Genomic DNA, 144179 nt, shown 5'->3' with positions numbered 1-144179 from the left:
TAAATCCAATAGAACATCTTTGGAGGGAGCTGAAACTCCGTGTTGCTCAGCGACAGCCCTGAAACCTGACAGATCTAGAGGAGATCTGTGTGGAGGAGTGGGCCAAAATCCCTGTTGCAGTGCAAACCTGGTCAAGGACTACAGGAAACGTTTGACCTCTGTAATTGCAAACAAAGGCTTCTGTACCAAATATTAACACTGATTTTCTCAGGTGTTCAAATACTTATGTTCAGCAGTGCAAGACAAATAAATTCTTTAAAAATCATAAAATGTGATTTCCTGATTTTTTTTTTAATTCTGTCTCTCAGAGTGGGAAAGCACCTACAATGTGAATTTCAGACCCCTCCATGATTTCTAAGTGGGAGAACTTGCAAAATTGCAGGGTGTTCAAATACTTCTGTTCCTCACTGTATATACCAATCAGCCATACCATAACATTATGACCACTGACAGGTAAAGTGAATAACATTGAATATTGATTATTACAATGGCATATGAAAGTCGGTGACATATATTAGGTAGTGAGTGAACATGTTGTTGCTGAAGTTGATGTGTTGAAAGCAGAAAAAATAGGCAAGTGTAAGGGAATGAGCAACACTGACAAGGGCCAAATTATAATGGCTAAACCAGCCTTTCTCAACCTTTTCAACACAGAGGAACCCTTGAAATAACTGTCCAGGTTCGGGGAACCCCTTCTTATTTATTTATTATTTCAGGTACTTATATAGCGCCGTCAATTTATAGCACCGTCAATTTACACAGCGCTTTACATATATGTTGTACATTCACATCAGTCCCTAACCCTCAAGGGGTGTACAATCTAAGGTCCCTAACTCTCATTCATACATACACATACTAGGGACAATTTAGACAGGAGCCAATTCACCTACCAGCATGTCTTTGGAGTGTGGGAAGAAACCGGAGTACCCGGAGGAAACCCATACAGGCACAGGGAGAACATACAAACTCCAGGCAAGTGATGCTGTGCTTGGCATATGAATCAACAACCCCAGTACTGCCAGGTGGAAGTGCTAACCATTTAGCCACTGTTCTTAAAATTACTCTATCTATAACTCCTGATACATTAGTGTGATGGTCAGAGGTAAGAATGCTCCTTACACTTGTGGTCACTGGGGAGAATCTCACCCTAACAGAGAGCTAAAAAGATCAATGGTGTCAGTGGGAACTTACTTGAGAGGCAGAAACTGCTCATTGCTCAAGGGACCCCCAACAACCTCTGAAGGAACCCTGGTTGAGAAACTCTGGGCTAGATGACTAGGAAATTGAGTTTAGAAAACTGCAGCTCTTGTGAGATGTTCCTGGTCTGCAGTGGTCAGGACCAACCAAAAGTGGTCCAGGGAAGGAACACCAGGGTATCGTATGTACTCTCCAGAGCACAGGAAATGCACAGCCAAAAGGGAAGTCAAGGAACCAGGACAGTGACAACCAAAGGAAATGCTTCAGGGGTGCAGCCCTCCTCAGACGGGGAGATCAGCCACTAGATAGAGAATAAACAGGTGGCGCACACACCTAGTGCATTATCCAAGATTTATTGAAAGGTATGAAAGGTAAATACATACTCACAGACGAAGCATGTACCTAAAAAGCATTTGCATAATGATGATGTCCACAACGGCAAGCAAGGTGTTCCAACTGTCAGTGCGGTCAAATGGCTGACGCGTTTCGGGGACGAGTCCCTTTCCTCAGAGCTACTGACCAGCCTCTGGTGCAGATGGATGGATAATGGGAGCCTTGCTGGTGCTTGGATAATGCACTAGGTGTGTGCGCCACCTGTTTATTCTCTAAGGAACACCAGGGAACCGGAGACAGATTCATGTGTGGCCAAGGCTCACTGAATCACGTGGGGGGGTGGGGAGGCTGACCCCTGTAGCTAAATCCAATAGAAGAGCTACTGTAGCTCAAATTGCTCAAAAAGATATTACTGGTTCCAACAGAAAGGTGTCAGAATACACAGTGCATTGCAGTTTGTTGTATATTGGGCTGTGTAGCCACAGACCAGTCAGGGTGCCCATGCTGACCCATGTCCACAGCTAAAAGAGCCTACAATGGACACGTAAGCATCAGAACTGCACCAAGGAGCAATGGAAGTTGGTTGAGGTTTTGACTTGGCCTCCAAATTCTCCAGATCTCAATCCAGTCAAACATCTGTGGGATGTGCTGGAAAAAAAAGTCTGATCCATGGAGGCCCCGCTTCTCAACTTACAAGACTTAAAGGATCTGCTACAGATGACTTTGTGCCCGATACCACAGCATACCTTCAGATGTCTAGTGGAGTCCATACCTCCATGGGTTAGGGCTGTTTTAGTGGCAAAAAATGACCTACTCAATAATAAGTGGGTGGTCATAATGTTATGACTGATTGGTGTATACTGTGTGTATATGTATAAATATATATATATATATGTAGAGTATATACATAATTATTATATATGTGTATTTATCTGGAGCTCAGCTTTAATCTCCCTGGCGGTATGATTATTTCAGATTTTTGGTGCTGAAAGCGGTACATTTTTTTGCATGGAAATATGTATTTTTTTATTGTAGGTTGTAATTTTTAGGAATAACTCACTGAAATCTGTCCGAACAAGAGTCTAGTAAACATCCCGGGGATGTTAAAATTTGAAACACAAAATCATAAATTATAATTTAATAAATAATCATAAAAATAATAATATAATAATAATAAATTTAATTCAATAATATAATCAAACCAAAAACACTGAAATTTGAAATAGAGCGCCAAGTTCGCACATCGCTGAGCAAAGTCGCAGAATTGTTTTCAGTGTCTGATGATGAATTTCCCCCACGAATCATTATCACTCAATTCTGCAAGTGGTTCTGATTTACTATCGCTGTTCTCTAGCCGGTCTAAAACCGCTTTTGACCTAAAGCGACGCTGTTTGGACGCCATGGACGTTTCTCAGTTTCCAGGCAGAAAGAACAGTAAAATGCAGACATGGCGCCGGACTGGAATACTATGTGACTTTAGTGTATTTAGTGAATGTCACTTTTTGTCATTTTTTAATTTCCCGGCGTTCCGTCCCCCGTACGTCCCGACACTCACAGGGACCGGAACCCAGAAGACAGATGCCGGCATCGGCCAGATTACATTGCCGGGGACACTGCAGGGAGGACATGGCGGGAGCGCAGGACAAGGTAAGTGAAGAAGAGATCCCGGAGCAACACCGCATAGTATTCCCGAGTGTAGCTCGGGGTTACCGCTTGTGGTACTGAAACTTTTCCCTGAGCTACACTCGGGAATACCGCCAGGGGGGTTAAAGGTCAACTTTTTCTGTAAATGTCATCAGTGGGGTTTCTGATTTTAGTATTTTCCTGGTAATCACTAGCAGGTGACTGTATGACTTTGCTGCTCCAATAAGAGAAGACGGGAATTGGCTGATCCCGTTGTCACCCGTATTCTGGATGCCCCGTCCAGTGCGATGTTATTGTATAGGAGAACACAGATCTCAGAAGAGCGCCGCATACAACAATAATCTTTGGAGAACGCCGCCTGTAGCTCTCGGTGTGAAGACAAAGGGCTTATTATGTAGCCGGCGAGCGAACATGTACACACTCATCTCAAGTCTGGGGCGTCGGGCTCAGGAAAGTCCGTGATTATTGGAACAGACAATCCTCCCTAATTATATGTATCCTTTTATGACTTTTGTTTTCAGATTTTGTTTTTAATTAATCCAATAATGAATGTAATGAACCTGGGTTCATGTTTTACAGGGGAAGGGGTGTAACGCCGGCAGAGGAGGGCAGGTAGCCGCCTACCTAAGGAAAACCTTAGAAGAAAAGTGCATTGTGTTTTTAGGGACTTGTTATTGCACTGTTTATTTTAACCCCTTGCTGATGGCCATACGCATATGTGGCGGTGGGCTCTACCATACATGCGTACAGCTGTCACTGTTCTGTGCTGGTGGTGCGCTCATTTGGTGCTCCCAGCACACAATAGGATCCTTCATGATGAAAAGTGGGGAAAGGGTCTGGTAAATTTGTCACACATGCCAGCCCCTTCCTTTCCTGAATGAACACTATGAGTGATTGGTACTGATCACTCACTGTGTTCATTCATAACCAAAGCATAGTAAACATAGTAGCATGGGGGGGGGCTTTCAGGTTGGCTGTATGGGGCCCCATGGTTTATAACAGCAGCCCTGCTTGCGCTCATTCGGTGCCCCCAGCACTGTGACTGTGCTGTCACTAACAGCTCCTGGTCACTGTTTATGATTGGGAGCTGTTGGGATGGGTTCCCGCTCATGCGATCCAACCATTCACAGAGATGACATGACTGGGAAGACAATGTAATGCCTCCAAGGTTATGAAATTTGAAGTCCAACTGTCACTGGCTGGAAAGGGTTAAACACATTTTTGAGGCCGGAAACGTTATTAAATCATGAGGTTTGTAGATTAGCCAGTAGAGGGAGCAAGGTGTTTCTTTGCAGTCATGCAGCTTTCCTTTAGCAACTGTTGAGATAGGATATCAGCCACATATGGAGGGCATTCTTTTGGGTTTACCAAGAGGAAAGCGGAGGCTTATTTAAAAGTGATCCTGTGTATTTTATCATGTTAGACAAGCAGTTATAGTTAGTCTGGCTGAAAAAAGACAAAAGTCCATCCAGTTCAACCATTAAAAAAAAAAAAGTTATAATCCTATACCCACAGTTGATCCAGAGGAAGGCAAAAATTCCCAGCAAAGCATGATCTAATTTGCTCCTGCTGGGAAAAAAAAATCCTTCCTGATCCCCCAAGAGGCAATTGGATATTCCCTGGATCAACTTTACCTATAAATGTTATATCCAGTTACATTCTCATATCCAAGAAAGAATCCAGGACTTTTTTAAAGCAATCCACTGAGCTGGTCAGAACCAACTCTTGAGGGAGTCTATTCCACATTTTCACAGCTCTCACTGTGAAGAAACCTTTCCGTGTTTGGAGATTACATTTCTTTTCCTCCAGACGTAAAGAGTGCCCCCTTGTCCTCTGTGATGATCTCAGGGTGAATAACTCTACACTGAGTTCACTATATGAACCACTGATGTATTTATACATGGAGATCATATCCCCCCCCTTATGTATTATACATGGAGACCATATCCCCCCTTATGTATTATACATGGTGATCATATCCCCCCTTATGTATTATACATGGAGATCATATCCCCCCTTATGTATTATACATGGAGATCATATCCCCCTTATGTATTATACATGGAGATCATATCCCCCCCCCTTATGTATTATACATGGAGATCATATCCCCTCCCCCTTATGTATTATACATGGAGATCATATCCCCCCTTATGTATTATACATGGAGATCATATCCCCCCTTATGTATTATACATGGTGATCATATCCCCCCTTATGTATTATACATGGAGATCATATCCCCCTTATGTATTATACATGGAGATCATATCCCCCCTTATGTATTATACATGGTGATCATATCCCCCTTATGTATTATACATGGAGATCATATCCCCCTTATGTATTATACATGGTGATCATATCCCCCTTATGTATTATACATGGTGATCATATCCCCCTTATGTATTATACATGGAGATCATATCCCCCCCTTATGTATTATACATGGAGATCATATCCCCCTTATGTATTATACATGGTGATCATATCCCCCCTTATGTATTATACATGGAGATCATATCCCCCGCTTATGTATTATACATGGTGATCATATCCCCCTTATGTATTATACATGGTGATCATATCCCCCCTTATGTATTATACATGGAGATCAAATCCCCCCTTATGTATTATACATGGAGAACATACCCCCCTTATGTATTATACATGGTGATCATATCCCCCTTATGTATTATACATGGAGATCATATCCCCCCATATGTATCATACATGGTGATCATGTCCCCCCTTATGTATTGTACATGGAGATCATATCCCCCCTTATGTATTATACATGGAGATCATATTCCCCCTTATGTATTATACATGGAGATCATATCCCCCCTTATGTATTATACATGGAGATCATATCCCTCCTTATGTATTATACATGGAGATCATATCCCCCTTATGTATTATACATGGAGATCATATCCCTCCTTATGTATTATACATGGAGATCATATCCCCCTTATGTATTATACATGGAGATCATATTCCCCTTATGTATTATACATGGTGATCATATCCCCCCTTATGTATTATTCATGGAGATCATATCCCCCCCTTATGTATTATACATGGTGATCATATCCCCCTTATGTATTATACATGGTGATCATATCCCCCCTTATGTATTATACATGGAGATCAAATCCCCCCTTATGTATTATACATGGAGATCATATCCCCCCTTATGTATTATACATGGAGATCATATCCCCCCTTATGTATTATACATGGAGATCATATCCCCCCTTATGTATTATACATGGAGATCATATCCCCCCTTATGTATTATACATGGAGATCATATCCCCCCTTATGTATTATACATGGTGATCATATCCCCCTTATGTATTATACATGGTGATCATATCCCCCCTTATGTATTATACATGGAGATCAAATCCCCCCTTATGTATTATACATGGAGAACATACCCCCCCTTATGTATTATACATGGTGATCATATCCCCCCTTATGCATTATACATGGTGATCATATCCCCCTTATGTATTATACATGGAGATCATATCCCCCCATATGTATTATACATGGTGATCATGTCCCCCCTTATGTATTGTACATGGAGATCATATCCCCCCTTATGTATTATACATGGAGATCATATTCCCCCTTATGTATTATACATGGAGATCATATCCCCCCTTATGTATTATACATGGAGATCATATCCCTCCTTATGTATTATACATGGAGATCATATCCCCCCCTTATGTATTATACATGGTGATCATATCCCCCTTATGTATTATACATGGTGATCATATCCCCCCTTATGTATTATACATGGAGATCAAATCCCCCCTTATGTATTATACATGGAGATCATATCCCCCCTTATGTATTATACATGGAGATCATATCCCCCCTTATGTATTATACATGGAGATCATATCCCCCCTTATGTATTATACATGGAGATCATATCCCCCCCTTATGTATTATACATGGAGATCATATCCCCCCTTATGTATTATACATGGAGATCATATCCCCCCTTATGTATTAAACATGGAGATCATATCCCCCCTTATGTATTAAACATGGAGATCATATCCCCCCTTATGTATTAAACATGGAGATCATATCCCCCCCATTATCTCCTCTTCAATAGGTCCACCCAAATGCTTATAAACACTCCCCCTTTTGCACTTCTCTGCCACCTTGGCCCACCAAAAAGAAAAAGCCATTTGTAAGATGACCTTGTCAGAGCTTTCAAATTTCATTCAGTAAAGCCTAAAATGTGGACCTCAAATGGCCAGTTTAAAGTGGAACTCCATCCAAAAGGGGAAGTTCTGCTTTAAGTGCTCCTCCCCCTTCCTCTGCCATATTTGGCATGTCATTTTTTTTTTCGGGGGGGGGGGGGGGGGTGGATGGATAACTAGTTTATACAGGTACCCGCTCCCACTTCTGCTAGGTGCCTAGGCAATCCAAACGGAAGTTCTCCTTCCGCTCTCCCTCCCGCAGCCTTGTGGGACACATCACAGATCCCAGAAAACTGCGGGACCATTCGCAAAGCATGGCTTGTGTATGCACTGTGGGTAACTGGCTGGGAAGGCAAAAGCAGCATAGCCGGCTGCCCACAGTTAGGATGACGACGTCGGGAACCCAAACACTAGTGAAGAACTGAGCACAGGGCGGGATCCCTGGATAGCTAAGTGTCCTTTTATTAAAAGCCAGCAGCTACAGGATTTGGAGCATACGGGAAGGTCCCGAATATAAAAAACAAAACTGCACCCAATAAACTGAAGAGAATAGAACCTTTGTCCCAATCGCTTTGTATGTTCTCTTCTCACAAAGGATGTATCAGTGCAAAAAGTCCCTCTGCCTAACATGTAATTTTGTGACACATAGCCAGAGACAATTTACAATTAAAGGGAAAACATATGACATCAAGTCATTTTACAACTGTTCATCGGGGTTTGTCATCCTTTGCCTCACATGTCTGTGTGGTATGTTTTATGTTGGTAGAACCACACGGACCCTGAGGAAATGTTTTGGCAAACACCATCGATTCGTGGAGGAGGGAGTTGAGAAACAAAGTGTCCCAAGGCACTTTAAAGAGCATCCTGGTAAAAGGACCAAGGGTCTGAAAGTGTGGGTTTTTGAGGGGATCCCTAATTCTTATCCCCCACATGGAAGAAAAATATATTTGAAATATATTTTAAAAATATTCTTCCCAAATATATTGACATATATTTGAAATACTACAATTTTGGCCATATTTAATATATTTCAATATATATATATATATATATATATATATATATATATATATATATATATATATTTATTGCATGTTGAAATGCGTTTTTATTACAAAATAGATGAAAAATATTTTTACAAATACATTTCAACTATACTGTACTGTATGTCTTTAAAAATACAAATCTACCTTTTTGGAATGCATTTACAAATATATGTAAAAATATATGTTAAAATGACTTTTTTATATGTTAAAAAAATCTGAAGGATCATATTCCTTCTGTACTGAAATGTATTATAATTGTACTGTCTCCTTTATATTGTAAAGCGCTGCGCAAACTGTTGGCGCCATATAAATCCTGTATAATAATAATAATATTTAAAAAAATATGCATGTTTTTAAAAATATATTCTTCAGATTTTTTTTAACATATAAAAAAGTAAGTTTAACATATATTTTTATATATATTTGTAAATGCATTCCAAAAATGTAGATTTGTATTTTTAAAGACATACAGTATATTTGAAATGTATTTTTAAAACTATTTTTCATATATTTTGTACTAAAAATTTATTTCAACATGCAGTATATATATATACAGTCATGGCCGAAATTGTTGGCACCCTTGATATTTTTCCTGAAAATCAAGTATTTCACACAAAAAAGGTATTGCATTAACACATGTTTTGCTATACACATGTTTATTCCCTTTGTATGTATTGGAACAAATATAAAACAGAGGCAGAAAAGCAAATATGACATAATGTCACACAAAACCCCAAAAATGGGCTGGACAAAAGTATTGGCACCCTTAACTTAATATTTGGTTGCACACCCTTTGGAAAACATAACTGAAATCAGTCGCTTCCTATAACCATCAATAAGCTTCTGACACCTCTCACCCGGAATTTTGGACCACTCTTCCTTTGCAAACAGCTCCAGGTCTCTCTTATTGGAAGGACACCTTTTCCCAACAGCAATTTTAAGATCTCTCCACAGGTGTTCAATGGGATTTAGATCTGGGCTCATTGCTGGCCACTTCAGAACTCTCCAGCGCTTCTTTGCCATCCATTTCTGAGTGCTTTTTGACGTATGTTTGGGGTCATTGTCCTGCTGGAAGACCCAGGATCTTGGACGCAAACCCAGCTTTCTGACACTGGGCCCTACAGTGCGACCCAAAATCCTTTGGTAATCCTCAGATTTCATGATGCCTTGCACACAGTCAAGGCACCCAGTGCCAGAGGCAGCAAAACAACCCCAAAACATCATTGAACCTCCACCATATTTTACCGTAGGTACTGTGTTTTGTTCTTTGTAGGCCTCATTCCGTTTTCGGTAAACAGTAGAATGATGTGCTTTACCGAAAAGCTCTATCTTGGTCTCATCTGTCCACAAGACGTTTTCCCAGAAGGCTTTTGGCTTACTCAAGTACATTTTGGCAAACTGTAGTCTTGCTTTTTTATGTCTCTGTGTCAGCAGTGGGGTCCTCCTGGGTCTCCTGCCATAGCGTTTCATTTCATTTAAATGTCGACGGATAGTTCGCGCTGACACTGATGCTCCCTGAGCCTGCAGGACAGCTTGAATGTCTTTGGAACATGTTTGGGGCTGCTTATCCACCATCCGGACTATTCTGCGTTGCAATCTTTCATCAATTTTCCTCATCCGTCCACGACCAGGGAGATTAGCTACAGTGCCATGGGTTGCAAACTTCTTGATAATGTTGCGCACTGTGGACAAAGGCAAATCTAGTTCTCTGGAGATGGACTTGTAACCTTGAGATTGTTGATATTTTGCCACAATTTTGGTTCTCAGGTCCTCAGACAGTTCTCGTCTCCTCTTTCTGTTGTCCATGCTTAGTGTGGCACAGACAGACACACAATGCAAAGGTTAAGTGAACGTCTCTCCTTTTTATCTGCTTTCAGGTGTGATTTCTATATTGCCCACACCTGTTACTTGCCCCAGGTGAGTTTACAGGAGCATCACATGCTTGTAACATTCTTATTTATCCGCAGTTGTGAAAGGGTGCCAATACTTTTGTCCAGCCCATTTTTGGAGGTTTGTGTGACATTATGTCGAATTTGCTTTCTTTCCTCCCTTTTTTTGTTTTGTCCCAATACACACAAAGGGAATAAACATGTGTATAGCAAAACATGTGTTAATGCAATACGTTTCGTGAGAAATACATGATTTCCTGGAGAAATATCAAGGGTGCCAACAATTTCGGCCATGACTGTATATATATATATATATATATATATATAAATACTGCATATATATACTGCACGTTGAAATACATTTTTAGTACAAAATATATGAAAAATAGTTTTAAAAATTATATTTATTTATTTAAATATATTTTTAAATATATTGAATATGGACAAAATTGTAGTATTTCAAATATATGTCAACATATTTAGAAAGAATATTTTTAAAATATATTTCAAATATATTATTTTTCCATATGGGCCCCCCATATGGAAGAAACATATTGGATTTATATTATTTTTCCATATGGGCCCCCCATCCAACATATTGGATTTATATTCTTGATACATTGGCCCCTAGGGGCCTTAACGAGGAGATAGACATCAGTATTATAATATAAATAAGAACACCTTCCATGGAAATTAGTGCCATCGTGTATATGAAGCCATCTTCCATGGATAACGGATATCAGGAATATATATTATATTTTATATATATTGTTATATACACCTTCCCCTTTTTTCCTTTCCTTATTTGCTATTAATAGCATTCTTTAGTTACTATGGACAACAGACACCCTTCTTGTGCTGTTTTCTATATATATTTTTTATATTTTTATAATTCTTATCATTATTAAGGTTTCATGTGATTAATATGTAAAGCAAATATTGTGTATTTATGTTTTATTATATTAATGTATGGGCTGTTGCTCGGGTACGTATGTTTATCATGCATATTGCTTCGATATGTGCTGGGTCTGGGAAAGGTATCCTACCAGGATTGTGAATGTCAATCGGGAACGTCCCATGGCCACACCCATGCTAGTCCCCATACCGATAAATTAGAACACAGCCCCCTCTGCCAATCAGGTTTGAGAAAGGAGCTGATTGCTGCTCCGAAACGTGTCACCTTGGCAACTTATGTCTTGGATACTCCTCCTTCTGACGCCACGTCCGGTCATGTGTTCCACAGTGGTTCCACTGTGGTTTCGGCATCACTTCTGGTCCCGCGTTTGTCAGGACTTCCTACAGCAGTGGTCTACTACCACCTGGACCCGGTTTCTATCTCTCACACTGCCGCCGATGGACTCGCGGAACCAGGGGCGGACTGACAACTCATGGGGCCCCTGGGCAATAGGGGATCATGGGGCCCCTGTGTCCTTGCCCAAACTCAAAAAAGCCTATGAAAAAGGTACCAGGGGCATCTCATGGGGCCCCCTACTGACCCCGGGCCCTCGGGCAGTGCCTGAGTTTCCAAATGGTCAGTCCGCCCCTGCGCGGATCCTATATTGAGACCTGCTTCATTTTACAAGTGCACTAGTCATCTACATATGTGAGTGCAATACTTATGTTCTTAATAAAGTGCTTCAAATGCTGCACTTAGAGGCGCCCCCTTGGACTTTCTCTTGTTAATAGGAACAGGCAGGCGAACTCAGAATGATCAGCATGCTGGTGTTTTGTCACCACCATCCAGATCGCCCATGGGACATCAGCCTCAATGTCAGAACCGAATACACAGAAATCAGGATCCTTTGGCAGGTAACGAGCTCCTACAACAGTGGATATAAAAAATCTACACACCCCTGTTAAAATGTCAGGTTTCTATGATGTAAAAAAAATGAGACAAAGATAAATAATTTCAGAACTTTTTCCACCTTGAGGCTGGGTAATGTAATGTAACCTATATAACAGATGAACAAAAAATTTAAATTTTTTAGGTGGAGGGAAGTAAAAACAAAAAACTAAAATAATATGGTTGTATAAGTGTGCACACCCTAAAACTAATCCTATGTTGAAGCACCAGGGGCGAACTGACCATTTGGGCACTCGGGCACTGCCCGAGGGCCCAGGGTCAGTAGGGGGCCCCATGAGATGCCCCTAGTACCTTTCATAGACTTTTTTGGGTGTGGTTTGAGTGTGGGTGAGGACACAGGGGCCCCATGATCCCCTATTGCCCGGGGGCCCCATGAGTTGTCCGCCCCTGTCCAGCACTCAGTCTTTTTTGGGTATGAGTCTATCAGCATAACACATCTTGGCCTGGCAATATTTGCCCGCTCTTCCTTGCAAAAACACTCCAAATCTGTCAGATTGTGAGGGCATCTCCTGTGCACAGCCCTCTTCAGATCACCCCACAGATTTTCCATCAGATTCAGGTCTGGGCTCTGGCTGGGCCATTCCAGAACATTAATCTTCTTCTGGTGAAGCCATTCCTTTGTTGATTTGGATGTATGCTTTGGGTCATTGTCATGCTGTAAGATGAAGTTCCTCTTCATGTTCAGCTTTCTAGCAGAAGCCGGAAGGTTCTGTGCCAATATTGACTGGTATTTGGAACTGTTCATAATTCCCTCTACCTTGACTAAGGCCCCAGTTCCAGCAGAAGAAAAACAGCCCCAAAGCATGATGCTGCCACCATTATGCTTCACAGTGGGTATGGTGTTCTTTGGTAATGAGCAGTGTTGTTTTTGCACTAAACATATCTTTTGGAATTATAGCCAAATAGTTCAACCTTGGTTTCATCGGACCAGAACACATTTTCCCACATGCTTTTGGGAGACTTCAGATGTGTTTTTGTAAAATTTAGCCGGGCTTGGATGTTTTTCTTCTTAAAGAAAGGCTTCCGTCTTGCCACTCTACCCCATAGCCCAGACATATGAAGAATACGGGAGATTGTTGTCACATGTACCACACAGCCAGTACTCGCCAGATATTCCTGCAGCTCCTTTAATGTTCCTGTAGGCCTCTTGGTAGCCTCCCAGACCAGTTTTCTTCTCGTCTTTTCATCAATTCTGGAGGGACGTCCAGTTCTCGGTGATGTCACTGTTGCACCATATTTTCTCCACTTGATGATGACTGTCTTCACTGTATTCCATGGTATATCTAATGCTTTGGGAATTCTTTTGTACCCTTCTCCTGAATGATACCTTTTAACAATGAGATCCCTCTGATGCTTTGGGAGCTCTCTGTAGACCATGGCTTTTGCTGTAAGATGCAACTAAAAAAATGTCAGTAAAGACCTACTAGAACAGCTGAAATTTATTTGGGATTAATCAGAGGCACATTCAATGATGGCAGGTGTGTACTGACTCCTATTTAACATGATTTTGAATGTGATTACTTAATTATGAACACAGCTATATCTCCAGTTATTTGAGGGTGTGCACACTTATGCAACCACATTATTTTAGTTTTTATGTTTACTCCGCCCCCTAAAAGATTTCGGTTTGTTTTACAATTGAGTTGTACAGTTTATAGGTCACATTAAAGGTGGAAAAAGTCCTGAAATGATTTATCTTTGTCTCATTTTTTTACATCACAAAAACCTGACATTTTAACAAGGGTTCGTAGGCTTTTTATATCCACTGTACACTATAATGCCAAAACTATTGGTCGGCCTGCCTTTACACGCACATGAACTTTAATGGCCTCCCAGTCTTAGTCTGTAGGGTTCAATATTGAGTTGGCCCCGCCCTTTGCAGCTATAACAGCTTCAACTCTTCTGGGAAGGCCGTCCACAAGGTTTAGGAGGGTGTCTATGGGAAGGTTGGACCATTCTTCCAGAAGCACATTTGTGAGGTCTGGCACTGATGTCGGGGGAGGAGGCCTGGCTCACAGTCTCCGTTCTAATTCATTCCAAAGGTGTTCTATGGGGTTGAGGTCAGGACTCTGTGCTGGCTAGTCAAGTTCCTCCACCCCAAATTGGCAATAAAATAACTAATACGAGTTCTAATCCCTCTCCACTCTGCCCAAAACTTTACAAAATTTTTTTTTTTTGTTAAGATATTGATATATCCTTTTCATTTAGGTTATGTTTGGGTTATATATATATGACTTATAAGAATACATATTTCAGTGTTTACTATTAATATGTTTTAATTATAGCCATTATTGGTGAGGGCCTACGGCTCTATGGCCTGGTTAGTGGAGCTATACACTATATTGCCAAAAGTATTGGGATGGCTGCTCTTAGTCTGTAGGGTTCAATATTGAGTTGGCCCCACCCTTTGCAGCTATAACAGCTTCTACACTTCTGGGAAGGCCGTCCACAAGGTTTAGGATGGTGTCTATCCCTTTGAGGACCATAAGATTACTGAACGCCAAAAGAATCAATTTTTTGTTTTTAAAGTTCGTACACTTCAGTTGCTGTAACTAAGCCATTTCATGAAATAATTGGCAAAAAGCTAGATCCATTTGTTGATAAGATCTAATAGTTTGACTCAAATCAAAAAAAAAAAAGTATTTTAAGTTCTTAATCAGATGATACAGGAAATTAATAACATGGGACAAATACGTCCCTTGGTCCGCAAAGGGCTATGGGAAGGTTTGACCATTCTTCCAGAAGCACATTTGTGAGGTCAGGCACTGATGTCGGGGGAGGAGGCCTGGCTCACAATCTCCGCTCTAATTCATCCCAAAGGTGTTCTATGGGGTTGAGGTCAGGACTCTGTGCAGGCCAGTCAAGTTCCTCCACCCCAAACTGGCTCCTCCATGTCTTTTTGGACCTTGCTTTGTGCACTGGTGCTCAGTCATGTTGGAACAAGAAGGGGCCATCCCCGAACTCTTCCCACAAAGTTGGGAGCATGAAATTGTCCAAAATGTCTTGGTATGCTGATACCTTACGAGTTTCATTCACTGGAACTAAGGGGCCAAGCCCAACCCCTGAAAAACAACCCCACACCATAATCCCCCCTCCACCAAACTTTACACTTTGCACAATGCAGTGACGCAAGTACCGTGGTGGCGTGGTTTACACCACTGCATCCGATGCTTTGCATTGCACTTGGTGATGTAAGGCTTGGATGCAGCTGCTCGGCCATGGAAACCCATTCCATGAAGCTCTCTATGCACTGTTGTTGTGCTCATCTGAAGGCCACACCAAGTTTGGAGGTCTTTAACTATTGACTCTGCAGACAGTTGGCGACTTCTGCGCACTGTGCGCTTCAGCATGCGCTGACCCCGCTCTGTCATGTGACGTGGCCGACCACTTGGTGGCTGAGTTTCTGTTGTTCCCAGTTGCCTCCACTTTGTTATAAACCCACTAACAGTTGAGCGTGGAATATTTAGTAGCCAGGAAATGTCACGGATGGACTTATTGCACAGGTGACCACCTATCACGGGACCACACTTGGAGTCACTGAGCTCCTGAGAGCGACCCATTCTTTCACCAATGTTTGTAGAAGCAGTCTGCATGCCTAGGTGATGATTTTATACACCTGTGGCCATGGAGGTGATTGGAACACCTGAATCACATGATTTGGAGGGCGGGGCCAATACCTCTGGCAATATAGTGTGTGTGTTACATCTGTTAGTCTGGAATTCAGCTCTAATTTAGTTCAATCTACTAAAAATGTTAGCGCTACACATAGAAAACAGTCTGCAATTGCAACAACAATCAACAACGGCCAATGACCTTCGCAGAACTAAGAACTGACAACATCTCACAAAATACAGATAGGAGGTGTGAGATCTATCCAAAAAACAAATTTCTGGAAAAATAGAAATCATCCCAACACAGGCGGCTCGTTCAATAAATAATATTAGAATTTTTAGAAAAGTCTTCCTGTTCCTTGAATGGCTGATCCAGAAAGGTAGTGCAATGCTCCTGGACAGCTAGGCTGTGCTGATGTACTAAAGAGAGCAGATGCCATTTGTTAGATGTGATTCTGCCACAGACTCAGCTGCTCCTTGTTCATTCACATAGTGGGGGAGGGTGGTATCTGATTTTGAAGGGGGGGGGTTAGATTCCAATAAGTCCCCCACCCATAGAACTCCCACAACCACCAGGCCAGGGTTGTGGGCTAGAGGCCCTTATCCTCATCGTTATGGGAACAATGTGCTTTGCCAAGTGGGTACCCCCTGGGTGGGGAAAGGTGGTATCTTACTTTAAAGGAGGGCTCAGATTCCAATAAGCCCCCCACCCACAGAACCCCCACAACCACCAGGCCAGGGTTGTGGGCTAGAGGCCCTTATCCTCATCATCATGGGGACAATGTGTTTCGCCAAGGGTGGGGGAGGGTGGTATCTTACTTTAAAGGAGGGCTCAGATTCCAATAAGCCCCCCCCACCCACAGAACCCCCACAACCACCAGGCCAGGGTTGTAGGCTAGAGGCTCTTATCCTCATCATCATGGGAACAATGTGCTTTGCCAAGTGGGTAACCCCTGGGTGGGGGAGGGTGGTATCTTATTTTGAAGGGGGGGGTTCAGATTCCAATAAGCCCCCCCCACCCACAGAACCCCCACAACACATGCCAGGGTTGTAGGCTAGAGGCCCTTATCCTCACCATGGGAATAATGTGCTTTTCCAAGTGGGTACCCCCTGGGTGGGGGAGGGTGGTATCTTATTTTGAAGGGCAGGGGTTCCGATTCCGATAAGCCCCCCACCCACAGAACCCCCACAACCACCAGGCCAGGGTTGTGGGCTAGAGGCCCTTATCCTCCTCATCATGAAGGCAATGTGCTTTGCTATGCGGGTCTCCCCTGTCAAGTTGCATCCCCATATCAAGGGCATGTGACCTGGTATGGTTTAAGAGGGGGGTGCATGCTCAGATAAGGGTCTGGTATGGATTTGGGGGGGGGATACACATTTGTTTTTCTTTTTTTCAATGGTGTCCCCCTTGGAATTTGCTTTCTTTAAGTCTTCATTCACACTTGTGTAACTCCAAAGTCGTCGGCTTTACATTGCAACTTTTTTTATTTTTTTTTATTTTAAACATATAAAAAAATTACACTCCTAGATTGTAAGCTCCAAGGATCAGGGCCCTCCTATCCCTCTTGTATTGAACTGTATTGTTGCTGTATTGTCTCCCGTTATATTGTAAAGCGCTGAGCAAACTGTTGGCGCTATATAAATCCTGTATAATAATCAGGGGCGGACTGACCATTTGGAAACTCGGGCACTGCCCGAGGGCCCGGGGTCAGTAGGGGGCCCCATGAGATGCCCCTGGTACCTTTTTCATAGGCTTTTTTGAGTTTGGGCAAGGACACAGGGGCCCCATGATCCCCTATTGCCCGGGGGCCCCATGAGTTGTCAGTCCGCCCCTGATAATAATAATAACATTGCAACTTTGATGCGACTTTGGCTTTTGACTTTGGCTGTTGCACAACTGTCGCATTGATAACATAAAGGTTCAATTTTCTTGTGACTTTTGGGAGTTTATATTGCAGTCTATGGCACTCAAGTCACATGAAAGTTGCATCAAAGTAGTGCGGGAACCTTTTTAAAGTCACTCCCACTTTAAGACGCATAGATTTGAACAAAATACATGGGCTGCAACTTGTCATGCCACCTTTTGTGTCCAAAGACGCATGACAAATTGCATGCAAGTATAAAAGGAGCCTAAATGTCAGTTTTTCTGTAGTAGATGGTCGAAGTCATACAGATGTGAAACTTCACAGGCAGGTTAACAGCAGCCCCCCCCCCCCCCCCCCCCAGGCATGTTATTTAAAGGAATTTTACATTTTGAATGTTGTCCTCTATACAATGTTGTCCTCTATACACAATCAAATTAGCTTCTCCCTTCCAAATGGAATTAAGAAAACTCTTGCTTTGGAACATGTTCCCTGGGGCAGTGCCCATCCCCCCCATCCCATTTGTTTGGCCATCCCTTGTTTTTTAGCCTAGAAAATGTTCATTACTGTTTTTTTTGTTTTTTTTTTCAATTCATTGACTCCAATGGGGTTTGGATTTGGCAATCTGCAATCCAACCTGAGTGTTCAACACATCGCTAGTTAACACCATATTCCAGTTTACTATATGATGGTGCCACGTCCCTACTTAAAGCTGAACACCAAAATAGATAAATGTTGTCTAAATACAAGAGGTTTGTGTATTCTTCCTTGAATCCTGGTGCTCATTGTCAGGGGCATCCCTAGGGTTGGTGTCACCCGGTGCCGGAACACTTGGTGACACCCCCGCAGGATGGATCGGATCTGTGGATTGAGCATAATGGATCGGCGTCTGATCCATTATCCTCCCCAATCAGCAGATCTGATCCATCCTGCGGGGATCATCGGCTTGCAACCTATACGGGCAGAGGCGTCCCTAGGGTTGGTGTCACCCGGTGCGGTAACACTTGGTGACACCCCCTCCGACGATCCCCACAGAATGGATCGGCTCTGCGGATTGAGTATAATGGATCGGACTCCGATCCATTATGCTGCCCAATCCGCAGATCCGATCCATCCTGCGGGGATCATCGGCTTTCTTTACAACTTACCTTTTCGTGAAGCGGGTCCGGTGTCACTCCGTATAGGTTGCATGCCGATGATCCACGCAGGATGGTTTGGATCTGCGGATTGAGCATAATGGATCAGAGTCCGATCCATTATCCTCCCCCTGCGGGGATAGTCGGCATGCAACCTATACGGGGTGACACCGGACCCGCTCCACAAAAAGGTAAGCTGTAAAGAAAGCTGACGATCCCCGCAGGATGGATCGGATCCATCCTGCAGGGATCGTCGGCTTGCTTTACAACTTACCTTTTTGTGAAGCGGGTCCGGTGTCACCACGTGGGGTAGGTATCACCCGGTGTGGCGCTCACCCCCCGCACCTGACTCGGGAACACCACTGCATAAGGGGTTAACTGATCTCTCCACGAGCTCCATGAAAAGGTAAGTTTTAAAGCAAGCCGATGATCCCTGCAGGATGGATCGGATCTGCGGATTGTGAGGATAATAGATCAGACTCCGATCCATTATGCTTAATCCGCAGATCCCATCCATCCTGCGGGGATCGTCAGTTTGCTTTAAAACTTACCTTTTCGTGGAGCGGGTCTGGTGTTGCCCTGTGCAATAGGTGTCACCTGGTGAGGAGCGCCCCCGTCCCCCGCACCTACCTAGGGACGCCCCTGCTCATTGTGTATTTCTTCCAGATCTGCGCAGTAATCCGGTGTGAGACTTCCCCTCTGTGTAGGAGCTTCCTGTAATAAAGACCGCTCACTGCTGCTCTCTCTCTTTGTGCAGGGAGACTGGTCTCGTCTCTGCCCCCTCCTGTAGTTATCTTCAGACAGCTTGTATTGGGTGGGGCCTTCCAGGTCTCTCCCACAGCTCTGTTCTCTGCACAAGCTATGTACATCACAGTGATGATGTCCGTGCCACTTTTACAAGGTAATATCTGGGCTGGGTAAGGCATTTGGAGCGCATAAAGTGGATTTACATTCTTTGCGGCTAACAAGGAATTTATTTAAATGAAATATGTTTGACTGTAGTTCAGCTTTAACTATGTAGAGGAAAGGGAAAAAATATACTAAGACCAGCAAAGGATTACTGTCATTCCTCAACTCCTTGAGAAGCATATCAAATCAAATTTAATTAAAGTGGATGTAAACCTTTACATAGTGAAGTGACTGGCCCCGGGTGATTCATAGAAATGAAACTAATCCTCTTACCTAAGTTGCACCTGTTTATCTGCAGACCTTTCTGCTCCACAACCGTCTAAAGCACACAGATTAAAGGCTATTTCTAAGCTGCACAAGGCAAGGGGCAGGGATCTGATGTTACAAACTGTACAGCATGGAGCAGGGAGCTGAGTGTAATCTGAGACCTGAGTGAAGGGAATGGACACCCCCCACACACACACACACACAGTCTCACAAGGAAACTTGCAAAGCTGAGGCTGTGAATCTTTGTGGTTAGGGTGGGGGTGGGGCTGTCTCCCAGGATTGTCTAATGTCAGTGTAGACCATGGATCTCCAAACTTTCCAGACAAAAGGGGCCAGTTTACTGTCCTTTAGACTTTGAGGGGGCCAGTGAGGGTAGAAAATGTTCCAGGCCCAGCATCAGGGAGAATAAACATGGCCTCAGGGTTGGTGGTCAGTAGCACATGAAGTAGTGCCCCATCACTGGTATTAGTAGGAGGAATAGAACCCAATCATTGGTATCAGTGGAAGAAATAGCTCCCCATCATTGGTGTCAGTGGGGAGAATAGTGTCTCATATCATTGGGAGGAATAGTGCCCAATCATTGGTATCAGTGGAAGAAATAGCTCCCCATCATTGGTGTCAGTGGGGAGAATAGTGTCTCATATCATTGGGAGGAATAGTACCCAATCATTGGTATCAGTGGAAGAAATAGCTCCCCATCGTTGGTTTCAGTGGGGAGAATAGTGTCTCACATCATTGGGAGGGATAGTACCCAATCATTGGTATCAGTGGAAGAAATAGCTCCCCATCGTTGGTGTCAGTGGGGAGAATAGTGTCTCATATCATTGGGAGGAATAGTACCCAATCATTGGTATCAGTGGAAGAAATAGCTCCCCATCGCTGGTGTCAGTGGGGAAAATAGTATCTCATATCATTGGGAGGAATAGTACCCAATCATTGGTATCAGTGGAAGAAATAGCTCCCCATCGTTGGTGTCAGTGGGGAAAATAGTATCTCATATCATTGGGAGGAATAGTACCCAATCATTGGTATCAGTGGAAGAAATAGCTCCCCATCGTTGGTGTCAGTGGGGAGAATAGTGTCTCATATCATTGGGAGGAATAGTACCCAATCATTGGTATCAGTGGAAGAAATAGCTCCCCATCACTGGTGTCAGTGGGGAAAATAGTATCTTATATCATTGGGAGGAATAGTACCCAATCATTGGTATCAGTGGAAGAAATAGCTCCCCATCGTTGGTGTCAGTGGGGAAAATAGTATCTCATATCATTGGGAGGAATAGTACCCAATCATTGGTATCAGTGGAAGAAATAGTTCCCCGTCGTTGGTGTCAGTGGGGAGAATGGTGTCTCATATCATTGGGAGGAATAGTACCCAATCATTGGTATCAGTGGAAGAAATAGCTCCCCGTCATTGGTGTCAGTGGGGAGAATAGTGTCTCATATCATTGGAAGGAATAGTACCCAATCATTGGTATCAGTGGAAGAAATAGCTCCCCGTTGTTGGTGTCAGTGGGGAGAATGGTGTCTCATATCATTGGGAGGGATAGTACCCAATCATTGGTATCAGTGGAAGAAATAGCTCCCCATCGTTGGTGTCAGTGGGGAGAATAGTGTCTCATATCATTGGGAGGAATAGTACCCAATCATTGGTATCAGTGGAAGAAATAGCTCCCCATCGTTGGTGTCAGTGGGAAGCAGGGGCGGACTGACAACTCATGGGGCCCCCGGGCAATAGGGGATCATGGGGCCCCTGTGTCCTTGCCCACACTCAAAAAAGCCTATAAAAAAGGTAACAGGGGCATTTCATGGGGCCCCTACTGACCCTGGGCCCTCAGTCAGTGCCCGAGTGCTCGAATGGTCAGTCCACCCCTGGTGGGGAGAATAGTGTCTCGTATCATTGGGAGGAGTAGTACCCAATCATTGGTATCAGTGGAAGAAATAGCTCCCCATCGTTGGTGTCAGTGGGGAGAATAGTCCTGCTAACAAGATCCCAGGGAATGGAATAGTGGAATCGGGACTGGAAGATCATTGGAAGGAATAGTACCCTAAGGGCCGGATAAATGCTAGCCCTTGGGCTATAGTTTGGAGACCCCTGGCATAGACTGTCAGAAGTGACTCATGCAGAGAAATACGGTGCTTTGGATTGAGGCAAGTACACACAATGTAAGGATATACTTTGTTTATTTTTCATTTGAGAGTTTTGTCAAATGTGGGGGGTCATCTCATTTTTTTACTGTTTTACAGCAGCCATGTAGTGAGGTTGTGTTCCAGGTGAACTGAGGGTGAGAGCTAGGCAGGTATTGTGTGCTATCACATGTTTGCACCCATACGTTTCATGCCGATATGTTATTGCAGGCACGGTACAGTGATCTGGGGGCTACGCGTTCATGTCACATAGTTTCCTTATTTTCATAATGGAGTCACTTGAACGTAGGAAAAGCCGCAAACGTGAAATCGCCTTGTCCAAACAGATCCAAATGTAAATCATCTACTTAGCAACACGATGGAGGAATGATAATAATCTTCTGTTCTCATCTCTCTGCCTGTTGGATATGTGCCCACGGGGAGAGTAAGTCAAATCAAACATGATCTTGGTTTTATAGTAAAGGAGCCTGCAGGCTGTGTAGCGGCTTGTACCGAGGTTGTCCCGACTTTCTGTGACATCTCCTTCCCTGTTTGGGAGAGGTCCAAGAGCTGAAGGCATTAAATGTAATGTGAATTCCTTTGAAAACTGACTCGGTGACGAAAACACTTGTCATGGCTGTCTGTTACATCTGCCTTGGGAAATGGATTTTTCCGTAAAGTGCGCTCCGGGCGATTCATTAGGAGGGCACCACTACAGCTGGGGGGGGGGGGGTAGGGTGGCTTGGGCTACGAGGGCCAGTGAGCCTCATGGCAGGGAATGGACGTTCTACAAATAGGTTAGAACATGGACTGGCAGCTATGGCGTACTATGCTAACATTTACCTAAAAATGAATATTGGCCGGACTTTCACATTCCTTGCTGTTCCATATTTTCAGATCAATATGTAAATGTTCCCTCTAGTGTTCATCTCTATACCAGAAATTCCATTAGAATTTCTGCCTGAAGAGTAAGGCTGGCCATACACTATACAATTTTCTTACAGTTTTCTGTCCAATTTCTGCCCAATTTCCTTTAGATTTACCTTCAACTATGTAGTACAAGGGCCCACCTAATTGGATACAATTGAAAGTGTCATTTAGGTTTGACCTCGTATTATATGGTTTTTGATAAATCTAAAACATAAACCCGGAAGAAAATTGAATAATGTATGGCCAGCCTAAGGCTAGCCATACACTATACAGTTTTCTTGAGATTGTTGGTTTAGATTTACCAAAAACCATATAATAGAAGGTCAAACCTAAACACTTTCAATTGTATCCAATTAGGTGGGCCCTTGTACTACATAGTTGAAGGTAAATCTAAAGGAAATTGGGCAGAAATTGGACAGAAAACTGTAAGAAAATTGTATAGTGTATGGCCAGCCTAACTCTATCCTATCTATCAAAAATTACATTTTAAAGTGTTACCAAACCCAAAACAGTAAAATCAGCCTGTATATGTAGTAAAGCATGCTGGTTATACTCGCTGTGGAACCTAAGGGGTTAATCTTCTGCACTGTGTAAAAAGGGTGTTTGATCCTGTCTTCTCTGATTCTCCCCTTCTTCCAGTGTCCCCCTCTTATCTCCTGGTAAGACATATCGTGTGGAGACACTCTGCACATGCTCAGTTTGGTGTGTATTGTTAGAGAGGTTTTTTTTTTTTCTTGGGAGAGTGCATGTGATCAGCACAGGGTCAGTCCAGACAGGGGTCAGGGGTTCTGCATCCTCCTAGAGCTGGGGTGTCAAACTCAATTTCATCACTGGCCACATCAGCATTAGGTTGCCTTCAAAGGGCCGGTTGTATTTGTATGCAGAGTGCAGGAGTGTGCTGTGTACAGAGTGCAGAGTGCAGTAGCGTGCTGTGTACAGAGTGCAGAGTGCAGAAGTGTGCTGTGTACAGAGTGCAGAGTGCAGGAGCGTGCTGTGTATAGAGTGCAGAAGTGTGCTGTGTATAGAGTGCAGAAGTGTGCTGTGTATAGAGTGCAGAGTGCAGGACTGTGCTATGTACAGAATGCAGAAGTGTGCTGTTTACAGAATGCAGGAGTGTGCTGTGTGCAGAGTGCAGAGTGCAAGAGTGTGCTGTGTATAGAGTGTAGAGTGCAAGATTGTGCTGTGTACAGAATGCAGAGTGCAGGATTGTGCTGTGTACAGAATGCAGAGTGCAGGATTGTGCTGTGTACAGATTGCAGGATTGTGCTGTGTACAGATTGCAGGATTGTGCTGTGTACAGAGTGCAGGAGTGTGCTGTGTACAGAGTGCAGAAGTGTGCTGTGTACAGAGTGCAGGAGTGTGCTGAGTATAGAGTGCAGGAGTGTGCTGTGTACAGAGTGCAGGAGTGTGCTGAGTATAGAGTGCAGGAGTGTGCTGTGTACAGAGTGCAGGAGTGTGCTGTGTACAGAGTGCAGGAGTGTGCTGTGTACAGATTGCAGGAGTGTGCTGTGTACAGAGTGCAGAAGTGTGCTGTGTACAGAGTGCAGGAGTGTGCTGTGTACAGAGTGCAGGAGTGTGCTGAGTATAGAGTGCAGGAGTGTGCCGTGTACAGAGTGCAGGGTTCAGCTCTCTTTCAAGGGCTGTCCACATCTCTTTTCCATTTCTCCTTCACAGCTTTGACCTCTGTACCACTCTGCCACTTTCCGGCTAAAAAAGCCCTGGGTGCATTCGATCCCCGGGCCTTGTGCTGGACACATGTGTCCTAGAACAAAATGAAAACTCCTCCTACAAGCTTTAACCAGTGCTCTGCTGGACACTGATAGAAGTAACAAGACTGCTATATACTGCTCATGAGAAAAGGTATTTAGCAGCCCCATGGCACATATACTATATTGCCCTCCAAAACAATGCATTCAGGTGTTCCAATCCGCTCCATGGCCACAGGTGTATACAATCATCCCCTAGGCATGCAGACTGCTTCTACAAACATTGGTGAAAGAATGGGTCGCTCTCAGGAGCTCAGTGACTCCAAGCGTGGTCCCGTGATAGGTGGCCACCTGTGCAATAAGTCCATCCGTGACATTTCCTGGCTACTAAATATTCCACGCTCAACTGTTAGTGGGATTATAACAAAGTGGAAGCAACTGGGAACAACAGCAACTCAGCCACCAAGTGGTAGGCCACGTCACATGACAGAGCGTGACCCCCCTGCATGCTGAAGCGCACAGTGCGCAGAAGTCACCAACTGTCTGCAGAGTCAATAGCTAAAGACCTCCAAACTTGGTGTGGCCTTCAGATTAGTACAACAACAGTACGTAGAGAGCTTCATGGAATGGGTTTCCATGGCCGAGCAGCTGCATCCAAGCCTTACATCACCAAGTGCAATGCAAAGTGTCAGATGCCGTGGTGTAAAGCACGCTGCTACGATACTTGCCTGACTGCATTGTGCCAAGTTTAAAGTTTGGTGGAGGGGGGATTATGGTATGGGGTTGTTTTTCAGGGGTTGGACTTGGCCCCCTAGTTCCAGTGAATGGAACTCTTAAGGCGTCAGCATACCAAGACATTTTGGACAATTTCATGCTCCCCACTTTGTGGGAAGAGTTTGGGGATGGCCCCTTCCTGTTCCAACATGACTGCGCACCAGTGCACAAAGCAAGGTCCATAAAGACATGGAGGAGCCAGTTTGGGGTGGAGGAACTTGACTGTCCTGCACAGAGTCCTGACCTCAACCCCATAGAACACTTTTGGGATGAATTAGAGCAGAGACTGCGAGCCAGGCCTCCTCCCCCGACATCAGTGCCTGACCTCACAAATGTGCTTCTGGAAGAATGGTCCAACCTTCCCATAGACACCCTCCTAAACCTTGTGGACGGCCTTCCCAGAAGAGTTGAAGCTGTTATAGCTGCAAAGGGCGGGGCCAACTCAATATTGAACCCTACGGACACGATACAATTTTCTGCCCAATTTTCTTTAGATTTACCTTCAACTGTGTAGTGCAAGGGCCTGCCTGATTGGATACAAGTGAACGTGCTGTTTGGGTTTGACCTCATATTATATGGTTTTTGGTACATCTAAAGCAAAAATCTCAAGAAAATTGTATAATGTATGGCGAGCCCAAGACTGGGAGGCCATTACAGTTCATGTGCGTGGAAAGGCAGGCCGATCAATACTTTTGGCAATATAGTGTATATGTGACAGCTGTGCAATGAGGCCCACCCACCACACTATCGTCATATGCATCACACCGGTGGGAACTGGTTACAGGGAATCAATAACAGTTTTTCAATTTTATTTTCTTATGTTTAGAAGTTTACAAGGTGATGCTAAAACATATTTATTATTTGTATAAAATTGTATTTTTCAACTGCAAAGCTTTCTCTGTGCACCCCTCTGATCTTGGTTTCACCTTATTTATTTCAGGTACTTATATAGCACTGTCAATGTACTCCGCGCTTTACATATATATTGTACATTCCCATCAGTCCCTAACCCTCAAGGGGCGTACAATCTAAGGTCCCTAACTCACATTCATATATTAGGGACAATTTAGACAGGATTCAATTAACCTACCAGCATGTCTTTGGAGTGTGGGAGGAAACCGGAGTACCTTGAGAAAACCCATACAGTCACAGGGAGAACATGCAAACTCCAGGCAGGAGGTGCTGTGGCAGGGGATTTGAACCAACAACCTGAGTACTGCCAGGTGGAAGTGCTAACCATTTAGCCACTGTGCTGCCCACCTTATCATTTTAAATCCAAACCCTGCCTTGGAGATGTGCTGCATACTACGACCCACAATCCCCCTGGTAACGAGAGCACTAAAGAGGCAAATAAGAGTTGTCTCATGGGTTGGGGGGGTGGTAATAGGCGGGGGAAGTCAAGAATCAAGACACAAAACAGGGAAATAAAAATAATAATAGGCGTTTTGTGGTTAGACCTTTCATTGGTTCACACCGGTGTGATTTGACAGGTTCAAATTGCATGACAAGTCGCACCCTATTGTCGGCAATGGAGCTGTTCAAAACAGCGCAACTCTGACTTTGCGGTGCCGCAACAATTTGAAAAGTCGCAGAGATGTCACCCAAGTCACACCTGAAGTCGCCCTGACATGAGGCTTTGAAATCGAGTAACTTCGAGTGAAGTCGCAAGATTTCAAAGTCGGTTTCACTGTGAACCGACAGTAAGGGCATCTTTGCGTTGCAGCAAACATTACATGCGTTGCAGTGCACTGTATTGTGAATGCGCCACAGTGCATCATAGTTTGTTGGGTTACAAATTTTGATTTTCAAGATGTCTGTGTTCTGGCATCTCGTTGTTTTCGATGCAACGCACAACAAAATAATACTTAGACCCAGGGGCGGACTGACCATTCCAGCACTCGGGCACTGCCCGACGGCCCGGGGTCAGTAGGGGGCCCCGTGAGATGGCCCTGGTACCTTTCATTGGCTTTTTCGGGTGTGGGCGAGGACACGGGGCCCCATGATCCGCTATTGCCCGGGGGCCCCATGAGTTGTCAGCCCATAACTAAAACTTTACAACAGGTGACAGGTTTACTCTCCATGGACATACATATGGGAACTGTATTATCTGCTGAAGAACTTGTCGTTCTGTGCAGAGTCCTGGGATCAAGGTACCACTGCCGGAGAGCACAGCCAGATTTGTGACCTCCACAGCAGCACAGCTTGCTCAAGAACACAAGTCTGCTAACTGGACAATAAAGAAGCAGAAATACACTGATGAGTCTGATCCTGTTCCCTTCTCTTGTCAGCACCTGTGCAGTGCGGCACAACCCGATTGGCTCCTGCTGGTGCCCCTCTGTACGATTTGTTTAGTTATGAATCGCAATTTGTACAAAATTTTAGTTATTCAGAGATTCGGGTGTATCTGTTTTCCTGAATCACAGTAGTAATGAATTTCAACTAATCTGAAATAAATTATAAGAAAACAAATGATCTGAATTTGAAAAGATTAACTAGAATTCGAAAATGAATTGGAAATGGAAACATATTCCAGTGGCACAATGGCTAAATGGTTAGCACTTCCACCTGGCAGTACTCGGGTCGCTGGTTCAAATCCCAGCCACAGCACCTCCTGCTTGGAGTTTGCATGTTCTCCCTGTGCCTGCATGGGTTTTCTCTGGGTACTCTGGTTTCCTCCCACACTCCAAAGACATGCTGGTAGGTTAATTGGCTCCTGTGTAAATTGTCCCTAGTATGTGTATGAATGTAAATTAGGGAGCTTAGATTGTACACCCCTTGAGGGTTAGGGACTGATGTGAATGTACAATATATATGTAAATTGATGGCGCTATATAAGTACCATAAATAAATAAATACAGTAAGGTATAAAATTGAAATAAGATGAGGATTCCTATGTAGGCTGCTGAATAGAATAGCATAAAAGAACAGAATAGTATAAAACAGAAAGGAATAGACTAGAATAAAGCAGAATCAGTGGTGGATTGACACTTATGGGGCCCCTGGGCAATAGGGGATCATGGGGCTCCTGTGTCCTTGCCCACACCAAAAAAAGCCTATGAAAACAGTACCAGGGGCATCTCATGGGGCCCCCTACTGACCTTGGGCAATGCCTGAGTGTGCAAATTGTCAGTCTGCCCCTGAACAGAATATAATATGAATAGAAAAACTTTAATAGTAAAAGATAGAATAGATAAGATTAACTAGAATTTGAAATGGAAACATATTTCAATAAATACAGTAAGATATAAAATTGAAATAAGATGGGGATTTCTATGTTGGATGGGGGGAATCCTCCCCGCTGGGCTTTTGTATACTGACAAGGGAAAGTCCTCCCCGCTGTCAGAATACACAGATCGGTGATGTCGGCCAATAGACCCCGAGTCCCTGCAATGTGTCTACAACTCTTTGGGTGATATGCCGACTGTTTCCCACGTATGTCTCTTGGCGAGCTCTTTGTCGCGGAGGTTTTGTGTGCTCGAGCAGGGAGAGGACCTTCGATGGGCCAGGCAAAACCCAGAGAAGAAAAGCTCCTCTGCAATAAGATCCTTTTGAGAAAGTAAAATGGAAATTGGATCTGGTCCACCTCCTCCTCCTCCTCACAATTGGCATATTTAGAAAAAAATGGCGATAATAGGGCAGGCAGCTCGGAGAGTTCAGGCCCAGTCTCTGAAAACAAAGACATTGCAAACATTCCAGGTTTTAAGTGCCGGTCAGGAATTCAGGGAAAATGTCCTCCGCTCACTGTAGGAAGCCTCAGATTTCACTATTTACAGTTACCTGCAACAGCCAACATCGGCAAAAACGTTCGGGTCCCTAAGGCTCCGTTTACACTTGTACAACTCCGAAGTTGCGTGAGCAGGGGCGGACTGACCATTTGGAAACTCAGGCACTGCCCAAGGGCCCGGGGTCAGTAGGGGGCTCGATGAGATCCCCCTGGTACCTTTTTCATAGGCTTTTTTGAGTTTGGGCAAGGACGCAGGGGCCCCATGATCCCCTATTGCCTGGGGGCCCCATGAGTTGTCAGTCCATCCCTGTGCGTGACATTGAAGTGCAACTCTGAATGGGTGTGACTTGGATTTTACTTGTCCCTCTGCAAAGTCGGACCTACTGTTGCACCACTGTAAAACATTCAGGTACGACATTCATGCAACGTTTGAGGGTTAACATTGAAGTCCATGGCCCCCAAGTTTCATGAAATGCGGAGCAAATTAGTGCATGAACTACTTTGAAGTTGCTGCAACTTTAAGTTGCACATACAGTATATGAATGGTTATCATTGGAAAACATGGGGTTCAACTTGTCATGCGACTTTGATGTCCAATGGTGCAAACGATTGAAAAGGACATCGGACAACCTACAGGAGCTGGTCTGAGTCTCTCCAGGGGTGTCAAACTGGCGGCCCTCCAGCTGTTGAGAAACTACAAGTCCCATCATGCCTCTGCCTTTGGGAGTCACGCTTGTAACTGTCAATCTTTCAATGCCTCATGGGACTTGTAGTTTGGCAACAGCTGGAGGGCCGCCATTTGGAGGGGCGCCAGTTTGACACCCATGCCGTAGACAGACAACAGGGTGGTTGGACACTGGAGACATGCTGCAAGAGGCAGAGACTGGAGATATGTTCCCTGAGACTGCTAGAGATCATCCTGGGTGGCACAGTGGCTTAATGGTTAGCATGCCAGTTTTACAGTAAATGGGTCATGGGTTTGATTCCTGACCATGGCACCTCCTGCATGGAGTTTGCATGTTCTCCCTGTGCTTGCATGGGTTTCCTCCAGGTACTCCAGTTTCCTCCCACACTCCAAAGACATGCTGGTAGGTGAATTGATTCCTGTCCAAATTGTCCCTAGTATGTGTATGTATGAATGTGAGTTAGGGACCTTAGATTGTACGCCCCTTGAGGGTTAGGGACTGATGTGAATGTACAATATATATGTAAAGTGCTGCGTAAATTGATGGCGCTATATAAGTACCTGAAATAAATAAAATAATCCCTATTGCCTGATTGGGTGTGAGGGCTGTACAAGTAGGAAAGGGCCATCAGCAACCCTTGGGCCACAGGTTGTGTACTAGTAGTCTATGGGCCCCGTGAATGTTTTTTTTTGTTTAGCTTGAGGATTTTTGCATGTTACCGGTGTGTAGATGGAATGGACACACACCAAGCATGGCTCATGGATGCTCAGACCACAATACCTCGATGTTTTCCCTGAAATGTTTGCACTTCCCATGTTCAGACTTGTGGACAGAGCAGTTTACACCGAAGACACTGAATGCTCGGCTCGCACATTAATGAGATTTGTAGCACACAAAAGGCACAACTGCACTTGGTTAAACACCAAAGGACTTTTCATGTCTGAGATTGTTCTCCATCCTACACAAAATCAGACTGCTCTGGAATCCTGCAAGGGAGTCTGGATCTGTTGGGGATTGTTGGGAATGCAGGTTTGTCACATTGGGACTCTGATGTGATGAGAGGACTCTTATGTATAGGAGACTTCTGATGTAATGGGGGGACCTCTGATGTGATGGGTGTTTTCATGTATAAGGGAACCTCTGATGTGATGAGGGTAACCTCTGATGTGATGGTGGGGACCTCTGATGTGATTGGTGCTGTCATGTATAAAGGATCCTCTGATGTGATGAGGGGGACCTCTGATGTGTCGAGGGGGACCTCTGATGTGATGAGGGGGACCTCTGATGTGTTGAGGGGGACGTCTGATGTGAAGGGCAGCTCTGATGTGATGGATGCTTTCATGTATAAGGGAACCTCTGATGTGATGAGGGGGACCTCTGATGTGATGAGGAGGACCCCTGATGTGATGGTGGGGACCTCTGATGTGATGGGTGCTTTCATGTATAAGGGAACCTCTGATGTGATGAGGGGGACCTCTGATGTGATGGTGGGGACCTCTGATGTGATGGTGGGGACCTCTGATGTGATGGTGGGGACCTCTGTTGTGATGGTGGGGACCTCTGATGTGATGGTGTGGACCTCTGATGTGATGAGGGGGACCTCTGATGTGATGGTGGGGACCTCTGGTGTGATGGTGGGGACCTCTGGTGTGATGGTGTGGACCTCTGGTGTGATGGGTGCTTTCATGTATAAGGGAACCTCTGATGTGATGAGGGGGACCTGTGATGTGATGGGGGACCTCTGATGTGATGGGGGGGACCTCTGATGAGAAGGGCAGCTTTGATGTTATTGGTGCTTTCATGTATAAGGGAACCTCTGAGTGATATAAGGACCTCTGGCGAGAAGGGTAGTCTCTGATGTGAAGGGGGCTCTGATGTGATGGGGGCACCCTGGATGTAATGGAGGCTCTTAAGTATAGTGGACCTCTGATGTGATGGGGGGACCTCTTAGGTTAGGGGGAGACAGTGATGTGAAGGGGGGCTCTGATTTGATGGGGGAACCTCTGAGGTTAGGGGGAGACTCTGATGTGATGGGAAGCTCTGATGTGATGGGGGGACCTCTGAGGTTAGGGAGAGACTCTGATGTGAAGGGGGGATCTGATCAGATGGAGGCTTTCATGTGTAAGGGGACCTCTGACGAGAAGGGTAGACTCTGATGTGATGGTGGCACACCTGATGTAATGGAGGAGTCTCTGATGTGAAAGGGGTCTCTGATGTAATAAGGAGGCCTCTGATGGGATGGGGGTTTTCAAGTATAAGGGGACCTCTGACGAGAAGGGTAGACTCTATGGGATGAGGGCTCTTATGTTTAGGGGACCTCTTATGCAATAGGAGACCTCTGAGGTTAATGGGGGGCCCTAATGTGGTGGAGAGACCTCTGATTGGGGTTTTCATGTATAAGTGGACTTGTGATGAAAAGGATAGACTCTGATGTGATGGGGGAACCTCTGATAAGATGGAGGGTCCTCTCATGTGATGGGGGTTTCTTACGTGACGGTAATTTCATCAAGGTGGTTGTGTGTATTGCCTCAGGCTCAGGTTTCCCATTCATAAGTAACATTTACCTTTTTTTATATTATAGATTGGGGAGCCTTGAGAGTTTCCATACAGAGGGTGATGTGACTGAAAAAAGGAGAAATGCTGCCCAATCTATTCCCAACACTGCTGCCACCGATGGAGATTGCACTCTAATGGCAAGGGGACCTTATAGGGATTTAACCGGAGCCCTCCTTCTCTTTTTACTCCCCTTTCTTTGTTGAGCTCTGTTGTGTTTTCAAGTTCCCCTTTGATTGGTTCTACACTGCTGGGATCTACTATTTGTAGAGTTGGAGTGAGGTGCATGCAGGGCCAGGACAAGGGGTGGGCAGGAGGGGAGGGTGCCCTGGGCACGGTGGTGGGCAGTGGCTCCAGAACAGTGGTTGGCAACCAGTAGGCCACAGCTTCATGTCTACTCTGACAGCTCCTGCTGTCACACCACACTGCAACATGCCCAATCTCCACTCTATTCAGCCACAACTGATATGAAAAACACAACGCTCATGCACAACTACCTTCTAAGCACTGAATGAGCATGCATGTGAAGTGCACGCTCCATGCCAGCCATGGGCAGCTGAATGAAGAGGCAAAGAGTGGGTGCAGGACCAGGGGCGGACTGACCATTTGAGCACTCGGGCACTGCCCAAGGGCCCTGGGTCAGTAGGGGGCCCTATGAAATGCCCCTGGTACCTTTTTTATATGCTTTTTTGGGTGTGCTTTGAGTGTTGGCAAGGACACAGGGGCCCCATGATCCCCTATTGCCCGGGGTCCCCATGAGTTGTCAATCCGCCCCTGTGCAGAACTGTACACCCATTCTGTGTCATACATTAGTAGTGGCTCTGGGCTCTGGACGCACCTATCCCTATACTGGGAGCATGTCTCAGACCGCCCCATTCACTCTGTCAGAAGTGCACATCGAGGAGAAGATAAGGCTCAAAACCCTTCCTCCTGGTTTCTACCTGCTCATGGTCCGGAGGGGTAGGTTAGTTATCCCTATAATTCTGGATGAACAAGGGGTATATTTATATCCTAGATTGTAAGCTCCCAGGATCAGGGCCCTCCTATCCCTCTTGTATTGAACTGTATTGTTGCTGTATTGTCTCCCGTTATATTGTAAAGCGCTGAGCAAACTGTTGGCGCTATATAAATCCTGTATAATAATAATAATATATAAATCCTGTATAATAATAATAATATATAAATCCTGTATAATAATAATATATAAATCCTGTATAATAATAATAATAATAATATATAAATCCTGTATAATAATAATATATAAATCCTGTATAATAATAATAATAATATATAAATCCTGTATAATAATAATATATAAATCCTGTATAATAATAATAATATATAAATCCTGTATAATAATAATAATAATATATAAATCCTGTATAATAATAATATATAAATCCTGTATAATAATAATAATAATATATAAATCCTGTATAATAATAATATATAAATCCTGTATAATAATAATAATAATAATAATAATAATAATATATAAATCCTGTATAGTAATAATATATAAATCATGTATAATAATAATAATAATATATTAATCCTGTAAAATAATAATATATAAATCCTGTATAATAATAATAATAATAATATTATTTGTTTTTGAAACTATGGATTGGTACTTAAAAGGAATACAAGGTTTACAAATAGTGGTATTTATTTAATATATAACATTTGAGTATATGCTACATGGGTCTATGGGAAGTGGTCACTTCTTGTTTTATGGGGTGTACGCCATGACTTGTTTTTTGTTTATGATGGACCACACAGACCATATTTGATTGAGGTGAGATTTAAAATAATCCCTATGCTTTAATTTTTAACTTTTACATGGAGTGTTTTTTGCAGCCACTGACATCGATGCTGGGGGTTATTATTGGGTCTACTGACACTAAGGCTGGGAGTTATTATTGGGTCCATTGACACCAATGCTGGGGGTTATTATTGAATCCACTGACTCCAATGCTGGGGGCTATTACTGCAGTCACTTACATCAATGCTGGGGGTATTATTGTGGTCACTGACACCAATGCTGAGGGTTATCATTGGGTCTACTGACACCAAGACTGGGAATTATTATTGGTTTCGTTGACTCCAATGCAGGGGGTTATTAGTGGGTGCACTAACACCAGTGCTGGGAATTATTTTTGTAGTGATGGACACTAGTGCTGGGGGTTATTATTGAATCCACTGACTCCAATGCTGGGGGCTATTACTGCAGTCACTTACATCAACGCTGGGGGTATTATTGTGGTCACTGACACCAATGCTGGGGGTTATTATTGGGTCTACTGACACCAAGGCTGGGAGTTATTTTTGGGTCCATTGACACCAATGCTGGGGGTTATTAGTGGCTGCACTAACACCAGTGCTGGGAATTATTTTTGTAGTGATGGACACTAGTGCTGGGCGTTATTGAATCCACTGACTCCATTGCTGGGGGCTATTACTGCAGTCACTTACATCAATGCTGGGGGTATTTTTGTGGTCACTGGTACCAGTGCTTGGGATTATTATTGGGTCCACTGGCACCAACGTTGAGTGTTATTATTGCGGTGATAGACACCAGTGCTGAGGGTCAATATTGAATCCACTGACCCCACTGCTGGGGGGCTATTAATTCAGTCACTTACACCAATGCTTGGGTTATTATTGTGGTCACTGGCACCAGTGCTTGGGGTTATTACTAGGTCCACTGACACCAATGTTGGGGGTTATTATTGCAGTGACTGCAATAATTTATTTTTTTTTTATTGGGTATGCTTTATAGCAGAAAGTAAAAAAATATTTTTTTCCAAAATGTTTGGTCTTTTTTTTGTTTATATAATAAAAAAATTAAAAACCTAGTGGTGATCAAATACCATATTTGTGTGAAAAAAAAGATATAAACTTTGGTTGGGTACAGCGTTACACGACCGAGCAATTACCAGTTAAAGTAGCGCAGTGCTTAACCAGTTGCCGCACGGCTTATAGCCAGATGGCGAACAGCTCGTCCCTCCGGGTGGACGCCACATGGCGTCCTTTCCGGGACGTGCACTGCGCATGCCCGCAGGGCCGCGCTGTTGCGAGATCTGTCACTGGCCGTGTACCTCGGACACGGTCAATGACAGATCTGTGCACCGGCCCCCGTTGCCAGTACCATGTGTCCTGCTGTGACCGGTCACATGACAGTTGTATACAATGGATGGCTTCTTTTCATGCCATTTATTGTATACAAGTGTGTCAAGCTGTGAATGGTCACAGCGATCACATGCACAAGCTGGGCCAATCACAGCCCAGCTGTGTCATGCGATTGGCCGTGGCCAAATCACAGCTAATCACAAAAAAAACCCTGAAATAATCAATTTCATTCAGGTAAATGCTTGATTATAGCAAAGAAATTCTTTGCTATAAGGAAATTGTGTACAAAAAAAAAAAATACTGATCATTTCCCCAAGGTAGTACAATGTTACTATGGAACATTATACTTCTTTGGTCATAGTGCAATATGAAAAAAAATCTTAACAAAAGAGAATTTTTTTTTTATAAAAATAAAAAAAATTAAAAAAATTAAAAAGAATTATCAATTTTTTTTTTGCTTTACTGTCACCAGTCAGTGTACCTGATCACCGCCATGCCAGTTATATGATGGCGCTGTACTGCACTGGTGACAGTATGTAAAAAAAAAAGTAGTGAAAATAATTTTATTAATTTCATTTTCCAAAAAATTATGACAAAAAAATTACAACTTAAAAAAACTTGCCATGCCTCTTATGAAATACGTTGGACTGTCTACTTTGCAAAAAGGGGTCATTTGGGGGATATCGGTACTGTTCTGACATTTGGGGGATATCTGTACTGTTCTGACATTTGGGGGATATCTGTACTGTCCTGACATTTGGGGGATATCTGTACTGTCCTGACATTTGGGGGATATCTGTACTGTTCTGACATTTGGGGGATATCTGTACTGTCCTGACATTTGGGGGATATCTGTACTGTTCTGACATTTGGGGGATATCTGTACTGTCCTGACATTTGGGAGATATCTGTACTGTCCTGACATTTGGGGTGATATCTGTACTGTTCTGACATTTGGGGGATATCTGTACTGTCCTGACATTTGGGGGATATCTGTACTGTTCTGACATTTGGGGGATATCTGTACTGTCCTGACATTTGGGGGATATCTGTACTGTTCTGACATTCTCGGACCTCAAGAAATTAGATTGGCTGTCAGTACTTCAGGATTGATCAATATTCAGATATATCCCATAGTTTGTGAACTCTATAACTTTCCTACAAACTAAATCATACTTACTAATTTGGGTTATTTTCACCAAAGACATGTAGCAGAATACATCTCGGCCTAAATTTATGAAGAACAATTATTTATTTGCAAACTTTTATAACAGAAACAAAGAAAAAGTGGGGTTTTTTTCAAAATTTTCGATCTTTTCTTGTTAATTTAGCAAAAAATAAAAACCCCAGTGGTAATTAAATACCACCAAAAGAAAGCTCTAGTTGTGTGATGAAAATGATAAAATTTTAGTTTGGGTACAGTGTTGTATGACCGCGCAATTGTCATTCAAAGTGTGAGAGCGCTGAAACCTGAAATTGGCCTGGGCAGGAAGGGGGTAGAAGTGCCCGGTATGGAAGTGGTTAATAGCAAATAATGGCCTGGTCATGAAGGGGGCAAAACTTCCGGAGATGAAGTAGTTAAACAAACAACATCGCTATTTTAGATGGATTAAAAGGAAGTATGTAACATTCATGTTTTTTCTCTATATATGCACATTTATTAGTAGAGATGCATATACTGTATATACTGAATGTAGAACTTAAACCCTACATGGAAATGGAAGCATTCAGTATGGTGAGTGTGGGCTGTCTCCCTATAAAAGGAAGGGTGTTACTGGCAGGATCACCATTTGAAAATAAAGGAAAGAAATCCTGGAAAAAAAAAAAGAAAACTAATGCAGCCACCACATCTAAGGACCGGTAAGCCCGCAATATATTACATTTTTGTTCTTGGTTTACATACATTTTAAGCAGAGTGCTTTAGAAATGACTTTTGTAATGAGGTGCGGTATATCGTGAGAGTTTTTTTTTGCAGTTTCAAGTGGTAATTGTTAAAGTGAGTGTATGAAAATGCAGGCTGCTGCTTACATTCCTACAAACATTCATCCAAGGTTTAAAACCTTCATGTAAAGATCTTGATCTCATCTTTATAACATACAGTTTTTCATTCTTGCAGAATGACATTCTTGAGGGATCTCTGAAACACAATCTCATTGCCTGGAGCTGTCTCTGAGTTCCCTTTGGCTTATCCCTCCGTCACTCCTGCAATAAAAAGAGGCCACTGTGCTGTGCTGGGGAGCCTCCTCGTGTATGCTGGCCCAGCTGCTTACTCTGCATCCTGGGGCCCTCCATTGCTGTTCTGCATTGCCATGGACAGTGGTTCTCAACCTTTTTAAGACTAGGGCCTGGTAAATTCTTCAACGACCTATCATGCCCCAACAGTAAAGATTAGGATTTATACTCACATAGTAATGTAGCACTACCCCCTTAGGAGTCACTAGAAGATTTGGGCCCCCCTTTAGTCCTGCACAGCCAGCCAACTTATATCCTCACATAAGCTTGCAGCCAGAATCAGAAATCAGTCCTTGTGCTTTGGTTTTGTTGTTTTTTTTAGGGGATTTTGAACTGGGAGAGGGTTAGGGGTGTATAGGATGTCCAAGGCTACTGATAAGCTGAGGACAACTTTCTGGAACTATCTACAAGCCTTCTCTGCAACACAGTCTCTATTTGAGAGCTAGCCAGCGTCTCCTGGTTGGGCTGGAGGTTCTGCAGCAGGCTCAGGGGCACTGTGGGAGGCTGGGCGGCACTGTGGGAGGTTGTGGGACACTGTTGGCAGTTGGATTCATTATGGAGGGCTGGAGATTCTGCAGCTGGCTAGGGGGCACTGTGGGAGGCTGGGCAGCACTGTGGGAGGTCTGGGGACACTGTGGGACAATTTTGGAGGATGGGAGCTCTGTGGAAAGCTGGAGGCACTGTAGTAGTGCCGTCGTGGGAGGTTGGGGGCACTGTAGAACACTGTTGGTAGTTGGCTGCACTATGGAGGGCTGGAGGCCCTACAGCAGGCTTAGGGACACTGTGGGAGGATGTGGGGCACAGTGAGCCAATGTTGGCGGTTGGGGGCACTATGGAGGGCTGGAGGTTCTCCAACAGGCTCAGGGGCACTGTGGGAGGCTGGGAGGCACTGTGGGAGGTTGGAGACACTGTGGGACACTGATGGCAGTTGGATTCATTATGGAGGGCTGGGGATTCTGCAGCAGGCTAGGGGTCACAGTGGGAGGCTGGCCAGCACTGTGGGAGGTTGGGGGCACTGTGGGACACTGTTGGCTGTTGGATTCACTGTAGAGTGCTGAAAATTCTGCAGCATGCTAGGGAGCAGTGTGGGAGGCTAATCGGCACTGTGGGAGGTTGGGGAGGCACTGTGGGACACTGTTGGAGACTATGTGCACTACGGGGGGGGCAGGAGGTTCTGCAGCAGGTTTGGGGGCATTGTGGGAGGCTGGGCAACACTGTGGAAGGTTGGTGGGTACTATGGGACACTGTTGACATTTAGGGGCACTATGAAGGTCTGGAGACTCTACAGCAAGCTGGGGGCACCTTGGGAGTCTATGTGGTACTGGGAGGTTGGGAAGCACTGCAAAGTATTAGGGCTGTCAGGGATCCTGGGGGCACTGCCGGTCACTATGGAAGGTTGGGGAGCACTATGGGAGCTGGGAGGCCCTGTCAGAGGTTGAAGGATCTGCAGGAGATTGGAGAACCCAGCCTGTCAGTTGGCCACAACCTGGTGGTTGAGAACCACTACCATAGACCATGACAGCCCGTACATTGGACCCAACTCCCCTCAGTGTCTCGGTTTTCTGTATTTCTCACTCTTTTAGGTCCTTGTGAATTATGTACTGTGCAGCCACCAACAGTATTCATATGGCTCTTAAAGCTTATCTGCCTTGGTTATAAAAAAGCACTTTGATGTGCAGCATTCACTAAGTGGATAACGTAAAACGCATCTGTCAGATCTGTCACTGTCCAGATTGACGTTATATATAAAGATGGACAAACACCCGCTTCTCTACAGGGACACTAATTGGATTCCTTCTTGATCCACTGGGTATTGGTTGGCATTGGCAGCAGAATATCCCATTTCCTAGAAGGACAATCCGTGACTACTTATAACAGGACAGTACGGGGGGGGGGGGGGGCACACTTTTAAGCTAGCTAGCAAAAAAAAAAAAGGAATCTGGGCAGATTGCATATATGTGCAAATATGTGTGGAAGCCATACTGCCACATCCGATGCCAGGACAGGCCTCACCACTGAGGGTGAAGATGCCCTGCATTCTCTGGTCTCTTCCATCTAGTGCTCTGGCTGCCCAGAGGTGGACTACACATGCATGGCCATTCAGTTTCTTTCTAGCAGTTGAGGTTGGGTGGCAGTCAGGGACGGACTGACAACTCATGGGGCCCCCAGGCAATAGGGGATCATGGGGCCCGTGTGTCCTTGCCCAAATTCAAAAAAGCCTATGAAAAAGGTACCAGGGGCATCTCATGGGGCCCCCTACTGACCCCGGGCCATCGGGCAGTTCCCAAGTTTCCAAATGGTCAGTCCGCCCCTGGTGGCAGTTGCACATGCTCGGTATGCTTTTCATTTCAGAAGCGGTTGGAGTGTGGTGTGACATACAGACAGAAAGCCACAGCCCAACAGAAAGGAGGCCATGGCCCAACAGTTACCTACCATTGATCTGGAGCATGTGGTGCAATACTCGCCACATAGCCCCAAGGGTGCTCCACGACTGCTCCTCCTTTCATTCTTTGGATTTCGGTTCTTTCCATCATGGAGGCTCATGTGGGCGTTATTTGCAAATACAGCCTGCCCAGAAATGCCCCCTCCACATGGGTGCCTGCCCTTGAAGGTATTTTGATATTTGCATAACTGCTCCCATGAGCCAGCCCACTGCCTTGCACCAGGACTGAGGACTCTTAAAGCGGAGTTCCACTCACCCTGTCAAAATAAAAACTGTAGCTGCTGACTTTTAAAAAACAGCCACTTACCTCTCCCTCGGTCCCGGGGTGTGTCCCCCGCAGCCCATTCCACCGGCCGTCCTGTATTCCAGGAGGCCGGCATCTTCAGTGTGGGCACCCGGTTGTGATAGCTTGCGGCTTCACAGGCAGGTACCCACTGCGCATGCGCGAGTAGCGCTTCGCTTCATGAATGGTCCTGTTGTCTTCTGGGACCTGTCACGTGTCCCAAAAGACTACAGGGAGGGAGGACACCTTCCACTTCCGATCGCCTAGGAAGTGGGAGTGGGTACCTGTCAAATTCGGGTTCCCACCCCCCAAAGGTGCCAATCCGTAATGGGGAGCGTGGGAGCAGTCCTTAAAGCAGAACTTCCCCTTTTGGGAGTGCTGAGGCGGGGTGCTGGGATGTTTTCCAGGGAGCTATGTATAACACCCTGCCGGCCCCTCCCACCGGCCATGATCTGCCTACATTGCAAAGAGAAGCACAGAGACCCAGCTATGGCATCGATGGGTCTAAAATTAGGCATGTAATGAAAATAGAAAGGTTTTATTTAATAAATTAAAGAGTAACTCCACTTTTGTTGAGAAAAAAACATTCCCCTCGGGGTGACCTATGTACATTACAGGGATTTTAGCAAACTTTGTTGCAGATTCCTACCTTTTGCTACTCTGAAGAAATAGCTGTCTGTTTGTCTGTGTCCATGTGCAGAGTGAACCTGTATGGGAGGGGTTTTATCATCATCAATCAGCTGCTGCACCTGCAGGGATCTAATGAGGAAAGTGGCAGGGTCTGCATCCCTTTAGACATGATTTCCTTTTGGTAGTATCTCACCAAAAATGACAGGGGATGCACAAAATTCTGATTTGTATCTTAGTGCAGACTTCTGGGAGAATCAGTCAGCCAATCACACAAGCAGAAGATGACATTTTCAAGGGGCGCCCTGTACATCATCTATGTACAGAACACCTTCAGGTTGCCATACTGCATTGTACAGAAAATGACGGTGCTGCAGATTGAAAAGGAAAGGTCGTGTTTTAATAACAATCAATTACAATATGACTTGAGTCACAAATGTATACACTATATTATTATTTTTTTTATTTGCTAATTTTTTTCTCCTGAAACTAGAGTTACCCTTTGATGGGAAAGAGGGGATGGGGGGAGGAACCAGGGAAGGCAAAGTATAGGCAGGTAGGGCAAAAAAAAAGCCTGGTTACAATATGCCTGACAACACCTTGACATGCCTCACTGGGCTTTTGTTGTGGCATTGGCACAGTAAAGGCTTCTTTCTGGGCAGCACAGTGGCTAAATGGTTAGCACTTCCACCTGGCAGTACTGGGGTCATCGGTTTGAATCCCAACCACAGCACCACCTGCCTGGAGTTTGCATGTTCTCCCTGTGCCTGCGTGGGTTTCCTCCCACACTCCAAAGACATGCTGGTAGGTAAATTGGCTCCTGTCTAAATTGTCCCTAGTAGGTGTATGTATGAATGTGAGTTAGGGACCTTAGATTGTACACTCCTTGAGGGTTAGGGACTGATGTGAATGTACAATATATATGTAAAGTGCTGCGTAAATTGATGGCGCTATATAAGTACCTGAAAAAAATAAATAACTTGACCATGCAGCTTATTGTTGTATTGTGCTCCTTGAAGCAACCACACTGTATTTTTGCAGAGCAGCCTGTATTTCTCCTGTGGTTACCTGTGGGGGGGTTTTCTTTGTATCCCAAACAATTCTTCTGTCAGTTATGGCTGCTATCTTTCTTAGTCTACCTGACCTTGGCTTGGTATCAAGGGATATCCAAACTTTCTTAATAAGTGATTGAACAGTACTGACTGGCATGTTCAAGGCTTTGGACATCTTTTTATATCCTTTTCCATTTTTATAAAGTTCCATTACCTTGTTACGCAGGTCTTTTGACAGTTCTTTTCTGCTCCCCATGGCTCAGTTTCTACCCTGCTCAGTGCAGCCACCTGAGAGCTAATACACTCATTGACTATATACTGACACTAACTGCAATTTAAAAATCCACAGATGTTGGAAATTAACCTTTAATTGTCATTTGAACCCCGTGTGTGTCACCTTGTGTGTCTGTACCAAGGCCAAACATTCCAGGGGAGGGAAACGTCTGATCCGGGCCATTTGGGTGATTTCTGTTCTCATGATTTCAAAAGGAGGCAAACAACTATGTGATAATAAATGGCTTCCTATGATCACTGTCCGTAAATAAGACATTTTCTTGTCATGATCCGTCATATTTTCAATATCAATTCCTGGTCCCATTCTTGGTTGGCTTCTCTCCTCCATATCCTCGGAGTGTAACAACACGCCTGCAGAACTCTGAGGAAAGGAATTTGCCAAAGTAAATATTCAGCCCAGCGGCCATCTTTGCTTCTCTGGAAACGTGTCACCTGTAATATGGAGTGCAAAGTGTAATGATCCACCTGGCGGTACCTCTGGCAACCCACCAGACAGGATTTCCCAGAGCGCGGAGTCTAGGTCCCGGTCTGCTTGTTCACCAGGGCCCCTGATGGTGGGGATGGACTTGGAGCAGACCAGGTCGCGGCCTCTGAGTACACCCACCCGTGGTAGAGGGATCCGCCGGAGATATCTACAAGATGAGAGCCTGATGGGAAGAGGCGGAAGGGCCCAAGCAGGATGGATGGATGGATTCGTGGTCAGACAGGCCGGGTCGGTTACCGTGGGAGCAGCGCGGTACAAGGCGGCAGACAGAGGATAGTCAGGTCACACACAGGGTTAGTACCAGGAGATCAGATCCAATAGGGGGCCTCCAAGAGAGAGGTCAGGCAAGCCAGGGGTCAGAGCAGGAGAATACAGCACAGTCAGGGGCAATCCGGGTCACCAACGATCAAATATCAACGAATACAGAAGCAGGGAACACAGGATAGACCAAACGGCAACCAGTGTCAGTGCAGGGCGGATTTAAATACCGCGCCCCGCGCTGTCATTGGTGCCAGGTGCGCACCTGCGGCCCCCAGTGCGCATGCGCGAGTCCATCTCTGCCGTGGTCGGCCAGGACCTAGCGCCTGCAGCCGGCAAACTGCACATGCGCCGGACCGAACGCCGCAGCGGACCCTGACAGCAAAGTGTCATCATCACCCAGTGGCGCCCCTAGGTGGGTGAGGGGGGTGCGGGCAGGGGCGGACTGACCATTTGGAAACTCGGGCACTGCCCGAGGGCCCGGGGTCAGTAGGGGGCCCCATGAGATGCCCCTGGTACCTTTTTCATAGGCTTTTTTGAGTTTGGGCAAGGACACAAGGGCCCCATGATCCTCTATTGCCCGGGGGCCCCATGAGTTGTCAGTCCCCCCCTGGGTGCGGGCCACACCGGGTGACACCTATTGCACCATCATAGGAGGGTGACACCAAAATGAAAAAATGTAATTTCGTCAGGGCAGAAATTATATTTGGGCCGGACCCTCTCCACGCGCTTTGCAAGGCAATGGCGCCAAATTCTGGGTTGATTAAACAAAACGAATAATAAGCCAGATTAAAGCGGATTTCCACCCAAAAGGGGAAGTTTGGATTGGTTCCCCGCTCCCCATTAAGGATTGGCACCTTTGGGGAGCGGTAGGGGAATGGGTACCTGAATTTGACAGGTGCCCACTCCCACTGCGATCACCTAGGCCAGGGGTAGGCAACCTGTGGCTCTCTAGCTGTTGTGGAACTACATTTCCCATGAGGCATTGCAACATTACAAAACTGACAGTTACAGCTATGACTTGCAGAGGCATGATGGAACTTGTAGTCCTGCAACAGCTGGAGAGCTGCAGGTTGCCTACCCTTGACCTAGGCGATCGGAATTGGAAGTCGTCCTCCTCCCTCCCGGTAGTCTTGTGGGACACGTGACAGGTCCCAGAAGCCTACAGGGCCATTCATGAAGTGCAGCGCTTCTCGCGCATGCGCAGTGGGCACCAGGCTGTGAAGCCGCAAGCTATCACAGCTGGGTGCCCACACTGAAGATGCCGGCCTCCTGGAATACAGGACAGCCAGTGAAAGGGCTGCGGTGGGGACAACGCGGGACCGAGGGACAGGTAAGTGGCTGTTTTTTTAAGTTTTTAGGTTTTTTTTTACAGTTTTTGCAGCTGCTGACTTTTATTATTTTACAGAGTGAGTGGAACTCCGCTTTAAGGAGCAGGAAGGAATTGCGCATGTGATCGAATCTAACGTCCAGACAACAAATCGCAAAGAACTTCAATGCCCAAGTCATGTGATTCCGTCATCAGAGCCAATCAGCTTCAGTGAAGAACTTCGACCTCGAACAAGCGCATGACCAGAATTGAAATTCGTAGGATATAAGCGACGAGTTTTTACTAAAAAAGGGCTTTTGTAGTAGACTCCGGTACAGGAGGACTCGGAGGAAGTCCATGGAGAAGTCTGAAGGGGTGACACCATAGTTTTACCGCACTGGGTGACACCAACCCTAGTGATGCCACTGTCGTCACCCCCACAAAGTGCGATCCCAGAGTGCTGAGTGCTGTATTTGTTCAAGAAAAGGCCCTAGGCTAGGGGTTTATCATTTATTATTATACAGGATTTATATAGTGCAGGGGCGGACTGACAACTCATGGGGCCCCGGGCAATAGGGGATCATGGGGCCCCTGTGTCCTTGCCCACACTCAAAGCACAGCCAAAAAAAGCGTATAAAAGGTACCAGGGGCATCTCATGGGGCCCCCTACTGACCCCGGGCCCTCGGGCAACGCCCAAGTGCCCGAATGGTCAGTCCGCCCCTGATATAGTGCCAACAGTTTGCTCAGCGCTTTACAATATAACGGGAGACAATACAGCAACAATACAGTTCAATACAAGAGGGATAGGAGGGCCCTGATCCTGGGAGCTTACAATCTAAGAGATATGTGAATCTATGGGTTGCTGGCTCTCCGTTCCTCTTTTAATATTGGCTGAACCTGTATGTTTTTAAATGCATTTGACTTGTATCAGTTTATTTTCTTGTTATTGTAATCCCTGTACAGCAGAGCTCAGACTGGGGGAGGGAGAAGCAGTGCAAGGAGCCAGTGAGGTGTGTTGAGGTTGCTGATAGGAGGAGAGAGCAGAGTGCTAGAGATAAGCTCATCCATCTGCTGCCTCTCCTTTCAGTGTCCAGCAGCAGGTGGAGGGGATGAGTAAGTGAAAGTGAAACTGCATCACAAATGATAGTGCAGTGCTAATAAGAGCCTTAGGTAATGTATAGTTAAAGGTAGTTTTTTTTGTTTAGTTTTGGGGAGAGCGGAGAGGGATTATAGCACCTGTCAGGTGTTGATTGCTGCCTGAGTCCCCATTAGGGAGATTCGCCCTCACTATTTGTCCTGTTTACCGTTATCACTGAGAGCGAAAGTGAAAAGAAATTCAACATTTTATGTTGTCACCAGAACAGGAATAGCAGGGAAATTTTCCAATGGGGACACTAGTTCTGGTGACAACCAGGGATTCCCTCACTATGCAGGGATATCCTCTCACTTCCTGTTTTGGCTATGGGACAGGAAATGAAGGTAAATCTGCCCAGTGAGACACAGATGGCAAAAAAAAAAAAATAGACAGGTTATAACCCTCCCTTACTCTATCCAAAATGTTGCAAATGAAAAAAGTTTTGCCTATAGTTCTACTTAAATTGATCCCTCCCCCCCCCCCCAATAAATTCAATAGTACAATCACAAATGAATTTCCCCATTGCTGTGCCAATCCACCAAACTAGATGTGGAAATATCATACCGGCTTTGAGTGTCTCTAGTGCAGGGGCGGACTGACCATTTGGAAACTCGGGCACTGCCCGAGGGCCCGGAGTCAGGAGGGGGGCCAATGAGTTGCCCCTGGTACCTTTTTCATAGGCTTTTTTGAGTTTGGGCAAGGACACAGGGGCCCCATGATCCCCTATTGCCCGGGGGCCCCATGAGTTATCAGCCCGCCCCTGGGTGCGGGCCACACCGGGCGACACCTATCGCACCATCATAAGAGGGTGACACCAAAATGAAAAAATGTAATTTCGACAGAGCAGAAATTATATTTGGGCCGGACCCTCTCCACGCGCTTTGCAAGGCAATGGCGCCAAATTCTGGGTTACGTAGCAACCAATGACACTGTATGGCCATGTGTCATTGGTTGCTAGGATGCCGGCGGCTGGGCCACGCAGTGTCGTTGGTTGTTATGGTGCAGGTGGTGGCAGTGTCGTAGCAAGCAGCTGAGTAATGCTGCCATCTGTACACCATTCCACACCTACCCCCTACAATCAGACTTTTCTTCCATACTTTTTTTTCGGTAATCAGATCCCTGCACATCAGATACCTGCACTTGGTGCCATTGAGCGAATGTAACCCCCACCCGCACAGCTTCTGCATTTTTGTTAACAGGGTCTTTACACCCGGGGTGCAGGAATGCTGGGAGTTATAATTGCCGTCACTGAAACCAGTGCTGGGGGTTATTATTGAGTTCACTGACACCACTGTTGTGGGATATTATTGCACTCACTGATACCAATGCTGGAAGTTATTATTGAGTCCACTAACACGAATGCTGGTAGGTTAATTTTGCATTAACTAACACCAATGCTGGGGGGTATTATTGCGTCCACTGACTCCAATGTTGGGGGTGTTTATTGTGGTTACTGACACCAATGCTATGGCTTATTATTGCAGTCACTGACACCAATGTTGGGGGTTATTATTGCACTCACTGACACCAATGTTTGGGGTTATTATTGCACTCAATGACACCAATGTTGGGGGTTATTATTGCACTCAATGACACCAATGTTGGGGGTTATTATTGCACTCAATGACACCAATGTTGGGGGTTATTATTGCACTCAATGACACCAATGTTGGGGGTTATTATTGCACTCACTGACACCAATGCTATTGGTATTATTGCAATGACTGACACTAGTGCTGGGAGTATTATTGCGTCCACTGACTCCAATGTTGGGGGGGTTTATTGTGGTTACTGACACCAATGCTAGGGCTTATTATTATTGCAATCACTGACCCCCCCCCCCCCCCAATGCTGGGGGTTACTATTGCGCTCACTGACACCAGTGTTGGGGGTTATTATTGCACTCACTGACACCAATGTTGTGTTTTTTTTTATTATGTCTACTGACACCAATGCTATTGGTATTATTGCAATCACTGACACCAATTCTGGGGGTTATTATTGCACTCACTGATACCAATGCTGGACGTTATTATTGCGTACACTGACACGAATGCTGCTAGGTTCATTTTGCACTGAATGACACCAATGCTGGGGGGTATTATTGCGTCCACTGACTCCAATGTTGGGGGTGTTTATTGTGGTTACTGACACCAATGCTATGGCTTATTATTGCACTCACTGACACCAATGTTGGGGGTTATTATTGCACTCACTGACACCAGTGTTGGGGGTTATTATTGCACTCACTGACACCAATGTTGGGGGTTATTATTGTACTCACAGACACCAATGCTATTGGTATTATTGCAATGACTGACACCAGTGCTGGGAGTATTATTGTGTCCACTGACTCCAATGTTGGGGGGTTTATTGTGGTTACTGACACCAATGCTAAGGCTTATTATTATTGCAATCACTGATCCCAATGCTGGGGGTTACTATTGCGCTCACTGACACCAGTGTTGGGGGTTATTATTGCATTCACTGACACCAATGTTGGGGGTTATTATTGTACTCACTGACACCAATGTTGGGGGTTATTATTGCACTCACTGACACCAATGTTGTGGTTTTTTTTATTATGTCTACTGACACCAATGCTATTGGTATTATTGCAATCACTGACACCAATTCTGGGGGTTATTATTGCACTCACTGATACCAATGCTGGGGGATATTATTGCACTCACTGACACCAATGTGGTGGGTTTTTATTGAGTCCACTAACACAAATGCTGGTGGGTTAATTTTGCACTGATTGAAACCAATGCTGGGGGTATTATTGCATCCACTGACCCCAATGTTGGGGTTTTAATTGCTTTGATTCACACCAATGCTGGGGGTTATTATTGCACTCACTAACACCAATCCTGGGGGTTATTATTGAATTCACTGACACCAATGCTGGGGGGGTTTTATTACATGCATTACATTACTACACACCAATTTTGTGGGCTATTGTTGCTTTGATTGACACCAATGCAGAGGGAGGGGTTATTGCAATCACCGATACCAATGCTGGGGGTTATTATTGCACTCAATGACACCAATCCTGGGGGTTATTATTGAATTCACTGACACCAATGCTGGAGGGGGTTTATTACATGCACTAACACCAATGTTGGGGGTTATTGTTGCTTTGATTGACACCAATGCAGAGGGAGGGGTTATTGCGATCACTGATACCAATGATGGGGGTTATTATTGCACTCAATGACACCAATCCTGGGGGTTATTATTGAATTCACTGACACCAATGCTGGAGGGGGTTTATTACATGCACTAACACCAATGTTGGGGGTTATTGTTGCTTTGATTGACACCAATGCAGAGGGAGGGGTTATTGCGATCACTGATACCAATGCTGGGGGTTATTATTGCACTCACTGACACCACTCTTGAGGCCCTCTATAATTTCCTGTTGGCCACCATTGCTCCATGTGTCACATGGGTCACCAGGGGTTACAGACTTTGGCGGTTCTCTCCTGGCGCGCTCCCTTTATATACTTCTAGAGATGCGGAAGGCCCGTTGCCCTCTCCCGGGCCGTGCTGGCTGCTGGTACTGGCCCTCCCGCCGGCCTCCCTCTCCCACCATGCAGAAAGACGTGTTCCTCTCAGCGTCTGCTCTATCGGAGATTGTAATCTTTTCACAGATTCCGTCTCAGAATTCTAAGAATGGTGAGCTTGTGTTTCTATTGTGTCTCTGCACGGCGTTGTCATGGCAACTGTCACATTATAAATTTGCTGAGCGACACCCTGCACCCCGGTGATATCATCCGCTTTAAAGGGAAACATGCTTTGGAAAAAAAAAAAAAAATTCCACTCGCCTAGAATTTAATTTTTAAAACTATCACTTAGGATTGATCATAATATTTCTGGTTGAGATCTCTGAGTATCCATGTCTGTATCAGGAGGGCCGTATTCACCATGACAGCACTTGTTGGCCGGTGCTTAGGGGCAGCACCAAGCCTCAAAATTAAAACAGAAGTTTAATCTGTGTATACCCCCCCCCCCCAATCAATGCTGATTATATTTTTTAAAAAAAACTTTTCTTTTTCTTTATATATCTTATTTTAAACTCGGCGATCAGTGGGTCTCTGTGCTTTGCTATGCAATGCAGGCAGATCATGGCTGATGGGAGGGGCCAGCAGGATGCTTCCATAAAACATCACAGCACCCTTTACTCACGGTTGCAAGCAGTGTGTTGGCTCTTGGGAGGAGTTATGAAAATATCAAAACGCTTTAGTGGGTAGTGCAGGAGTGGGTGTACCTAAGCAGTGTGCATTTGCATACAGACCTCCCTAGGCAAGGCTGCTGTTATAAACCAAGGGGCCCCATACAGCAAACCTAACAGGCCCCCCCCCCCCAAAAAAAAAAAAATACAGTACACTATGCTTCCGTTATTAATGATTACAGTTAGTGATCGGTACCAATCACTCATTGTGTTCATTCAGGAAAGCAAGGGGCTGGTAGATGTGTCATATTTACCAGATCCTTCCCCCACTCTCCTATGATGTGCTTGAACACGGGGGGGTGCCCAACAGGGGGGAACGTATGGTGCACAGAAAGGCTGATGGGTGTGGTGGTGGGGGGGCAATTACTGGAACCGTTCCCTTGTAAGGCTCTCTCTGCAGCAGCTGAAAGCCAGCAGGAGAGGAGAAGAATCCAGCTTTTAGCTGCTGCAGAGAGAGCCATAGAGGGGGTTCCAGTATTTGCCCCCCTCCACCATTCCGATGATCACCCTCCCAGTGTGGGCACGTCCCACGCGTCACCCGAATAATTTGGATAATGCCCTTTCTATAGGTGTAGACCAGGGTTTCTCAACCAGGGTTCCTCCAGATGTTACTCAGGGTTCCTTGAGCAATTAGCAACTTCTGCCTCTCAGATTCACCCAGCTGCCTGGGCTCCCCGTGCTGGCCTGGGTCCCGTACAGGAGGACTGGTGGTACCCTCTTATCCACGGCCCTGTCCCTAGGTAATGCCCACATGTAATGCTGGGCCTCCATGGTTGAAAGAACTTGATGGGGAGGAAAGGACCAGATGAGCGGTTATATGTGAACAGCGGAGGCGCCGGGCGTTGAGTTGTACACGCAGTGCAGCGATTCAGTCTACCGGCAAGAATCTACTAAGTCCCTCCAGTGGTTACTCCTGGCTGCCCGTGCGTGGCCGTGTGACTGCAGCCTTCTTCTCATGAAAGGACTATGCAGGCTAACCTAGCTGGTGTGCGGCTTGTGTTCACTCTAGTGTGGCATCATCCAAACTGTGCCAGAGCAAGACCGTAAAGTATTGGTTCACACCTAAGAGGTTCGACCCAGTGTGGGCACTTCCCACGCGTCGCCCGAATAAATGGGGATAATGCCCTTTCTATAGGTGTAGACCAGGGTTCCTCAACCAGGGTTCCGTGGAGCCCCAGGGTTCCTCCAGAGGTTGCTCGAGGTTCCTTGAGCAATGAGCAACTTCTGCCTCTCAGATAAGTTCCCACTGACACCATTGATCTTTTTAGCTATCTGTAAGGGAATCATTCTTCCCAATGCAGGGGCGGACTGACCATTTGGAAACTCGGGCACTGCCCAAGGTCAGTAGGGGGCCCCATGAGATGCCCCTGGTACCTTTTTCATAGGCTTTTTTGAGTTTGGGCAAGGACACAGGGGACCCATGATCCCCTATAGCCCGGGGGCACCATGAGTTGTCAGTCCGCCCCTCTGCCGACACAAGAACACACCGCACATGTCCAACTGCCTTCTAGCCACAAGAAAGTAAGCGATTGGCCATGTAGGGGCTGTGCACACTCCATGCCAACTATGGCCAGTTGAAGCAAGGGGGGCAAAAGCTGGACACAAGGTGGATGAACTCATCCCGGTACAGGTGGTGGAGGTTGTTGGTAAAGCGGGTGAAATAAGGGAATTAAAAAACAAAAAAAAAAGAAGAGGACTTTTTCTGGGGTCTTGCCATCAACCTTTCACATTTCGGACCTGTACTAGGAAAAGAAGCCGGTCTCTGACAACAAAAAAGTTTGGTCCAAGACCGAACCCGCCTCCTTCCCCGTGTTGGCGCCTCGACTGTCGTGATTTGCAGTATTCATCGCATGTACTGCAGGAGCTGAAACTGCAAAACCACCCGATGCATGGCAGCACAAATGATCCCGGATTACAGTGACGTTTTGCAGGAGAATTTATGCGCAATGGCAGGAAAAGGTTACGGCTACAATAATATCTTCCTAAAGGAATATTTTCTCTGCTTTAGTGGACAGTTTCTGTTGCTATGGTTACAGATAACGCTATCAACAAATGAATGATAAGGTTACAAAACAGTTTTTTTTCCTTTCACAAATTGAGAAGTCTTTGATTCGTTAAGGGCATGTCCTCACAGATAGTTCATTTAAAGGGAAACAGTCCATTTATTAATTTATTTTTGAGCTTGCGAGTTTTTAAATGAATGGTTCTTTTGTTGTATTATTCACATAGTATCTTGATTTTACATATATTGAATGTATTTAATATTGAGGGCACCAATTAAACTGGTTTTACAAGGCATTCTGAGCAATAAAATGCAGGGTCTGCTTATACCGGCCATGCCCCCTTCCTCCTTTAAAATTCACCTAATGGTAGAAGTTCCAAAATGCACTTAAGAAAGAAAAAAAAAGTTAGATTTGTACATATCATAATCCAGGGCTTGAAAAAGCCGCTCGCCAAATGCGAGGGAAAATCCTTGTGTGGTGAGCACAGATGGAGAGGTTCCACCTGCACTCCAAGCCTCATTGTGAAGCCGAGTTCCGGCTTCCAACTTCAGGCTTTTTCGGCACCACCATTACACTGGCAGCGCCGCTGAGGGGACAGGTGCAGGAGAGGTCCGCTCTCCTCCGCTGAGAGGAGACACCCACTCTCCACTGCATCGGGGGACTCAAGGAGAGGTCCGCTCTCCCCCGCCGTGGGGGACACAAGGAGAGGCCCGCTCTTCACCGCCTTGGGGGACATGAGAGGCCCGCTCTACACTGCCTTGGGGGACATGAGGAGAGGCCCGCTCTACACTGCCTTGGGGGACATGAGGAGAGGCCCGCTCTACACCGCCTTAGGGGACATGAGAGGCCCGCTCTACACTGCCTTAGGGGACATGAGAGGCCCGCTCTACACCGCCTTAGGGGACACGAGAGGCCCGCTCTACACTGCCTTGGGGGACATGAGGAGAGGCCCACTCTACACCGCCTTAGGGGACATGAGAGGCCCGCTCTACACTGCGTTAGGGGACATGAGAGGCCCGCTCTACACCGCCTTAGGGGACATGAGAGGCCCGCTCTACACTGCCTTGGGGGACATGAGGAGAGGCCCGCTCTACACTGCGTTAGGGGACATGAGAGGCCCGCTCTACACCGCCTTAGGGGACATGAGAGGCCCGCTCTACACTGCCTTGGGGGACATGAGGAGAGGCCCGCTCTACACCGACGTGGGGGACACGTGAAGGAGAGACCATCAACGGTGCACATCATTACACCCACCAGCTTAAGGTAAATGACATTTACTAAAGTCTCTTTTTAAAGATGCAGGAGATAAACAAAAAAAATACAAAATGTTCACTACAGGTTTAACCAATTCAATACCGTGCAATTTTACACCTTCCTGCCCAGGCCATTTTTCAGGTTTCAGCGCTCTCACAATTTGAATGACAATTGCGCGGTCATACAACATTGTACCCAAACTAAAATTTTATAATTTTCTTCACACAACTAGAGCTTTCTTTTGGTGGTATTTAATCACCGCTGGGGTTTTTATTTTTTGCTAAATTAACAAAAAAAGACCAAAAAAGTTTGAAAAAAAACACGTTTTTCTTTGTTTCTGTTATAAAAGTTTACAAATAAATAATTGTTCTTCATAAATTTAGGCCGAGATGTATTCTGCTACATGTCTTTGGTGAAAATAACCCAAATTATGATGTATTATTTAGTTTGTAGGAAAGTTATAGAGTTCACAAACTATGGTATAGATCTGAAAATTGATCAATCCTGAAATACTGACAGCCAATCTAATTTCTTGAGGTCCAAGAATGTCAGAATAGTACAGATATTCCCAAATGACCCCTTTTTGCAGAGTAGACAGTCCGACGTACTTCATAATAGGAATGGCGAGTTTTTTGAAGTTGTTTTTTTTTTGTCATAATTTTTCGGAAAATGAAAAAATAAAAAAAATTATTTTCACTATTTTTTTTTTACATACTGTCACCAGTGCAGTACAGCGTCATCATATAACTGGCATGGCGGTGAACAGGGACACTGACTGGTGACAGTATGAAAAAAAAATATATATATTTTTTTTTATTATTTTTTATTAAATTTCTTCTTTTATTTTTTTTAAGATTTTTTTTTCATATTTTACTATGACCAAAGTAGTAATCAGTATTTTTTTTTTTACACAATTTCCTTATAGCAAATAATTACTTTGCTATAAGCAAGCATTTACCTGAATGAAATCGATTCATTCAGGGTTTTTTTTTTTTTTTTTTTGTGCTTAGTTGTGATTTGGCCACAGCTAATCACATGACATGTGCATGTGACCTGCTGTGACCATTCACAGCTAGGCACTAGTATACAATGGATGGCATGAATGAAGCCATCCATTGTATACAACTGTCATGTGACCTGCTGTGATTGGTCACAGCAGGTCACATGGTACCGGCAACGGGAGCCGGTACTCAGATCTGTCATCGGCCGTGTCCGAGGTACACGGCCGGTGACAGATCACGCCGCTGCGCGGCTCTGCAACTGCGCGAACTGCGCATGTGCGGGAGGACGCCATATGGCGTGCACCCGGAAAGCTACAGCGCTTTTGATGCCGCCAAACGGCTATAGGCCGGGCGGCTAATGGTTAAAGCTGTAAAACGTGATATTTTGATTGCACCCTATTGCTATTAAGCTATTGCTGTTATGTTTAAATTGGCATAATAAAGCTATGTTATAATTGCAGTTTTTTATATTTTGGACTCTTTATTCTAAAGAAAAATGTAATTTCATAAACTTTAAGGGGGCGTGGTTGGGGGCAGGGCCGGGGGCAGAGTTGGAGGTGGACCTGGGCAAGGTTGGGTGGGGCAACTGGTGGAGAGTAAGGTTTGTTCCTGGCTAGTAGGTCTAGACTCGAAATTTTAAGCCCTGTATAATCCCATTTTACACTTGCAGCCCCCTAGGTGTGAAGACGACCTCACACTCCTTTTGCCTGGATACAGAGCAACCGAAGTTTGGTGAGCAGATGCCCTTACAATGGACTGGAGTGTCTTCTGTGATATTTCACCTGCTGCAGTGCCATGAAAAAGTCAGCCATTTGACCGCATTTGGAACACCTTGCTTGCCGTTTTGGCCATCTTCATAATGCAAATGCTTTTTAGATACATACTTTGTCTGTATGTTTTTTATCCTTTATACCATTTGACTAAACCTTGGATAATGAACTAGGTGTGCGCGCCACCTGTTTATTCTTTATCCTTTGCCATGAAAAAGTACTCATCCCTCTTGAAATTTTCCACATTTTGTCATGTTACAATCAAAACAGTAACTGTATTTTATTGGGATTTTATGTGATAGATCAACACAAAGTGTCACATAATTGTGAAAGTGGAATAAAAATGAGAAATTATTTTTAAAAGTTTGTACAAATAACTGTGAAAAGTGTGGCGGAATTTGTATTCAGCTCCCAGGAGTCAATACTTTGTGGGACCTTCTTTCTCTGCAATTCCAGCTGCAAGTCTTTTTGGGGATGTCTCTACCAGCTTTGCACATCTAGAGAGGAACATTTCTGCCCATTCTTTGAAAAATAGCTGTCAGATTGGATGGAGAGCATCTGTGAGCAGTAACTTTCAAGTCTTGCCACAGATTCTCCAATGGATTTAGGTCTGGACTGTGACTGGGCCATTCTAACACATGAATTGCTTTGAACTTAACCATTCCATTGTAGGTCTGGCTGGATGTTTCGGGTCATTGTCCTGATGAAAGGTGAACCTCCACCGCAGTATCAAGTCTTTTGCAGACTCTAACAGGTTTTCTTCTAAGATTGCCCTGCATTTGGCTCCATCCATCTTCCCATCAACTCTGACCAGCTTCCCTGTCCCTGCTGAAGAAAAACATCCCCACAACATGATGCTGCCACCACGTTTCACGGTGGGGATGGTGTGTTCCGGGTGATGTGCCGTGTTCGTTTTCCGCCATATATAGAGTTTTTCTTTTATGCCAACATGTTCAATTTTGGTCTCATCTGACCAGAGCCCCTTCATCCACGTTTGCTGTGTCCCCCACATGGCTTCTCGCAAACTGCAAATGGGACTTCTTATGGTTTTCTTTCAACAATGGCTTTCTTCTTGCCCCTCCTCCATAAAGGTCAGATTTGTAAAGTGCACGACTAATAGTTGTCCTGTGGACAGATTCTCCCACCTGAGCTGTGGATCTCTGCAGCTCCTCCAGAGTTACCATGGGCCTCTTGGCTGCTTCTCTGATGAATGCTCTCCTTGCCCGGCCTGTCAGTTTAGGTGGATGGCCAAGTCTTGGTAGGTTTGCAGTTGTGCCATACTCTTTCCATTTGGATTGTGGATTGAACAGTGCTCCATGACATGTTCAAAGCTTGTTTTTTTTTTTTTTGTTAAAGCCTAACCCTACTTTAAACTGCTCTACAGCATTATCCCTGAACTGTCTGATGTGTTCCTTGGCCTTCATGATGCTGTTTGTTCACTAATGTTCTCTAACAAACCTCTGCGGGCTTCACAGAACATCTGTATTTATATTGCGATTAAATTACACACAGGTGAAGTCTTATTTACTAATCAGGTGACTTCTGAAGGCAATTGGTTCCACTAGATTTTAGTTAAGGGTATCAGAGTAAAGGGGGCTGAATACAAATGCATTCCACACTTTCAGATATTCGTAAAAATATTTGAAAATCATTTATCAATTTTCCTTCCACTTCACAATTATGTGCCACTTTGTGTTGGTCTATCACATAAAATCCCAATAAAAGATATTAACTTTTTTGTTGTAACATGACAAAATGTGGAAAATTTCAAACGGGTATGAATACTTTTTTAAAACACTGTATGCATTCAACAGGAAACTTCCAGGAAGGATGATGACATCACAAACCAATCAGCTCTAACATTATGTCCACACACCATAACCCATCAAGATATGGACTCTATTAGACCTCGTATGCAGCAGTATTGGACAAAAATCCATCAAAAGCAGATCCTATGCAGCAGTATTGGACAAAAATCCATCAATAGCAGATCCTATGCAGCAGTATTGGACAAAAATCCATCAATAGCAGATCCTATGCAGCAGTATTGGACAAAAATCCATCAACAGCAGATCCTATGCAGCAGTATTGGACAAATATCCATCAATAGCAGATCCTATGCAACAGTATTGGACAAAAATCCATCAAACAGCAGATCCGTTAAGTCCTGTAAGTTGCAAAGTGGGGCCTCCATGAATCAGTTTTGTTTTTCCAGCACATCCTATAGGTGGTTGATTGGATTGAGATCTGGAGAGTTTGAAGGCCAAGTCAACACCTTGAGCTCGAACCAGTGTTCCCTCAAACCATGTTTTAATTCACCACATTCGTTCATTTCTCTGTGGTCCAGTTCTGATGCTCATGTGCCCATTGTAGGTGTTTTTGGCTGTGGACATGGGTCAGCATGAGCACCCTTGACTGTTCTCCGGCTACGCAGCCCCATACCTAACAAACTTTGATGTACTGTATGTTCTGATACTTTTCTACTGGAACCAGCATTAACTTTTTCAGCAATTTAAGCTACAGTAGCTCTTTATTGAATTGAATTACATAGGCCAGCCTACCTGCCCCCCACATGATTCAATAAGCCTTGGCTGCCCATGGCCCTGTCTTCCAGTTTTTTCTTCCTTGGTCAGTGGTCAGGACCTACCAAAAGTGGTCCATCAAAACCACAAATAAGCTTTCAGCAACTTGAACTACAGTACCTCTCCTATTGGATCAGACTACATGGGGCCAGAGTTCAATCCTCACATGCATCAATGAGCCTTGGCCTACCATGACCCTGTTGCAAGTTTGTCAGTTTTCCATTCCATTTGACCACTTTTGGTTAGACTGCAGACTAGGAATTTCCCACAAGAGCTGTAGTTGTGGAGATGCTCTGACCAAAAGGTGACACTTTCATTGGGGTGAAGGCAACAGGCACCTGACATTCTTAGAAGTTTCAAATGTAAAAGGGAATGGTGGAGGCTGCGGCACTGAAGTGGAAGAAAGATTGTAGACTTGGGAATTTGGAAAGGCAAGAATAATAGCGGGTCTCTTGTAGATAAAAAATAAAACAGCCAAGGGTTGAACCCAACAGGGGCAAAAACGCAAAGCTAGATATTGGCTAGGTATATTAGGGCTCCTTTTAAAATGAATGCCACCACAATGGTGTGCTTTAATGTTCCTTGCAGTAGTGGTTGGTACAATACATGTTACTTCAAACGCAATAGCATAAACAGGGCCCTTACTGAGCGCTCTGTTACAGGAATGTAAGTCCAGGTGCTAATGGATTCAGACTAATGGCATGGTCCTGGATGGAGGCTTGTAATGGAAACCAGTGTTTAAGCAAGCCCTCTGTGATCTGCCAATTAGACCAGTGCTATTAGATTACAAGACCAGTGCCAGAAAATTTGTATTTTCTATTTGGGGAAACCTCTTTAAGTTTTAATTGCTGTCAGTGCCTTCCTGTTCCAGTGACCCCCAATTTCCTTAATGTTTTACTCTGGCGTCACAGGGGTAGAGAACCAAAGGAAATCTCACCAAGGGAGCAATAAAAACATCACACATCACCAAACCCTTCCCAACTTCATTCAAAGTCAATACAACAGGGGTTTTGGATGGAGTTGGACTTTAAAATAAATAGATCCCATAAGAACATTTTCCATTTAAAACAGATCTGAACAGAGCTTGGGGCCAAATTCGAAGCATCCGCTACAGCAGCATGTCTTGGGAATACCCCCCAGAGTGACAGTTTGAGGTCTTCACATCTGCAGACCTGTGCACATTGCATTTTGTGTCCACAGATGTCTCCTGCACTAAGCTACAGTCAATGTAAAGCTGAACAAAAAGTTTCACCAACTACCAATGACTAAAGGCAGAAATGCCTACTTGGCTTATGTCTTTTTTATGTTTTCCAAATGCTTGAAATATTTATAGGGGAGAATATATAGAGAGAATGTTTCTTAAAACAACAAAACCATAGTTCCAAACAATAATAATAATAATATTAAAAAACAAGCAACAAAAGTTAAATTTTTGATTTTTTTTTTAATTTGGCATTTGTTATTTGCATTTATATTAAGCAAAGTGCATCTTTTTAATTTTTCTCGTTTATACACATTGCACAATACATAAATAATGAGGCTTATAAAACGTCTTTTATATTTACAAGTAATAATATATTTATATATAACATAAAATACATTTTTCTTTTAATAAATCTCAGATTTTTTTTTTTCTTTTTTAAAGAGTCTGTTTTTGTTTCTGTTTTTTTTTTCTTTTGCCTTTTTGTTTTTTTCAAAGCACTACATTGCTTTAAGTTCCAAAGAGTGCTTACCCTCTTGTTCATCTAAATTTCGGTATCTAGAAAAATAGCTTATGTTTAAACATGCTCATTGAGCAATAACCAATGTTAACGTGTCATACTCCACGTATGATATATAGAAGAAAAGGTTCTCTGTGCATAACTTGTACCTTAAAAAGGAGGAAAATTATTGAGCGAATACTGTATGTTTCAGATACATAGCCGCAGATGGAACGGAGTTCAGAGGTTGCCTCCCACAGGCTTCCAGTTTGGACCAATGTGTATGAGAAGGTCAACTTGTGAAGAGCATTGGGTTTGTGGTGCGCAACTTTTTGTGGTCTGCTAGGCTCTATTCAAACACACATTGGTTTGGCTCCCAACCTGGCTGCCTTAAACCCACCCAAATATGATATTTCAGTCCTGTATGAGCGCTGGCAAGCTGAATAACTTCTTGGTTATTATTCTTGGGGTTTCCATAGCAGGGAGATCACCAGAATTTTCATTCAAATATATATTTCAAATAATGGAAGCCACCACCCCTCAGGCGAATTCTTCATAATGCAGCTACGAGAGGGTGATGCCTTCATTATGGCATTTTTGGCTTCTATTGTTGGGGTCTCCAGAGCAGGGAGATCTTCACCAGAATTTTCTATCCTTCCTCAACAGATGGACATTACAAGGTCAAATATTGGAAGCCACCACCCCTCAGATGGATTCTTCATAATGCAGCTACGAGAGGGTGACACCTTTATTATGGCCTTGTAGGAGGAACCAGAGTGACAAATATGTTGGGAGAAGTCAAGACTGGATTCTGTTGGAGATATAAGAAGCCAATAGGTGGATCCAACTCACCAGTTCCCGCTCAAGACATAAATAGCAGATTTGGCTGGAATTTGCCCTTTGGCAAAGGGCACATTCAGGGTGTTTATGCACTGTGCGTCAAAGCCCATTGTAAAAATCTTTAAAATAAAGCTCTTTGATATTTTGGACCACAATTATCACAGAACTAGAATTTAGGAACTGTGCATTCAAAGCCCCTCGCAGCCAATGAGAGAGCCAAGAATAGTTCCAATACTCACTGGCAGTCAAGGAAGAGTAAAAAAAAAAAAAAAAAAAATTTAAACAATACTTTTTGCACAGCGTGGGTATTCAGGAAACATTTCCTTAAACCATTGACCATCGCGGCTCTTGAATATCATATAGGTATAAATTTACATTAGACATACATAAAGTGAATTTGTCAGTCTGTGAACTATTTCTTTAAAAAAGTCAGCGGTTTTTTTTTTGTTTTTTTTTTAAATTGCATTGGCTTATTTAAAACAACAAACCACATGCACTGCCCCTTTAAAAAAATTTGTGTTTGATATTCTGCATTATGGGGATGGGTGAGGGGTGAGGGTTTAGGCAGTTCGGCAGTTTTTGGTTTGGTCTTTGTCAAAATGAAGCACAATCACTACACTCCAGACTCAAGCACATATCTCTGTACACCTTTTGTGTAACATCAGCAAGGCTGGACTAAACAAGCCACTGCAAAGGCAAAAATTTACCAGTTCTGAATAGCTAATGCATGGGCCTTGCCTTGACCACTAAATCCTCCAACTTCATGGTAGCCCTTGATTCTGGGTTTTTAGATGCTTTCAACCATGTCCACAAAATCAGACTTAAAGAACGAGTGCACTTTTTTTAAATTAATACAGCTGCGGAATCTTGTACTCTGTACAGCACATGCCTTCAACAAAGTGCCTAGAACCATGTATAGAAGAAAAATAGGTGCTCAGGGGAAAGAGAAAAAAAAATAGGGAGAGTAGAGAAAACTGTATCCATAAGATCTCTCTGTCTCTAGAAGACATGGTCAACAAACGAAATGACGGTTGAGCTGACAGGGCTCTTAAGGATCCACATACAACGCGCAGTAGCATGACAAAGACAAAGGTGTGGAGGTCATATTTGTAAACCTGCTTGATTTGCCTGGCTAAGGCATTTTAAAAAGTGCACTCCTTCCCTAATATCTGTTCTGCGTGCAGAGGTTACGGAGTATAGAAAATGCCAACATAGGTCTTCAAAGGCCAACTTGATGCCAAGAGCGTTGAGGTGCAGTAGACAACAGCAGCCAATCAGAGAAAAGCTTTCATCAGCCAGCTTCCGCTGGAGTTTACAAGCCGATGTACGATTGGTCGCTACAGGTTACAGCAACTCACAGCTCTTTTAAGCACATGCACCGGCATTGAAGGAGGTTACGGACTATAGTAAAGGTCAACGTAGGTCTTCAAAGGCCAACTTGATGCCAAGAGCGCTGAGGTGCAGTAGTCAACAGCAGCCAATCAGAGAAAAGCTTTCATCAGCCAGCTTCCGCTGGAGTTTACAAGCCGATGTACGATTGGTCGCTAAAGGTTACAGGCAACTCACAGCTCTTTTAAGCACATGCACCGGCATTGAAGGTTGGCCCGGTTTAGGACATCTCTAGCTGCTGCACCACCTCAGCCCCCACAAAATCCATGGTTATGGCTGCTTGCCTTTCTGTACCCAAACATCCTAGAGAAGGTAGAGCAGGGGAATTCACCTCTATACTGTAGAAAAATAAATACTGATTTCTCTCCCCATGCTTTAAATAAAATATGTTGCAATGAGACAGGACTACAACGTCACAAAAGGGGGGGGGGAGGGGCTCCCCCGGCCCCCCCAAACCTACCAACCTCATTCACACTTGTCAGAAGAAAAGTTTTTGAAAAAAAGAAACCCTTGACATAAGCTATTTCTCAAAAACAAAACACAAAAACATCTGTGGAAGGGGAGGGGAGGAGGGAAAGTATGCACAAAGAAGCAAGCACTCGGAAGGAAATTTTAGCAGCAAGTAGTAAAGAAGTCCCGAAGTCCACTTGTTTCCGAGTCATCGGTTATTGAAGATCACCTCTAACCAGCAGGGACAACTACTGATAAACTGTCTCGTGTAGCACTGTCCCCAGCCTTTCACAAAGCTTATCTGTACAGTGTACCCAGTCCAGGGCTGTTGCATAAACTCGTGGTCGTTGGGCCTTTGCAAACTGTAAGCCTTCTCATAGTCAAAAGCTTTGATGGAGAATCCGGGAAACACTTTATGGACCAATAACGTCCTAGAATCGGGGTTGTCCAGTGTGGCCGACTTGATGAAGATGGGATAGCTGCTGCGGTTGTAAACCCAGACGCCGTCCACTTCCTTGGTGAGCTGGATGCCATAGCCGATTTTGCTGCGCACTTTTTGCACCAGCTGGCTTCTGTTGTCCGAGTTCAGTTGTCCTATGCAGAAGCCGTTCCCCTGAGGTAGATCATAAAAGATATCCAGGGAAGGTTCTTGAACAGAATACAAACGACCCACCCGTGTTTTTTCTTCCCAGTACGCTACCACGCACCAATGGGACGGGTCCCCAGACTCCTGAAGAAGTTGGGAATCTGCAAAGAGGAAAAAAAAAAAGGAAACATTAGATTTGCGCTTGATCTACATGGCACACACAAATGCAGAGCGGTTGTAGCAGATATTAAAGGAGATACATCTACACCAGCCTCTCTCAACCAGGGTTCCCTGAGATTTCTTCAGGGGTGCCTTGGCAAAATTTCTAAAAATTGCCAAAAACTTGTATACAAACCAGCGGGTGGAACAAGCCAGCACTGCAATACTACTCAGTACCGATGAGCAAAAGTGTATTTGCTTTGGAAGAACAAATCCCCTCTAATGTTGGGTGTCCTCCATGTGTGGATGGTGCTGCATTATACAAAACTAGAATAGTTTTTCACATTTTAGAACGGGGTGCCTCGGGACTGTCCATAATTTTAAAGGGTGCCTCAAGACTGTCCATAATTTTAAAGGGTGCCTCAAGACTGTCCATAATTTTAAAGGGTGCCTCAAGACTGTCCATAATTTTAAAGGGTGCCTCAAGACTGTCCATAATTTTAAAGGGTGCCTCAAGACTGTCCATAATTTTAAAGGGTGCCTCAAGACTGTCCATAATTTTAAAGGGTGCCTCAAGACTGTCCATAATTTTAAAGGGTGCCTCAAGACTGTCCATAATTTTAAAGGGTGCCGCGGGACCAGGGGCGGACTGACAACTCATGGGGCCCCCGGGCAATAGGGGATCATGGGGCCCGTGTCCTTGCCCAAACTCAAAAAGCCTATGAAAAAAGGTACCAGGGGCATCTCATGGGGCCCCCTACTGACCCCGGGCCCTCAGGCATTGCCCGAGTTTCCAAATGATCAGTCCACCCCTGCTCGGGACTGTCCATAATTTTAAAGGGAGCCTCGGGACTGTCCGTAATTTTAAAGGGAGCCTCGGGACTGTCCGTAATTTTAAAGGGAGCCTTGACTGAAAAAGGTTGAGAAACATTGACCTACACAACATAGGCTCCATGTGCGCTGCAGCTGATAAACTCACGTTTAGGAGCTTTTCTGCATTTTTTTTTTCAGCAGCCCTTGAACTCTCCCTAATGTCTTCCTATGTGTCCATGTACACATCATCGTTTACAGGCAGTTGAGTTTACAGTCGTTTTTTTAACGCACCAAACTTGCGTTCAGGAGTAAATTTTATCAGTATTTCAAACGCCAAACGCTTGTAAACACAGCTAACTGCGTTTATAAGTGTTTTGAAATTTTTTTTTTTTTTAACTCTTCCATTTCCAGATGCTGTCCAGACCCTTTTTTCATCATGGAAAATGCATGCAAACGTTTTCCCGGTACTCAAATGGACCCGGTATACCATACTTTAATATATTTTCTTTCATGCAAAACCTCAGACACTGCTGCAATAAATTTCTGCACAGAAATGAGCCGGAACACATCGAAACACCATAAAAAAACAAAAAACAAAACAGGTCATCTCAACAAATACTGCTTTCTCTGCTCCTGCTCTCTCTATTTCTCTCAAAATGTCTGAAATAGTAAATTTTTTACCGTTTTTCAGCGCATTCTGGGCATTTTGGAAGGTCTCCTGAGGTGATCTTTAAAAAAATGCTTCTAAACTCAAACAGCATAATCGCAGTATGCAAACGCAGAAGTCGTTTTTTAACCTACGTTTTCCAGCAGTCAGTTTCCATCATTCACAAATGTCCCAGTGTACATGGAGCCTTAAAAATACTTGTTGAATCCCCCAGAGACCATGTGCAAGCCCTCTCTTATTGCCATTACCAGCTTGCAACAGTGCCACCCAAAGGCAAAGGACAGTTACTGCGGGCAAACAACCAAAAATGTTTTCAGACTTTTAGCCCGGGTTCACACTGATGCGGTGCAGAATTTGCAGCGTTTTCTGTGCGAATTCCGCACCGCATCAGAATCGCACCCAGTCCATGCGAACTGCTGTGGGTGTGTATGTTAAGTTAACAACACCCCCAAATCAGTCTGCAAAACGCGGTGCGATGTGCAGAATCAGATCTCATAGGTGTGAATACCAATGCGATCCGATTCTAGTGGAGACCAAAAAAAAGGGTCCTGCACGTTTTTGGTGCTGGTGCGGTGTGATTAGAACCATACAAAATGTACGGCTCCGATCGCACCGCACACAAATCCATGTGATTTACAGAGGAATGCGGTGCGGTTCCTGCGCGAATCACATGCGATATACCGCACCGCATTAATGTGAACCCGGGCTTAGCATTAACCTTCAACCAAGCAATTCATTGGAGCTTTTCAAAGTCATTGAGAGTGATATAGGGGATGCCATTGCCAGTTTCCCAAAAATTCTTCAGTATACTTGGAGTCGCTGACCCAGGCCAGCCAAGCATGAGAAAAGTTAAAGTCCCGATCAGCACAGCAAAAAGGTCAGCGTGGCAGCCAGGCAGATAGCATTTTAAGGAGTGATCAACAACGATATTCTCATTTTGCTATCATGACAGGTTCTATTTAAGCTGCAGAAATATTTTTTATATGTCAAAGAATTCCATCTGGTCCTGAGATTTAGGCCAGTCCATGGATCGTCCTGCTCACAGATGGATCAAATCTTGGCCAGTTCAGCAGAGACTGCTTCCATCTATGGGCAGGCTGATTGTACCCAAGTGGATTGATAAATCATCTTTGAATCACCAGCCTGTCAGATTTTTAGCATTTGAATCCTGCCGGTGGCTATAGCCTCTAGCCGTAATCATTGTGTTCTGCCATCCGGGACAGCTCCCCCGCTGCCGGATGGCACTCAACAGCACTGTGGGAGGCATTCCCCCATCAACACTGGCTGTTGATGGGGGAATCAAATTATTTTCTCTCTTTCCATCTGTAGTGGAACAAAAGAATCAATTAATCTATGGCCTGCCAGGCTGGAGACCTCACTTTTCTCTACTACAGTTTGATGGTCTTCCTGTCCTCAACCTGTGATTGGATTATGAAAGGGCAGAAGCAGATCTAAAAAGCCATCCCTCTGCTCACTCTGTTCTCTCCTGCCAGCATAATCGATTGGCTCTTAGTGCGTCTCCTCCCGCTGCCTGTACGAGTGTCATTTTAAAAATCTAGGCACTCACATTAGTTGCCTTTTAAAATTACATGTGATATTAGTGACAGTGGCTAAATGGTTAGCACTTCAGCCTGGCAGTACTAGGGTTCAGGGGCAGACTGACAACTCATGGGGCCCCCGGGCAATAGGGGATCATGGGGCCCCTGTGTCCTTGCCCAAACTCAAAAAAGCCTATGAAAAAGGTACCAGGGGCATCTCATGGGGCCCCCTACTGACCCCGGGCCCTCGGGCAATGCCCGAGTTTCCAAATGGTCAGTCCGCCCCTGCTAGGGTCGTTGGTTCAAATCCCAACCACAGCACCACCTGCCTGGAGTTTGCATGTTCTCCCTGTGCCTGTGTGGGAGTACTCCGGTTTCCTCCCACTCCAAAGACATGCTGGTAGGTTAATTGGCTCCTGTCTAAATTGTCCCTAGTATGTGTATGTATGAATGTGAGTTAGGGACCTTAGATTGTACACCCCTTGAGGGTTAGGGACTGATGTGAATGTACAATATATATGTAAAGCGCTGCATAAACTGACGGCGCTATATAAGTAGCTGAAATAAATCTATAACTTTTACCATTTTTTTTTGTTGTTTATATACACATGCCCCCCCCCCTCGAGGTCAGCTCCAAGCTTTGCTACGTGGGCAGATTGTTCGAATGAAATGAGACACAGCAATTTTTCACGACAGCGTGGAGACTTCGTAATAAAGCGAGCGGCTTGGGTAACAATCTCACCCCAGCTCATCAATCTGTGGTTTTGTGGTGTCGCAGGGTGGGGACCGGAAGTCTCTCACTGAAGCATTAATTGTATTTTTCTGCTAACAATCGCAAACTGCCACCCACCACCGCTTGCAAAAAGGAGTTTTGTTTGTACTGACAGCACACCTCCCAGGCACATCTACGAGAGGAGGAACAACAGGACAAGGAGAGAACAGAAAAAGAAAAAAAAAAAAAAAAAAAAAAAGAAGTTTGCATAAAAAGCTGCAAAAACATATTAAAACAGCATCTCGCGGTAGAATGGAGGGGGAGGAGGGGAGGGCATGAGTCATAACCGTCAATTTAATTCCATATCATTAGCTTTGAAAGAAAACTTTTTCAGAAGCTAGAAGTCCAGTAAGCTGATCTTGTCATTTTTTTTTTTTGGGACAAAAGTAGTTCTGATGTTTGGGAAAGGAGGGAAAAAATTCTATCAGGGAGGAGGCGGAGTATAAAATTCCATATCAAAAGCGAGAAGGGGCGGGGGAGATTCACAAAAAAAAGAGAAAAAAAAAAAAAACTCTAGGTGTGCTCGGTTGCTCGTGTTTCCCCCTTTCCTGGTGCCTCACAATACTTTGCTCAAATATCTCTATCCGACTGAAACCTGGTACCAAAAAAGGCAGCTAGCAGGGGGAAAAAAAGGGGAGGGTTAGAAAAAAAAAAAAAAGAAGAAGGGGGGGGGGGGGGGGTGAGGGAGGGGAGTTAGGAAAATGATCAAATTACCTTTCACCTAACCTCTGCAAACTACAGTACATTCATGCAGAAACTCAGAAAAGTATTTGTTGAAAAGGAAGGGGGGTGGGCAATCAAAAAACATTGGCGAAGGAAACCAACATTAGAGTTTTGCAGCACAGTGAAAAAAAAAAAAAAAAAAAAAAAAATCAGTTTTAAAAGTTTTATTTTAGTGGATGCCTCGTTGTTTTCAAAGTTTGCACCAAGAAACTTTAAAAGCATGTTTATACACACACACACAAAAAAGACAAAACAAAAAAACAAAATCTTTACTCCCAAACAACTTTTTTTTCAGAAACTAATAAAAAAAAAAAAAATTAAAAAAAAAAAAAAAAAAAAAAAAAAAAAAGGTCAGGAAACATCTGTAAAATGAAGCTCTGTAGCCACCCTGTTGCGTGAAAGAAAATCCTCAAGACTGCATTTTTCCCTTTCATCTCAAGAGCCCCGCCAGTACACCCAGCAATTTTAAGACAGACGTCAGTAAAGAGACGTTTCTCAGATTATGGTAATTACCTAGCCCAAATAAATTGCAGGCTTGGTGAGTAGAGCTACTCTGCGCTTAACCCCTTCGCATGCTCATCACTGGCTAAGAGGCGTCTCCTGGCCCCTCCCAGCGGAAAAAGAAGACATCTAAAGGTTGGAAATGTATAAAAAAAAGAAAAGAAAAAAAGAAAAAAAAAAAGGATCTCCATGGCAAGGTTTGAGTTGGTCTGAGGTGACATTTCTAGAGCAGGAGCCTGGGGCGCCCTATGCATTTTTATGCCCAGGGGGGCAGCAGACGCCCCCTGCTATCATAATGAACAAAAGCACTGAACTGTTTGGACTTCCAATGCTGCCCCTGCGAATGGGAGGACCAGATTTACAAAGATGATCTTTTAGATGCAATGGTTTTGGAACCTGGGTACCTTTATCTTCATAGCACACAGGAGTTTTTTTTTTTTGAGCAAATAAAATTAAAAAAAAAAAAAAAAAGACAGAACTGAAATTAAACATTTTTTCCCCTCAAAACTTATTTAGTATTTGTATACCTTTTGTGACCCTCCCAATGGGTCACCAAAAAAAAAAAAAAAAAGACACTAACCTGTGAAAAAAGTAGCATTATATATGTTGGCTCTGAAGAAGAGGTACAACCTTGAAACGCGTCAGCCACCAGCTATCCAGAGGCTCACAGTCCCCCACCAGACCACCCACAGGGGTTCCTGAACCACTCTGCATCCCTTGCAACATGCTTTCCATTTTAATTTGCTTTTTACATTTCTTTGTATTTTACTATTTATTAATAAATCCCATTTTTTAAAAGGCAATGCACTAGGCCTTTGACAATTTTATTTGGTAGCAGAGCTCCCGCCACTGATCCAGTTGGACCCCTCCATTGGCCAAGCCAACTGCCACGGACCACTGTGGTTTTCACCTGCTGAGCCCTGGTCTCTGCAAACAGGTTCACACTGATGCGGTGCAGAATTCGCAACATTTTCTGTGCGAATTCCGCACCTCATCACAATCGCACCCCGTTCATGCGAACCGATACGGGTGTGTATGTTATGTTAACACCCTGAAATCGGTCCGCAAAAAGCGGTGTGATGTGCAGAATCAGATGACATAGGTGTGAATACCCATGCGATCCGATTCAAGTGCGGACCAAAAAAAGGGTCCTGCACCTTTTTGGTGCGGTGCAATTAGAGTCATACAAAATGTAGGGCTCCAATCGCACCGCACACAAATCGCATGTGATTTGCACAGGAATGCGGTGCGGTTCCTGTGCGGATCACATATATATGTGAACCCAGGCTCAAAAGTGATGTAGGGGTCACCAGAGTGGACAGTGGGCTCTTCTACATACCCAGGAGTGTGGAATGAGATCGGTGTCGGATAGGGCCTCATGCGCACTGCCAGGGGCGGACTGACAACTCATGGGGCCCCTCGGGCAATAGGGGATCATGGGGCCCCCGTGTCCTCGCCCACACTCAAACCACACCCAAAAAAGCCTATGAAAGGTACCAAGGGGCATCTCATGGCGTTTTTTTTGCCAAAGCCCCGGAACTCAGCTCAATAAAAGCCGATGTGTCCATGCACACATAGGCTTTTACCAGAGTTTAGGGGTAGGCGCAATTTTTCAGCGTTTGTGCCAAAACGCCAAACGTGGTTAATAAAAAATGCATAGATGCATGTAAACGCACCTGAGCGCTAGCAATATTTAGCATTTGGGTGTTTATTCATTTCAATGGAAAGTACTCTGTCCTATGAAAGGAATAATTTATATTATATTATGAATAATTAAACGTGGCACTCCTGCAGTGTTTTTCCAGTGCCATGTCTAGGAGTCCCAGTGTACATGTGGTCCAACACTGCAAAGTGCACAAGACAGCACTGGATTTCTGGCAGGAGCAAAGAATATTTTTTCCCATTCCGTAAATGGTATACACACAAAGCATCCACAAAAACTGCGTCAATTCAGAAATTTCACTTTTTTCCTTTTTCTTTACCTCTATAGTGATTTTTTTGCATTGAATAGATATACCAAAATGTTTTAAGTGGTGTATAGGCCAGAACGGTGCAAACCAGGGGCGGACTGACAACTCATGGGGCCCCCGGGCAATAGGGGATCATGGGGCCCCTGTGTCCTTGCCCAAACTCAAAGAAGCCTATGAAAAAGATACCAGGGGCATCTCATGGGGCCCCCTACTGACCCCGGCCCTCGGAAAGTGCCCGAGTTTCCAAATGGTCAGTCCGCCCCTGGTGCAAACATTAAATTGTTAGAATTGACATACACCAAGAAAAAAAAATACCGCACTGAAACGGCAAAAAAGTTCAAAGAATGAACTTTGGGAGGTTAGTAAAATAGATCTTTTTAGAAACCTTCAAAGAAAAGTAAATCTTTTTTTTTTTTCTTTTGAGTGCAGAGACTAGGCATGCGGAGGAACATTTGAAATGTGATAGATAAAAAGGAGATTTTTTTCAGAATGCTAGCAAAATTCCTTTTTTTTATTTTTACCCCCCTTTTTTTATTTATTTTTGTTTCCTTTTTTTTTTTTCTACACCCCAACATGAAAGAGTCCCTTCCAGGAAAGGCGAAGGAGGGGGGAGAGAGCTAGACTAGTCTTGTGTGTTTGTGTATGCCTTCGTGAATACCACATAACAGGCAGCTCACTGCCTCATACAAAGGCCCATTTAATTGGCAGTGTGTATAAAACGGACCATCCTGGCTTGTGATGAACGGGCCCAGTTATGGGAAGTACGGCTCGAGTTCATGAATGAATCCTACCAGCTTCTTCAATGACTCCAAGGAGTTTTTTTTTTTTTCTTCTCTCAAATATTTTTTTTTTTTTTTAAAGGTAATTTGCCAAACTTATTAATGGTTTCAAGCCAAGGTACACTATAAATATGTCGACTAAGTTCCGTTTTAAGGGACAGCGGTGTTGACGGGATGTCTAGTCATTAAATCTATAACAATGATGGGACTGTGATTTGTTTCCTTAAGGAAAATATACCCTTCGTTATATATTAACATACGGCTGTAATTTATGCCTGCTGGGCGTTCATGGGGCCGGATGTTTAAAAGGAGGCAGAAAGAGAGAGACCTGGCAACATCACCCCCAACAGGCAGCATTAGGCAACTTTTTTCTTTTTTTTTTCTTGTGCCGTTTTCATATGTATTTTTCTTCAAACAATCTGAAAATGGGAATGATTTATGACTTACAAAAAAAAGAAAAAATAAGAATTTGGTCTGCTACCTGCGGAAATTTAATCAGGTCTGGGCCAACCTGACAACTAAATGAAAGCATTTAAAAAAATAAAAAAAAAAAAAAAAACCTCGGAAGGTGGGAGAAGGGGTCTCATCACCCAAAATATATTTTCCCAGTTGATCACTACGCTTCCCCATGGCCAACAAAAGAAGTGTTCTTAAAGTGCATCTAAAGCCAACTTTTTAAAAAGGTTTTGGATAAAGTGTGTAGGGTTAGCGATCTAGTCTGGTTTGACATGAAATGCCAATACACTGCACGGGTTACATAGTTAGTCTGGCTGAAAAAAAAAAAAAGACAAAAGTCCATCCAGTTCAACCATAGGGGGAAAAAAAAGAAAAAGAAAAGAAAAAAACCCTCAAAAATGCAACAGTGGTTCAATCTTAAAAATTCATGTTGAAAATAGAATCTCAAACATTATTTTTGAGGTTCAGCCATGCAAAGTGTGGGCTTTTCATGGGAATGAGCTATAGAGAGCTATGACCGTTGGTCATACGGGATATATGGTGATATCTTCCAATGGGGACACTTGTTCTTGTAACAAGTCTCTAAAGAAGTCCATAAATTATGCAATTTTCTTTCCTTCCACTTTGGGTGGAAGTTAAGTAAAATTGCTCAATTCTGCCGCTAACACAGTCCGTGTTGATGGGAGAATCCCTCCCTGCAGTGCTACAGTGTTCTACCAATGGGCAGCCTTCCCACTGGCAGAACACAATGATCACTGCTGGTGGTTATAGCCGCCAGCAGTGATTGCATGAAAAGAAGAAGAAAAAAAAAAAAAAAAAGACCGGTTTTACTGAAGTCAAGTGATGGATCAGAACAGCCAGCCAGCATATGGATGGATTGAATCTCAGCTGGAGAACCAGCGGAGATTTGATCCATCCAGGGGAGGACTGACAACTCATGGGGCCCCCGGGCAATAAGGGATCATGGGAAAAAAAGGCCGGTTTTACTTTAGTCAATCGAAGGATCAAAACAGCCAGACAGCACATGGATGGATCGAATCTCAGCTGGAGAAGCAGCCGAGATTCGATCCATCCAGGGGAGGACTGACAACTCATGGGGCCCCCGGGCAATAGGGGATCATGGAGCCCCTGTGTCCTTGACCACACTCAAAGCACACCCAAAAAAGCCTATAAAAAAAAAAAGGAACCAGGGGCATTTCATGGGGCCCCCTACTGACCCTAGTCCCTCTGGCAGTGCCCGAGTGCTCTAATGGTCAGTCGCCCCTGGATCCATCTATGACCGACTTAAAGAGGGCACTTCCCTCATTTTGAGAGATTTGCTCTTACTTCCTAGCATGTTTACTACAGGTTTTTTGTATTTTATTTAATGAAGAGCCATGAATACCAGCCCCAACCTGTGTAAGAGAATATAAATGTTGAGCCGTTTATCGGCCGATAAATGAAAAATCGGTTGGCCCCGTTGCCGATGCTGCCACCAATGTCCACAAAAAACGTTCGTTTTTCGCAGATTTACCAGCATGACCGATTAGAGAAGATCCACAAAAAACAGCTGACGGGCTGGCCCCACTAACAGCGTGAATATCGGCCGATTTTTCATGCGAAAATTCGGCCAATAAACAACCTATTATTATTATACAGTATTTATATAGCGCCAAAGGGCTTGCTCAGCGCTGTACAATAGCAAGGGGGACAGAACATGAGACAATACAGTCATGTTTCGAGCTTACAATCTAGGAATGGCCTGCATTACACCCAATAACACCTCAGCTATTTCTCCTGACTGGGGGGAAAAACCAATGCCAACATGGGGGAGCTCTCAAATGAAATAAAAGGTGATGCCCTTGGCTGAAATCAAACCTATTGGTGGATGTCATTGGGTTAGATTTTGGTCAATCATTTATCTACAGCAGCCTGTTTGTGAACCTCTCAAGAAGCTGTGTATGGCGACTTATTTCCTTGGCACGATAACAGATATAATTCATGGGAATAAAAAAAAAAAAAAAAAGAGAAATAGAAAAACGACTGAGCCATTCATCCATGCTCCAAGGACATATAAAGGCCATAAAATGAACCTATTCACCTTCTCACTAAACGCTACCATTCCTTTTGCTGCTGCCACACAGGAAAAAGAAAAAAAAAAAAAAATGGAAAAAATTCAAGCAGAAAACAAAAGTCTTGTCTGACCGACTCCAGCGGTTGGGGGGAAAAAAAAAAATCCCCAGCCCAGAATGGAGTCTCATCAGCCATGCAAATTATAGAGTGTCCTTTGTAGGCTGAAGTTAAAGCTGAGCTTAATAGCAGAATGCCTTAGAGGAAGGGTGGGTTTTTCTAGGGAGGCCAAAACCCATTCACATTGTATTATTTACAGTGTGCAATGCTTAGTGTTTGTTTAACCCTTTTATGTCAGAGTGCGGCCTCGGGGCAACAAGCCGATTTCCCTATTAAGACATCTTTCAGGATCTGACACGAGATATATTTGTGCCTTCGAGTCACAAAACATCTAAGCTAGTGCTGCCCTGGCCATCTTTGATTGCCCACACATGCAATTACAATGGCCTGCTTTGTGGCACAACCATTTTATTGGGTAAAAAAAGTGTCATGTGAGCGATTATGAACAGTATTACAACATTCCAAATCAGCCACAGTGTGGGAAGTAGCATTTTATTTTCCTGTCTTTTGAATAGGTAACACCAACTGGTTGGGTGCAACCAATTCTGTGACGGAGTACAGAAAATGATCTGGTGACCCCCTCCAATTCCTTCACTTAGCATTTCCTATTAATTTATCTTTTTATTTTTGGGATATTTATTTATTTCAGGTACTTATATAGTGCCATCAATTTACGCAGCACTTTACATATATATTGTACATTCACATCAGTCCCTAACCCTCAAGGGGTGTACAATCTAAGGTCCCTAACTCCCATTCATACATACACATACTAGGGACAATTTACACAGGAGCCAATTAACCTACCAGCATGTCTTTGGAGTGTGGGAGGAAACCGGAGTACCCGGAGGAAACCCACGCAGGCACAGGGAGAACATGCAAACTCCAAGCAGGTGGTGCCGTGGCTGGGATTTGAACCAGCGACCCGAGTACTGCCAGGCGGAAGTGCTAACCATTTAGCCACTGTGCTGGATATGTGATGAAATGAGATATGTGAATACCTTCAGTTCCAAGAAGGCTTTACTGTGTTGCATACCAATTTGGTTAGCTTATGGTTGGTTCTCATCAGAAGAAACTAAAAGAAACGAACTTACAAAGCCATCCACAACTCTGCCCCCAGCTACATGACCAACCTGGTCTCAAAATATCAACCAAACCGCTCTCTTCGATCCTCCCAAGACCTTCTGCTCTCTAGTTCCCGTGTCACCTCCTCCCATGCTCGCCTACAGGACTTCACTGGAGCTTCTCCCATCCTATGGAGCTCTCTACCCAACCTCTCCGGCTGTCTCCTAATCTATCCACCTTTAGACGATCCCTGAAAACCTCTTTGAAGAAGTCTATCCTGCTTCTACCTAGTAAACCACCATTTATTGCCTCCATCAGCTCATCCCCCCCACAGCTATTACCTCTTGTATCATTCAACCCTTCCTCCTAGATTGTAAGCTCTAACGAGCCGGGCCCTCTGTGTCCTCTTGTACCAAATTGTATTGTAATTTCTACCTTCATTTTGTAAAGTGCTGAGCAAACTGTTGGCGCTATATAAATCCTGTATAATAATATATAAATCCTGTATAATAATATATAAATCCTGTATAATAATAATAATATATAAATCCTGTATAATAATAATAATATATAAATCCTGTATAATAATAATAATATATAAATCCTGTATAATAATAATAATATATAAATCCTGTATAATATATAAATCCTGTATAATAATAATAATATATAAATCCTGTATAATAATAATAAAAATAAAAGGAATCAACAAGTTATGCCTTCTCTTTGGGTCCCAACTGCCAAGCCCTACTGCATAGACCCCATGGGACCCAACAAGAAAGCATAACTTTTTAATTCCTTTATTCTCTTCTTACCATAACCTGTATGGTTATGCTTTCTCATTGGGTCCCAAGCCCTACGACATAGAAGCCATGGTTTCCATACGCTGCATTGATGATGGCCAAATAGCTGTATTCCTAGACTGTAAGCTCTAATGCGCAGGGCCTTCTGTTTCCTCTTGTACCAAATTGTATTGTAATTGTATTGTCTCCCCTTCATTTTGAAAAGCACTGCGCAAACTGTTGGCGCTATATAAATCCTGTATAATAATAATAATAATAATAATAATAATAATAATAATAATAATAATAAAAGGAATCAACAAGTTATGCCTTCTCTTTGGGTCCCAACTGCCAAGGCCTACTGCATAGACCCCATGGGACCCAACAAGAAAGCATAACTTTTTAATTCCTTTATTCTCTTCTCACCATAACCTGCATGGTTATGCTTTCTCATTGGGTCCCAAGCCCTACGACATAGAAACCATGGTTTCCATACACTGCATTGATGATGGCCAAATTGCTGTATTCCTAGATTGTAAGCTCCCAGGATCAGGGCCCTCCTATCCCTCTTGTATTGAACTGTATTGTCTCCCGTTATATTGTAAAGCTCTGAGCCAACTGTTGGCGCCATATAAATCCTGTATAATAATAATAATAATTTGGAATGAATGGCTCTATAATATTCGGCTGTATTTGCATTATACTCCCAGCAGTTCTGGATGTTGTTTGGCCATTGGGTCGCATAGGAATGATTTGCATAGCTCTGCCCATTGTCCTAAAATGAGGAACGATCCTCTTCTTTATGGGATTTATGATGGAATTTACGTTTTGTGAATACCTTCTGTACGAGAAGGAGTCAAAAATGCTACACACCAATTCGGTTGGACGTCTTTTTGGATTCCTTTAGTGCTTCTCACTATAACCTACCATTTCTTTCATAGTAAGGGTGCCCACCCATTAGAGATACAATTTCCCCCAGTGTGCCCCAGCAACATGGCTAGTCCCTGGTGATTTATAACAATGCATACTGGTTCCGACCACCACCTTAAAGCTATAGACCTAAAAAAAAAAAAAAATTGTAAAATTTAAAAAAACAAAACAAAAAAAAACTCACGCGCTAATCAAGCCTCAGAGCCTTTTTTTTCTACTAATTTTAATAAAAGTAAATCTTAAAAGTAGTTATTACATAGAGGCAATGAGATGAGAGAGTCAAGAAGGAATGCATGCACAGACCCTAAGGGAACTTACTAACAAAAACAAAGCATACACACACGTTGAGCTATGTTGGCACTATCAGGCCAGCACAAAATGGAAAATTATAGCAATAAAAAGAAAAAAAAAAAAAAGTTGTTGCTTTTTTCATTTAAAAAACCATTACAACACTGTAAGCCATCTGCAATACACATGGATGGAAAGAATAAAAAGGTACGTCCAACAAAAGACCCAGAATAGAAACACCACAAAAGCTGCAGTAACAAAATAGTGCACAGAGGCCATACAAACAAAAACATAAATAAACTGCAGCACATACAATGCATTCCTTGGAGAGCCGCATCATGTGACCAAGCCAATACATGGCAATGCAAGAGTCGAGCAAGATGGAAGATGGTCACTGGATGTACTGTAAAGGTTACTCGTAATATCGTTTGTTTTTTTATATATAAAAAAAAAAAAAATCTACTGCAGAAATGTGGAAGAATACTAAAAAGGAAAAACATGTCTTTTTTTATTGCGGTGCTCAGCCTGTGGTTAAACTCTTTCATACAGAAAGGAGACTCTGTTGTACCTCAAATCTAAATAAGCAGTAAAATGTATATTATTGTGCCAATGTGGTTAGTTGTTTAAAGACAATTTCAGCATATAAAAGGCCCTCAAAGCACAAACTGTCTGCACTAAAAAAAAATGCATGGTAACCTCAAATTTCTACAAAAGACAAGAACTGGAAAATGCTAAATGTAAAATTGGCTCTTTTTAAAGGAACTTTTGGCTTCTTGTTCTGAAGGAAGGATGGAGAAAAGTCATTAAAGAAAGGAAAATAAAAAAAAAGATAACACTTGTAATCTCTTTGGTTGCTACAAACTGAAATAAATAGGCCTACAGACAGGGGCGGACTGACAACTCATGGGGCCCCCGGGCAATAGGGGATCATGGGGCCCCTGTGTCCTTGCCCAAACTCAAAAAAGCCTATGAAAAAGGTACCAGGGGCATCTCATGGGGCCCCCTACTGACCCGGGCCCTCGGGCAGTGCCTGAGTTTCCAAATGGTCAGTCCGTCCCTGCCTACAGATGAGATCAAATGTCTACAAATGGTCCCTAAACTTGTCATGAAAGGAAAGCACAGCCCTACCTTGGCAATCCTTTGTGCTAGTTTTCTCAATTCAACTCGAGGTTTTTCAGGCCTTCCACTGGATCATCTGGAAGTTTAGGATTCTAAGGATTTAGTGCGTTTTTTTTAGTTTATTCTTGAAGTTGAACAAGACCTTTGCCTTTTATCAACTGAATTCTACAGGTTTGGTTTAGGCCAATGGTTGTCAACGTATGAGCTAAAGGTGGCCTCAAAATTTATTTATTTCAGGTACTTGTATAGCACCCTCAATTTTACACAGCACTTTACATATTCTGGCAGTAGGACACAGACTTCCCGTCCAACCCCAGAACAAAATACAGTATGGATGAGTGCTGTTCAGCCATTCATGAGAAGCTTTGTATTCCATCAATGAATGCAGAGCTTTCTCTGATTGGAGTTGGAGGGGCAGGCTGAGGACGTCATGATGCCTCCCATGGCTGTCTGTATCTCCACTGGGGTCATCTTCCTTCATTTCCTGTCCCGTATGAATAATGCTCACTGTTTTTATTTATTTCAGGTACTTATATAGCGCTGTCAGTTTACATAGAGCTTTACATATATATTGTCACCTGCCAGCATGTCTTCAGAGTGTGGGAGGAAACCGGAGGACCCGGAGGAAACCAGAGGACCCGGAGGAAACCAGAGGACCCGGAGGAAACCAGAGGACCCGGAGGAAACCAGAGGACCCGGAGGAAACCAGAGGACCCGGAGGAAACCAGAGGACCCGGAGGAAACCAGAGGACCCGGAGGAAACCAGAGGACCCGGAGGAAACCAGAGGACCCGGAGGAAACCAGAGGACCCGGAGGAAACCAGAGGACCCGGAGGAAACCAGAGGACCCGGAGGAAACCAGAGGACCCAGAGGAAACCAGAGGACCCAGAGGAAACCCACACAGGCACAGGGAGAACATGCAAACTTCAGGCAGGTGGTGCTGTGTTTGGGATTTATTGATTTATCTATTTATTTCAGGTACTTATATAGCGCCATCAATGTACGCAGCGTTTTACATATATATTGTACATTCACATCAGTCCCTAACCCTCAAGGGGCGTACAATCTAAGGTCCCTAACTCACATTCATACATACACATATTAGGGCAATTTAGACAGGAGCCAATTCACCTACCAGCATGTCTTTGGAGTGTGGGAGAAAACCAGAGTAACCGGAGGAAACCTACGCAGGCACAGGGAGAACATGCAAACTCCAGGCAGGTGGTGCCGTGGCTGGGATTCGAACCAACGACCCGAGTCCAGGCGGAAGTGCTAACCATTTAGCCACCGCGCAAATCCAGCCCTTTATTCAGCAAAGGGCCGCACATAATGTTCAATATATGTAATGCTTGAGAGGACCGACAGAAACTGCAGATCTAATAGAGGAAAGGAAGGTCAGAGCGTGCGCCGGATACATTTTTGGCTGGAGATATGCTGCAGAACATTATGAAACTGGGAACATGTTACAGGAGGTTAGTAGAGATCAAGGCAATTACTCTAATCAATGTTCCCACTACAGACTGCTGAGATCCAAGGGCCACACATCATATACCAAAGGCCTTCATTCCTCATTGGACACCAGGGATTTAGGAGAACCCAACCTGAAGATCCAACTGCCAAATTAGGCAAAAAGTGAGTGGCAGCCATGAGACAGGTTCCACGTATGCATAAGACAAGCGGTCATACATCTTATATCATGAAAGTTGGAGAAAGTTAGTGAATATCAACTGGTCTCAAAAAATGGAGGTGACCAGCACAGGGCTGATCAAACCACCTCATCAGGAAGAGCAACTGGAATCCAGTGAGCCACTGCTGCCCATGGGGCTGTGAAGGGTTTCCACAGGGGACTCAATTCTAGCCATCGGACCAGCATATCGAACATATATGTGTTTGTTAAAGGGCTTGTTCACACTTGACTTTATTTCTAACTCTTGCCAAACACCCCTATAGCATTTGACAGGCATTAGACAGGCGTTTGGGAAGCGTTTTTAACTCTCCCCAAACGCCCTTTGCGCGGTTTTGAGGCGGTTGACCGCACCACAAACGCCTATAATGAAGTTAAATGGTATTAACGCTCCGCAGCCGCCTGCCAGGTGTTTGCGGAGCGGCACCATAGACTTGAATGGGAGGCTTCAACTCCTCCTGACTGGACACGAGGCGTCAGTTTTGCCACAACGCTAACACTTCAGTGTGAACAGCACAGTGTGCTGCCTTGTGCAGAATTTTCATAGGCGTTTGAGAAGCGTTAAAAACGCTTCTCAAAGGCCTGTCTGACGCCTGCTGACAAAGCTAGTGTGAACTGAGCCAAAGGGCAGAAGCTGGTAGTAGCGGCACGTGTACTGCTACACTGCTGCAGCAGAATCACACAATGATCTTGCCGAGGGTCCCTCCAGAATTGAGAAGGGAAGATGACACCCTTTTGAATCATGAACCTTAAGTCTGAAGAAGCAGGCGCATGCTTATCCCCCCTGGAATAATAATAAACTGTTTGCATGCTTAGACATTTTGTAGCATTTTACTGGATTCCACTCAAAATTCCACTGTTGGACCAAATGAGGGAAGAAAACCCCAAAAAAACAAAACAAAAACAAAAACAAAAAAAACAAAAAAACACCACCTTTTTAATTCCCTTCCCCCTTTTTCTTTGTACTGCCATCCTCGTGTTCTGCACTGCAATCCTAGGCCATCGCACCACTTCAGTACTTAGTAGAGGAGAAAGAAAGAAAAACACACAAACGCATCACCAGCAGCCGCAGCCAGGTTGGAGACAGTGTGCAGACTGAAAAAGTTAATCATTACTTCTGTCTGCCTTCATAATCTAATCATGTCTCCTCAGCACATGCTAAACTCACATCTCACGCACACAAATACTTTCTGCCTGGAAAACTACGGACGTGTGTGTTGCATGGAAAAAAAAAAAAAGTACAAATCAAAAAAAAAATAAAAAATTAAAAAACAAAAAAAAAGCACAACAAAAAGTTGGTGTGATTTACACCTTGCATCAACTTTGGTGTAAAATCACAACATTAACAACGTGGAAAGGAACGACCCAGTCCAAATCAGGGGAAAGGGTCAACTGTACAAATGATGTCAGGCCCAGAGGCAGACTGAAAACTTATGGGGCCCCCGGGCAATAGGGGATCATGGGGCCCCCAAGTCCTTGCCCAAACAACTCAAAAAAGGCTATGAAAAAGATACCGGGGGCATCTCATGGGGCCCCCTACTGACCCCAGGCCCTCGGGCAGTGCCCGAGTTTCCAAATGGTCAGTCCGCCCCTGGTCAGGCCACATTTACCAAGGCTGATCATTTGTAAACTTTGTGTGGTTGCCAGCAATTTTCAATACATATTAGTTTCCTATATTTTTGGGGTGAAACTGTGAATATGTAGTGATCATACCTTGCCCTCCAATCTACATGGCCATTACAAAAGGCGAGTGTTGGCATCATGATGCAGGATCAACCAAAAATTTGTGAGCCGGTATCCACTCTTACATTAATATAATGAAAAAATCTGCCGGACAAAATAAGTAAAGCCAAACTAGCTTTTTTTTTTTTTTTTTTAGGCACAGTAAGAGACCAGACTATCATACAAATACAGCAGTGTATTGACATAAAATAGTCATAAAGCAATATATACAGACTGTTTACCGCTGGCTGCTGTGCTCCTATGTAAGCCCAATAAGTAGTATTTTTTTTACTATTACATGTACTTTGTATGTCATTGTATAACAGATTGTATATAAAATATAGGGAAAAAAAAGCGGTGTATATACACATAGTAGTACTGCTTTCCCTTCTACAGAAGTTACGGTCCTGAGGAAGCCAAACATACAGGCGAAACGCGTTGACCGTTCTCTGACCTTTTACTTCACTTTTGGAACCAGTGTTCTAGGTGATATAGGTCATATGCAAGGGATTAACTATATACTCATTTTTATTCCCTCTTGTTTTTGGGGGGGTTATGTATGTACTGTGTTTTATATATTGCTTTATGACGTCAATAATTTGCTGTATTTGTATATTATAGTCTGGTCTCTTACCAGACTATAATATACAGCTGCTAGTTTGGCAGCACTTTTGTCTGGCAACCTTTTTCATAAATTTTTTACTTTAATATAATGTTGTAACCTTAAGCCTACATCCCATTACATGAGCTAGAAGTAGCCATGCTTGTTGAGCGGAGTAGCCATGCTTGTTGACCGAAGCAGCCATGCTTGTTGACCGAAGCAGCCATGCTTGTTGACCGAAGCAGCCATGCTTGTTGACCGAAGCAGCCATGCTTGTTGACCGAAGCAGCCATGCTTGTTGACCGAAGCAGCCATGCTTGTTGACCGAAGCAGCCATGCTTGTTGACCGAAGCAGCCATGCTTGTTGACCGAAGCAGCCATGCTTGTTGCCTAAAAAATTCCGCCAGTTTGGCTTTTACTTATTTTGTCCAGCAACCTTTTTCATTATATTAAACTAAGAGTGGATACCGGCTCACAAATTTTTGGTTGATTCTGAATCATGACGCCAACACTCGCCTTTGTAATGGACATGTAGATTGTAGCCATGCTTGTTGGACGGACTAGCCATGCTTGTTGGACGGACTAGCCATGCTTGTTGGACGGACTAGCCATGCTTGTTGGACGGACTAGCCATGCTTGACAGCTGAGGCTATAAATTCAACCCTTGGCACAAACAACTATGCTTCTGAAAAAATTAGGAACCTTTCAGTGCAAGAAACCAAAAAAAAGTCTCATTTACGGCTAGTAATAAGTAACCTAGAATGTACATTTCTATTGTACTTCCTGTCATCTATGTTGATAAAAGCCACTACAGAATTCAACATGGCGGATACAACGCTAAGCGCCACTCACATGCTCCAAGAACTGCTCTGTGCCTGGGGGGCAATGACCTTTCTTATTAAATCAGTAATATTCCCGAGACACCACAACCAGGTCAGGAACACTCGGTAGAAGGCTGATAAATGTCTAACCAGCTAAGACGTCAGTGGCAAGGTTAAAGTACAACCAGTGAACTGGTAATATGCTCTATTGAACTCTTCCCGTCTACTAGATTAATGTAACTCAGACAACTTTTATAAATGGAGATCGCCGCCCATGATAGGGGTGTTACACCATGACCATAAAACGTTCGGAATCACTTTGGTTGCAAAATTGCAATGGAGACCATCAGTCGTGATGACTTCCTATAACTTCGGGCCAGGCTACACAAAGGCTAAATGTTGGAAGGCAAAGATGAATCAGGATCTGTAAAGCCCTTATCGAGCCGGTTAAATTGTCATCCACATGACACAGATGAAATCACAGCGACAAGAGTTACAGTGGAGACATCATTGTCAAATACTGGCAGGCATTCAGCGCCAGACGCTATGAAGGAGGCCATCTATTAACAAAGAATTGGTGACATCACTCAGACCAGCACTGTTGATTACCTGAATATTTCTCTTGCCCACATAGTGATGAGTGACAGGTGCACTTATCATCTGGGCCTCAAACACATTTCAGCCTACAGCCCAATCATGTGCAATAGATTTAAAGCTCCCAGGTTTTAGGCCATCAGGTCTACACCTCATGCGGATAAACCATACTGAGTTCCAATTTGTCACGTTACGTCCACATTTTTGGTCTATGAAGCAAAATGAACATTCGGCAGTACGTTACTTGCCTCATTCAAGTATATTAAGTTTCCCTCCCCCTTCTCTATTAGCGAATATAAAGAAAACCTAAGCAAGCGACTGTTCTAAGATACAAGGGTTCAACTATACAAATAAGAACAAAAAGGAAACTGGAGCAGCTGCCCACAACAACCAATCAGATCCCAGCTGCTATTTCCACCAGTGCGGATAAGAACGTGAAAACCAATTGGCTGCTGTGGGCAGCCATCCTATTGTTTGTAGTATCTGGTTTTCTGGTTTTATAGTTGAGCTGCCAATGTTTTCATTGTGTGGGACTAACTGGACGCTCACAATGGCAACAATATGGCACACCAACACAAATGGAGACACAAATACAACCGAGAGCTTGTTGTATCCCAGGAACAAAAACCCAGCCTCATAATCTCCTTGCAGTAAGGTTACTAGGTTAAATAGGCTCTTTTCTCATCCAAGGCACGTGGTCTCCGGTTGAACTCCATTATCTCGTCAATAGTCTTTCAGCGTCGCAAACAGTCTCTGCTAGCAGGCAGCTCTTGCCTTCTAAAAGAAATGAACATGCATTGAACATGGGGGTCTGTTGTGCTTTTGTACTAGCATCAACCGCCCTGGCATGACTTGAAAAGAATACAACCTATTTATACAGGGTTTATGTCACTTGCACTAGTTCACATTTAACGATGTGCATCTGATTTCTGAAGATACAACTGAAACAGCCATATGGGAACCAAATTATCGACCCACCAAAAAAACAAAAACAAAAAAAAAAGTATTGAGTGAAGAACGGGCATATTTTACACTAACCATCTTTTAAATTGAAGAACCTTTTATTTGAGGAACCTCTAGAGGTAGAATAGGAGAGCTTTAAGGGACCAAAATGAGATTTAAGAAAAACGAGGCCTACACGCCCTACAGCAACCACTCAAATATTTTTAGAAAGCATACAAGATGGCTTCCACAACCACAGACAAAACAAAAAAATTCATAGTGATTAGACTTGCACCCTTTTAGATGGATACCGCAATGGAAATATGAAAGAAAGGAATGCACAACCTATATTAAATCCCTGCTATTCTGCCTGAGATTTTGTAAGCTCTAGCAATCTTTGCCAAACTTCAGACACCTCGACAAGAATGTTATATGCACACAACACCATGATTTACATTTCCACCAGGATTTCCTATAGAGCCTTTAGAAAAAGCTGCCTTAACGACTAGAATCCAATCGTGCAGGTGAAAAGGCTAAAGGCAGTACAAACCATTAGAAGAAAAAAAAAAAAAAGTTTACTTTTTATAAGTTAAACCCAAGATAATGACATTGGGTGGGGATCCGTGTGAGAGCAGAGCCGCCAAAACCAAAATTAGCTGCTGCCAGCAAACTCCTTGGCCCCATTGCTTAGGGAAGGAAGAAAAAGTCATGAATTCTTCAACTGAGGAAAAGGAGAGAAACATTTTTGTTTTATTCTAGGAGGCTCACCAACTAATCGTGTATTATTACGTTAATCAAACAATGAATCCATCAGCATACTTTTTCGATGAGTAATCAAAAGATTTCTTTTAACATATATATCTAGTCTTGAAGATACTTTTTGGCAACACTTTCATAACATAGATGATGCAGTTTCCTCCCCTTGCTGAGTATTTCACCAGAGTAGTTAACCAGTAATGTGACATCTAGTTTGAAACCAACCAAGGAAGCCTAAATCCTAGAAGCCACAATTAGCTATTACCAAGAGTCTAAATCCTAGAAGCTGAAGTCAGCTGCATCCAGAAGGCTCAATCTTAGTAGCCCCAGTTGGCTACCATCAGAAGCCTAAATCCTGGAAGGTGGCTGCATTCAGCTACCACCAGAGACCTAAATCCTAAAAAGCTACACTTGGCTACTCCCAGAAGCCTAGGTCCTAGAAGCCACAGGATGTCATAGTCAACTACTATGAGAAGCCCAAATCCTAGAAGCCACAGTTGGCTACCATCAGAAGCCCAAATCCCAGAAGCCACACAGTCAACTATTACCAGAGGCCTAAATACTAGAAGCCACAGTCAACTAATACCATATGCCTAAATCCTATAAGCAAGTCAACTTCTACCAGAAGCCCAAATCCTAGAAGCCACATTTGGCTACCATCAGAAGCCACATTTGGCTACCATCAGAAGCCCAAATCCCAGAAGCCACAGTCAACTATTACCAGATGGAACCCACCAAACTTTTTAGTTACCACAGTTTTACTTTAAAAACAAACATTAAAAAAAGACATACAAACATCTGGGCAAATTTTTTCAAGAGGAGCATCCTCTCACAAGGCAGGCTGGACTTTTTAGTCCCTCAGCAGCCAACCAATGTTCTCCAACAAAAAACCTTTAAAACAGGGCCTCTCTGGAACTGAATAGCCATCTACCCTCCAGTGTTAATGTTCACTCAGGTTTTATTTGTGTGTCACGACTAAATTGAGGCTGTGGATCAGAAGCCCAAATCTTTGCAGCTGAAAATAAACTCTTAGGAAGCCGCTCGGTGACAGTAGGCAGTCAGCCAGACTGCAGTGTGGGTTATTTAATCCCGCTTAAGAAAGATGGTTGTGTTGGCAGTGACCTCGGCGTGGCCCTGTTACAGTATTCTCCTAGACGGCTCATTCTCAGGTCATCGGGAGCCGGCACCAGCAGGAATTCAATGTTCACTTTCAGAACTGTGCAGTCACGTAGCTGATAATGGAGGCGACAGGCAGATACCGTCAAGCCAGGGAACATTAATTGCACAGAGAGAGCAATGCACCCAGACAGCTCTCCCCTGAGTGGCACCATAAGTTCTTGTGATGTTTGGAATGACAACAACCCCAAGCTCGCAGGAATGTATTGGAGCCGATAAAAGATGGCTGCTGAGGAGCAAAAACAAAACAAGACAAGTCACCGCAACACAAGTCATAAAAGTGATAAATGGAAAAACAAAAAAAAGATATTATCTATACTAGAAAAAAACTGCAAGGGATGAAAACCCATTCTTGCTGTTTGGGTCAGATCAATAGACCCCCTCAATCCCACGTAGCCCACCCTAGCTGTTTGAATGTGTTTTCTGCCAGGAAAGAGGCCGACAGAAGAAAAAGTGTCACAGGCCAAAAGCTACATGGGTCTTTGCCAAGTCCCAGTTTCCCTCCACTTCACCGGCCTGGCCTCTTGCAGGCACGGTCAGATGATGTGTACTTTATAGCAGTACACCCAGTCTGGCAGGCGGCCTAGTCTCATCCAAAGCCTTTACGCTGTCGTCTTGCTATTAACCCCTGACGATAACCTCACTTTGCAAGGCCCCTACACGGCTCTGCTCACGTAATCTTTCATTAACATGCTTCTTAGCTGCCAAAGACATACCAGGATAAGCTCGTGCTCACGGTCGCACCCTTTCCGCCTCGCGTCAAGGCCAAAAAGCGATAGATTTCCCTAATTTCCAACAAAAGTCGCAGCAACCGATCTTCTCGACGCAAAGTAGCCATTGTTAATCCACAAGAGTTCAACCAGAACGGGTAACTTTGAACCGACTTTGTGTGGCGGTCTTAAGGCAACAAAATAGGCCTCAGGTATGAAGTAGAAGAAAAATATCCTTTTTGAAACCCCTACGTACCATAAGGCTCCAGAAACTTTAGGCACTTACAGCAGCAAATCAAATTGTTCGCTCTCATTTTACGATGGGTGCCACAATATACCATTTAGGTCACCCTAGTTGCAAGACATGGGTTCTGCAATGCGATACAAAGTGCCTAATGCGGTTATCAAAACCCTTAGAGGGAAGTATAAGAGATTTAATGGAGAACTCCAAACCCAAGTTAAAAATGAATAGTCCATTAAAAGATCAACCAGCTTTTCTTGCAATTTTCAATTTCAATTTACAGATTTCCCCCTAAGTACTTTTTTACTGCCAACAGATGTCCTCAGTCTGATGGCCAGCATCATTCAACCCACATATTCTGAGCCCAGGTCAGCCTGTACAGTGAAAGGAGAAGTAGCACAGTGATACGCTTATCTCTGTCACTCTGCTCTCACCTCCAATCAGCTTTGTCAACTGATTGTCTCCTTGTGCTGCTTGTTCTTCTCACACTCCAGCCCTGCAGTACAGGGACAGCAAAAGGCTTATACCATTTCCCATTCAGGTATTTGTACTGCTTGCATTTTAAAAATACATGTAAATGATGCATGATTGCAGAACTGCATTCGTGTTTTTTTTATATATCTGCCTACAGACTTCAATAAACTGGACGGACTTCTACGGTTGAACTGGACGGACTTCTACGGTTGAACTGGACGGACTTCTACGGTTGAACTGGACGGACTTCTACGGTTGAACTGGACGGACTTCTACGGTTGAACTGGACGGACTTCTACGGTTGAACTGGACGGACTTCTACGGTTGAACTGGACGGACTTCTACGGTTGAACTGGACGGACTTCTACGGTTGAACTGGATGAACTTTTGGCTTTTTTTCAGCCAGACTAACTATGTAACTATGTAACTCTAGCATAAAATGCATTTTAATTCAATATAAACAGCAGCCAGTATCTGGAGCCAATTGTCACCATGCTGTAAAATGCATAGATTGAATAAGATAGTTCTCTGTGACTTTGCGAGATACCAGCACGATCAAAAGACGCAACGAAACATTCCTGGCTTGTACGCTATGCCATAATGAAACTTCAGTCAGGCAGTCATCGGGGCTTTTGTAGTAAGCAGGAACCAAACACTGAACTCCGAGGCACATCGCTCTTCTCAGAAAAGGGTTGTACTTAAGAAAATGGATTTTCACACTGTCAAGTAGACTCAACTAAATAATAACCACAATTAGTTGCAGTCTGACAACAAGGCTTGTAGCAAAAACAACAAATCTTTTACGATTTGGGTCTAGAAATAGAAACAGCTTAAAGTAGATCAAGCCAAACCTTTTTTTTTTTTAAGTTACAATGAAAACCTCGGACAGGTTTTTATTGCTGTCCCTGCTGGGGAAATTCACCCTCCGGGGCCTGAAAGTTAAATTCCCCAAATTTTGCAGGAAAACCCAAAATTTTGAATTGGCACCAGAACATGAATAAAAGGGTAAACTTTCAAATGGAGATACTTGTTTTGGTGACACCTGTCTAGGAAGGGATTTCCCTCACTTCCTGTTGCGTGCACAAAGTTTAGGCTGTTATACGTTTATAGGGTCAGTCCACCCTTTGTTGTGGATCAGCAGTCCACAACTCTATTCCTGTGCTGGTTCCAACTCACAATTTTGAGTTGTGGACTGATCATCCACAACAAAGGGTGGAGTGACCCTATAAACGTATAACAGCCAAAACTTCTTTGTAAAGGCAACAGGAAGTGAAGAAAAAATCCCTTGCTAGACAGTCACCAGAACAAGTGTCTCCATTGAAAAATGTCCCCTTAAATTTTTGAATTAGCACCAGAACACAAATAAAGGGGAAATTTTTCAATGGAGATGCTTGTTCTGGTGACCACTGTCTAGGAAGGGATTTTCCTCACTTCTTGTTGCGTGCACAAAGAAGTTTAAGCTGTTGCAGGGCAGACTGACCACTTGGAAACTCGGGCACTGCCCGAGGGCCCGGGGTCAGTAGGGGGCCCCATGAGATGCCCCGGTACCTTTTTCATAGGCTTTTTTGAGTTTGGGCAAGGACACAGGGGCCCCATGATCCCCTATTGCCCGGGGGCCCCATGAGTTGTCAGTCCACCCTTGGGCTGTTATACATTATAGGATCAGTCCACCCTTTGTTGTGGATCATCAGTCCACAACTCACAATTTTCAGTTGGAACCAGCACAGGAATAGAGTTGTGGACTGATGATCCACAACAAAGGGTGGACTGACCCTATAATATATAACAGCAGCCAAAACTTTTGTGCACGCAACAGGAAGTAAGGGAAATCCCTTCCTAGACAGTTGTCACCAAAACAAGTATCTCCATTGGAAAATTTCCCCTTTATTTGTGTTCTGGTGCCAGTTTAAAAATTTTAAAGGGGACATTTATCAATGAAGACACTTGTTCTGGTGACAACTGTCTAGGAAGGGATTTCCTTCATTTCCTGTCATTTGCACAAAAAAGTTTTGGCTGGCGATATACATTAAAAAGGGTCAGTCCACCCAAACCTGAATTTCAGTTATGCTTTGTAAATCTTCTAGAAGCTCCAGTGGCAAAATCTCCCGACCCAAGTTCCCAATTCCTCTATCCCTGTCATGGGCTATTGTTCTTCGTTACTCCCATTGCCCTTCCTTGTAGCCACTGCATGTGGGTGAAGCTGGGAACTGACCCTTTCATAAATCTTAGGGGTTACTTGGAAACCCCCTTAACCTTCAAAGAAGTCCCCAGTCCTTTGGTAAAGGTCTACATCCACATTGCATTCTACCGGAATTTGCCTAAGCAGAGGCCCTTCTACAGCTGAGGAACTGCAAATTGCTGTAATCCCAGTCGCATAGTGTGGAAAGGTTAGAACCTCTCATTTTGTGGGAGAAATTTCCCCTCTCTGCCTGGGGACCACACAAAAGGGGGGTCTGCTCAACAGCTTCATAGATGTAAATAAAAACCTGTCTGAAGCACTAAACCTTATCCTGAGGATACTAAACAAAATGATGCTTTTATTGCCATCTTCTCCTCCATTAGAGATCCATCACACTTCCTGTCCTGTTGACCACACAGGAAGAGAGGAAAATATCTTCAAAAGAGGTCATGGAATGCAATAAAGACCCCTGAGGTGCTTTGCAAAAAAATAAAATACTTTTTTGGATTTCCACAAAAGTCTAAAACAGGCAGTAGATATTCTGACTTGTATATTACTTGAAAAATATGAACTTTTTACAAAGTATGAAACCCCTTTTGTTTTGCACATGGTTAATAAAAGACCTCCAGAAGGAGTTTGGATAAACTCTGAACCAAGTTTGGTCTGCGTTACCCTAGGGAACACGGCGTGCTGTTTCTGATAAGGGAGACGAACCACAGGAGGGGTCATTAAGAAAGATTGCCCACAAAAATTTGTTTTTGTGCCAAGATAGATTCTTTTAAGAAAAGGAAAAAAAAAAAAGAAGAAGGAGGAGGATGGAGGGGGGGAAAGACTAGTTCCACATACAACATGAAAGGGCAGCTCATGTGAATTAAAGGTCATCTCTATGCTTTGCGGGAGGAACCAGCTCTTTTGTGAGGGGGCCCTCTGGGGATTCAATTTTTTTTGCATTTACATTTTTTCTTCCTCTGCCAAAGGAATCAAATCTCTGGCTCCAGCCTCCCAAGTCCCGACCTTTATGCCACCACCACCCCCCCTGAACTGTGCCCCATTCATTAAGCCAGCTCACTACAGCGAGGCCCGAGCTGGGGGGAGTGAAAAAAAAAAAAAAAAAAAAAAAAAGGACGGGAAAAGAAAACTGCACAGGAAAAAAAAACCTCTGATTGGTTGAAACATGAGACCGTAAGAAAAAAAAAAAAAAAACCTACTGCATACTCTCAAAAGCACAACAAAGGAGAGAGATATTTTTTGTATCCAGGTTGGAAAGGAGATGGCACATTTCATCGTCACCTGCTAAGCTACTAATGGGTTTTTTTTGAAGTCCCCATTCACATTTCCACTTTGGCGTTCTTTTGGGCATTTAATATACATTTTAGAACACATTGTACCGCAGGCAAGTCACAATGCAAAATAAAAAAATACTTCAAGTTGCCACATCGGATATAATGCTAAGTGTAGGCCTGCAGTCCTGATCTCAAATCTACAGTCCCCATTTAGGAGCGGATAATGGGACTAATAATTGTATCTTTGATTCTTGCTGGATTGAGTGTGGTTGAAAGTGCCTGAAAACTGGTGTATGGTGTGTATGGCCAGTTTAAGGCCCTTTTCACACGGGTGTTCAATCAGTTCATTTTTGACCCAAGATTAGATGTATTAAAAGAATGGAATGCAATACATCCCTCAGGGTGGCTGGATGCAAGCCGATGCACATCCTTTCACATGTGGGTCCATTCAGATTCATTGGACCAAACAGAAGAAGTTTGGATCCAGGTATGTTTTGCAGACCTCAATGGACATGGATGAATAGAGGCGAGCATCTATGTACATTCAACCACCATATGGGATTACATGGGTCCATTTTTCCTCCATCACAGGATGGAAAAAAAGATGTTACGGACAGTGAATGCAAGCAGATGAGCATCCTTTTATATCTAGGTCTTTTCAGGTTCAAAGGACAGAACACAATGGGTTTGGATCCAAGTATGTTTTGCAGACCTGGATGGACATGGGCAAATATAGGCACATGCCCATGTATGTCCAACCACCATATGGAATTAAAATGGGTCCATTTTTCCTCCATCACACGATGGAAAAAAGAGGTTACAGAAGCAGAACAGACACAGGTGTGACATCCCTTTCTGTTCTGATCCGTAGTTACATAGTTAGTCTGGCTGAAAAAGAGACAAAAGTCCATCCAGTTCAACCACAGACTGATCCGACTCCATAAGGGTCAGTCTATGGATCCCCTGCTACAATATAAATGGATGCACCAGTGTTACAGGGTCGCAATGCCTGAAATTTTTGCTTATTTGTGCGATCCACCTCATTTGCCATAGAATCACTTTGATGTGCTACATGGTATTACTCAATAGGTCAATCTTATGCCAAGTGGTTAGCGATCCTTCTATACATCAACCCCAACCCATAAAATCGCACACACCAGGCTGAGCTTTCCATTTCTCTAAGCTGTTCCAGAGGCTAGCAAGGTATCCCACTGCAATAAAAATGATCAGCAAAACTATTTAAAAACCACTAAAACCAGCAAAAACAAGATGGCCGTAACGTGACACTGCATTCATCCCCTCTGCCTGCCTCCTGGAGCTTCAGTCCTCCGCTTGCAGGGCCGGACATTAAAGAAGTACGTAAGAACGCAAAACAAGGCCACTAGTAAATCGGACCTAATGCAAAACAAATGGTTTTTCATGTGGAGGCGCTTGGCTCGGATTCATGGCCTGCATAGCTGAGCTAGCTCCATTCTTCATGAATCAACACTTATCAGGACCTCATTAGGAGGGAGAGCTGAAGTTACACACAACTTTTTTTTTGGTGGGGGAGGGTTTGGAAGTAAAAGAAAAACATCAGGGTAGATAAACGGCAACATTTGTTATCTCCATAGTTGATAGTAGAAAAACTGAAGATGTCTGACGCCAAATTTAGCAAAGCACATATTTCAAATGGCTACGATGCCAGGATGGGATTAACTTTGAAAACCGTATTAATCAGATCGAATCAATAAGGCAGCCAACTACTGGAGGAGAGCCCCTGGCGGGAACTGCGTGGGGGGGGGTTGGGGGAAATGGTGGGAGGCCTCACTTCCAAAAGCTATATATCAAAAAGCAAAAGTCTTCAAAAGAATCCCTAAGGTGTGTTTCCTTCTAGCTATAGGCCATTGTGTGGGGACTTCCCAGTCTCTTGACCCAGGGTGGTCACCTGATTGGTATTTTAAAGGCTTGGTCTGTAAAATTAGAACTCCTAGGGCATGCTACAATGTGATGCTACAGAAAGCTGTCAACGACTAGAGACGGGCTACGAGAGACGGTCAACGACTAGAGACGGGCTACGAGAGACGGTCAACGACTAGAGACGGGCTACGAGAGACGGTCAACGACTAGAGACGGGCTACGAGAGACGGTCAACGACTAGAGACGGGCTACGAGAGACGGTCAACGACTAGAGACGGGCTACGAGAGACGGTCAACGACTAGAGACGGGCTACGAGAGACGGTCAACGACTAGAGACGGGCTACGAGAGACGGTCAACGACTAGAGACGGGCTACGAGAGACGGTCAACGACTAGAGACGGGCTACGAGAGACGGTCAACGACTAGAGACGGGCTACGAGAGACGGTCAACGACTAGAGACGGGCTACGAGAGACGGTCAACGACTAGAGACGGGCTACGAGAGACGGTCAACGACTAGAGACGGGCTACGAGAGACGGTCAACGACTAGAGACGGGCTACGAGAGACGGTCAACGACTAGAGACGGGCTACGAGAGACGGTCAACGACTAGAGACGGGCTACGAGAGACGGTCAACGACTAGAGACGGGCTACGAGAGACGGTCAACGACTAGAGACGGGCTACGAGAGACGGTCAACGACTAGAGACGGGCTACGAGAGACGGTCAACGACTAGAGACGGGCTACGAGAGACGGTCAACGACTAGAGACGGGCTACGAGAGACGGTCAACGACTAGAGACGGGCTACGAGAGACGGTCAACGACTAGAGACGGGCTACGAGAGACGGTCAACGACTAGAGACGGGCTACGAGAGACGGTCAACGACTAGAGACGGGCTACGAGAGACGGTCAACGACTAGAGACGGGCTACGAGAGACGGTCAACGACTAGAGACGGGCTACGAGAGACGGTCAACGACTAGAGACGGGCTACGAGAGACGGTCAACGACTAGAGACGGGCTACGAGAGACGGTCAACGACTAGAGACGGGCTACGAGAGACGGTCAACGACTAGAGACGGGCTACGAGAGACGGTCAACGACTAGAGACGGGCTACGAGAGACGGTCAACGACTAGAGACGGGCTACGAGAGACGGTCAACGACTAGAGACGGGCTACGAGAGACGGTCAACGACTAGAGACGGGCTACGAGAGACGGTCAACGACTAGAGACGGGCTACGAGAGACGGTCAACGACTAGAGACGTGCTACGAGAGACGGTCAATGACTAGAGACGTGCTACAAGAGACGGTACAAGCCTGCAGGTATGCTACAAGAGATGGTCAGAGAATAAGGACTTACTACAAGGGATGGTCTATAGCTGCAGACATGCTCAAGAAATGGTCATTGACGATGGACATGCTCTGCTACAAGAGATGGTCAGAGACTGCAGATATGCTACAGCAACATGTTTTTGGAGTTGTTGGGAGACTGGGGAGACATGCTCAGGAGACCTATTACATGAGACTTAAGAATCACTTCCATCACAGCTCCTTTACATGTCAATACTTCCACATTTGTTCTCTTTAAAAGGCCCTAAAAAGTACTTGTATCTTGTTAAGAGAAATTTGAAATGTGGCACATTATTAAAACATAAAAAGGGATGGACAGCACTAAAAAAGGTAAAAATAGTGAGAAAGAAATAAACAGTTATTTCTATTACTGATTTGAGCATACAACTGTGTAAGTAAAAAAAAAAAAAAAAAAAAAAAAAAAAAAAAAAAAAACACAAAATGCAGAAGAGCCACATTCGGCCCATGGACTGCAGCCCGCATGATGGACATCAGGACTTTGTCTCTAAATTCTCACTAAAGGTCTTTTCTGCTTTTCAAAAATTACCCCCGCACATCAACCACATAAAGAAAAAAGTCAATTCATCGAGGAGGAAAAAGGAAAAAAAAAAAAAAGTCAGAGGCATGAAATAAGAGAGATATTGGTTTCAGCAGCCCAGGCCTCCAGATTAAGCTGTACAAGAGAGCCAGCTCTCCCCTTAAGGAGGTATTCGTAGACTGGCTCTGCTATTTCCTGCATCTCAATCCCCTCCTTTCTTCCCCTTCACTGGCAGCCCAGACAGAGATGTTATCATCCAGGCAGAACTTTCAACCTAAACCAAGGGCGGTCCCCTTCGCTCGTTTCATGTGGGATGAAAAAAAAAAAAAAAAAAACACAAGCAGGGCTCGATTTAACAGTTATCACAAGCTGGCATCTTGAATAATCTGTTGAGGAACCCTCAAGGCAAGCATAGACCATCTTTACAGGGGGAAACTGCTTGTGGAACTACAAGTCCTAGCTTGTGTAGCCACATGACCAGGAGATTTAGGTCATCCACACAATCTATTGGCACCTAAACATAAAAGGCAATGCATCATTTTACAAGCAAACCTTTCTGGTGAATGCCATTTTTAATGGCATCTCCAGGTATGCATGTAGGCAAAGTAGGCTTCTGTCTATAGGTGACAGAGGAAAAAAGGGGCAGATTTTTTTTTTCTGTATCGTGATTGGCCACATGTTTTTTGCCTATGATGAATAAAATTATTGTCATCCCACGTACGGTAAGCTTATTTACAAAATTCACTATATTCTAAAGCTTGGTCAGGACTAGGCATGAGCATATGTCTGTTCAGAGTTGGGTTGAGGTCTGAACCCAGTAGCTGTCATTTCTGGCCCATTAAGCTGTGGAAGGGGGATTGCCTGCCCCACCGCAGGGATGCTCGTGATATCATTGACTCAATATGGCCACATGGTCATATTAGGTCCATGACACTGGACTTATATAGCCAAATTAGGTTAATGATGTCACAAGCATCCCCGCTACTTTGTAAAGTCTGCTGCAGGGTGGGAACCAGGATTAACAATGACAGCTGGCTTCTGGGCTCCATAAGTGGAAATCATGCCCTGGGTGCTTCCCAAGGCCTGGTACAATTGTACCTCCTAAATGTGGTTATTCAGGCTGAGCATGCCTTAGTTCTGAACCAGGGAAAAAAAAACAAAAAAAAAACAAACCCTTTTCCTTATTCTTATCTGGGGGAAGCTGTGCTGTTGATCCAATGGGGACACCTGTCCCCAAAACAGTCAAAGTCCCCCAGTCACACCTGACTGAATGGTCATGGTTTACCCAAGTGCTACAACGTTGAACATCCTATTTAGTGGTGCCCCTTCTCTCCTGTTGCCACTTGTTTGAAATTGTACATGAGCTTCTTTTTGGAGCTGAATTTCGGCTCTGTAGACTTGGGAGCAACCAATACCATTGAGTGTGAAAAATGTGCTCTAACAATTGGTCTTCTCCTCCTAGCACCCTCACTGGAGCCATAGAGGTCCTTGTAGGGCCTTGAGAACATCTATGTCCTAGGGAAGATGCTAGATGGTTCTCACCATGCAGATGAAAGGTCTCTACATCCAGCCTGAACATACCTGAATTCTCCAACCCTCAAGGCCTGCAAAGCAATTAAAGGATTCAGGAGTATCTATAGTGGATGTGCAGACATTTTTCCTTCTAGTGAGGGCCCACATTAACTTCTGAGACCTCAGTGATACCCCTTTAGAAGAACCATGTCAAGTGTCATATTGTCCGGGAAGAAGTAGGCTTAGATTACATGGCTCAGGAGCTCCAACTGCAAAAGACACACACAATGAGCACATTTTCTGCACCCACAAACTGGTCTCCTCCTCCTAGCATCCTCACTGGGGCCACAAAGGTTCATATCAGTCCACAAGAACCTCTGTGACCCCAGTGAAAATGCTGGGCGGTCCTCAGCAGGCAGATAAAAGCCTCTACATCCAGCATGGACATTCCTGAACACTCAAAACCCCAAGGTCTACAAACCAAATGAACAACTTAGGGGTATCTTTGGTGGATGTGTAGACTTCATCCATCTGGTGAGGGTCCACATGAACCTCAATTAGACCCCAATGATGCCCCTAAAAAACCATGTAAAGCCTCAAGAGGACCCGGGAAGATGTTGGCATAGAGGACATGGCTCAAGAGCTCCAACAGCAAAAGACAAAACACCACCACACAGAAAGAGCAGGAAGATACAAGGAAAATGACACATGATATCACAGAAGATATTACTTCCTATTGGTCAAAACAGGAACCTGAAGCTTGTAAAAACACAAAAACACAAAAGAGCACTTAAAAAAACAAAAACAAATATGCAAAAAAAAAAAATCTTCAAAATCAACTGAAAAAGCTCACACTCAAGTGTGAATTGTGGCCAAGAGATTAATTCCCCCGAGTTTGGGAGATTTCCTCCAACTTCCTGGTGCCTCTGTGGGACAGGAAATGAAGGGATATCTCTCCAGACAACAAAACAGAAATTAATTTGGGTACACTACCCTACTATACATCAAGCTAGAAAAATGTAACCTAAAGAAGGAATAAATGGACTAGGTCAGATTCTGCTTCATACGGCACATCCAATATGGAGGTTGAGGCCATGCCTGCTCCCACAATGCACTGCAGCCTGCTCATACTTGTATAAAACTATATTTTAGGTTGGTTTTTTTTTTTTGCTTCCTTCTCAGTGCTGACATCTGGAACTGAAAATATATAGACTGCTGGGGCCTCCTGGCAAAATCCTTAATGAAGACTTGAGAAGAATTTACTGTTGATTTCTGTTTTTCATTTTTCTCTCCCCCCTTCCCACCCCCCTCCTTTTCTTTTGCAGATGAGGGTCTGCTTGCCTATAACAGCCCAATTAAGTACTGTTCAGTCCAACTTTAACGACCTTCAGTTTCTATAGCACGATGGTATGTTTGCCTAGTAAACGTGCAAGACTTTCTTTCAGCGTACCCACAAAAACTCATTTAGGGCAAGCACAGAGAGATAGGGGCCCCCTTCTTTAACACGAGCCAAGCAACAACACAACCAGCTTCTCAGATCTGGAAACCACACCAGCAACAGCACAAAACTCCACAAAAAGTTATAAAATAAATCGTTCTGCAACCATTAACCAAATATCAACAATATCGCCATGCTGAAAGTAAGGGAACTGGATAGATATCTCACCTGAAAGCCCCTCAGGGGCCAAATAATTAGATCCCCCTGTCTCGGTAGAGGAAGGCACGAAGTCTGGACAATCCGCTGAAATAGGAAACAAAAAGCTTGTTAATTTGGAGGTTTCATTTAATATTTATTAAAGCGAACATAATTGCATATATGTAAAGTTTTACCAGCCAAAATAAAATGATTCTGCATGGTCAGTTTTGCAATCCTTTCCACAAGGCATACCTAGATCTCAGATCTTCACCGCAGGACACAACCTGCAGTAAGAGATTTCCCAACACACCGATTTTAAATAAAAAAAACAACAACAACATAACAGCACACTGATAAGTATTCATTCTGCACTATCCTCAATCCCCTGTCAGCAAGCAGCCAATGCTAGACTGACAACATTGAGTAATTGGCTACCAGGAAACAGATATGGATGCTTGCACTAGCTTTATGTAAACTGCATTAGGCAGTTGTCACCAGAACAAGTGCCTGCACTAGAAGATTTCCTTTCACCTTCTGTTTCTGTGAAAAATCAAACATTTTGGATTTCTCATCACTGGAATGGCAATCTATGCAGATATTTATATATCTAGCTACACTATATTGCCAAAAGTATTGGTCGGCCTGCTTTTACACGTACATGAAATGTAATGGCCCCCCAGTCTTAGTCCGTAGGGTTCAATATTGAGTTGGCCCCGCCCTTTGCAGCTATAACAGCTTCAACTCTTCTGGGAAGGCCGTCCACAAGGTTTAGGAGGGTGTCTATTGGAAGGTTGGACCATTCTTCCAGAAGCACATTTGTGAGGTCGGGCACTGATGTCGGAGGAGGAGGCCTGGCTCGCAGTCTCCGCTCTAATTCATCCCAAAGGTGTTCTATGGGGTTGAGGTCAGGACTCTGTGCAGGCCAGTCAAGTTCCTCCACCCCAAACTGGCTCCTCCATGTCTTTATGGACCTTGCTTTGTGCACTGGTGTGCAGTCATGTTGGAACAGGAAGGGGCCATCCCCAAACTCTTCCCACAAAGTTGGGAGCATGAAATTGTCCAAAATGTCTTGGTATGCTGACGCCTTAAGAGTTCCCTTCACTGGAACCAGGGGGCCAAGCCCAACCCCTGAAAAGCAACCCCACACCATAATCCCCCCTCCACCAAACTTTACACTTGGCACAAAGTCAGGCAAGTACTGTTCTCCTGGCAACTGCCAAACCCATATACGTCCATCGGATTGCCAGAAGCGTGATTGGTCACTCCAGAGAACACGTCTCCACTGCTTGAGTCCAGTGGTGGCGTGCTTTACACCACTGCATATGACGCTTTGCATTGCTTGGCTGCACGGCCATGGAAACCCATTCCATGAAGCTCTCTATGCACTGTTGTTGTGCTAATCTGAAGGCCACACCAAGTTTGAATGTCTTTAGCTATTGACTCTACAGACAGTTGGCGACTTTTGCGCACCGTGCGCTTCATCATGCGCTGAGCCCGCTCTGTCATTTTATATGTCCTACCTTTGGCAGTATAGTGTATGCTAAATCCAAAAACAAAATATTTGGCTTACACTTTGAAATGCCTATACTTTTTTTTTTTAAATAATTACTTTTTTACTTAATTTTGGAATGGACTGAATGGTTCCTGAATTCTGCAACAGTTTGGCTTTCTTGCACCCCCACATCTGTAAATGATAAATGGTGACTATTGCGAATTCTAAACAAGTAACACAAAAAGATATGAGGGCATTCCACACCATACATGTGCCATTGATATGACTGCCAACAAGCACATCTGGGGTTAGTGGCAAGTTTTCTGTCTATATCCACCTAACAAGGGTAAAAAAAAATAAAAATTTTGGTTAAAATAAAACATAAAAAAATAATGGTATAAGAATCTCTGTTTTCATGGAAACATGAAACAGAACACAGTTAATGAATCCTGGAGAAGCAGCAATATAAACCATATGTTGCAATGTCTTTTCTGCATTAATGAGATCCTGAGCAAAAAAAAAAAACAAAAAAAAAACAAAACAAAAAAGGAAAAACAAAAAAATAAATAAAAAAAGCACAAAGCCCAGGGGCCCCTGGGGGCCACTAGCTGAAGGCTGCAATCTTCTTATATGTTCTGCACAGAGATGACATGAACTATGAATGATGTGGGTAGGAAAATATTAAAAAGAGCAACTAGCATGCTCAATGGATCACGTATTGGGTCTTTAGTTGCAAAAAAAGAGACTCACTCATCTTGCTGTATTCTTGTGTGACCCCATTTCTTAACAGCTTCACAAAGTGGGTGGAGCCCTGACCTTTCAGATATCCTGACTAAGATGTCCTAAACCAGTCGTGTTCACACTTGAGCACCACTCAAAAAACCTACATGAACGTCTTTTTGGGCAGAATTGCGCGTTTTAACTCCAGTAGACTTTACCGTTGGCGCGTTTTCTTGCCTAGCAACTAACTTTCCATTCGGTGATAGAATGTAAAAAAAAATGCTCAACACCGAATCACGCACAAGTCGCAAAAGAACATGAAAGGCCCGCAAAACGACCAAATCTCAAGTTTAAATGGGGCATTAAGCTGGCCATACATGTATGGGGCTGAACGAGAAAAATCTATAGATTTCCCCATCCACACTAGACACCACTGCCAGATATTGTAGTCTGACAGCCAGCAACTGCCAGAATAGCCAGAGTCATTGAATCTGATTGGCTGAAGTCAATGTTCAGTGAACTTTTTTACATTTGGTTCCAACAATTTCTCAATGGTTGGAGCCAGCAGGGCCACCATGGCTCAAATTTTCACCAATTTACAAAAATCTGCTGATATTCCAGCCATGTATTTAATTCAACCTGTTGCCATTAAATTGCTCCAATTGGCTCAAACGTTTGGATGATGTACAAAAATTGTCTGGAATACCAGCCATCTATGGCCAACTTAACTCAACCTCTTGTCATCTACCCCAAAAGGAGAGATCAGTTTTGGTTGATCTGGCACTGCCGCTACTAGATATCCGAAGGATGTAACCAAGATTAAAATGCAATTTAGGAACAGGAAAAAAAAAAAAAAAAAAAAAGCCCATTCAGGTCCACTAAACGTTTAATTGGGGCAAAGTATGAGCCATCCCAGGAATATACAGTTTAACAGGAAGCACTTAATCAAACTTCAAACAATAGAGGAGACAGGAAGGGGAGACACTTGTGTAATGGTGCGCCGTACACTTTCTCAACGTCTTTAAGAATTTTTTTTTCCTGTCCCCTAAATATCCTAAAGGAAATAGTTGATTTTTCACCCCTTCCTTACCAGTTATCTTAATTACGCAAGAAAGTCATATACATTACAGGAGGATGACTACATGGCAAGCCTGTGCAGTGCCAACATCCAGTACGACACGCTTCCAGCCCCGGAGCACACCGTAGACGACGCAAAGCGCTGCACTCCCACGTATGGCAACGACACCTCATGTCATGTAGGAACTTGGCAGGAGAACAACAAAACAGAAAAAAGGGACATTTTCTTTTGTCGTCTTAGGAAATAACTTGGGCTGTCTGCTTTTAGCTGTGCGCCAAGATGTTTACCTTGAAAGAGAAGAACCTACAAACTTTCGGGTCCTCCTCTTGCTAGGAATATGCTGTCAGCCATTTTTAAATGCCTCAGAGTAAATATTCAAGCCTGGCAGGGAACCAGGAGGTTCCAGACAAAGCACTGCTCAAAGTGTCTGGGCCAACATAAAAACCATAAGCAGTACATCCCTGCAATGCATGCACAGTTCCCCTTGTTTTGTCTCTTTTAAGACCCTGCAGGTAGAGGAAAAAAAATACCTGTTGATCTGCCAGAAATCCAGTGAGCTCCTTCACCTTTTATTTTAGGCCTAGAGTGTTGCCTGAAATCCCAAGCAATGTTGTCAGCCCTTGCCTGAGTTCTCCCCTGCTGGACTACAGAACATATCTCCATAACACGAGGCGGCAGATAAGGAAAAAGGAGGTGGTGTCCTGTAGTCCAAGGAAACCTCAGGCAGGGCTGACAGCACTGCTGGGAATTTTGGTGCAGCAAAGGTACAATGTGGTCAGCTCACAAAGGTTGGATTTCTCAAAGGATCAATGGGCATTTTTCTGTACTTGCAAAATTTATAAAGAGATAGAAACATGGGGAAATAAGTATTGCCAAGATGTGATACATATGTGTTTTTTTTATTTATGATAGTTCTTCATAGATAGACAAGCTTGTACAGGCATCCATAGGATTTCAGCATCCACATCAAGTCTTAGAAGGGGAAGCCCAGTTTACCATTCTCAACCAGAGTTCTGTGGAATCCTAGGTTCCACCAGAGGTTGCTAGAAGTCCCATGAGCTGTGGCTTACCGTCTCATCTTCCCATGATAGGCTTTCCTAGATAGACAGGCTTTTAAAGTCATAAGATTTCAACATCTACTTCAAGGCTTAAAAAGGGTAAGCCCAGCTGACTATTCTCAACTAGGGTTCTTTGGAATCCTAGGGTTCCTCCAGAGGTTGCTAGAACTCCCATGAGCTGTGGCTGTCTCATGGCTCATCTTCCCATGATAGTCTTTCCTAGATAGGCAGGCTTTTAAAGTCATCTATAAGATTTCAGCATCTACTTCAAGGCTTAAAAGGGTAAGCCCAGCTGACCATTCTCAGCCAGGGTTCAGTGGAATCCTAGGGTTCCTCCAAAGGTTGCTAGGAATCCTTGGAGTTGTGGCGGATTAACCTCCCATCTGATGGTGCCTACATAGTTTTGGGGCCAACACCACTTGGCAGAGCTAGCAGTATGAAACCAGTGACCTGTCCAACTCTTAAACGGCATGGAAGAATCCCATAAATATTGAGGATCAAGTCCAGAACTCGTCAATTTCCAAAATCACCTGAATACATAATTCACCGATTTGTCCAATCTAAGAAGATTCATACAATCCAGGAATGCAGGCAGCTGTGATTCATCATTTTCATGGTCCCATTTGCACAAAATTTGCATGCATCCATTCAAGTGAATTAAACATTTGCATGAATTGCAAGTCACTTGACTCATCACTACCCATAAATGATAAGTATGTTCTCACTAGAAAGGGTGCCGATGCGACTTCCACAGCCATTAACATCAGTATGCAATAGCAGCCACTTTATTCCTCTGGCCGCCCCAAATTTCCTTTGGGGAATATGGTGCATCTTGACGAATGGGGAAAATGGCTGTCTACAAAGTCTATGAATGTATCCGTACAGCATCTATTTTTCTCAACCCAAAACAGCAGTGTTTTTGGAAATGTCCATGCATTTCTACATCACCAAGACATCAGCCTATATTTTACCAATCTTTTGAACTGCTATAACCAATAACCTGCCCTATGCTGGGAGCCATTTTTTTCTTCTTTTTATCAGTAAGAACAAGGAAGGCGATTGCACTCTTGTTAAACTGGTTATGACTTCACAGTGTTCCATTACAGAACTGCGTTCCTGTTTCTCACCTAGAAACACAAAATAAACAGAAGGAACACACTGCACCGCTTGCCCAAAAAATAAAAATTCCAAAATTTCTCTTCTGCACGAGAGCATAAAACTCCTGCAGGGAGCGTGGGACCAGACAGGAGCTCTGTGCTGAAATCCCCTACCCAAGATTCCTCATAGCCGACAATCAGAACCAGTCATTGGGCATGAGATACCAACAGATGTCATCTATTACTACAACGCTCCCAGGCACAGCAAGGATGAAAGCAACAGGCAGTCACCCAGCACATCCAATCAGAATCCATCTTACACCAATAGGACTACAAAATCCTAAATCTTGCTGGGTTGCTATTGGTTGCTGTTATACATCCCTGATTGCAGAAAAAAAGTCCACTAATAACTTAAAATGTATATAAACTTTAACAACTAACTTATTTCATTTACTCCATTTTGTTCTGTTAAGCATTTTGTTATATCTGTGCAAGAATTCCAAAAAATGTCTGTTGATCCTGCCAGAAATGTGATGAGATGTGCTCTCTGCTGACTGTTATCAGGTATTACTGTTCCCAGCTCTCTCCGACTACAGAAGACCTCATTTCTAGGTTATGGAGACGAGGAGGGAGGCATTTCTCTAGTCCTGGTGACAACGCTGCTCCTCCATAGATGCAGTATGGTAATATTGGTCACCCTAGGACAGCAAGGGTTTTACTGGCAGGATCGCCAGGTGAAAATAAAAGGAAAAAAGGGCCTGAGAAGAAAATGAATGCAGCCACCACCTAAAAGGACCAGAGAGCTCCTTTACATTAATTAGCTGTTCTTGAATTTAGATACACTTTAAGGGAACAGTCTTTTCAATAAGGCTTGATGAAGGCTACAAGGGGCACAAATTTGCTAGGCAGACTGTGGATGTTTTTTTCTAAAGGCCTCTTTCACACGGGCGTTCCGTATGTCAGTTTTTAATCTGTCCGTTTATGGATGAAAAACGGACACCCATGTATTTCTATGGACTAGCGAATGTAAACGGATGATTATCTGTTTACATCCGTTAACATCCACTTTTTTTGTGAACGGAAGAAAACCCCTATATTTTCTTCCGTAAAAAACCTGGAACAGATGAAAAACGGATGTAAACAAACAAAAAAAAAAAACCTGGATGTAAATGGACGCAAAACACTGATTTAAACGGATAAAAAGGGATGTAAACAGATGAAAAAGGGATGTAAACAGATGAAAAAGGGATGTAAACAGATGAAAAAGGGATGTAAACAGATGAAAAAGGGATGTAAACAGATGAAAAAGGGATGTAAACAGATCTATTTTGCCTTTGAAAAAATGTGACTGAACTGATGAAAAAACAGAACGCACGTGTGAAAGGACCCATATGCTGCACTACATTCATGTTTTCCTATTCAATAGGCGGCCATTTAATTTTTGCTGTTCTTTTCTGATGCCTTAAATGCTTCCCCCTCCTGATAAGGAGTAAAGCCCCCCTCCGCAAAGCTGCCAGATGATGCTGCAAGGCCTATATTGTTACTGAATATATTGTGATCTCTATGCCAAAGTGAAATAAGGACATGATTCCTCATCATCACCAACTGCTGCAAGCCATCTTTACTTCTGGTGTAAAAGTCAAGAAACACAAAAAGCCCCTTAAAACATAATGAATGTGGATCATTACCCAGAAGCCACTGCACAGATTCTGATGATCTCTCCTTTAAGATCCATCAAATTAGCATTCATCACCCATATGTGAGTCAGTGTTCATGACACACATCAAAACTCACAAAAATATTCCCCTTACCTACAGCAACCAGAACACAAAAATGACAGCTGAGGATGACAGCAAGAACAATACAAAGACATAACATAGACTTCAAAGCAGTACAGTACAAAGAAAGATGCATAGCAATGAAACCTATGGCATGTGTAAAGCAACTGATCATTTCAAAATAACTACTAATCCCAGTGAGCCCAGTGTTTGCTGGCTCTTGTAGTTCTTCAGCAGCTTGCAGTATAGGGGGTCATCTAGTCAATAAGGATACTGACTGATCTAGTGATAAGCTGTTGCAACCAACCAGCTAGCGCAGGGGCAGACTGACCATTTGGAAACTCGGGCACTGCCCGAGGGCCTGGGGTCAGTAGGGGGCCCCATGAGATGCCCCTGGTATCTTTTTCATAGGCTTTTTTGTTTGGGCAAGGACACAGGGGCCCCATGATCTCCTATTGCTTGGGGGCCCCATGAGTTGTCAGTCCGCCCCTGAGCTAGTGCCATTTGGAGTTAGGCTAAAGAATGACAATTTCTGATTGGCTGATTAGGTTAGTCTGGCTGAAAAAAAAAAAGAAAAAAGTCCATTCAGTTCAACCATAAAAAGTTCCATAAAAAGATTTAAAGTAACTTAAAAGGCCAACGCTTCTAATACAAATGTGAACTCTTTGTTACTGTGACAATAGGTGGAGAAACTCTATAGCAAGAATAGGGAAAAAATAAAGAGCTAAAAAGCGCTGGCTTCGTCATAACCCTACTTTCCAAATGACAGATGGGGCAATTGGATGCTCTCCAACCTGGACCCCATACATCTCCAGACCTTCCTTGTTCCCTCCGCAAAGTCAGTCCTATTTATCTAGCTAAAGGTGAGCAAAATGCCAGCCAGGTTCAGAAAAGGCGACTCAATAGCGCCGGTGCCAGCTGAAAATGGGCTTTTTCTCTGGCGGGCAGCCCGTTCATTAAAAGCAACAGGAGTGCCAAAAAGGAGATTTAACAAGTTCATTGCGGACAAAAAAAAAAAAAAAAAAATAAAAAGCTTTTATCGAGCCACTAGCTCCACATTTCTGATGGCATTCAAAACTCCATACTGCGCATTTTCCATGCTAGAGCATCATATATTCCAGCAGGGATCATAAAAATGACCAAAAACTGCAAGAAATTCATCAAAAAGGGCTTGGGTAATAAGGGAAAGGTCTCAGTTGATCTAAACCAACCAATCCAATGTCACATCAGGAACTGGATTCTGATTTGAAGCTGTCAGACATTAACCCTTGCTTTTCCAAGTGAGCCCAATACTTAAAAAGGGGGGTGAAAAAAAGCACCAATGTCACAAAACCCAGCAACCAGAGTTATAAATACAGATGCAGTTCAAAACACATCAATGAAAAAGATACATAGCATTAAATCAACACTTCTTTGGATCAAGCCAAAATCTTGTAGTCAATTTAAAACACAGTAACTAAAAAAAAAAGGATACATTATATCAAATCGGCACTTCATTAGATCAAGTCAAAACACAAAATAGAAGGAAAGGCTAACTGAAACATTTGTATTCATATACAAAACAAGCCAATGTAGACATATCTTTGAATGATACAAAACCCCCAACAAAAACATAGAACTAACACTCCATCATATTAAACCAAATGACATATCTAAACATAAAACATTTGTATTATAACCAGCAATTGAATATAGACATGTCTATGATATAATACAACACCCCATGCAAAACATAGAATTGATCAATACTCCATATCAGGCTGAATCTTAGATCTGGACTTTTATATTATACCCAGCAATCAATTATATATATATTTATATTATACCCAGCAATCAATTATAGACATTTCTATGACATAATACAAACACCCCAAACCAATACATAGAACTAATCAATACTCCCATCATATCAGTCCAAATCACATATACATTCATCTTTTGTATTGCACCTAGCAATCTAATAAAGACATGTCTAAAATATAATACAACACCAAAAATCTAAATATAGGACTAAATCAATATTCCAACATATCAAGCCAAATCACAGATCTATACATAAATTATTTGAATTATTCCCAGCTATTGAATATACACTCGTTATGTTATAATACAACACCCCATACAAAATATAGAACTAATCAATACTCCATGTTAGGCCGAATCACAGATCTGTACAAACAACTTTTATATTATACCCAGCAATCAATTATAGAGATTTCTATGACATAATACAACACCCCAAACCAAACATAGAACTAATCAATACTCCATCATATCTGGTCAAAAATCACAGATCTATACATACAATTCTGTATTGCACACAGCAATCTAATAAAAGACATATCTATCATATAATACAACACCAAAAAACCAATCCATACTCCATATCAAGCCAAAGCAGATGTAAAAACATAAAACATTTGCATTATACCCAGCAGTCTAATATAGACATGTATATGACATACAACACCCCAAACCAAGCATGGAAATCATCAATACTCCATATCAGGCCAAATCACATACATACAATGATTGTATTGCACATCGCAATTTAACAAAATATATGTCTGTCTGATAGAATACAACAAACACCAAAAACCAAATATACTGTAGAACTAACCAATATCCCATCATATCAAGTCAAATTAGAAATTTAAACATAAAACATTACACCCAGAAGTCTAAAATAGGCATGTCTAACACATAATACAACACATATAATGAATCAATACCCCATCAAACCAGATCATATATTCAAACATACAAATATCCATAGGCATTCTAGGACATAAAACAAAACATAGAATAAAGTCCATCCATCATATCAAGCCAAATCACAGATCTAAACATTTGTAGACATGTTTTAGGACATAATACAACACCCCATACAAAACATATTAATCAATACTCCATATCAAGCCAAAATCATAGGTCCACATAAGCCCCTTGTGTTATACCCAGCAAGTATGGACAGGTCTATAACAACAACACCACCATCAATACTCCATCATATCAAGACAAATTACAAATCAAAAATATTTGTAGACATGTCTATGGCATAATACAACACCCCATACAAAACATAATTAATCAATACTCCATCATATCAAGCCAAATCACAGATCTAAACATCAAACATTTGTAGACAGGTTTAGGACATAATACAACACCCCACACAAAAAAAACCTAATCAATACCTCATCATATCAAGTCAAATCACAGGTCCACATAAGCCACCATAATACAACACCCCATACAAAAAAAAAACAAAAAACATAATTAATCAACACTCCATCATATCAAGCCAAAAATAAAGACAGGTCTATGACATAATATAACACCACCATCAATACTCCATCATATCAAGCCAAAATCACAAATCAAACCATTTATAGACATGTCTATGACATAATACAAAAAAAATATATAAAATTAATAAATACTCCATCATATCAAGTCAAATCACAGGTCCACCTAAGCCACCTGTGTTATACCCAGCAAATATAGGCATGCTTATGACATAATACAACACCCCAAACCATGCATACCCCATCATATCAAGTCAAACCCCTGTCTCTAAACACCAAAGATTTGTATTAAAACAAAAAACCATCTAAAATAAATATGTGTAGGAAATACAAAACTCCCAACAAAACATAAAATGCACCATTAATGCATAAAGATCAAAGTCAAAACTCCCATCTCCAAAACACAGAAGCATCGAATATTATAGGTGTATAAAAGAATAGAAAAGCTCCAAACTCATTCATGAGCTCAAACCAAAGTCACAACGTTTATATCAAATAGGAAACAAATCTAACATTAACATGTGCATTAAAATGTGTCCATAAAATAATACAACCCCCCATAAAAAAAAAATAAAAAAAATAAAAAGTCCATCAGATAAACGTTCTAAATTAAAACAAGATCAAACAAAATAGTAAGACCTAAGCAATACATAAAACACATGACTCAGATCCAATGTAACCAAAAACTCACAGAGAAAATGCATGATGTCCAGAGCTCCCCATGCTAGAAGAGATTGGCTGTGTCCTGGGAGCTGTCAGTGTGACACAGATCAGAAGCAGGGCAGGATACTTTTACTCAAGGAGAGCAAAAAAAAAAAAAAAAACACAAGAAAAAAAAAAAAGTTTGCAGAACTCACCAGAAGTTTTGAGAATATCCATTGGGTATCTGGAGTAGGGAGGTGGGGGGGACTCTGCAAAAGAGAAAATAAAGAAAAAGCCATGAGAAAAAAAAAAAAAAAGGAGAGGGGAAGGAAAAAAAAAAAAGAAGATAGAGACTTGTGATAACAGCGGGCGGCATTCTTTTAGCTAAACTGTTTGTGTAAGCTCTGGGGGTTGGAAGTTGGGGGCAGCGGGCGGCGACTGCCTTGATACTAAGCAGTCTGATAAACAAAAGAGGGACAGCTGGCGCCAGGCTCCCTGCTATCAACTCCTCTGGCTGTCTGATCAGGGATCTGAGTCTGCTGCAAGCCAGCACAGCCTGATAAAACTCAACCAGTTCCACATTTCACAGACACACACTGACCACCCTGCCCTGACACTACAAACACCCCCACTTTCCCAAAACTTGCCTTTTGTTTTTGCATTGCACTCTGCTGCAACTTTGCTTTACAATTTGTTTCTTTACTTTTATTCTATTGCAATGCACTCTGCTGCACCTTTGCTACATTTTATATATATAATATTGTATTGCACTCTGCTGCACCTTTGCTACATTATATATATTATTGTATTGCACTCTGCTGCACCTTTGCTAATATTATATATATATATACATATTATTGTATTACCTTTAAATAATTGTTTCACAATTTTTTTTGCATTGCAGTCTTTTGCAGATAGATATATACACACACACACTTTAATATATATATATATATATATATATATATATATATATATATATACACACACACACACATATATATATATATACACACACACACACATACACTAATTATATATATATATATATATAGTGTGTGTGTATGCATGTATGTGTATATATGTGTGTGTATATATATATATATATATATATAATAAAATACTGTTTTGCACTCTTGTTTGCAATTGTGCTTTACGTTTTTATTTTTGGCTACTATTCCACTCTTTTCTTTTTTTCATTAATATTGTCATTAGTTTTGAATTGCACTCTGATGCAACTTTATACCATTTGCTCTTATTTTGCTTTAAATATTTATTTTTTTTATGTTTTGCATAGCACTCTGCTGCAACTTTGCTTTTATTTATTATCGATTATGTATTTATTTTTTATTAGGTCTTTATTTTTGCATACACACTACAACACACAGATCTATTTATTATGTATTTAATTATTTTATTTATTTATGGGGGGGGGGGGGGTTGCATACACATTGCAAACACAGATCTATTTATCATAAATGTATTTATTTTATTTATGGGGGGGGGGGTGCATACACATTGCAAACACAGATCTATTATAAATGTATTTCATTATTTTATTTATGGGGGGGGGGGTTGCATACACATTGCAAACACAGATCTATTATAAATGTATTTAACTATTTTATTTATGGGGGGGCTTTGCATACACATTGCAAACACAGATCTATCATAAATGTATTTCATTATTTTATTTATGGGGGGGCTTTGCATACACATTGCAAACACAGATCTATCATAAATGTATTTAATTATTTTATTTATGGGGGGGGGCTTTGCATACACATTGCAAACACAGATCTAATATAAATGTATTTAATTATTTTATTTATGGGGTTTTTTTGCATACACATTGCAAACACAGATCTATTATATATTTATGGGTTGTTTTTTTCCATACACAGATCTATTTATTATGTATTTAATTATTTTACTAATTTAAATATGGGGGGGGGGTGCATACACATTGCAAACCCGAATCTGTTTATTATATATTTATGGGGTTTTTTTTTTGTTTGCAGACACAAGATACCTCTTTTCTCATAGCTGTCCCTCCAGCATTAGAGGCAAACTCAAAAAAAAAAAAAAAAAAAAAAAAAAAAAAAACTTTCATACAACCCAACTTCATTGCAGTCTGGAAACAAAACTAGCCAGTTTTAATAGGAGGGCCGGATACACAAAAGGCATTTAATGCAAATATGTCATATGAAAGAAACAGCCGAGTGACAAAGTAAAAACCCAAAGCAAACGAGGACAATGGAGTCATTAACCCTTTGCAGTCTGGCCCTGGTGACACTGATTTGACTCATCTGACAGCAGTGATGAGGTTTGTTTTTTTCTTTTGCAATGAATGTAATTGTCGGGTGATACTAACCTATAATATGTGTTTTTTATTATTGTTGTATTTTATGTCTAGCTAGGAGCCAGCTGTACCCCTGACCAATGGATTTTTTTTTTTAGGCATGTCACCAGCCCTGGCTGGGCTATCACATCTCAGGGCGTCTCAGGAGTTGACAAGAGTCCCTCTAAAAAGTCCTGGGTGACTAGCAAAGGCTTAACACAGTCCTCCTCCAATAAATACCACAGGCTCATAAAACAGGGAAGTTAGCTAATGGGACCTGTAGAGTTAACACATGCCTGTAAAAGCACCATTATATTCTGCTAACAATCTCTAGACATGGAGCAAGATAATCAGAGGGAGACTCAGAGGCTCCAGTACTGCCATTACAGGAACATCTGGGCAACAGTTCACATGTCACTAAACTCCCTTGCCTGCCACCCTAAAGCCAACCCAAGCAATGCCAACAGAGACATGGAGCCATCCTGGCACCTACCCACACAAAGGATCAAGGGGCAAGGGTAACCAGAAAGACAAAGTAACAGAAGACAGTTGGGGGTACACACATATATCACAGCAATAGACCTGGAGTTGGCTTGTAAAGTGCACAGAGAATACAGAATGAGGGATTAACATACAATATTGGGGTACAGTCATTGCAGAACCATTCTAGAGACTGAGAATGGAAAAGACAGACATGGGGTGAAGGTTGCACATATATAACACATTATGGGGGTTCAGTCCATAGAGAACCAGTCTAGAGATAGCTGGAGAACAGTCAGACATGGGGTGAAGGTTGCACATATATAACACATTATGGGGGTACATTCCATAGAAAACCATTCTAGAGATAGATGGGAGTCAGAAATGGGGTGAACTTGGAACAGATATGATGTGGTTATAACACATTATGGGGGTACAGTCCATAGAGAACCAATCTAAAGATAGATGGAGAAGAGACAGAAATGGGGTGAACCTTGAACAGATATAATGTGGTTATAACATATTATAGGGGTACAGTCCATAAAGAACCATCTAGAGACTGGGAATGGAGAAGAGTCAGAGATGGGGTGAAGGTTGCACATAGATAAGGTGGTTAGCGGGGTACAGCAGTCCATAGAGAACCAGTCTAGAGACAGATGGAGAAGAGTCAGACATGGGGTGCACTTTGAACACATATAATGTGGTTATAACATTACAGGGGTACAGTTCATGGAGAACCAATCTAAAGATAGTGGATGGAGAAGACACAGACATGGGGTGAAGAATGTACATATAGAACATATATTATAGGGGTACAGTGTATAGAAAACCTTTCTAGAGATAGAGGATGGAGAAAAGTCAGTCATGGGGTGAAAGCTGCACAAGTAGCACGGTTATAGCACACATTATAGGGGTACAGTCCACAGAGAACTGTTCTAGAGATGGAGGATGGCGAAGAGGCAGACTTGGGGTGATGGTTTAACATAGTGCATTATAGGGGTACAGTCCATACAGAACCATTTTAAAGGATGGAGTACATGGGGTGAACTTTGAACATTTATATAACATGATTAGGAGTTTGGGGCTTCTCTTGGACGCAGAGGATCCTATCCAGGGGGGCTTGGTACACAGTGATGTGTCACTATTGTCATTTAGGGGTTCACAGCACCTCAGGTTCACAAATTACATCAGTATTTGGGGTGCCAAGTGGTCTTTGGGTGGGGGACAGTGGAGATGACACATCTATTATGGAGGTGGGTGATGATTGAACTGTTGTGGCACATATTTTGGGGATATCCAGGGAATAAAGTTGGCAGAGAGTATGTTTGTGGGCACACAGTATTATTTAGGGCTATATAAAACGGGCATTTGGTCATTTTAGGGGTTCACACTGCACAATATAGAGGATATATCTGGATAGGCAGTTCAATATTCAGGGCATAGGAAAGGGGAATTGGCAAATTTCGGGTGCACCTTTTAGGGGTCTAATTGGGGGTACAAGATATATAAAATACTACAGTCTGAGGGCACACATTTTAGGGGTGCATAGACCATACAAGTACAGGTGGTGTATAGAGGACGCCCAGTATATTGTGGGGTATCAGACACATTGAATAGGGGGGCCAGACAGATTGAAATGTTGGGGTGCAGAGTCTACGACAGGACAGGTTGTTTGGGGGGAGCAGACCGACATTAGGTTGCAGTCTATAAAAGGACAGATTATATAAGGTGAAATCAGACACGTTTGGGGTGCAGAATCTATGACAGGACACACTGAGGGAAGCAGACAGATCCAGATGTTGGGGTGCATAGTCTAGGACCCAGGGTACACTGTATAGAGGGAATCCAGCTGTTAAGGTGCACACAAATGTTGGGATGTACAGTCTAGGACAGGACAAACTGTATAGAGGGAGGCAAGCAGACACATCCAAGTATTGGGGTGCAGACATACAAATGTTGGGGTGCACAGCAGGGGAAGGTGACAGGTCCAGGTGTCGGGGTGCACAGTAGGGGGGAGACAAGTCAGAACCAGGTGACGGGATGCTTAGTAGGTGGGATAAGTTGGTTCCAGGTATCGGGGTGCAGACAAATGTCTGGGCGCTCAGTGGGAGTGTGGTAAGCCGGTTCCCAGTGTGGGGGTGCAGACAAATGTCGGGGTGCACAGTAGGAGGGTGGGTATAGGGCGGCTCCAGGTATCGGGCTACAGACAAATGTCGGGGCGCTCAGTAGGGGGGTGGTAAGGTCGATTCCCGATTAAGACAAATGGGGTGCTCAGTAGGGAGGAATAGGTCGGTTCTAGGTATGGGGGTGGTAAGGTCGGTTACCGGTATGTGGGAGCACGGGGGTATAGGTCGGTTCCCAGTATGGGGGTGTTCAGTAGGGGGAGGGGTCGGTATGGGGGTGCAGACAAATGTCGGGGCGCTCAGTGGGGGAGTGGTCGGTTCCGGGGTGCACAGTGGGGTCGGTTCCCGGTATTAGGGTGCAGACAAATGTCGGGGCGCTCAGTGGGGTCGGCTCCAGGTCTGGGGGTGACAGTGGGGGTCGGATCCAGGTCTGGGGGGTGACAGTGGGGGTCGGATCCAGGTCTGGGGGTTCAATTTCCTGTCTGGGGGTGCACAGTGGGGTCGGTTCCAGGTCTGGGGGTGACAGTGGCGGTCGGTTCCAGGTCTGGGGGTTCAGTTCCCTGTCTGGGGGTGCACAGTGGGGTCGGCTCCAGGTCTGGGGGTGCACAGTGGGGGTCGGCTCCAGGTGTGGGGGTGCAGCGGGCACCTTCCCCGGGTCGTACCTAGCTCGCAGAGCCTGCTGAGGTGGTGCGGGTTGCAGCAGAGGGTGTCGGGGTTGTTCTTGGCGTACGAGTCGCAGCAGCTGAGCCTCTTGATGTCGGCGGAGTGGCGGAGGTCGGGCCACCTGAAGACCTTGGCGAGCAGCAGGGGCAGGGAGAAGGGCTGCTGGCAGAGCCGGGAGTCCAGCTTGGCGGCGGGCAGGAGCAGGCAGGGGCTCCGGGCGCCCCCCCGGGACTCCACCGCCTGCAGTAAGCCCTCCAGCTGCCGCTCCTTCAGCCTCTTGAGCACGGAGTGGGTGATCGCCTTCAGTTCGGCGTCGGAGCCGAGAGGAGCCCCGCGGGGCCCCTTGCCGGTCTTGCCCATGCAGCAGCCCCCATGGACCGGCGCCGCTGGCCGGCTCTCCCCCCCGCCTTCCCCGGCTCCTTCCCCCGGCTCTCCGGGGGCTCGGCTCCTCCAGAGTCGCCGGACGAGCACCGATCGTTTGGTCCTGAACATGCGGGACGACAGCAGGGCTTCCCGGCTAAAGAACGTGCATGACGCCCGCAAATCATGAAGGAGCCTGGATCCGAGGCCGGCCAGAGACAAGCAGCAGCAGCCCGGCGGGCACCGGGGGTCCGACAAGCCAAGGCGCCCTGGAACATGCGCCAGTCTTTATGGGGAGAGGGGATCCCGGGCACCAGCGGGGGGCTACAGATCCGATCAGATCGGCCGACGGCGGCACCGCATGCCAGGACTGCGATCACACAACTCCCGACACCAGCGAGAAGGACTAGAACTGCACCATCCGACACCGGGCTACACCATCCGGCGCACGATGCCAGGACACTGGGGGGCGCAGGCCGAGGACAAGGAAGATAATAAAGGAGGATAATATCCGGGGAGCCCGCAGCGTCCTCTTCTCCTTCTGCTTTAATCCACAAGAATCTTCATCCGGCTGTCCGGGAGGAGAAGAGCAGAAAAATAAAGCGGCTCTGCAACCTCCCTCCTCCCCCCCCTCCCTGACCGGCGGGCGGACCGTCTGCTGTGATATGGAAATAGGGGGGCGGGGTTGACAGGCACGGGGGCGGGGACTGCGAGGCGCTACACACTGTCACTACTTCACCTGACTGTCACTTGGCTTCCTGTCTGTGTCACCATGTGTCTCCTCATTGCTGCGACTGGGTCGCTCCATATCCCCCCCCCCTATATATCACTCCATGCCCCCCCTATATATCACTCCATGCCCCCCCTATATATCACTCCATTACCCCCCCCTGTATATATCATTCTATGTTCCCTGTATATATCACTCCATGCCCCCCCTGTATATATCATTCCATGTTCCCTGTATATATCACTCCATGCCCCCCCTGTATATATCACTCCATGCCCCCCCTGTATATATCACTCCATGCCCCCCCTGTATATATCATTCCATGTTCCCTGTATATATCATGCTATGCGCCCCCTATATATCACTCCATGCCCTCCTGTATATATCACTCCATGCCCCCCTGTATATATCACTCCATTACCCCCCCCTGTATATATCATTCCATGTTCCCTGTATATATCACTCCATGCCCCCCCTGTATATATCACTCCATGTTCCCTGTATATATCATTCCATGTTCCCTGTATATATCACTCCATGCCCCCCCTGTATATATCATTCCATGTTCCCTGTATATATCATTCCATGTTCCCTGTATATATCATGCTATGCGCCCCCTATATATCACTCCATGCCCCCCTGTATATATCACTCCATGCCCCCCTGTATATATCACTCCATGCCCCCCTGTATATATCACTCCATGCCCCCCTATATATCATTCCATGCCCCCCCTATATATCATTTTATGCCCCCCCCCTGTATATATAATTTTATGCCCCCCCCCCCCCCCCCCGTGTTATCACCCCCCCCCCCCCCCCCCCCCCCATGTCATTACATGTCCTCTGCCCTGACTGTATGACAATGTATCTCATTACTCTGCCAGTATCATTGTAAGTCCTTATTACCCTGCCGGTGCCACCATTGTCCTTCCCCTTCTCTGCCATTATATATGTCCCTATCCTGTCTGTGTCACTATGGATCGCTTTACTATGACCGTGTCACTCTATGTCCCCTGTCCTGACTGTCACGATCATTATATTTGTAACTTATCCTGAGTGTGTCACAATGTATAACTTTGCTCTGTTATTATATGTCCTTACTCTGCCTGTGTCACCTCATCTCCTAACCTTGATTGTGTCCTTCCCTTGTCTGTGTCCATATATATGTCCCTTCCCCTGTCTGTCATTATATATGTCCTTCCCCTGTCTGTGTCATTATATATGTCCTTCCCCTGTCTGTGTCCTTATATATGTCCTTCCCCTGTCTGTCATTATATATGTCCCTTCCCCTGTCTGTGTCCTTACATACTGTATGTGTCTTCCCCTGTCTGTCATTATATATGTCCTTCCCCTGTCTGTCATTATATATGTCCTTCCCCTGTCTGTGTCCTTATATATGTCCTTCCCGTGTCTGTGTCATTATATATGTCCCTTCCCATGTCTGTGTCATTATATATGTCCTTCCCCTGTTTGTGTCATTATATATGTCCTTCCCCTGTCTGTCATTATATATGTCCTTCCCCTGTCTGTCATTATATATGTCCCTTCCCCTGTCTGTGTCATTATATATGTCCTTCCCCTGTCTGTCATTATATATGTCCTTCCCCTGTCTGTCATTATATATGTCCCTTCCCCTGTCTGTGTCCTTATATATGTCCTTCCCGTGTCTGTGTCATTATATATGTCCCTTCCCATGTCTGTGTCATTATATATGTCCTTCCCCTGTCTGTCATTATATATGTCCCTTCCCCTGTCTGTGTCATTATATATGTCCTTCCCCTGTCTGTGTCATTATATATGTCCTTCCCCTGTCTGTGTCATTATATATGTCCTTCCCCTGTCTGTGTCATTATATATGTCCCTTCCCCTGTCTGTGTCATTATATATGTCCCTTCCCCTGTCTGTCATTATATATGTCCCTTCCCCTGTCTGTGTCATTATATATGTCCCTTCCCATGTCTGTGTCATTATATATGTCCTTCCCCTATTTGTGTCATTATATATGTCCCTTCCCCTGTCTGTGTCCTTACATACTGTATGTCCCTTCCCCTGTCTGTGTCATTATATATGTCCCTTCCCCGTCTGTGTCATTATATATGTCCTTCCCCTGTCTGTGTCCTTACATACTGTATGTCCCTTCCCCTGTCTGTGTCATTATATATGTCCCTTCCCCTGTCTGTGTCATTATATATGTCCTTCCCCTGACTATGTCGCTATGTGACCCTTTTACTCTACCTTTGTCCCAGTGTAGTGTATGGCCCTTCCCCTGTCTGTGTCACCTTTTATCCCCTATATATGACTTACTATATACAGGTATGTCCCTTCCCCTGTCTGAATCGCTCCATGTCCTTCCCCTGACTGTGACACAATGTATCCCTTTCCTCTGCTTGTATTACACTGCATGTCCTTACTCTGTGGCACTGGATGTCCCTGTGCCCTGTCTGTGCCACCCTTGCTCTGCCCTTGTAAGTCTCTCTTCTGTCTGATATTGCCCCATGTGTCAGTTTGTACCTTTCTTCTGTGTATACCAGCCGACTCTGCCACACATGCCAGTCATTGTCTCTGTAGTGTGTACTGTATACCAGCCAGCTCTGCCACTATATGACCTCCTCCTGTCTATGCTTTACCAACATTGCACTCCATGACATTTCTTCTTCCAGACTAGCTTGTCTTCCTCCTGTGCCAGGCTATGCCAGCAACATGCGCCAGGGTAAGCCGAGTCCTGTATACTTGCCCGGGCCAGGCTATGCCTCCAGCATGCGCCAGGGTAAGCCGAGTCCTGTATACTTGCCCGGGCCAGGCTATGCCTCCAGCATGCGCCAGGGTAAGCCGAGTCCTGTATACTTGCCTGGGCCAGGCTATGCCAGCAGCATGCGCCAGGGTAAGCCGAGTCCTGTATACTTGCCTGGGCCAGGCTATGCCCTGTATCCAGCAGCCTTGTCATTATCACATGTGACTGGTAAAGGCATTGTGTGTTTGCCATCCCATGCCTCTATACCCCCTTGCCTGACTGTCTCTAATAAAGAACTTCATTACATTTGTGTACTGGTATGCCTGCTTGTCTGTGCCAGGCTATACCCTTCCCCCACACTATACCAGCATGCCTGCTTATCTGTGCCAGGCTATACCCTTCCCCCACACTATACCAGCATGCCTGCTTATCTGTGCCAGTCTATACCCTTCCCCCACAATATACCAGCATGCCTGCTTATCTGTGCCAGGCTATACCCTTCCCCCACACTATACCAGCATGCCTGCTTATCTGTGCCAAGCCTTACACTTCCCCCACTTTATACCAGCAGGCCTGCTTATCTGTGCCAGGCTATACCCTTCCCCCACACTATACCAGCATGCCTGCTTATCTGTGCCAGGCTATACCCTTCCCCCACACTATACCAGCATGCCTGCTTATCTGTGCCAAGCCTTACACTTCCCCCACTTTATACCAGCAGGCCTATGTGTGCCAGGCTATGAACTGCCATCTTTCTGTACCTGCCTATTCATGCCAGCCTCTCTATAGGTTCTCTATTACTATATGTCTCAGTCTTTCCCTTTCTTTGATGTCTGTGCCAGTCACCATGCCCCTTGTATCATATGGCCCACCTCTATGGTCTGCCTTGGCTGCAGCAGCCCCTCTCCAGGCTTTGCCCACTCTGCCAGTCTTCATACCAGCCTACATTTCTTGTCTCTGGCAGGATGCTTGCTCTGCTCAGTGTCTCTGGCTGCTCTCTGTGACTTCCCCAACTGTCTCTGTGTCCTCACAATGACTGTCTCTTTGTTTGCCACTCTGTGTTTATAGCATGACCCTACAGGAGAGACTGCACTCAGTCTGCACTCTTCCCAGGCACTCTCATGTCAGCCAATTCATCAATGTTCTCCCCTGCCTCCCCTGTGTAGTCTCTCTCTATCCCCTGTGTAGTCTCTCTCTCCTCTCCCCTGTGTAGTCTCTCTCTATCCCCTGTGTAGTCTCTCTCTCCTCTCCCCTGTGTAGTCTCTCTCTTCTCTCCCCTGTGTAGTCTCTCTTCTCTCCCCTGTGTAGTCTCTCTCTTCTCTCCCCTGTGTAGTCTCTCTTTCTCCCCTGTGTAGTCTCTCTCTATCCCCTGTGTAGTCTCTCTCTCTCTCTCTCTTCTCTCCCCTGTGTAGTCTCTCTCTCTCTCCACTGTGTAGTCTCTCTCTCTCTTCTCTCCCCTGTGTAGCCTCTCTCTCTCTGCCCTGTGTAGTCTCTCTCCCCGGTGTAGTCTCTCTCTCTTCTCTCCCCTGTGTAGTCTCTCTCTCCTCTCCCCTGTGTAGTCTCTCTCTCCCCTGTGTAGTCTCTCCTATCCCCTGTGTAGTCTCTCTCTCCCCTGTGTAGTCTCTCTCTCTTCTCTCCCCTGTGTAGTCTCTCTCTCTTCTCTCCCCTGTGTAGTCTATTTCTCCCCTGTGTAGTCTCTCTCTCTCTCCCCTATGTAGTCTCCCTCTCCCCTGTGTAGTCTCTCTCTCTCCCCTGTGTAGTCTCTCTCTCCCCTGTGTAGTCTCTCTCTTCTCTCTCCTGTGTAGTCTCTCTCTCCCGTGTAGTCTCTCTCTTCTCTCCCCTGTGTAGTCTCTCTCTCCCCTGTGTAGTCTCTCTCTCTCCCCTGTGTAGTCTCTCTCTTCTCTCTCCTGTGTAGTCTCTCTCTTCTCTCTCCTGTGTAGTCTCTCTCTCTCCCCTGTGTAGTCTCTCTCTCCCCTGTGTAGTCTCTCTCTCTCCCCTGTGTAGTCTCTCTCTCCCCTGTGTAGTCTCTCTCTTCTCTCTCCTGTGTAGTCTCTCTCTCCCCTGTGTAGTCTCTCTCTCTCTCCCCTATGTAGTCTCCCTCTCCCCTGTGTAGTCTCTCTCTCTCCCCTGTGTAGTCTCTCTCTCTCCTGTGTAGTCTCTCTCTCCCCTGTGTAGTCTCTCTCTCTCTCCCCTATGTAGTCTCCCTCTCCCCTGTGTAGTCTCCCTCTCCCCTGTGTAGTCTCTCTCTCTCCCCTGTGTAGTCTCTCTCTCCCCTGTGTAGTCTCTCTCTCCCCTGTGTAGTCTCTCTCTTCTCTCCCCTGTGTAGTCTCTCTCTCCCCTGTGTAGTCTCTCTCTTCTCTCCCCTGTGTAGTCTCTCTCTCTCCCCTGTGTAGTCTCTCTCTCTCTCTCCCCTGTGTAGTCTCTCTCTCTCTCCCCCCTGACCTGCCTCTCACCCCATCCCCGGAGCTGTCCCTCTCAGTCTCTCAGCCCCCTCCCCTCTCTCAGGCTGTCTCTCCCCCTCCCCCGGGCTGTCTCCTCCCCTCTCCCGGGTGTCTCTCTCTGTCCCTCCCCTCCTCCCTCCAGTGTGCAGTGGCGCGCCCCGTCACGTGGCTGTCTAGACACTCTGTCGCTTTAAAAAAAAAAAAAAGTGATTGTGTGTTCACAGGGCTCAGGTTACTAAAAGCTCTTTTATGTCACATATATGATCAGAGCGACCTATGGAGGCCGGGGCACCGACACACCAACCCACTGACTGCAACCTACTGACTTCTATATACTGACTGCTGTATACTGACTACAATCCACTGACTGCTGCGATATACTGACTACAACCTACTGACTTCTATATACTGACTACAACCTACCGACTGCTGCGATATACTGACTACAACCTACTGACTTCTATATACTGACTGCTGTATCCTGACTACAATCCACTGACTGCTGTATACTTACTACAATCCACTGACTGCTATATACTGAATACAATCTACTCACTGCTGTATCCTGACTACAATCCACTGACTGCTACTATATACTGACTACAATCCACTGACTGCTACTATATACTGACTACAATCTACTGACTGCTATATACTCACTGCTGTATCCTGACTACAATCCACTGACTGCTATTATATACTGACTACAATCTACTGACTACTATATACTCACTGTTGTATACTAACTGCTATATACTGACTACAATCTACTCACTTCTATATACCGACTGCTGTATACTTCTATATACTCACTGCTGTATACTGACTGCTATATACTGACTACGATCTACTGACTGCTGTATACTGGCCACAGTCTATTGCTTTCCATATACTGACTACAATCTACTGACTTCTATATACTGACTACAATCTATGGACTGCTGTATACTGACTGCTATATACTGACTACAATCTACTGACTTCTCTATACTGACTACAATCTACTGACATCTATATACTGACTACAATCTACTGATGTCTATATACTGACTGCTGTATACTGACTACAATCTACTGATGTCTACATACTGACTGCAATCTATTGACTTCTATATACTGACTACAATGTACTGACTTCTTTATACTGACTGCTGTATACGGACTTCTATATACTCACTGCTGTATACTGACTAAAATCCACTGACTTCTATATACTCACTGCTATAAATTGAGTTCTATATACCCACTGCTATATACTGACTACAATGTACTGACTTCTATATGCTCACTGCTATATACTGACTACAATCTACTGACTGCTATATACTGACTGTGATGTACTGACTTCTATATACTGACTACAATGTAGTGACTGTGATATATATACTGACTGTGATGTACTGACCATATCTGATTAAAGATATGGCGAGTAATTGACAGACACAATGTTGCACCACATCCCTATACAGGTTTATGTAGTTGAAGAGAGGTTGTGGGATTTTATAGGTGCACAATAACTAGAAAATAATTTTCTAAACTTTTCACAATTTATTGATATTAAAATTACAGTTAAAGTAAAACCAATTACAGCAAACGTCACAATCACAAGACGCTTGACTGTTTATTGTAGTGTACAGATGATACTTCCCAACATGTTTCGCCCAACTTGGGCTTCTTCAGGGGGGAAAAAAAGGGTATCCGCAATACAGTCTAGAATTAAATTAAAGAATACAAAATCAAAAATATTTTTTTACACACACAATATTTGAATATATATCAATACAGTACATACACGTATACTCAAAAGCAAAACAATTTGACCCCCTGCTCACCCCTTAGGACTCCAATTTCTATATTGCTCTTGGAACGAGGAAAAACGTGTGTTGAATAGGGGACTCAAGCATCCATGTGGTTACAGAAGGTGCACAGAGGACCGAATTCTACCCAAACATGCCAAAATATTCATAAATCTACACAAATCTACACAAGGACAAAAGATCACCAAAATTGGTCAGTTACAAAAAAAGGGGGAATTAGAGGTAGATGGTCACACCTGGGTGTCAAGGGACTGTCTTGCTAGCATAGGTTCAGTACTACTGAAAAACACAACAAATACTAATGAACCGGTCTGAATATTATCAGTTGGAAAAATATAGAAATTGGAATCCTAAGTCGGGCGAAACATGTTGGGAAGTATCATCTGTACACCGCAATAAACAGTCAAGCGTATTGTGATTGTGACATTTGGTGTAATTGGTTTTTACTTTCAATGGAATTTTAATGATATCAAAAAATTGTGAAAAATTTAGAAAATTATTTTCTAGTTATTGTTGTGCACCTATAAAATCCCACATATACTGACTGCAATGTACTGACTGCTATATACTGACTGCAATGTATTTATTCTAATATATACTGACTGCAATGTATTGACCATAATGTACTGACTCCTATATACTCACACAATGTACTGACCCTAATGTACTGACGGCTATATACTGACTGCAATGTACTGACTGCTATATACTCACTGCAATGTACTAAGTGTAATGTACTGACTCCTATATACTCACTACAATGTACTGACCGTAATGTACTGACTCCTATATACTCACTACAATGTACTGACCGTAATATACTGACTCCTATATACTCACTACAATGTACTGACCGTAATGTACTGACTGCTATATATTGACTGCAATGTACTGACTGTAATGTACTGACTCCTATATACTCACTACAATGTACTGACTGTAATATACTGACTCCTATATACTCACTGCAATGTACTGACTGCTATATACTGACTGCAATGTACTGACTGTAATGTACTGACATTAATGTATTTACTGTAATATATACTGACTGCAATGTATTGACCATAATGTACTGACTCCTATATACTCACTGCAATGTACTGACCGTAATGTACTGACGGCTATATACTGACTGCAATGTACTGACTGCTATATACTCACTGCAATGTACTAAGCATAATGTACTGACTCCTATATACTCACTACAATGTACTGACTGTAATGTACTGACTCCTATATACTCACTACAATGTACTATCCGTAATGTACTGACTCCTATATACTCACTACAATGTACTGACCATAATGTACTGACTCCTATATACTCACTACAATGTACTGACCATAATGTACTGACTCCTATATACTCACTACAATGTACTGACCATAATGTACTGACTCCTATATACTCACTACAATGTACTGACTGTAATATACTGACTCCTATATACTCACTGCAATGTACTAACCATAATGTACTGACTCCTATATACTCACTACAATGTACTGACTGTAATATACTGACTCCTATATACTCACTGCAATGTACTGACCGTAATGTACTGACGGCTATATACTGACTGCAATGTACTGACTGCTATATACTCACTGCAATGTACTAAGCATAATGTACTGACTCCTATATACTCACTATAATGTACTGACCGTAATGTACTGACTCCTATATACTCACTACAATGTACTAACCGTAATGTACTGACTCCTATATACTCACTACAATGTACTGACCGTAATGTACTGACTGCTATATACTGACAGTAATATACTGATTGTAATATACTGACTGCAATGTATTGACTGTAAAGTACTGATTGCAATCTACTAACTGTATTATATACTGACTGTAATATATTGACTGCTATGCTATAGATGATCAGAGCAGACTAATGGAGGCCGGGACACCAACAGAACAATATACTGACTGATATATATGATTAGAGACCTATGCAGGCCAGGACACAGAGAGAGCAACATACCGACTGCAATGTACTGACTGTAAGATATACTGTCAGCAATATACCGACTGCTATATACCGATATATATGATCAGAGATCTATGAAAGCCAGGACACTGAGAGACTGCAATATACTGACATATATGATCAGAGAGACCTATAGAAGTTGGGGCACCGCCTGCAAAATACTGACTGTAAGATAATGACTACAATATTCTGATATACACTATATTGCCCCAAATATTGGTCGGCCGGCCTTTACACGCACATGACCTTTAATGGCCCCCCAGTCTTAGTCTGTAGGGTTCAATATTGAGTTGGCCCCGCCCTTTGCAGCTATAACAGCTTCAACTCTTCTGGGAAGACCATCCACAAGATTTAGGAGGGTGTCTATGGGAAGGTTTGACCTGATCTGTCATACCCTGAGCCTATGCTACATTGTAACTCTGATCTGTCATACTGTGCCTATGCTACATTGTAACTCTGATCTAAAATACACTTACCCTATGCTACATTGTAACTCTGATATGTCATACATGTGTCATATGATACATTGTAACTCTGATCTCTTATACTGTACCTATGATACATAGTAACTCTGGTCTATAATACACTTATCTTATGCTATATTGTAACTCTGATCTATAATACACTCACCATATGCTACATTGTAACTCTGATCTGTCATACTGTTCCTATGCTACATTGTAAGTCAGATTTGTCGTACACTGAGCTTACACCACATTTTTAACTCTGATCTGTCCTACATGTGTCCTATGCTACATTGTAACTCTGATCTGTCATACATGTGTCCTATGTTACATTGTAACTGTGATCTGTCATACAAGTGTTAATACTGTTGTCTTGCATTATTGTGCACCAAGATGCGTTGTGTACTGTGGTGCCATGAACTCTGAACGGCACCCCAACAGAACAGCGCGCAGCAATGCTGTCCCATATGAACAGTGTATGCACCTGCTTTGGTGCCTTAGGCAGCCTTCATTTGAATCAATGGCCTGCCTTAATGCAATGCACTGTAACATATGTTGTATGACACATTCATGCAGCCCTGAGATCTACGTGTGCCGTAATCTTTTGTCTTCTATTCTAAATTGATATGTTTGTTATTTTGAAAAACCAAAGGAAAAGCAGTAGTAAAAAAAGAACCCTTGTGGAAATCCATCCACGATTGAATTCCCAGGGCGCATTCACATTTGTGTGTTGCAGCAATCCTCATTACCATGCGATAGCACATGGTGCCGGCTCTGTGTGGTGCATTGCCATGCCATTCGTTTATTGTGATTGCCCCTGGAGTGCAATGCACCACAGTGCGCAGTCTGTGGATTGAGGTGCACAGCATTGCTTAAAAAAGGTCAACAATGTTTTTCGATCCCTTGTGGTGCGTTTATAGCCTAGTTACCCCGACTGGACTACCTTAATGCAAAGCATGCGATGCATGTTAACCAATTGCATTATTGCGCTGCTACAAATCACTATAATGTGAACGCAGCGCGAGTGGTGCGTTTTACTGGGGGCATGTCCATTGCTTGCATACTTTGTGATAATCTCTCTTTCAGAAGGTGTGAAGTTGTTTCTAAACACCAGTATATGGACAGCACAGTGGCTAAATGGTTAGCACTTCCTCCTGGCAGTACTAGGGCTGTTGGTTCGAATCCCAACCACGGTACCACCTGCCTGCGGTTTGCATGTTCTCCCTGTGCCTGCGTGGGTTTCCTCCGGGTACTCTGGTTTCCTCCCACACTCCAAAGACATGCTGGTAGGTTAATTGTCTCCTGTGTAAATTGTCCCTAGTATGTGTATGTATGAATGTGAGTTAGGGACCTTAGATTGTACACCCCTTGAGGGTTAGGGACTGATGTGAATGTACAATATACATTTAAAGTGCTGCGTAAACTGACAGCGCTATATAAGTACCTGAAATAAATAAATATTCTCTGGGGGGTGGTGACTATTTGGGTGGATTTCAGTGGCATCTGCCTTCCCCACCTCGCCTCTTCCCACTCCATTCATGTCTGGCTTAATATCCCTGGTAATGCAGCCTGTGGGAGATATTGTCTGTTCCTCTCTCTGAGTAACACATGTTTATATGTTTAGCGCTTTGTGGTGTAATTCATTCTGAATGCCAACCCAACACACAAAGACAAAACAGCAGCAATGCACTGCGCCACAATACATGGTAATGCAATATCCTGCGTTGTGGTGTGGTGCGTCGAAAAAAATGGCACATGTCCTTTATTTGGTTCATGTGCATTGGCAGCTCAAGAGTGAATGGGTCTCAAGGCCAGAGAACTGGGTAGCAAAGGGATTTGGGTTCACAAGAGAGAACCGTACTATCTAAAAGCCTCCTTATGCTCCTTCATTGATGAGTTTACTGGATCTTTCCACTCAAAACTAATGTTTTGGTGATGCCGAAGATCTCTGTGCTGAGTTCCCGGGTCTGTACACGTGCTGTGTCCATTATGAGGGGTTCCCACCATCCCTGTGCTGAGTTTCCGGGTCTGTACACGCGCTGTGTCCATTATGAGGGGTTCCCGCCATCCCTGTGCTGAGTTCCCAGATCTGTACACCTGCTGTGTCCATTATGAGGGGTTCCTGCCATCCCTGTGCTGAGTTCCAGGGTGTGTACACGCGCTGTGTCCTTTATGAGGGGTTCCCACCATCCCTGTGCTGAGTTCCAGGGTGTGTACACACGCTGTGTCCATTATGAGGGGTTCCCACCATCCCTGTGCTGAGTTCCCGGGTCTGTACACATGTTATGCCCATTATGAGGGGTTCCTGCCATCCCTGTGCTGAGTTCCTGGGTCTGTACACCCGCTGTGCCCATTATGAGGGGTTCCCGCCGTCCCTGTGCTGAGTTCCCGGGTCTGTACACCCACTGTGCCCATTATGAGGGGTTCCCACCATCCCTGTGCTGAGTTCCTGGGTCTGTACACCCGCTGTGCCCATTATGAGGGGTTCCCACCATCCCTGTGCTGAGTTCCTGGATCTGTACACCCACTGTGAGCATTATGTTGGGTCCTTACCATCCCTACAATAAGTTACCCAGTCTGCACACCTGCTTGGCCCATTATGAGGGGCTCCCACCATCCCTGTGCTGATTCCCCAGGTCTGTCCACCTGCTGTGCCCATTAGGAAGGGTTCCCACCATTCTTGTTGGATCTACTATGGGGGCTCTCAAAATTTATTGAGTTAGGAATTGCAGAACATCGGGGTGCCGTGACAATGTTCCATAGCTTACGCATGTATTTGCAAATCTGTGCTAACTAAACCCCTTTTTTTAACGACTACTGTTAGACAGGTTAATTCGGTTTGTTTGCAGACTGGTTGGTAAGTGAGCTGGGAATTTTTCTCTTTTGTTTGACATGCGTCACCCTTCCATGGTCTCCTGGCTGTGAAGGCCAGTTATAGACCGGGGCAGCTGCCATTTTTTGTACTGTTCAACCATCACTGCAGCCCTCCAGAGGGGTGGACTGACAACTCATGGGGCCCCCGGGCAATTGGGGATCATGGGGCCCCTGTGTCCTTGCCCAAACTCAAAAAATCCTATGAAAAAGGTACCAGGGGCATCTCATGGGGCCCCCTACTGACCCCGGGCCCTCGGGCAGTGCCCGAGTTTCCAAATGGTCAGTCCGCCCCTGGCCCTCCATCAATCTGGGCTTTATGACACAGTGGTTAGACGGAAGCCTCTCCTCAGTGCAAAACACATGAAAACCTGCTTGGAGTTTGCAAAAAAGCAACTGAAGGACTGTGAGGAACAAGATTCTCTGGTCTGAAGAAATCAATGTTGAAATGTTTGGCCTCAATTCTAAAAGTTATATCTGAAGGAAACCAAGCACTGCTCATCATCTGCCCAGTACCATCCTAACAGTGAAGCATGGTGGTGGCAGCATCATGCTGTGGGGGTGTTTTTCAGCAGCAGGGATTGGGAGACTGGTCAGGGTTGAGGGAAAGCTGAATGGAGCAAAGTACAGAGAGGTACAAAGTACAGTCCTCATTGAAAACCTGTTCCACAGCACTCAGGACCACAGACTGGGCTGAAGGTTAATCTTCTAACATGACAATGATCCTAAGCACACAGCCAAGACAATACAGGAGTGGCTTAGGGACAACTCTGTGAATGTCCTACAGTGTCCCAGCCAGAGCCCTGACTTGAACCCTGTTGAACATCAGAGGGACCTAAAAATGGCTGTCCACCGATGGTCCCCATCCAACCTGACTGAGCTTGAGAGGAGTTGCAGAAAAGAATGGCAGAAAATCCCCTGATCCAGGTGTGCCAAGTTTCTTGCATCATACCCAAAAAGACTGGAGGCTGTGATTGCTGCCAAAGGTCCTTCAACAAAATACTGAGTAAAGGGTCTGCATACCTAAGTATGTGTAGGTGATAGTTCAGTTTCTTTCTTTTTAATAAATTCACAGATATTTGTAAAATTATTTTTTCACTTCGTCATTATGGAGTGTAGATTAAGGAGAAAAAAAAAGAATTTAAACAACTGTAGTATCAGGCTGCAACAAAACAACATTGAAAAAAGTGAAGGGGGTCTGAATACTTTATGAATGCACTGTATGCCAAGGGACCCTTTGCCTACTATAGACCACCTGTATGCAAAATATTTGGTGAATGGACTCTTTACCATTTATTAAGAAAGATTGTCACACCGGCCTACTAATGTCTTCACATGGCCCCGAGCATTATCCATAGGGCCCGACACTAGTCATAGAACCCTCCTGCCCCTTTGCCGGTCTGGTCTTTGGGGGGGATGTTGCTGTCTGATGACCTGTCAGCCCCCATGTCTGTCTTTATTGGCCCCTGTGCACCCAGCTGCAGAGCTTCCAGCCAGCTCACAGGGGCCAAGGAAGACAATGGGGTCGGCCTGATTTGCATTGCAATGTTGTGCTTGACAGACAGTTGGAGCCGGGGAACAGGCCTAAAGGAATTGTTCCTGCCATAGCTTCGGGGTGTGAGACACAACACGGCCTCACAAAAGATAAATAGGAAAATCCCTTCCAAAAGCTCTGAAAGGCTAGACAGGTCTAATCACCAGGCCTTTCCACACATAGGGCCAGACTGCAGGGTGATGGACAGATAATCCCAGAGGGCTCTCTATGCAAACACACTTCTCTGCTAGGTGTGCCCAGACAACAAATATCCATAGACACTTTCTCCTCCATGTTCTAAAGGGGATGGAGCCCTAAGGCCTAATTCACACAATGATGCATGGCTTCAGGTGTCATATATATGCACTTTTCTGTGCATTGTCACCCTACATACATTCACTTCAATGGGCCGCCCTACTCCCAACAAACACATCTAGGTATCTCATGCTCCTTTTTGAGCTTTGTGTATTTTCGACTACGCATTTTGCCTCATTCGTTGCCCCTGGTTGAAAAACCATGCAGCTGCTTACCACGTTTTGTGTGCTTTTAACCTCCCTAGCAGGGGCGGACTGGTAGCTCATGGGGCCCCCGGGCAATAGGGGATCATGGGGCCCCTGTGTCCTTGCCCAAACTCAAAAAAGCCTATGAAAAAGGTACCAGGGGCATCTCATGGGGCCCCCTACTGACCCCGGGCCCTCGGGCAGTGCCCTAGTTTCCATATGGTCAGTCCGGCCCTGCTTGAAAGATATGCCCAGCAATGGCATTGAGACAGAAATGGTTAAGAAACAATTCATTGCACATTGCCAACTTAGGGGAACCTTGTTGACCCCCGGTTCACATCTATGCGGGTGGTGCCACTGCAGATCTGCACGATGTGCAGCATCCGCACAAAGAATTGCGGACCCGCGGATGGGTGCCATTAGTTCTAATGACACGCCGCCCGCACTGGAAAACACAACTGTACTGGGAACCGAGGTTCCCCCTGTGCGGGCTGCATTTTCCAGAGTAGTGCAGGGACTTCTTTCCCTGCGTGTATGCGGGTGGTGCCACTGCAGATCCACACGAAAATCCGTGCAGCACCCACACAGAGAATTGCAGACCTGCGGATGGGTGCCATTAGTTCTAATGACACGCCGCCTGCACTGGAAAACACAACTGTACTGGATGCTAAAGGAGGCTGCAGCACTGGAATAAGTAAAGATAGAAGACATGGGCTGCTGGAAAGGTTAGTATACTACTAGGGGCGGATTGACAACTCATGGGGCCCCCGGGCAATAGGGGATCATGGGGCCTCTGTGTCCTCGCCCACACTCAAGCCACACCCAAAAAAGCCTATGAAAGGTACCAGGGGCATCTCATGGGGCCCCCTACTGACCCCGGGCCCTCGGGCAGTGCCCGAGTTTCCAAATGGTCAGTCCGGCCCTGCTCCCTAGCGGTCTGACTATGTCAGTATTTCTGTGCTCAAAGCGGTACATTTTTTTGCATGGAAATATGTTGTTTTTTTATTGTAGGCCTGTAATTCTTAGGAATAACTCACTAAAATCTGTCCGAACAAGAGTCTAGTAAATATCCCGGGTATGATAAAATTTGAAACACGAAATCATAAATTATAATTTAATAAATAATCATATAAAATAATAATATCATAATAATAAATTTAATTCAATAATATAATCAAACCAAAAACACTGAAATTTGAAATATAGCGCCAAGTTCGCACATCGCTGAGCAAAGTCGCAAAATTGTTTTCAGTGTCTGATGAGGAATTTCCCCCACGAATCATTATCACTCAATTCTGAAAGTGGTTCTGATTTACTATCGCTGTTCTCTAGCCAGTCTAAAACCGCTTTTGACCTAAAGGGACGCTTTTTGGACACCATGGACGTTTCTCAGTTTCCAGGCAGAAAGAACAGTAAAAATGCAGGCAGGGCGCCGGACAAAGCACTCGGGACAAAATGTATGTGAAATGGTTTGATACAATAATGGAATACTATCAGATTTTAGTGTATTGTGTGAATGTCAAATTTTAAAATTTTTGAAATTCTCGCCAGTTCCATCCCCCGTACGTTCCGACGCTTGCAGGGAATGGAACCCAGAAGACAGATGCCGACATCAACCGGAGGAGATGGCCGGGGACGCTGCAGGGGGGACATCGCGGGAGCGCAGGACAAGGTAAGTGCAGAAGAGATCCCGGAGCAACGCTGCAGTGTATTCCCAAGTGTAGCTCGGGGTTACCGCTTCTGGTACTGAAACTTTACCCCGAGCTACACTCGGGAATACCACCAGGGAGGTTAATAATGACATTGAGCTCTTGCCCAGGTTCATGTGCTGCTATAGTATGAATGTAGGCTAAGGGGCTCATTCACACCTGCAGTAGTCCTCCTCGCCTCTCTGAAAACCAATCCGCAGTGGTCGCTTTTAAAAGGGTAGTTGGCAGGCTGTGGGTAGGTAATGTGATCACCTTCTCACCATCTGCTTCTTCCCTGAAAATCTGGCACCACAAACACAAGCATTAGCTGCGGTATCAGAGCAGCCCCATTCACTTGAATGGTTCACAGTTGGTGCTGGTGCTGCCCGCTGAATAGCAACACTGGGTATCATTTTTGCTGCAGCCACAAAGCAAAGCCTCACAGCCACGGCATTTATACAACCCCATTTGGCTGCTTAGAGTAAGGGGGGCAGGGCTGCTCATTGTGCGATAAAACTACAACTGAACTGGCTACTTTTACTACCCACCAGGCTGCCCATGTGAAAGAAACCCTACAGCACGGCTTCAAAGTCGCAGGACTTTGACAGATGACTATTCTGTGCAACTTCTTTGCGGTTTGCTGACACTCATTGCAACTTCATTAACAGAAGTCAATGCAAGTCACACAAAAATAGTGCAGGAACCTTTTTCTAAGTCGCTGTGGCTTGAGTCGCGCCAATTAGAATGGTTCCATTGCCGGTATTGGGGTGTGACTTGTCATGTGACTTTGAACTCGCAAGTGAAAGGTCATTTAATTTGCTAAAGCACTGTGTACCACAAGCAAATGTTGCTTATTTTTAGTAGAATGCCTGTTTTCACCTCATTTTCATCTTTTTTTTTGGGGGGGGGGGGTTGCAGTTCTGTTGATCTCCTGCTGCCTCTTTGATTATGATGGTGATTATAATTATTATTATTTATAATATGATGACTATTTATTATTATTAATAATAATAATAATAATAATGATAATAAAATGATGTTGATAGCTATTATTATTATTATTATTATTATTAAACTGATGACAATTATTGTTAGTAATAATAACAATAATAATAATAATAAAAAAACTATTATTATTATTATTATTGCTACTAATAATAATAATAAACTGATGGCTGTTATTATTATTCTTGATAATAATCTTAATAATAATTATCATCATCATAATAGAACAAAAAAACAATAAAAAGGAAACAGGTGGCAAATTTTTCATTTCTTCTTTTTCTCTTCTCTACAACTGTAATTAGGGTTGGAGGTAACCTAAGATATTATTATGTTTAACCTTTTCTTGGATACTCTAAAATGATTATTTCATGGAACTAGTAGGACCTTTAGGAATTATTCAATATTTCTTTTATTCTCTTTGTTAACTCCTTGGCGCCGATGCCTCCCAGTCCTTTAAGGGTTCCAGAAGCGGGGCTTTAGGGTCATGTGACTGCTGTGATTCGCTGTCACGGCGGTCACATGATTGGGAAAGGTCCCGACCGAAAGAGGAGATCGGGACCTTTCCGTGAGTACCGAACGTGTGTGCTGGGAGCACACAGGGCTCATGCTCTCAGCAAATGTTTTTTTTAAGAGAACACAAATCTGCGGCCACTCGGCGTCTAGGCCCAGACATCGATAGGCCACACATTTGCGATCGGCAACTTTACCGCAACATCTGTACTGTGATATTGTGTAGCTTTTCACTGTCCTATTTTTGTTTTGTATTTTTTTTTGTTGTAACTATATTTGTAAAACAAAATAAAAATTTATTATGGAAAAAAAAAGTTTTTTTTTAGTCTCCATCCATCATACATACAAAATGCAGAACACTCAATATAAACTGTATTTATAATAGGTAAATTAAGCTCACGCACAAAACCCAACTGGCTAAGATTTTTATTTTATTACAGAAACTCATTGATCAAAAAAGTAATAACAGCCTCAGATGATACATATTGTCCCGTTTTAAACACTGTAACATTTTAACAACTTTATTTGATTATTATCAGCTGATTACTGCAATGCTCTGTACAATAATACTATAGACATTGTACTACATTGTATGAAAAGGAATAAAAACATTGTAAAGAAAAAAAGGAAATAGGTGCAATGGAAGGTAGATACCCATAGAAATTAAATGCATGTCAGAAGATAGGGCTTAGGTGATATCAGGAACACAATGGGCGAGATAAAGGCTGGCCATAGACGGGCCGAATTGTCGGCTGCTAAATGAAAAATTAGTCATTGCTGCCATGGATGCTGCCACCAATGCTTACGAAAAACGGCCGTTTTTCATGGATTTTCCAGCATGACCAATAAAAAGAAATGCGAAAATCCACGAAAAACGGCCAACAGCATTGCCCTACTAACGACGTGAATATCAGGCGATTTTTCGTTCGGATCAAAATTCGGCCGATAAACGACCCGTCTATGGCCTGTATTACTTATCCCCAGTTCACATCTATGCGGCCGTGCGGGCTGCGTTTTGCACGGGCACAAGAGCCCATTCATTTGAATGAACTCCCATGCCCATGACACGCAGGGAAGAAGTCCCTGCACTTCTTTGGAAAACACAGCCCACACAAGAACCTCGGTTCCCAGTACGGTTGTGTTTTCCAGTGCGGGAGGCGTGCCTTTAGAACTAATGGCACCCGCCCGCGGGTCCGCAATTCTCTGTGCGGGTGGTGCGGCTGCACAGATTTTCATGCGGATCCGCAGCGGCACCACCCGCATAGATGTGAACCTAGGGTAAAACTGGAGCACTCAAAATCTGGAGCAGCTGTGCATGGTAGCCAATCAGCTTCTAACTTCAGCTTGTTCAATGAAGCTTTGACAATAAAACCTGGAAGCTGATTGGTTTATATGCACAGCTGCTCCAGATTTCGCAAAATGCGGTTTTAGTAAATAACCCCCATAGTTTTAAAGTGGTTATAAAGGCTGAAGGTTGTTTACCTTCATACATTCTATGCATGAAGGTAAAAAACTTCCTGTGTGCTGTACCCCCCCCAATACTTACCTGAGCCCCCTCTTGCTCCAGCAATGTGCACGGGAGCCTCGGCTCTCTCGGGTCTCTCTCTCCTCATTGGTTAAGCCGTTGACTCCCACTACTGTCAATCATAGCCAGTGAGCCAAAGAGGAAAGAGCTGGTGGTGGGGCTGAGCTGGGGCTCTATGTGTCTTATGGACGCATAGGAGCACGCATGCACCAGTGCCCCCATAGCAAGCGGCTTGCTACTGGGGGCACTGGTCAAGGGGGAGGGGCCCAGGAGCACTGGTGCGAGACCCAAGAAGAGAAGGATTGGGGCTGCTCTGTGCATCACAAAGAGCAGGTAAGTATGACATGTTTGTTATTACAAAAAAACCCAAAAAGTAGCTTTAATATGAGTTGAAGGTACTTGCACACAGTACGGATGTTTACTACCTTTGAACATCAGTACCCGTTTCTTCGTATGCTCATACACGAGTAAAATAAATTCTACCCTCCCCAAATTAACAATGCATGCATGTACACACCTATTTGAGCACATATAAGCATCCGCAAGTAAAATGCTAACTAGCAACTCAAATTTCTGCATTTTTTAACTCCTCTATATGCAGCACATGTTTACACACCTATGTGTACAGGTACATTGAAAACAATGGGCTGCATTTAGATCAGTAAGAAAAAAACAAAAAACATCCACATACCTGAAAATGTTCAGTATTTTGGCAGCAGTGTGCAGGACGCCAAATCCTTGAGGTGTAACCTAGATTGAAATTAGGCTACCTGCAAAATTATCGATTTTGGCCAAGTGGAAATCAATATTTTTTGACTTTAAAAGGTTTTTTTTTCCCCCGGGGGAGGTGTATTTAGATTAATTTAGTTTATTTCTTTTAGGTGTCTATGTATTTGTTTTGTTTTTTGATTTTTTGTATATTTGATTGCTATTTGTGTACTGCCACAATTTTTTTTCCATTGTGGAAAAACACATACATTAAAAACACTAATAAAGGGCCCAACATTCATAAGCCACCTTCATTTCACCATCCCCATACACTCCATTTAATTTACCCACATCTACAGCACTGACCATTGGAGCACTCGGGCAATGCCCGAGGGCCCAGGGTCAGTAGGGGGCCCCATGAAATGCCCCTGGTACCTTTTTATAGGCTTGTTTTGAGTGTGGGCAAGGACAGAGAGGCCCCACGATTCCCTATTGCGTGGGGGCCCCATGAATTGTCAGTCCGCCCCTGGTCTACAGGTCAATATTCTTGAAATGTCACTATAATAAAATATTGAAATATTTACCTACTTACATTTTGTGGATAATTGCCATTATTGCCCGGGTGATATAAATTGTAAAAAAAATAAAATAGATTTTATTATACAAAAAAAATTATTAAAATCATAAATCATGATTTTAAGCATTTTTTGTATAATAAAATCCCCTCCCTCTTAGATTGCAAGGAGCAGGGCCCTCCTAACCCTCTTGTATTAAACCTTTAGGGGGTCAATCGTTGTTTACATTTTTTTATAGAATTGATCACATTTTGCTCCCCGGAACCTTTAGGGGTCACTCGTTTACATTTTTTATAGAATTGATCACATTTTGCTCCCCGGAACCTTTAGGGGTCACTCGTTTACATTTTTTATAGAATTGATCAAATTTTGGTCCCCGGAACCTTTAGGGGGTCAAACATTGTTTACATTTTTTTATAGAATTGATCACATTTTGCTCCCCGGAACCTTTAGGGGTCACTCGTTTACATTTTTTATAGAATTGATCAAATTTTGGTCCCCGGAACCTTTAGGGGGTCAATCGTTGTTTACATTTTTTATAGAATTGATCAATGTTGGTCCCGGAACCTTCAGGGGGTCAATCGTTGTTTAAATTTTTTATAGAATTGATCAATGTTGGTCCCTGGAACCTTTAGGGGGTCAATCCTTGTTTACATTTTTTATAGAATTGATAAAATTTTGCTCCCCGGAACCTTTAGGGGGTCAATCCTTGTTGAAATTTTTTATAGAATTGATCAAATTTTGGTCCCCGGAACCTTTAGGGAGTCACTTGTTTACATTTTTTATAGCATTGATCAAATTTTGGTCCCCTGAACCTTTAGGGGGTCAATCGTTGTTTACATTTTTATAGAATTGGTCAAATGTTGGTCCCCGGAACCTTTAGGGAGTCACTTGTTTACATTTTTTATAGAATTGATCAAATTTTGGTCCCCTGAACCTTTAGGGGGTCAATCGTTGTTTACATTTTTATAGAATTGGTCAAATGTTGGTCCCCGAAACCTTTAGGGGGTCAATCGTTGTTTACACTTTTTTATAGAATTTATCAAATTTTGCTCCCCGGAACCTTTAGGGGGTCAATCCTTGTTGACATTTTTTATAGAATTGATCAAATGTTGGTCCCCGGAACCTTTAGGGAGTCACTCGTTTACATTTTTTATAGAATTGATCAAATTTTGGTCCCCTGAACTTTTAGGGGGTCACTTGTTGTTTACATTTTTTATAAAATTGATCAAATGTTGGTCCCTGGAACCTTTAGGGGGTCAATCCTTCTTTACATTTTTTATAGAATTGATCAAATGTTGCTCTCCAGAACCTTTAGGGGGTCAATCCTTGTTTACGTTTTTATAGAATTGATAAAATTTTGCTCCCCGGAACCTTTAGGAGGTCAATAGTTGTTTAAATTTTTTATAGAATTGATCAAATTTTGGTCCCCTGAACCTTTAGGGGGTCAATCGTTTACATTTTTTTATAGAATTGATCAAATTTTGGTCCCCGGAAACTTTACGGGGTCAATCGTTGTTTACATTTCTTATAGAATTGATCAAATTTTGGTCCCCGAAACCTTTAGGGGGTCAGTCGTTTTTTTACATTTTTTTATAGAATTGATTTAATTTTGGTCCCCGGAACCTTTAGGGGGTCAATCGTTGTTTACATTTTTTATATAATTGATCAAATTTTGGTCCCCTGAACCTTTAGGGGGTCAATCGTTGTTTACATTTTTTATAGAATCAATTAAATTTTGGTCCCCTGAACCTTTAGGGGGTCAGTCGGTGTTTATGTTTTTTATAGAATTGATCAAATTTTGGTCCCCGGAACCTTTAGGGGGTCAATTGTTGTTTACATTTTTTATAGAACTCTTTTGGCCTTTTTTTGTGCTTTTTTGGCTTAGCCTTTTTTTTTTTATTCGTATGGTTTAAATAATACATTTTGTTTATTATTTGGTAAATTGGTGTTTTGTTAGTTTTGAAAACCTCTCATGATTGGGAAATCCCCATTGGGACATCAATGAGGTTTTGATTTGCACTTTGAAGGGTGTTTCTGATCCTGTAAATGAACATACCTATTCTAAAATAAACATGTTCAACAAACTCCAGCTCTGTGAATTTTAGGATTTTTTTTCTTTTGGGGTCGATATGGTATTTTTTTGGAAAATTAAACCCATCCCCCACAATTAAAACAATTCCCAAAATGGAATTTTGAGCAAATTCTGGGAAAATGAAAACTCTGAATTTCACTCATCTCTGGTCACTTACATCCTAATTGCTTAGAAGGTGCAAAGAGATTACCCTTCTTTAAGGATGGGGTGGGGGTTTGAGGGGCATTTAGCACATCATTGTCAATCAGCTTGTATTTTTAGGATATGGTACCCCCTACTGATTACAGTGAAGATTCCAAAGGACACTCAGCCACTTGAAAAGACCGGGGAAGTTGTGAGGTTATCAGTACAGAAAAGCTGGTTGAATAAACTGTCCAAAGCTCTACTTGGAAGCAGGGGCGGACTGACAACTCATGGGGACACCGGGCAATAGGGGATCATGGGGCCCCTGTGTCCTTGGCCAAACTCAAAAAAGCCTATGAAAAAGGTACCAGGGGCATCTCATGGGGCCCCCTACTGACCCCGGGCCCTGCTTGGAAGATATGCCCACCAATGGCATTGAGACAGAAATGGTTAAGAAACAAGTCACTGCACATTGCCAACTTAGGGGACCCTTGTTGACCCCCGGTTCACATCTATGCGGGTGGTGCCACTGCAGATCCACACGAAAATCCGTGCAGCACTCACACAGAGAATTGCGGACCTGCGGTGGGTGCCATTAGTTCTAATGACACGCCGCCCACACTGGAAAACACAACTGTACTGGGAACCGAGGTTCCCCCTGTGCGGGCTGCGTTTTCCAGAGTAGTGCAGGGACTTCTTTCCCTGCGTGTCACGGGAACGGGAGTCCATTCAAATGAATGGGCTCTTGTGCCCGAGCAAAACGTGGCCCATAGGTGTGAACCAGGGGTGAAGGTAGAAAAATACAAAACAAGTGAAGCACTTCTCACAATAGGATAGGTGCACATCTATGCAGGTTGCGGTTGATGCGTCTTTCCGGTGCATTTTACAGTGTGTTTTGCATTTTTGAACATGCAATTTTGACATATTTGGCTTTTTTGGAGGGGGGGGGGGGCTGATAGGATAGTGTTCTGTTGTTCTGTTCATGTAGTGTGACTTTGATACGACTTTACACTCTGGCTTCTTCAAAGTCGCATTAAAGCAGTGCAGGAACATTTATGTTTCCAAAGTCCCATTTTTTTTGGCTAATAGGAAGGTATGACAGTTCTGATCAGGTCGTGATGAGTTTTGTTTAAGGAGGATGCAGAACCCCTGACCTCTGTCTTTAGAGTGCTGATTGGCCCTGTGCTGATCACATGCACTCTCTCAAGAAAAAAAAAAAGACCTTTCTAGCAATACACACTAAACTGAGCATGTGCAGATTGTTTCCACAAGATATGTCTTATCAGGAGATAAGAGGGGGGCACTGAAAGAAGGGGAGGATCGGAGAAGACAGGATCAAACAGCATTTTTACACAATGCAGAGGATTAACGCCTTAGGTACCTCAGTGAGTATAACTAACATGCTTTACTGCATATACAGACTGATTGTACTGTTGTGGGTGTAGTAACACTTTAACCTCCCTAGCGGTATTCCCGAGTGTAGCTCGGGGTAAAGTTTCAGTACCACAAGTGGTAACCCCGAGCTACACTCGGGCTTACCATGCGGCGCTGCTCCAGGATCCCTCGATCACTTAGCTTGTCCTGAGCTCCCGCGATGTCCCTCCTGCAGTGTCCCCGGCAATGTAATCCGATGGATGCCGGCATCTGTCTTCCGGGTTCCGTTCCCTGTGACGTCGGGACGTACGGGGGACGGAACTGGCGGGAAATTTGAAAATGACAAAAAGTGACATTCACTCAATACAGTAAAATCACATAGTATAACATTCCTGTATCAAACCATTTCACATACATTTTGTCCCGAGTGCTTTGTCCGGCGCCCTGCCTGCATTTTTACTGTTCTTTCTGCCTGGAAACTGAGAAACGTCCATGGCGTCCAAAAAGCGTCCCTTTAGGTCAAAAGCGGGTTTAGATCAGCTAGAGAACAGCGATAGTAAATCAGAACCACTTGCAGAATTGAGTGATAATGATTCGTGGGGGAAATTCGTCATCAGACACTGAAAACGAATCTGCGACTTTGCTCAGCGATGTGCGAACTTGGCGCTATATTTCACATTTCAGTGTTTTTGGTTTGATTATATTATTGAATTAAATGTATTATTATTATATTATTATTTTTTATGATTATTTATTAAATTATAATTTATGATTTTGTGTTTCAAGTTTTAACATACCCGGGATGTTTACTAGACTCTTGTTTGGACAGATTTCAGTGAGTTATTCCTAAAAATTACAGGCCTACAATAAAAAAATACATATTTCCATGCAAAAAAATGTACCGTTTTGAGCACAGAAATATGGACATAATCAGACCGCTAGGGAGGTTAAGTAACAGATTGAAACAAAACAAAATTAATTTTCTCGTTCTGCACAGGACTAGTGAAGATGGGGTAGGGGTAGACGGGACTCTGATACGAGTGGTACTCTGATGTAAAGGGGGGAACTTTACATCTCTGTCATTCAAGTAGCATCAAAGTTGCATCAAAGTCACATGACCTGAACAGAACTGTCATACTTTCCTATTAGCCAAAAAACCCCAAAAAACATCAAAAATTGAAATAAAAACCCTCTGTTTTTGGTTCAGGTCCATTGAAGTCTATTACATGCAAAATGTAATCTGCTGCAGGAAAAAAAAGTCCCTGACCCAAAATGCAGAGATCTTAGATTGTAAGCTCTAAGGGGCAGGGCCCTCTGAATCCTCCTGTATTCATTTGTATTGTAATTGTACTGTCTGCCCCTATGTTGTAAAGCTCTGCATGAATTGATGGCGCTATATAAATCCTGTATAATAATAATAATGTGAATGAGAATCTTAGGAAACCATGTTATAGGGACTGTAATACGTTTTGCATTTTGCAGAAACACACTACAGTCCATTTAACATGGTTTCCTATGAAGAAACCTATAGGTATGAACCAAGGCTAAGCCACGGTTCACATTTGTGCGGTTTTGCGGGATGTGGTACAACAGCCCATTCATTTGAGTGGGTTGCTGTGCCTCACAAAACGCAGGGAAAAGGTCTCTGCAAGGTTCCAGAAATCGCAGCCTGCACTGGGAACCACACTACATTGTCACCGGCCTCCCAAGAATGACATGGAAAAAGCATAAGCATAGAAGAGCCAATAGTTCAGCCTGCAACTCCGTTTTATAATAATAGTGAATAAAAATGCACTTACACATAATAAAAGTAAAATGCGCATGTACAAACAGAATATAGAAGATTCGGCAGACATGGTGTCCTATCTCCACCCGGCATGATGACGTCACCGCCCAGCTGACGTGTTGTGTCGTGATTGGCTTTCTTAAAAGTTTGTTGTAGGTGGCACATGAAATTCCCATAGCAGGAATCTCTAACCCTAGGTTCACATCTGAGCGGGTGGTGCCGCTGCGGATCCACACGAAAATCCGTGCAACCGCACCACCCGCACAGAGAAATGCAGACCTGCGGGCCTGTGCCATTAGTTCTAATGGCATGCCGCCCGCACTGGAAAATGCAACCGTACTGGAAACCGAGGTTGCGTTTTCCAGAGTAATGCAGGGACTTTTTTTCCCTGCGTGTGACAGGCACGGGAGTCCATTCAAATGAATGGGCTCTCGTGCCCATACAAAACACGGCCCGCACGGCCACATAGATGTAAGACCAGGGTCCAAGTATTTCCTTCTTGTATTATGCAGGCCATAGACAGGTCGGAAATCGGCTGATTTTTGCACCGTTAGTGGGTTAATTGGTCAGCCGTTTTTTGGGGTTTTGGCACATTTTTTTTATCAGTCAAGTTGGAAAATTTGTGGCCGATTTTGACGATCGGCCGATTTTCCCAGCAATGATGGGCAAATCAGCCGATCGTTTTACTGATAAAAAATCTGCGCATGAGCCGTGACCTGGAAAAAGAAAAGAAAAAGAAGAAGAAAAAAAAAGAGAAGAAAAAGAAGAAGAATTCCAGTTCGCTATTATATTTTATATGAAAAGTCTTGCGGTTGCAACAAGGTATCTATTTGTATCCGAATAAAACCATCTGTATCCGAAATGGATACATTGTTGCAACCGCAATACTTTTCATGTCAAATATAAAAGCGGAGCTCTCTGCAAGGGACAGAAGTAATTAAATGCCGGCCGTAGACGGGACGAAAATCGGCTGATTTTTTTACCATTGGTGGTAATGTCGGCCGATCGAACGACCGATTTTTCATTTTTTTTTCATAAAAAAACGGCTGCTTTTTGACCCGTCTATGGCCTGCATTAGATTGATGGGAAGATTTACTGTTGCAGCTGTGCATAGAAACCAATCAGCTTCCAGGTTTTATTGTCAGAACCTTACCCCCAGTCACATCAAACCCGACTTAGAAAATAATGCAACTTATAGTGAAATCGCACGATTTCAAAGTTGGGTGAACTGTCGATTTCAGGTGCGATTTGCAAGACATCTGACACAGATGTCTATGCAAGTCACACCAAAAGTAGTACATGTACTACTTTGGAAATCGGTGCGGCTCTGACCAACTTGGAAGCGCACCGATATGACCGCTGTAATTGCAGACAATAGGGTGCGACTTGGCATGCGATTTGCAAATTGCATGGCAATTCGCATCCAGTGTGACCAGGGTGTAATTGACCAAGCTGAAATCAGAAGCTGATTGGCTCCCATGCACAGCTGCACTATATTTTGAGTGCTCCAGTTTTAGTAAATCTCCCCCATGTGTCATGGTAGCAAAAACTACGAGGTGCCCTGTAATTGGTGCCCAACTATTGTACCCAACTCCAGGGGTGTATTTACCACAAGGCAAACAAGGCATTTGCCTAGGGCGGCAGCAACATTTTTCAGGGGGGCAGTGCCGCCCCCCAAAAGAAAGGATACAAGCAGAGGCTGTCTTCATAGACAACTGGATGTCAGAGTGATCGGTATATTCAAAAACGTGAGCAGCTAAAGTTATGTGCAGTTCGCAGTTTTCCCTGTAATAGTTGAGTTCGGCTCCACCCGTCTTAATCCCTGAACCTCCCTATTGGTCATTGAGGCTGTCTTTTACATTATAGGACCAATAGGAAGACTTGGAAGGTAAGGGTGGGTGGGCTTGGTCTGAGGTTCCACAGGAAAACGAGAGATTCGCCTATAACTTCAGCTGCCGAAATCTGTGGCTCTATGGACTGTTTTGACATGCTGGTACCCACATGGAAGAAAAATATATTTTAAATATATTTAAAAAATATTCTTCCCAAATATATTGCCATATATTTGAAATACTACAATTTTGACCATATTCAATATATTTCAAAATATATTTCAATAAATATATATATATATATATATACTGCATGTTTAAATGCGTTTTTATTACAACATATATGAAAAATATTTTTAAAAATACATTTCAAATATACTGTATGTCTTTACAAATACCAATCTACATTTTTGGAATGCATTTACAAATATATGTAAAAATGACTTTTATATGTAAAAAAAAAATCTGAAGAATATATTTAAAAATATATATTTTTAAAATATATTCTTCAGATTTTTTTAACATATAAAAAAAAACATTCAAATATATTTTTCTTCCATATGGGTTTCACTTAACCTGGCCTCAACTTTGACTACATCTCTTCTTTTGAAGTGCATGAATTGGGACTAAAAATGTTTTGTGTGTGCTAATAGAAACAAAACAAATTCATTATTATGTAATGATTATTGATCTTATACCTTAGATTGTACGCCCCTTGAGGGTTAGGGACTGGTGTGAATGTACTATATATATATATATATACAGGGCTTTTTTTCTCAGAGGAAAGGTGGTGGAACTCCCCCACCCAAACCTGGCCACGCCCCCATCAAACCCTAGGACCACCCCTTTAGAGAACAGGAATGCAAGTAAAATTTGGGAGGGGCTTCCGATGACATCATTTCCCGTACATACCATATAAGGGAAATGATGTCATCGGACCCCCGGCTGCCTCTTGCATGATCTGCATGAAACACATGCATAGATATAAAATGACTAATGTACTGACACCAGAAACACATGCATAGATATAAAATGACTAATGTACTGACACCAGAAACACATGCATAGATATAAAATGAATACCGTACTGACACCAGAAACACACGCATAGATATAAAATCAGTACCGTACTGACACCAGAAACACATGCATAGATATAAAATGACTAATGTACTGACACCAGAAACACATGCATAGATATAAAATCAGTACCGTACTGACACCAGAAACACACGCATAGATATAAAATCAGTACCGTACTGACACCAGAAACACACGCATAGATATAAAATCAGTACCGTACTGACACCAGGA

At 43.7% G+C, this 144179-nt stretch overlaps 1 protein-coding gene across 2 annotated transcripts; it reads right to left on the bottom strand.

Moving 5' to 3' along the window:
* Positions 1 to 59013: 59013 nt before the first annotated feature.
* SMAD7 (SMAD family member 7) lies at positions 59014 to 115149 on the bottom strand. Of its 2 annotated transcripts, XM_089664078.1 has the most exons (4): positions 114188 to 115149; positions 108797 to 108850; positions 97439 to 97513; positions 59014 to 62715 (listed from the first exon to the last, which is right to left on the bottom strand). In XM_089664078.1, the coding sequence occupies exons 1-4, from the start codon at positions 114678 to 114680 to the stop codon at positions 62177 to 62179; spliced, it is 1161 nt and encodes a 386-aa protein (XP_089520204.1). In that variant the 5' UTR covers positions 114681 to 115149; the 3' UTR covers positions 59014 to 62176. The 2 variants fall into 2 exon arrangements, with proteins under 2 accessions (XP_089520204.1, XP_089520205.1); XM_089664079.1 differs by lacking the exons at positions 108797 to 108850; positions 114188 to 115149 and adding an exon at positions 108631 to 108707.
* Positions 115150 to 144179: the final 29030 nt, after the last annotated feature.

Source organism: Staurois parvus, unplaced genomic scaffold (assembly GCF_062004578.1).
Source record: "Staurois parvus isolate SC_StPar_1 unplaced genomic scaffold, SC_StPar_1.0 ptg001830l, whole genome shotgun sequence".
Lineage (NCBI taxonomy): Eukaryota > Metazoa > Chordata > Amphibia > Anura > Ranidae > Staurois > Staurois parvus.
The sequence above is the reverse complement of the archived record's forward strand: the minus strand, read 5'-3'. Positions and strand labels throughout refer to the sequence as shown.

What these genes read in the sequence shown, in the direction of transcription:
- SMAD7 (XM_089664078.1), bottom strand. Translation starts at nt 114,680, where the DNA reads ATGTTCAGGACCAAACGATCGGTGCTCGTCCGGCGACTCTGGAGGAGC. An exon ending in CAGCAGGCTCTGCGAGCTAG is followed by an intron (nt 108,851 to 114,187) that starts GTACGACCCGGG and finishes TCTCTTTTGCAG; the next exon opens with AGTCCCCCCCACCTCCCTAC. An exon ending in GGCCCCTGAGGGGCTTTCAG is followed by an intron (nt 62,716 to 97,438) that starts GTGAGATATCTA and finishes TCCTCTTTGCAG; the next exon opens with ATTCCCAACTTCTTCAGGAG.